This window comes from Pomacea canaliculata, linkage group LG9 (assembly GCF_003073045.1).
Source record: "Pomacea canaliculata isolate SZHN2017 linkage group LG9, ASM307304v1, whole genome shotgun sequence".
Taxonomy (NCBI): domain Eukaryota; kingdom Metazoa; phylum Mollusca; class Gastropoda; order Architaenioglossa; family Ampullariidae; genus Pomacea; species Pomacea canaliculata.
Genome location: NC_037598.1, coordinates 21940862 through 22067626, shown reverse-complemented (window position 1 = coordinate 22067626; position 126765 = coordinate 21940862). Strand labels below are relative to the sequence as shown.

The 126765-nt window shown below is 42.6% G+C and overlaps 5 protein-coding genes across 21 annotated transcripts in view; 3 read left to right on the top strand and 2 right to left on the bottom strand.

Moving 5' to 3' along the window:
• Nucleotides 1–11826: 11826 nt before the first annotated feature.
• On the bottom strand, nt 11827–116176 carry LOC112572749 (myogenesis-regulating glycosidase-like). 12 transcript variants are annotated; one of them, XM_025252595.1, is made up of 10 exons: nt 116023–116176; nt 43971–45198; nt 43346–43495; nt 42890–43079; nt 18022–18219; nt 17633–17838; nt 17134–17308; nt 16766–16936; nt 16363–16518; nt 11827–15962 (listed from the first exon to the last, which is right to left on the bottom strand). In XM_025252595.1, exons 2-10 carry the CDS (start codon nt 44174–44176, stop codon nt 15642–15644), a joined length of 1773 nt encoding a protein of 590 aa, XP_025108380.1. In that variant the 5' UTR covers nt 44177–45198; nt 116023–116176; the 3' UTR covers nt 11827–15641. The 12 variants fall into 12 exon arrangements, with proteins under 12 accessions (XP_025108380.1, XP_025108383.1, XP_025108385.1 ...); XM_025252598.1 differs by lacking the exons at nt 42890–43079; nt 43346–43495; nt 43971–45198; nt 116023–116176 and adding exons at nt 24331–24682; nt 33220–33559; XM_025252600.1 differs by lacking the exons at nt 42890–43079; nt 43346–43495; nt 43971–45198; nt 116023–116176 and adding exons at nt 24331–24682; nt 33257–33559.
• Nucleotides 48139–55921, top strand: LOC112572750. Of its 3 annotated transcripts, none has more exons than XM_025252609.1 (5): nt 48139–48954; nt 50855–51099; nt 52599–52685; nt 54242–54393; nt 54664–55921. In XM_025252609.1, exons 2-5 carry the CDS (start codon nt 50976–50978, stop codon nt 54703–54705), a joined length of 405 nt encoding a protein of 134 aa, XP_025108394.1. In that variant the 5' UTR covers nt 48139–48954; nt 50855–50975; the 3' UTR covers nt 54706–55921. The 3 variants fall into 3 exon arrangements, with proteins under 3 accessions (XP_025108394.1, XP_025108393.1, XP_025108392.1); XM_025252608.1 differs by lacking the exon at nt 48139–48954 and adding an exon at nt 49032–49609; XM_025252607.1 differs by lacking the exon at nt 48139–48954 and adding an exon at nt 49034–49537.
• LOC112572751 lies at nt 61100–100660 on the top strand. Of its 4 annotated transcripts, none has more exons than XM_025252612.1 (3): nt 61100–62986; nt 99527–99610; nt 100098–100657. In XM_025252612.1, exons 1-3 carry the CDS (start codon nt 62938–62940, stop codon nt 100262–100264), a joined length of 300 nt encoding a protein of 99 aa, XP_025108397.1. In that variant the 5' UTR covers nt 61100–62937; the 3' UTR covers nt 100265–100657. The 4 variants fall into 4 exon arrangements, with proteins under 4 accessions (XP_025108397.1, XP_025108396.1, XP_025108395.1 ...); XM_025252611.1 differs by lacking the exon at nt 61100–62986 and adding an exon at nt 80279–80896 and having other exon boundaries at nt 100098–100660; XM_025252610.1 differs by lacking the exon at nt 61100–62986 and adding an exon at nt 84936–85628 and having other exon boundaries at nt 100098–100660.
• A 3056-nt stretch (nt 116177–119232) lies between the features above and the next one.
• On the top strand, nt 119233–125694 carry LOC112572314. The gene is made up of 5 exons (XM_025251925.1): nt 119233–119383; nt 121187–121331; nt 121661–121812; nt 122338–122473; nt 123391–125694. Exons 2-5 carry the CDS (start codon nt 121195–121197, stop codon nt 123638–123640), a joined length of 675 nt encoding a protein of 224 aa, XP_025107710.1. The 5' UTR covers nt 119233–119383; nt 121187–121194; the 3' UTR covers nt 123641–125694.
• Nucleotides 125695–125852: 158 nt separating this feature from the next.
• LOC112572316 (arrestin domain-containing protein 4-like) overlaps nt 125853–126765 on the bottom strand; it is a 5644-nt gene continuing 4731 nt past the window's right edge. The window contains exon 5 of the mRNA XM_025251926.1: nt 125853–126765. This exon is cut by the window's right edge and continues 1397 nt beyond it. The gene's annotated coding sequence lies outside the window, so the exon portion shown is untranslated.

The following is a 126765-nucleotide window of genomic DNA, read 5'->3' as shown; positions in this document are numbered from 1 at the left end:
TTCGCTCCATAAAGGCAATTTCTAGCCTGATGATGGCGGCTTAATTTTTCTTCTGAAGTTTTCATCGATTTAGCCTTCTGGCAAATCCAGAACCTATCAGCGCTCTTAAAGCGTCTTAAAATGTGAGTAGTGGAAGAAGAGGGGTTATTTTTATCGTCGTTCATCTAAAAAGTAAGCAAGTAATATTTAAAAACCCGACAACTAACGAGGCAGCATGATTGAGTGACTCAAAAAATCGAACTGAGTGAGTGAATGAGAAGAGAGTATGGCGTCCCAATTTCGTACAAGACGGTCCGATGTTTAATCAAATTAACAATTTAATCAAATTAAAGAAACCATAGATGACATAAGCCCATGATTACACAATCAAGCAATATGGTTTAACTAAATATCTAAATTAGTAATGTAATGTTTTGTTTCTTTGTGTCTTCATCGTAATTTTTTGTCTCGATACTCTTCTCTACTGAGTAGAAATAAAATAAAGTGTTAAATTACCAGTGCAAATCTTCCTCTCGAGGTCCTTTTAAAGGAAGATAAATTGCTATGTGTTGGTAGGTGTATGTTCGCTTCCATGCATGTGTTAATCTGTATGTGCGTCCGCATCACCGTGCATACCTGTGTGAGCGAATTCAAACAGCTTCACTTTACACAATAAATTCGGCAAGTGAAGGCCATTGTGTACTTATTTGTTGTCTATTCCATTATCACTAGGTTGTTGTGTAGTCACCGGGGGTGGGGTTAGGGTAGGGGGGAAAGTTAATGCCACGGGGAAGTGGGGAAACTCGGACAACTGTAACCAAAGCAGCTGACACCTGAAGAGGGACGATGTCACGAACAGTCCGTGCCTCCCGTGTTTTTCAGACTATTTAACCATTTTGCGGCTCACGGACTAAAAGTGTATGTTGAATGTATGGCTGAATGCATGAACACAGTAGATAGGAAAGGGTTAACTGCGACAGAAAGTGTTTGGTGAACACAGTTCACCTGTAGGTTTTGGCGGGAACTAGTTGAGAAATTTATTTAGGGCCGGGATGCCGAGAGAAGAAGACTTGCCGGTCACGAGTTGAATCTCCCGAGTTGAGATTTGTGTATAGCAGCGCAGTGGCCATCGACGTTGGATGCGGCGAGGTACTCACCTGTTGTTCGATTAACCTGGCCTAGACGAGGTATGACATCTTTTTCTGTTATTACTTATGGAATTGTATTAATGACATCTTTTTCTGTTATTTGTTATGAAATTGTAATAATACTTACATAGGTTCCGAAGTTGGAAACATGTGAGAGAAAGCTGTGTGAATTGGAGAACATTGTTTAGAATGGTAGTATAGTGTAACCTCGTGTTACAGGTTTTAATTGTATGGGCTGAAGAATTGGAGCCATTCTGGAGAAGGAAGAATCGCCTCTCAGAACCATTCCGTGATCCACGTGATTTTGGTTCAGCACCCAGCAGCACGTGCTAGGAACCCAGTGACGTCACCGCGTATTACCTCCCCTGTGACCTCGGAATCTGCTTGACCCACACGGCCAGTGTGTACGGCCTCGTGTGTGTATTTGTGTTAATGGATTCTTGATGGCTGGACATGAGGAGACCGATAACCTTATAAGAGGGACGATGAACTGTGAGTAACTTACTCAACGATTGGTAGAGCGGTCATAAGACAGGAAATAGAACTGCAACCTCGTCTAAAAAACTGCGAAGAAACGCTGCGCTGCCAAGAGTTGGTCGTGGGTTCGCAGGGACAGAGGTCACTCTTCTTTTTCACTCGGGTTTGCGAGCGGGCTGTACACCTTCTTGGCCGGTCCCTACCCCACGTCTCTTTTACTTCTGACTGGTAGTATCTGATAACATGTGGTTGCGAAGACTTGAGTAGCGAAGTCTTCTTCTGATGCCCATCCTCCAAGAGTCAAGCAGCGGCCCGGTGGCGCAACGGTTAGCGCTGTTAGCGCCTGTCACCAATGCAGTGAAGGTTGGCTGCCCTGAGTTCATTTCTCGTCTCGGGCACGCTGTTCTTTCTCTGCACGTGGCATCTGTTTACAGGGATGGCTGCCTGCTGTGATATAGCCTCAGTTGCTGACACGGCGTAAAACACCAATTCCCCCCCCCCCCCCAACAGTTACCCATTTCACCTACTGTCGGTCTGTTTACCCACACGTCCGCCTGTCTCGTGGGGTTTGAGCAGAAGCGCGCCACCCACACTATTACTACTCTTTCGTGACAATTGCGATTATAAATAAATCCTTCTCGTCACCACCCCGTACTATGTTATTCCGATAAAACTGCATTCTAACACCCACTCGCCCACCCACCCCGGTCCTTTAGCATCAAGTGTAACCTCAAGCTCGCTGTCATGCTGATGAACTGTCATGCAAAGCTTCTAGCAGAGTCCAAAAAATAGTCGCAGTCCTTAACAACTCGGTGAGAACAAAGTTCTTTAAGCACCAAAACTCCGACTTACGCTAATGAAGATCTCGAACCTGGGCATGTTGAAGCTGATGGGATTTATCAATAAGACTTCTCGTGACAGCTGGGGCAAGTCACCGCATCAGACTCATCAGGAGAAATGAAACCCTGACATTTCTGGCACATATCACGGTACTCTTCCTCCCTGACAGACTTGATACACACTGCTGCTCTAGTACCCGTCACAGACAATGGAGTTGTGGTTCTGGGTTTGCAACTTATGTTTTCGTCTGTGCGCGCGCGTGTGCATAAAGGTCAGTTTGATGAGGTCACAATATGTCTAAGAGCTGTGCTGCGCGTGCGTGCGTCGTAATGTTGACATGTTTTCTGTATAATACAAATGTTTAGGTATAAACAGTGCTCATGAACATCAGGTGATATTAATGCATCGTGCATGCTACGTATATATCTTACCTGTTGTTTCTCTTGTGGCGGCTGTTGTAGCCGCTGTCGTGTTTAGTATCGCTGTATTTGCGGCTCTTCTGTCGGGTCTTGTGGCTGCTGTCGTTGCAGGTTGACGTTGCGGCTGTTGTGACGTTGAGGCTGCTGTGCAGGCTGTCGTGGTGGCTGTCGTTGCAGCTGTCGTTGTTGCAGCTGTTGTGCAGGCTGTCGTTTGCTGCTGCTGCTGCTGTTCCTCTATTTGTAGCTGTTGTGGCATGTCAACATGCACAATTGTATAGAGACGAGAAAAAAAAGTGAAATTAGGATTATAAAAATCAAACATCGATATACACAGAAAACAAATCAATTTGCAGAAACTAAAAATCAATATACAAAGAAAATGTCATTTAGTCCTCTTGTTGCCTTGGTTCTCTATATGTGCGCATAGTTTGAATATTTGTATGTGTGTGTGGTTGAGGTCAAGGACTACCTGTAGCAAGATGTGTCGTGGTGGCGCTGCCATTTTAATTTAAGTATATTTTAAAACGTGCTACTCAATTGCGCATTGTCTTCCACTGTGTGTGCGTGTGTGTGTGCGTGCGCCTGTGTGTGTAACACACTACCTGTGGGACGAGTGGCTGGACTTGTGACAAGTCAGTTTTTGTTTATTAATGCTGCGTTGGCGTTTTTAATATTTGTTTGCAGATGCGTTTGTGCATACGTTCGTGCGCTTTTGCGTGTTGTCAATGATTACCTCTGGGAAGAGTGGTGGCCGTTGTGCTGTGGCAAGTGGGCGTACAGGCATCATTGGCTTATAACAACACAGAAATGAAACGGAAGAAAGAAAAATTTATCAGGCTAACAAATATCTGTAGGAAGAAATCCTACATTAACCCCTTCTTTGTTAGCTTACACTGTTGTGAGCTGCTAACAGGTCTACAGCAAGATGTATTTTGAGATACGTAGAAATCGATGATTCTTTAATATCTATACATTAAAACATGATTTGATAATTATATATCAATACATCAATAAATCGGTATAATATATAGTCTTATGAACTAATTGCCAGCTTCTGCGTATCGTGAAAATTGCTGTGCTACATTTCAAAATTTAAAAGAAAATATTTGTAAGAATTATTTTGAAATCACAAGAAGTACAGATGATCTTAAAGTGATTCTGTCTGTCTGTCTGTCTGTCTGTCTGTCTGTCTGTCTGTCTGTCTGTCTGTCTGTCTGTCTGTCTGTCTGTCTACACATTTTAAACACCTTATCCGCCTGGGTGTATCCCCACTCAGTACGGTGAGAGTACCGCCAGAGTGGCCGAGTGACCACAAGACATCGGCCCACGGTCACAGCATGAACGTTTTCTTAAGATATTCAACAGTAATAATGAAGGTGAAATTGCACAGATTAACATAACTCTGTATTCACTGTGGTAATGTCAGAGCTTTGGGTACTGGACATTTTTCCAGGAGTGACCATCCTTTAGCTGCACCAAAGAAGAACAAAACTTTTTTCTGTTAGACTTAGCTAAATTGAGAAGCTCAAGCCCTGCTTCTACCATCAAGGCCATCCTAGTACCCTAGTGTATTATAGATAGTACCTATAGTAAGAGATATATATATATATATATGAAACACCTTACGAACAATAAAATTAAAAGTCAGTTTTTTCCAAAGGCGGTCTAAACCATAAAAGCAAAAGTGAAAGGCAGCAAATGTCCTGTGGAATCATTAATATACACAATTCTGAGATAAGAGTCAGTGGGATTTCATACTGAAGAGACTTTTTTAATTCTAGTGAAATAAGAGACTATATATATTTATCATATGTAATTTCAAGACTTTGTGTGTTTTCTTATTTGACTTAATGCACTTACCATCCTATCCCTAAGGTCAAATTTCACCATAACTGGATGCTAAGACACATCTAAGTGTGCTTTTTTTTTACAAGCACAAACTCATATGAGACATTGCTAGTTCCCTCTGACTTTCTTCTATGTATAGGGGTATGTAGGGCACCCGCTTATGGCAAGTGCATTGGTGCACTGTAAAATTCTTTCTTCCTATATGTTTTTTTCGTGTGCACTCTCTTTCTCGCACAGTCTTTTTTCTTCTGCAATCGAGGCGCATCTTCCAAGTTGTGCAGTTTCCACTTATTTAGCAGTGATATTAAGCGCTGTACGACGGCTCCAGGAGTTGCGGTACTCCTAACACTGAGTTAGGTCTTTCCTGCATGATGCACTTCAGGACCACCACATCTTTGTGTCCATCGGAGGGAGCCCGCTACTTGACCAATGCTTTGCGACGAGATCGGTCTGATGTCCAGTAACAACACCAAATTACAGGATCTGACCTACAAGCTCACTACCACCGCGAACGCTTATGAGAAGCAAAGCAGCACGGACAAGAGCATTGAAGTCATGGTGAACACCACTGGGTCTGGTAGTATAGAGTGAAGATCCACACGAACGGAGTTTAACTAAAGAAGGCTCAGACCTAGACGCGATTAATTCCAGTGATGATAGCTGTGCGCCGGGCATTCGGCTCACGATCGGAGTAACGATGGCCAGGCTCACCAGTTTATAGGCAGCAGAAATCAGCTTTGGCACCATATTTAAGCTATGAAAGTCCCTAGTTGTCTCTATTGCGATGTATGGCGTGCACATTTCTCATCGAGTCCGTGCGACGGATCCAGGCGTTCAAAATAAAGTGCTTTAGGGGACTCCTCCGAATCTCCGACAGAGAACACAACAAATGAATTAGTCCGTTGCGCAGTCACCACAAACCACTTTTCACCATCATCAAATGATGGAAGCTGACATGGTTGATTCTTGGCATGACATTGCCAAAGACGCTCGTACAATGTATGCAGATGGCAGTCATCGTCGAGAAAAACCAAAGAATCGCTTGGCGACCGCGAATGAGTTAATTTTGATGTCCACCCACGGGATCGGAAGCGTTGGGAGACTTCGCCGCTGATACGTCTCATTGTATACCCGACGAGAGGAACTGGTAGGTCTCCTACGAGTGGGCTTGCTTGCTCCAAGTTGGGCAAGTTCCAATGAATCGAATGGTGATGTTGATGATTAAGAGAACCAGTCCGAGTACTGACAGACGTCCTGTCATCAATTGAGCATAAGACCAACATATAAGACTATCCTAAGTGTGGTTGCCACCAAGATGGACCACTAGGCCTGGTTTGCTGTTAGGGTCTTGAAAACAAGTAAAGCACCGTTGTAAGTGTGCAGATAGCTTGGTCTGAATAGTCATTATGCAACATGAGACTAAGACGCGTGCCTCATTTTCAACACTTTTAGTGGTAACCCAACAATCTTTTCTCAGAACAACAAAGCGATGTCAACCGGTCTGGTTCGGCGGTGTTACCGGTACGACGTCATACTTTGATATCGTCCTTCCATGGACGGTGGTCAAAACTGATCGGGTAGGGTAGACAGAAAAATACTGGCTGGGTATAACAGACTTGCCATACCATGCAAAACTGACATGCAGCTGATCAAGGCAGACCTCAGAAATGAGCCTGGTGAGTCGATGCATCTATATCCACCTGTCCACCCTCCCTCGACAACCAGTTCTGGAGGAGAAGCTTGACAGGGCGCCATTTGATACCAGTGAAGGGATGAATAAATTAAATGCTAAAAAGTAGACTGCAAAGCTAAAGATCATTGTCGCGCTGACCATCCGTTTCCGGACAGTAACTGTCATGGACCTGTTCTGATACTTTTTTTTCTCATAGTCCTGATTTCATCCACATATGCGTTGTGTGCATATGTTCATGATGGTGACTGTGAGGCACTAGACTGTGTCTTACATGATACTTCGTATAGGATGGACTTGATGGTAGAAGCAGGCATTGAGCTTTACAATTTAGCTAAGTCTATCAGAAAAAAGTTTTGTTCTTCTTTGGTGCAGCTAAAGGATGGTCACTCCTGGAAAAATGTCCAGTACCCAAAGCTCTGACATTACCACAGTGAATACAGAGTTATGTTAATCTGTGCAATTTCACCTTCATTATTACTGTTGAATATCTTAAGAAAAGTTCTGATAAACTGGATATTGTTTTTTACAAATGCCTTCATAATAATATTATGCATCTATGCATAATATTTTATCCATGGTATTTTTCATTGTAACCAGATAAAGCAGTTTTCCTGTCTGAAAAAAGTGAAAACATGTTCACGTAGCTGCATGACTCAGATAAGTTACAAGAATTGCCTCAAAATACATTTCTTCTTAAAGTTACTCTTTTATTACTAATAGAAGCAATGATATATCTTTGGAAAAAGGGGTTTTATCAACTGTTAATGTCCTTTTTTCATTGTTGGGGGCGAGTATCACAGTTGCCCATTGTTTTTGCCACCTTAATAGAGCATAAAAGTGCAAACGTCCAGTGAAAAGTGTGCAAACAGCTTGAATTTCTTGCAGTCCATACTGTGATATTGTAACACATTTATATTATTCATACTTTGACTATTTATGACAGCCTCGGTGCATGTACAAAAACTCATAAATACCTCTTTTCTAAGGAAGGAAATTAGCATCAATTAGAAAAGTATGGCCTAGGTAATTACTTTTTTTTTCTCAGTGTTCTTTTACACAAAGAAATGTATTGAAACAGATCACAATGTATTTTTGTGAACAAATAATAAGAAAACCACATTGCAAATATTTTTACCTAGCACAGGTAATCTCTTCAATAAAATAAGTCACATATTGTATCAAGTTTAACTTCATTTTTATTTATTCTGTAGCTCTGAGTACTCTGTTAATGTTTTATGCATTAATCAGTATCACAACAGTCTACAAGTTAAGTGTGTACAGAGCAGAATCTAAGGACAGCATTAAAACATCCTTATTTTCATATTCTGTTTCCCACTCTAAGTAAAAACAGTTGAGAATAATAAGAGCAATTGAGAATAATGCATGTATCATTGAACACAAGTAGCAGAGATGATTAAAGCACCTACTTGCAACTATACTTAATCAGGATTACTCGCTTCATTTGAAAATAAAATCATTTGTGTGCATTTTTAAAGAGATTGTCAGTTTGTTAGTATTATCTGCATGATCCCATTGTCATAACAGTTCAAATATTGTATGGCTATCAGTATACTTAATCTTCTTCTAAAAGATTTAACAATGTATTTAAAGCATGTAGTTATAAAATTATAACATCCTTGAAAGTGATATCAAAATGTTTACATATGAGATCATTTTGACACATGTAGACACAAGCAGATCCTTTTTGTTACTATGAATGGTAAAGGATTACATAAGAAGTTGCCTGTCAGTTTAGTTGTGTCCAAACAAATCTTACTTTCACACAGGCATGACTGTGTATAATTACTTGCCATGGAACCTTTCCGAATGACCAGCTTTGAAGAAAAATGTAATTTTTATACATCGGTTTCTGGTATTGTTTTCAATTATTGCTGTACTCTGTGTGTGTGTGTGTGTGATAATAATAATTTTTATTTAATTTTTGGGAGGCCATCTGGTCGATATCAACACCATATACTGCTGGTTACATGCACGTTAACAGTGGGTGGTTGCACAAAATCAATACCCCAATTGTGTTTGAGATTTCAACTTACTGGTAAACAATACAATGACATTCAATATTGCATGATTATATGTACAGTTATGGTGTTGTCATTTTCAGACATTCTGTTATGTTTATGACAACATTAGTAGCTTTATTTCCCTGACAGTCCTTGCACAAAAGGTGAATTTAAGCGGAGCAGGGGAATTTATGATGAAAAAGTGAAATATATATCTATTACGTATGTACTTAGAATATGCTAAGAAAAAAATGGTACAGGCCTTGCACACTTTTGTTATCACATTGTTCACAATCAGGTTTACTGCTGACGTGGTGCTAAATGATCCCATTAAGGGGTATGATTACTGGTCATATGTGTATTTTTATTTGTCATATTTGAGGCTGTTTCTGTCTGTTGGAATTGCGAAAGCATGCTAAATTTTTATCAGAGAGAATGTGTGCTGCATATAAAAGAACTGCATGAACATGTAATGCACAGTTTAAGTCTGTATGCATCATCATCAGCTTGCAAAATGATTGCCTTCTAACAACCATTACTAGATGACCCCAAAATATATATTTATTGCTCTTGGGTTTTGCATCTGAAAAAAATTTAAAAAGCAAGGATTTTATGTAAATCAATGGCTATTTCTCTTTGTTTTGGTTGTTTATACAGTCCTATTAATATTGAAATCTACATAAGGCAATTACCAAAGGAATTATACACCTTCACAATGTGATTCTGTCAGCACTGCTATCTGAATTGGCAGTTGGTGTCCAGGTTATCTTGTTTTGACAACACTGACTTCCTCATTGTAGAGATCTTGCAAAGCCAATGTAACTGTCTGATAGCTCACTAATTACGAATGAAGCATATACCCTCTTGGAGCCGTACAAGTGGCCAGATTTGCTTATATAAGGCTTACTTATTGTATTGGATGCATTAAATTGTCTCTACCATCATTGCAGTCCCTCAAACGTGATTTATGTGGCTTACATGTGTTGACTTTTAGAACCCCTAACTGCCCTAGCAGCTTTTTGAAAACAGTTTATATTTACGTACATTTGCTTTCTTCGCTTCCATTTTATTCGCCTTCCAAAATCAATATATATAAATAAAATACTGGCGCCATAACAAGCCTTCTAAGAGTTACAGCCCTTGTTGTACAGCAGATTAAAAAGTTTTATCTGCGCCACAACCCAATAATTATAATGTATTATGGTATGCTAGTGAATTCAAGCTGATATTTAAAAAATTGCGTTAAAATAAGATAATCCCAATAGGACTCAATAAGTAACATAAGAAAACGCCTGAAGTAATTATTCCGTACTGTTTCTGTGTGACCCACGCAGTTTTTATTCCATAGTTACTGACCCAAGTATTTAAGTAATTTCATTAAGATCTATTTTCTGAATTTATGTATGCTATTGAACTACAGCTGACGGAGAAAAATATTTGCACTTATGATTAAACACGTTTCGAAAGGTTCTTTGAAAGAGCATTTAAGCAGGTATAATATATATCGTTCGCTGCCTCAGTTTACAGCAGACGACGCAATGTTGTTATGAACCGTGCATTTGTTTTGGTTGTTGTTGTTGTTTGTTTTTTTTTTGGGAAGAGGGGGATGGTGGACGTGATTTTATTAAGATCTATTTACTCGACTTATTATATAGATAAGATGCCTATAATAGCGAATTCCTATGACAAGAGAAAGGAGAAATATAAACAATCCCGATATCGTGAATGTGAAACCGGAAGTTCGACTTCAACGTTTAAGGATCGCTGAATATTTGTTTACAAAATTTGTGTTTACCACGTGTCCACCTACACAAAATTACAGTAAAACATGAACACGACTATGCCAAACAAAAATGACAAGGTCTATGCAGCATCGACTGAATGGCAACAGGCCACAAAGCGAGTCGCCACATTGGACATAAGCTAGCGTAGCTGTGCACTGTGATTGGTAGAAGTCTGGAGTACGGCAACATACACTGTGACCGTGGGCCGATGTCTTGTGGTCACTCGGCCACTCTGGCGGTACTCTCACCGCACTGAGTGGGGATACACCCAGGCGGATAAGGTGTTTTAAAACAGCTGCAATCCAGTAATAAGTAATGTGAAAACCAGTTATTCTCAAATTCTTTAGGAACATACATAGACATGCAGTTCAAAAAGCAGCATTTGTGAATATACTCTCACACACACACATACTAGTCATACACCATTATCCTGTCAACACCAAATATGGAGAATCATTACATCACAAAGGAGAAAACCTCCTCACAGCTTTTGGCTATCAAAACAAAACTTAGAGAATGGAGGTAAACAATGATCATGCGAAGGATATACATTATACTCCATGACCTTCCTGAATGAAGAAATCGTGATCTTGGCTTTTGTCCAACCCCAGCCGGAGCCATTCGCGCACTCACAAATCTGACAAAAAGGCACGGACAGGAGACTTACAATTTTATTTCCTTAATATAGAATGTATGTAGTGCAACTGATGTAGTAAGAAATACAGAAACTACAACTATGGTGAAACTTTCTTTGCGAAACGACTCCATCATCTTGAGTTAAAACCAAGGCCGAGAGCGAGTTCATGTCCCCGGAGCAACGCGCAAGAGGAAGAATGAGAAAGGGAGGTAACAAGAGCTAACGTTGATGAGACTAGTGATGGCTTATCTCCCTTGAATCATGAACAACTTATTTCATGACTCATTGATAATAATTTTGAAAAGTAAAGAAAGTAAATAAATACACTCACGCGCGCACACAGATAATATTTGTGTGTTTTTGAGAAACAGAAGTATCCACAGCGAGATGATGAAGCTAGCGTGTTCGTTTTCACAGACATGCGAGCCGTTGCCTGCTGTATGATGCCAGTCATGTCCGCCCTCTCCAAGTCTTTGAAAGACTGATCCTGTGGGAGGTCCCTTAGAGTCAGACATGAAGTAGTAGCACAGTTTAAAAATACTTTCTGGAACAGCAACACACCATCAGTGTCTTTATTTTGTGTGTCAGTCCGTATTTCCTTCCTTTCTTTACTTTTTAAAAATGTCGTGTTATCTTTCGGGTTTGTTTGTTTTTTTTTCTTTTTGTTTCTTGTTTGCTATGACCACACTTTCTTAGACCTGAAGAAGACTTTTACTCTAGTCATGTTTTGCTTCCGAAAAAGGGGAAAAATTAATACTCGAATGAGGCCTTTATCGGCTATGGTTAGTGGAGTAGTGTGTCGCCAGGTAAGACAACAAACAATAAAACTAAAAAGAACGAATGAAGGAAGTTTTTAAAGAACTGAATAGCGATGTGGTGGACAAGGAAGTTAACTATTGTTATTTTTTTCCTGATTCTTTTTAAGTCCATAAAGGCGGTCAGAAGAGTATCTGATGACAACAACAAACAAACAGCAATGTGCTTTTTTCATCGCTTTTATTTCGTTGTCGAGTGTTTGTTTTAGTCGGGCACCTGCTTTGAAGAATGTTTAATACATCAAAACGTACACAGCATCCTTCTAAACTCGGATAATTTTCTTATTCTTGCAATGACAATGATTTGTATCTTGCTTCTCATCTGACTTTGCTATGAACATGTCTTCTTGCACACACTGTACACGTGTGAGTATGTAACAATCTTTTGTCTTAGTGTGCTGAAGGGTTTTTATGCCAAAGACAAATTAAGACAAGACTGATTAAGATTTCGAGCTAAACTGTTCTATGCACTTGATACCTTTCTTTATTTCATCACACACAGCTTATTATTCCTTCTTTAAATAAACATTTGAATGAAACCTTTAGCGTGACATCAGCAGACATTTTTATTAATTTATGCTTATTCATTTTTGATATATCAAGGTCTGTCCCGATGGATGTTACTGTTTCATTAATTTAACATCAGCATCATGGAAGACTGGTTCAGTATAATAAAGAATATGTTCATCAGCTTCTTAACGATACATCAAAACCGGTAACAAAAACAACCTTGACAAAATATTTGTCTGGAGTCTCAGTATAAGCATAAACTCATTTTTGTACATATTCTTTCACATTCACAATCATCATTTTAAGGGTGCACCTGCAACTTAAAAATAAAACAATTCGATGAACAAGAAACATGATCTGCTTGAATGTCATACGGATATCTGCCATTTCAATCTGAGGTCCTTCCCTACAAAAAGAATTTTGTTTTACTGCATTCTGACCACAGCTCCTATCAAGCTGGTGTTGGTGTGTTTGTGTGTGTGAGTGAGTAATAGATACAGCAGAGAGGGGAACACTTTTGAGGGAGGGTGTATGAAATAGAAAGAGAAAAAAGAGAGTTCTTTTGTGATTCCATGCCAAAAGGAATACAAGTGTCAGAAAATTCAAAACAGTGTTTGATTCAAATTCACATCACGTGACAAATATTTAAAAAAATGAACGATGAGCAACCGATACAAGATCGCATACATCGTCTGACCCTTCCTCAGTCACACTGTCATCTATCCTTTCCTCAATTACACGCAATTGTTTTAAGGTTTCGGGGATTATACCAAATTTCACTGTGATATGCTTGCAAGATCCCATATATATAGAAAGAGAACAATACATAAGAAATACTTTCATACTTTTGACGAAAGACGCCCCCCCTCCACGACTGGCTGTTGCCTCAGGACACTGATCTCAACAAAAGACCCTCGTTACACAGCGGAACACAACAAAACAAAGTTAAAAGGAAATAAAAAAGACAAGTTAGAAAGATAAAAAGAAAGAAAGAAAAAGAGGAATAAAAATTAACTATTTACATAAGCTTTGTCCACGATAATCAACACACTATCCTTCTCATTGTTTCTCAGCGTAGAAAGAAATACTAAACAAAATTATCTTTTTTCGTAGGAAACAAGTTTACAACATACACCAACATACATTCTATATGCAAATGTTTTGTGGTCCTTTTATTATTCATAAAAAAATATTTTTACTTGGGATCATGTATTCATGTTGACATTTTTTTTTTTACATTTTTTGCAATTTTGGAGTAATTCTTTTTACAATCCTGTTGAAATATTTTAAATATCTTTTTTTTTAAATCCTAATCAAAACTGTTTTTTGTTCTCGCAGTTCAAAGAAAATATTTAACAGTTTCTTGCAGTTATGCTATCAGATTCGTTAAAAAATAAACTCTTGAACGAGTGTTTAGTCGAGATTAAAGTACTCGTGATTGCAATTTTTCACAGTGGGGCAAAAGATTCGGAAACTGAAAAAACATCCAGGCAGACTACGTAGCTTTCCTACAGGTGGCAACAATCCACAGAATTTAGTCTTGTTCTGGTTCTTTCCTTGGATCAGATTGTCTTCTTGTTTGAGTAAACTCTGAAATCATTTCTAAGAACTTTCCCGTTTTCTCAGCTTTCTCACTCAGATTTTGAACTCTGAACCATTTCAGCTGAAATCGTTGCATGAGACAAAGTATGCATCCGACATACATCTCATTCTCACTTACCTCTCCATCTCGTTTTAAGTCTGATTAAATTTTAAACAGAAACCGAGGATACTACGGTGTGTGTAGTATCGGTGCTTTATTTCGTTTTGGGTAAAATTTTCATGAAAATCCTGTAAAAGTGTAAATCTTTCTTTAATTGGCTCTCATCGTGACAAGACCTGTTCTAACAAACTCGAAAAGTAATCATATCAAACACGATCGGACTGCATTTTCACAACAAATACGTTATCCACTTGAGAAAAAAAAAAAAAAAAAAAAAAAAAAAAAAAAATCCGCCTAAAATATGATAATGTCTAGACATCTAAAAACTATTTTTCAATATTCTCAATGTTTGGGTCATTCATACTAAGAACAATTGCTGGCTACTTAGCCTGTCATTGCGAGCTGGTTTAAACGGGAAAGTGCTTCTACCTCGTTGTGATTTCACACCTGGTCCTAGCATGCGATTCCTTGTGGTCCCTTTGGTTCCTGAGCAGGTAAGAAGTATTTACATACTCTACTGGCGACGGTGCGCGTCAAGATTTTCAAGTTTCAATTTGTCCTCGGCGCAATTATAATCTACTAATTCTACTTCTCATTCAAATATTTTATCTCAACATGATAATTTCTAATAAAAAAAAATTGCATTAAAAGCAGATAGTAAATGCATCATTGTTAAAAAAAAAAAAAAATTATTCTTTTGCTTGTTAAGTGTAATAGAACCCATTAAGACTCGACAGTTCACCGGAACGTATACACGGTTCTGTGAGCTATGAACCACAAGTCTGTCTTTTTCAACAATTTTTGCTTCAAAACCAGTCTTTTCAGTGGCACAGCAGTCTGATCGTATTTCGACTTTCTTGGTCGAACCTTTGTCGAAATGTCCTAACATAAACATTTCTGCACAGTCGAAAACGAAAAGACGTCATGAACAAATAATAATAACAACAACAACAGCTGAAGTTTAACGCTCCTTTCCATTGTACACTTTCATTCGAACAAAATAAGCGACTTCGTTCAGTTCTATTCGATAGTTGTACAAAATTTTTGGGCCTTGCACGAGGATGTTGTTTTTCAACCGGTCTCCCCAGACCCCAGGAGGGACGTATATGTCCCGCACTGTCACCCCTTCGCACAGAATGGGTGCGACAAGTAGTTCGTCTCCCACTAGAAACTCGTCTTTCAAACCCATGGCGTGGACAGTCTGGTTTGCTGGGTCCAGCCACCAGGCAGGCCGCAGGATGGGCAGGCCGGCCCCCACGTCCCTGGCGACTTTCTCAGACTGAATGGTGCTCATCACGAGGGTGGAGTGCAGGAGACTGAGGTTCTTGGCCTGGTTCAGAGCGTCCTCTGACTGCGACCAGGGAGCCCAGGAAAACTTAAATGCTGGGAAGAAAGCCGCCATCTGCATCCAGCGGATGAAAAGATCGGGGAGAGTCGGTCAGGTGCTCGGACAATCCATCCGCCAGGACATATGGATATCCCAGCATGCCAAGCGTCAGGGCCTTTTGGATGGCGTTGTCCAGACACAGCCGGTTGTCCTTCCGCACCACGTCAGTCATGACCGCCACCAGCCCCGGGCTGCGCTTGGATAGGACCGCATGGTCTTGGATCAGAACCCTCTTGGGGTCAAACAGCGAGTCTCCCACCAGCTGCTTGAACCCTTGCAGCGATAGGGTCGGGTCGGAGAAGGTTGGGCGGTAAGGCAGCCATCCATCCTGACCGTAGGCCAGCCTCAAGCTCCGAGGCTTGACCAAGTCCAGCACCGGTTTCATGGAGTTGCCGAACCACGTGCGTGCTTCCGGTCGCGTGACGTCCACCATGGCGCCGGCCTTGTCTGGCGGTAGCGGGTCAGGCCCGGCACCCGTCCACCGTCGTCCCGCACGAAGAAGTTCTCCACCACCGTGTGGAAGTTTTCCACGGAGCGGTAGTCAAAGTAAGGGGTGACCTCCAGAGAGAGGCTGCACGCAGTCTGAAGTAACTCCGTCAGGTTAGCCAAGTTTGCGAAGCGAGCAGGGTCAAAGGTCAAGTCGCCGTGCTTATCTTGCCAGTCCCCGTCCATCACCAGCAAGCTGCAGTTCATGCCATTCGTCTGCAACAATAAAAAATTACAGGTACTCCCGTGATCTTCCCGTGATACGGTCGAATGGAAGTCAGTCTTGGTGTAGGGTAATCAGCTTTGGGTGAAGACCAACTCTTCCCCCTTGCGGCCTTGGGTCTGCCACCCCTCTACGATATCAGATACCTATTCCACAGCCCCTGATACAGCCTTAATGAAAGGGTTACCTCCCCTCGTGCAATATCAATCACTTAAAACTGAAACAATGAAATTCGTAATCGTTGATGTTAAGTGGAAACATTAACAATAATGTTTGCCTTGTCAAAAACTTCTACATTCTTCGACTTTTATTGACCTGATATAGAATTGTAAACACAATAAAGGACGAAAGTGTTGTCCTGCTGACACAAATGTCCAACGGACGATGTTTTACCTTCAGTTTGGTGACGAAGTCTTGAATGTGGGTCTCGTTATAACGCTCCGTGCCGGCTAACTCCTTAGCTGACCATATGGGGTTCAATATAACCTCCCTCGGAATGAGGTCGACAGGTGTCGCTCCACGTACGAGCGTTTTCATTACTCGGTGAGTCTGAAACATTCAGCAGGTCGTCTGCTCTTTATTTTCAAGTTGCACCCTTCACAAAACTATCTGTGTGTCTTTCTTTTCTCTTGTCGGTTTGTCTTTCTCTCTGAAGGCTCTTAATAAATATCTTACTCACACTCACACACAAACGGACGAGCCACTAACCAGTTTAACACCTACCCGTTTCGTCTTTTCTTACCCTGACTAGGCTTGTCGATGGATTACGAGTTACTCAACAGGGTACCTGGCTTACCTGGTTAATATCTTGACCGTTACAGATGGTGTAGTTAAGGAAGGGCAGCCTGCTTTGATATGTTTGTCCGTAGAGAGGCCCAGTGTAGTTAGACACAACACACAGGTAACCGGGCCGCGAAGTATTCCATTGTAAGGTGATTGGCTCGTCAGCATTGAGCAGCAGACCCACCTGGAAAACCCAAACGGGTACTTAATTATGTGCACAACTACTTACCCAATGTATTCAACGATACAAATCGTTTTTATAGCAAGACAGAGGTGAAGAGTTCATCCACGTCCATCACTGTCACAGCCAGCTACCCCGTATGCAGAACACGTCACTACCAGCAGCAATCGCCGTATTTGTCTGTGACGTCACGTACTCACCCCTGTGGAAGACAGCCAGTACGGTTGAAAGACGTTGCTGAAGACGCCGTTGTTGCCCATTCGGTACGGGGTGGGCACGTAGGAGAAGTTTCCCTGTACGGGCCACGTGCCGTCTGACTGGTTGGACGGCCCGTACCACTCGGCGGTGCCCAGGTTGAAGCAGTCGTAAGGAACACTGTTGGGTAGAGACGGATGTCTTTGACTGGACATGACTGGTCAGTTGGTGTTAGAGTTAGTCAGGTGGTCAGTAGACGGGTTAGTAGCTGAGTGTGAGATAGTGAGTGAGCGAGTGTGACAGACATGGAATCGTTGGAGAGTTTTTAATGGAGGAAGAACAGAACAATCTGAGAGGACATCTGCTGTAAAAATTACAAGACTTAAGAACAGCGGCGACAACGACATCAACAATCAACAGCTACCTCTACTGCGACTATTACACTTCCACCACTGTTGTATCTGAAGCTAAGTTTAGAAGAAGAACAAACAACTGGCCACCTACACGGAGGATCTCAGGGTTTCCCAGGATACATTGTAGCATCCCACTGTGTCCGTCCCTCCATCGACTCGCTCCTGGAAGAAGTTGACCCGCACCACGGCGTTGTTTTTCCACAAACATTCTTTGGAGTTGGGGTTGTCTTCCTCCACCAGCTGACAGTGCATGGGCAGCTGCCACTGCGGGATGTCCTGACCCAGCAAGACACTGACCTGCACACAGAGCGAGACAACGGCAGCTGTCATTACACCTAGAACTGCGATTACATAGTTACACCCACAGCTGTAAGACATAAACATACAAATAAAAATTCACGCAAACATACACACAGACATAAGCAGTCATACACAGATCATTCAAAGTGTGAGGTGTCCAGTCAGACACCAAGGATGTACCTCATCATGACCATCAGACAGGGTCAGTATCCGCTTCCTGGGGTCGAGGAATATCTTCTGGCGGGCCGAGTCCTCCTGCTCGGTCTTGTCTCGGTAGAACCAGCCCAGGGAGATGAACAGCACGCTGATGATGAAGATGGCGACCACGAAGATGTGAACCCGATACTTGGCCAAAATCTCTTTCTTGCTCATCTGATTCTGCAATTACATCAGTCGGTCAACACCACCATTGCTTCAACAACGCCACCCTCTTCCCTGTTATCGCAATAATCATCGTTTTGTCATCATCGATAATGATGATGATGTGTGTGTGTCACACCGAAGATTATCACGTGTAATGATTGCTAACGCTCAAGTTTTAAGTTGAGACCAAGAAATAAATTCAGGTTGTATCTGAAGAATAAACTCAGGCTACTACCCACTCTAGTAAAATATCTTGTCACAGAAGGTATGTCGTTGCGCTAAAAAATTCAAATCACAGGTGAAAGAGACAAAAGTAAACAAACAAAGAGATCCACCCGTGTGAGTATTTACTGCTGGCAATGGAACCATAATTATATTCGTAAAGTGATCAGCCAGGTCGTTAGTTAATCAATCGCCTTGGTCACAAATTGTCAGCGGAATACGGGTAGCCAAGGTCTGTGTCCGTACCCACAGCCTCTGCTTCATTGAGTGACGATAAAACAGATGACATCGACGACAAAACAACGATCGTACGCAAACTCACACGTCACGTGCCTCTGGTTGTCAACATGCAGCAAGCAGTTTGTAAACATTACCAACTCGGAGCTCAGCCCATGTCACAGTTAACCCACACACTCGGAACAGGTAACAACAAACGCAATAAACAGCATCCTCCACTTTAACCCTCCTTCTCCCGTCAGAGAAAGGTTGGGACAATAACTATACAACCGGAAGACTGAATAAGCTTTCACATAAAACTAGAAATGGAGAGGTTAATTAAAATAAAGACACACCTGTCACAGCTCGCAAAGGTAAGACAATAGTCAATCAAGTAAGTCAGGAGACTAAAGACATTAAAAATATCAATTGTCACAAGTCTCCGTCTCATTTTTCTTCTCATTTATTTACATTTTAACTATGACCCGCAACTACACTTAGCTATAAAAATAAAGGCCTCGCTTCAGGTGTAAACATTTCCACCTGCCTCTCGAGATCAACAACTAACCTCTCCAAAAATGAAGGGGGGGTTGAGGTGAAAGAAAGATAACAGCTGCTGAATCACAGACAATGACGGGTAGGGGCTTCGGACGAAGACGGCGATGAGGAGAGAGAGAAAAATTTCGTCTCTCCCGTCGTCGTGACGACCGAAACTGAGGACTGACGAGTTGAGTTGTGGCCTCCTGCTACAGGTGATGAGGATTCTGCACTCAGCGACCTCGACAGCAGGGTCCTGGGTGTGGACAGCGGTCGTTCCACGTGCGGTTCCGAAGCCCTCCGAGGCCACGAGGGAGATGCTGGGAAGGATCCCTCCTGTCCGTTTTCGGAGTTCGTCGGGTCTTCCCGGGATGACGTCACTACGGGTGCCGATGCAGGCGGCGATGACGTCGACGTGGCAACGGCCTGGCCGCGCCGGAATCTCGCCGGGTGGTTGTAGGCTGTGATCGAACCCAAGTTCGGGGAGGGTGATCGGGATACGACGACGACGACCCGTGGAGAGGACGCTGACACGTGCGATGCGGAGCGACGCACAGACGGCGCATGCGGGGGTTTGGAGGACAAGTTGGACGGCGGAGGATAAGGAGCGAGGGACAGGGCTGCTGGCGATAACAGCATTGTCTCGCCGTTTCTCGCGGACATCGTGAGCTCCGACGACCGGCGGAGCGGGGGAGGAGTTGGCGACCTGGGGACCACGACCACTCGCGGGGAAGACGCCGCTGCATGAGACGTGGACCTGTGAAGGACGGGAGGGGAGCGAGGGAAGTGGAGAGACGATAACTGACTCAGTTCTGGCAGCGGCGGCAGCGATGGAGACCTCCGGAGGATAGAGTGGTTGTTGTGGTGATGGTGATGGTGGTGGTGGTGAGCGCCGAACGCGATGTCTGTTGTTTATCGCCGCGTCATCCATCGTCACAGGAGACGTTGGCGACAAGGCGAACGTCATCGACAGCGCCACTGTTGGTGCAGTAGACATGACCCCTGGTCTTGACCTCACTCCTGGCGAGAAATGATGCTGACGGGATTTGGTTCACAGGAAGATTCTCAAACTCCCCGTGGGAGGACTTGCAAACTCAGAACTCTCCCGAGAAAAGTATTTGTGTTTGATTTCTGTTACATACATGTTGTCGGCAACCACACAGAAGCACCCACTATTTTCCTATTCACATTTTGACAACAGAAAATTGTTTTGGATATCCACCTCTTGATCTATCGAGCTAAACTCGCATTATTTCTACCTGAGATGACCTATTTTTTTCTTCTTGATACTCGGTCGCACGCAGACTTTCTTCTTCTACCATCACGTGCAGGTCTCTCATACAAGCAGCATCCGTATCACTTCCACGTTCGAATCCACAAGTAACACTGAACTACTTTTTGGTCGCACGGACTGACCCTGCCTCAATGCTCAAAACTTTCTTCTTCAGTACCTCCAGAACTAACCGAGGGAACGATGAAAACTACTCCTATTCTCCATGCACCCGTTGTTGCCAAAACCCAGTGTCATCCATTTTCCTCTCGGATTGAAGACGAGACCCTGCGTCGTCTTTGCTCATCAAACTCGATTTGTTAAAGAAAATCGCGAAAGTCACCACCAAACGTTCTCAAGCAGACAAAACCGAACTTGTTTGCCACTTCGGGTCACACACCAGGAGCCGAATGAGAAACAAGGGGACGGAGACGGTAGAGAAAGAGTAGCAGACCCTGTGAATGGCGGCCTGACAAACAACAATGGAAGGAAGGGGAAGACGAAACCTGTCAAAATTTCCCGACGAATCAAAATCACTTTGAGGCCCGGTGAGGAAACGAGCAGCGATGGCTGCATCCCCTGTCACCTTCCCCAACTTCGCCCTCGTTAGAGACTCTGTCCAGAAAACGGAGTTCGCAAAGTTCCCCACATGCAGACCCTCCCTAACAGCGAGCTTGGTAAGAGGGAGGAAGAGACGGAGGGAGGGGAAAAGAAGAAAAGAGCGGTTCGCACATAAAAGTAGCATGAAAGAGATTTATTATGTTTTGTGGATTATGCAGTTTTCTTATAACTGGACAAATAATTGTTTATAGGAGTCGCTTATTTCGCGAACACTAGGATGCTTGTCAGCATTGTATTCTTCATGTTGGTTTGTATCTTCTCGAGTTTTGCTGATCGATTTTGTTGTTTTGTTGATTTTGTTGTTGTGGTGGTGGTGGTTTGTAAACCGCTTGGGAACTGGTAGAGATGCTATAAAATCACATTAACATTGTTGGAATTAACCAAATATTTGTCACGAAGACCTAAAAGATAAATATTTGAAAATTCAGAATAAGGTCATTATATGTCTTCATCTTTTGAAAAGTTAAAACAAACACATATCCAAGCGGCTTAATTTTTTTGCTTGGTTGAAAGGGGTAGAGGGAAGGGAGGTGTTAAAGACGCTCCCACCCTTTTCTGGGGGGACACTCATTTCCCTTCCTACCACTCAGTCTGTAACTACGGGGTCAGGAACTCGTTTAACACGTGGGTGGAGTGGATACACGGGTATAGAACTGATGGTGGGACAACTCCGGTTGTAGATGTTCTCTAATCAGTAGGCTAGAGCAGTTCAAATGTTGTGTATCAAACTTGTCCGATGTATGCCAGTACAGACAAGCAATATTATGGAGTCATACAGTCTTATTTAACTACATTTATTGACATGTCATTGTATCAAAAGAGAATAATTTTGCAACAATGTTGAATAAGGGTCAGAAGCAATTAACCAATATAATTAACCAATATAATACTTCTTTCAAGTCTTTGTCCCTTAAGGTGGCGACTAAAAATCTTCTCATTAAGCACTACAAATCGTATAAACGTCTCATTTTCACAACTGCCATCTAGATTATCTTATATCCTTCAACAGAAAATCTAACGATGGAGACAGAGCCACAAGCAGAGGTGACATTGCTGGACCTTTGAGGATCTGCGTCACTTGCAGGGAAACGTAACACCAAGTGACATAAACCTCTCTACACCCCTAACCCCAGCCTCTCTCATTTTCAGCAAATTATCTTTCGAGGCAGCCGCGCCCACCCAGGTTTCGAACCCCCTTTTCGCTGCGTAATAGCACCTCAAGTCCCTACCTGCCGTGATGACGTGTAGCCCGGGAAACAGGGGACGCAACTGGTGAAACTTGATCGGGAAGGGGGCGTCAGGCAGGATGAGGAGGAAAATGAAGAAGAAAAACTGTTGGAAGGTATTCTTGAGCAGTTTACACGGGAATCTCTTTCACGTGCCAAGCTGCGGTCGCGAGTCTCCCTTCAGCCCTGGATTGACACATGGGGCTCGGGGGTAAGAGGTCATAGGACGAAGAGGTCAATGTGTCTTGTCAAAGGACCTGGCTTGATGTTGCTGATTCTCTCTCTGTCTCACACCTGTGATTGACTGCGACAGAGCGATGTGAACCCACCAAGATATCACCGTGAATGGACAGGTAACTTCCCAGGGACCAGGGACTTCAAAGGGACTCATTAAACTGCAGATACCAATTAAAAAACAGAGTAATAATTATAGAAGGCTAAAATTGCATGGCTCGTCCTGTAACCACCAACTTAAGTTTTTAAAGTTATGACCTGATGGTTGTCCCATACGACTTGCCATGGAGGACTAAATAGGACGAACTGTTTCAGTCGAGGTCACGCCTGAGGTTCTGAGCGGCTCCCCCAGTGTAAACACTCCGCGATCCCCCAACTTTTCGCTGCTCGGTGGTATGTAAATAACAAAGAGGCAACTGCAGGCTGGTTAGCAGTGCTCGTGGTGTATTTATTCAGAGGCAGCTACACGTACACTTGTATAAAGATGGACTCTTGCGCCGAAACTCAGACAGACCCCGGGTGCATCTTGTAACCAAACTTGCTTAAAACCAATATGGAACATGAACCGATTGACACCTACCTTCTCACTTTGAAATCACAGGAGTTGGAGAAAAACAAAAAAAGTATTCAACTTTATGAGTGTATAGAACTGTTAATTTAAAAAAGAAAACGAAAATACGGAGGCAAGGCTTTTAAACACTGAGACAGTAACACACTGGGAGTTCTAAGATGGCGGCTTGTCGCCTTCAAGCAGTCAGCCAGGGTCTGTCCACTTGTTTCAGATCCGTAAACTAGTCATACACGTGCTTGTTTGTTTGTTCACAGGTCTGATGGTCGTTTTGTGCCAGAAGTTTGTAGTCTGCATTCTAACCGGTGTAATGGCCCACGTGACACAGTCCAACGAGTACAACAACGGCAAACACTCCCCACTACTTAGTCATGCATCACTTCCCCCACTTTTTTTTTCAGAGTCACACCCTGGGGTGACCCCCGCTGTCAGCAGACATGCTCCCGGCAAAGATCGGTGGAAGGAAACGAACAGGAAAAAGGATAAGGCGTGTAGTTTCCATGGTTACTCGTGTCGGTCGGAGGTTAGCGGGTCAAGAGGCACGTTATGTGCAATCATGCACTTCATGACCTGCGAGTACGCGGCGGAGCAAGAAAAGTAAGTATAGAAGTGCAAAACCACTGAGTATTCATGTCCAACAGATTTCATAAGTTGTACATTTTTATGATATATATATATATCTCGTGTGTGAGTGTGTTTGAGTGTGCGAGCGCTCATCCACAGAGATGTATAGACAGCAGGAGACAGATAAACAACACAGATAAACAATGCAGATAAACAAGCGTAAAACATTCAATTACTCATCCGTAGATGCTAGCTAAGTAAGTAACAATAACAGTGGACAGGATAATGTTATCTTCATGTTAATTCAATCTCGGAGTTCACTTTTACTAGACACACAACAATGCCTCTAAAATACTCCCCTCCTCCATCACACACACACACCTCCTCCAAGTCTGTTGTCATAACAACAGTTTCAGTCATCAAAGTGAGGTTCATCTTCACTGAAAGTATCACCATATATCATTAGACAGTATTCCTCGGCTGTAAGTGTAGGGCCTTATATCACGATAGACGGGACTTTGTTTACTACTCGCGGTAGCTCAGATTTATGAAACATCTCGAGACTGAAAGAGGTTATAATTTTATGGCTGAGGATGAGAGAATAAAAGTAAATACCTCTCTAAATCACAGACAAGCATGCAAAGGCACGAAAAGACCGTGACACTTACCTGCTTTTCCCGGGGAGGCGCATATTTGACTCCGGTGTTCTTCTTGCTTTTCAGAAATAATCTGAGAAACCCTGGTCGTCGTTCGAAGCACATCTTCCAGAAGTTTCTCTGCTGTCTCGCGAGATGATGTGCTTCGATGGCAGAAGTAGCGAATTAAACTGATGGCAACTCTGTCCTTAAAACACTGGTTGATGACAATGTCACCAAATACGTCACTCCTTCCGTGTATACGTCACTCCGTGTCTGACGATTCGCTGTCAAAGATCACGTGACACTTCCGGGAACCCCGACACACGCCGCTAACCTTGAAATGATGAAAATTCCATTTTTTGGTGTGAAACGATCCTTCTACCTGTGAACGAACGTTAAAGAACCATCCCTGAGATGTCAGCTTGTCCTGAACCTGTCATCAACGACTCGAGCCGAGGTTTGCGCCTACACATGCTCACAGCTCTTCCCCACTCACCCCCCTACTTCCGGAACTACTGAGTTGTCTCCGCCCAAGCGTGCAAAGGGGATGTTGGGCGTATCAATCCCAAACTTGCACAGCTGTGATCGTGAACTGGTTTCAAGCTTCACGCGAGATCAGCGAGAGAGAGAAAGGAGAGAAATGCGAGTATAAACTCTGTTCACGTGCCGTGACGTCAGTACTTGGCGGGGTACAGCCAGCAGTTCTGTCTTACCCAAGCACCCGCGGGGTGTTACTTCTCAAAGCTGACCCTTGACCCGATTCCCCATGACCCAAGTGAAGGTCGGTGACGCAATTACTGACGACTGTGAGTTGTGAATGTCACGGAGTCAACTCGACCTCGCTCTTCTCTCCCTCGCTCCCCTCTCCCCCTCCATCTCCATCAAACACCCCCATCCCAACCTTCTGATTACCGAGTCATTACCAAGTTACGGGTTTAGAAGTCATGTTAGAAAACTTTGTTACGATTTCTTGTACAAATATCGGGCTCGAGTCTCAACAATTTTAAGAAATTATCTATCGGTCGTTCTATCTATCGTCACCGAGAATATGAAGACTGCGCGAGATAGCTGACTCCAAACTAAACAGCCATCAATTAACATTAAATTATTGCCTATGATCCTCCGCACATTGAATGCCATAAGGAAACACATTTTTTCAAAGTTACAAGAAAACTCGACTGTCATGATCATCACACAATTTAGTCAGCTGGTCAACTGAAATACAGCGAAGCACAGACTCTAAAACAAACAGAGGTAAACATGTTAGGACATTGCACCAGGCTGATTACATGGAACGAAGAGGTAAACAAGACCCTAAAGGCCACCTCCTGCGTGACCTATGAACCCAAGAAAACAATGTTAGCGGTGATTGGCGATGGCTTCGTTGTTATATCTTTAACCAGTGAAAGATCTTGATAAGATGGTTTAGCCGAGTGGTTAAAATCCCGACAGTATTTTTTGTAACCATTCCGGTTACTTTAAACTAATAATATGCTCCACGGATGTAATTATAATCAGTCATCGTAAATCTTAATTCTAGAACACCCGTGATAAATTCCTGTCTGTGTAAAGAAAACCATCAAAGCAAACTGGTTGCCGATGAGGCGTAATCATCTGCTGTAACAAGTAAATATATAAAATTAAGTTTACAATATTTAAAACGATTTTAGCCTCGATCTTATCAATTCCGTTCCCTCATTTTCATCTTACGCCAAAAAAAATACATATTTTTAAAGCTCGTACTGTTTAACAATGTTTGTACATTATCTGTTAAAGAAAATAATAGTCCCGGGTTCGAATCTCGTCTCGGGACACTGTACATGACACCTACTTGTAGGGCTGACCATCGGGTATTTCTCATGGTACCCCAGATTTCTCCGATCTTTTTTCCCACGATACGAAATCGCCTCAAGATGGAAAAACATTTTTTATACCTAACCAACCAAAACTTCGGTATGTTTGACAGACTCTTTTTATTACTCTGTCAAGCTAAACAAAAGTCAGCTAATGAAGATTATAGCTTCTGAAAGACACATTATTAGTAAAGGTTAGAGAACAATTTCAACTCTGACCTACAACTAGCGGACCGGTTTGTTTTCAACAAAACTCCAGGTCAAAGCAAGGATATAAACCTGTTTGGTAACGCAAACCTACATGAGCATATAGTTGTCAAAGTAGTTTTGAGACCTCGTTATAATAATAACAACATCTAAAAAAAACCCACGACTTTATAGTACATCTTAGTTTAGGAAGATTCAATAAAGCACAGAAAAGAAACAAATTAATTTTTAATGAACTTTTTTCTTAATTCAAAGCTGCGCGACATTTTGAGAAAAAAAATTATTTTAGTTTGTTTTCAGGGTTAGTTTAACAGATACAACTGCATAACAGACCTGTAACTGACAGAAATACACGAAGTGGTTAGGGTTAACTGCACAGACAGCGGTTATTGATTGTCATTAGGATTTTAAAGCAGGTTGACTAACACAAACAAATTATTTACAACTTATATTTATTTATCTTACAATATCCCGTCCTGCACAGCGAAACCCTCTGACCTTGCTAGTTGTCTTCCCTCCGAGCTCCCCCCAAACCGATCACCTGCGCAAAACCGTCGTCGCCGCTCCTCCGAACGCCGTCGTTGCCGCTAGAGGTCGCCACGTCAGCGCTAGCTACAACTAAGAACACAGTCCGTGCTCGACAGTGCGGCGACCCCTGATGTCCTCAGCAGCCCCCTGGTGGGGAATAATGAGGCATCATCTCGGAACGCAATGAACAGCGTGTGGACGGTTGTCTCCCCCTGTACTTCAGATGGCGCCCCTACGCAGTTAGGTGACGGAGTAGATGTAGATGACATTCCCTTCTCTTCTAAACCTGTGGGTGACTTTGGTTCTCGTCTTTCACCTGTCTTACTGAGGTAAATCCCAGCTTCGTCCCCTACCAGCCTCTGCCTCTTCTCACCTGTGAGAGTTATCGTCACACAGGTGAGACATCTTACTTACCTGGACTTAACCAGGATCATTCCCATGTGAGGGGATAAAAACAAGTTTATCTTTGCATCAGGGTAGTGCATTTCTGTCCCTACACCCCACCAACCCCACCCACCAATCATGACAAAAATAGAAACTTTACCTTTAATGTTCACTTAAATCTTTCTTTCCATCTTTTCGAAAGTTTCTCGGACAGATAAAGTAACAGACACAACTGCGGTTGATAGTTTATATGTGTGTTTATGACATACACGTTTGCCGCCAGCAGTCTGTACAGGATGTGGCTGCGGAGCTTCGGTCATGTGAAGTTGTCCCGCTTGTTATCAGGTCGGCGACCGCTAGATGACCAGTGACGTCACGAAACTCACCAGCCTATCGCCTCACAGAGTTTTGCCTAACAGGCTTTTCTCATCGATGATTAAAACTTAATAGATAAAACATAAATATGTTATAAACACACGTTACAAACAAGTAGCCAGGTATCTGACAGTTCATTTGTAGGACTTTGTGTGCAGCGCCTCTACCTGGCGAAAATGCGCTTTACAAATTCCGTTATTATTATTAAACCAAGACTTTATTTACTTTTTGTTACTTTTACCTCTCCTTTTCGCAGAAATATACTATCAGATTATGTATATATAGCCTGTGTAATCATGTGCAAAAAAATTTGTATCTCAAAATTCTACTGGATGTACCTTTTTCTATTTTTAGATTCGTACTATTTATAGATTCGTAAAGAAGTAGGAACAGTTGATTCCTGCTTATTTCATATTCTTCTCATACGCTTGTTTTGTCCATCCTTCCCTTACAGTTCTTTACTGTTGTTAACAGGGTTATTTCGTGCATTTCATGGCAGCACTCAGCCCTCTTCCTGTGTCTCGTGCCTTCGCGCACTGACATCGGCACACAGGTGCTTGAAGTTTATAACAAGACGGTGATTCATCGGACACAGTCTCAACTTTTCCACAAGTTTATATAAGTGAGGTTTATGTAAGCGCACGTCCCGCAAGCTGTCCCCAGGCTACTTTATTTTGGGATGTGGTGTGTCACCCAGGTATGTACAGACCTGTCACGTGTTCAAACATGACCTGACCGACAACCAAGGTTCACTGACAGAACCCTCCCACCCATGCTCAGTCAGGTGTTTGAAAAGGCCTTTGATTAGCTGTTTGCCCTCCTTCCCACCTCCACCTCCCTTGGAGGAGCTTGGGAGGTAACGGAACTCGTCATAGTCTGTGTCACGATGGCGCAGTGGTTACAGACGTGGCGACGATACCAAACATTACAAGCTATAACACTGATTTCTTGTGTATTTACTCAAAATAAACGAAGTGCCGAGGTTACTCTTAACTGGACTTTAAATACATGGTGTGAAAAACGTATACATACTTCGACTTCAGCGTAATTGGCAAGACAACACACACACTAACCTCACCGACCTTATCACACACGTGTACCTGGCTTTTGAATGTTTCTTTTAATTAATTTTAATACATTTAGATGGGTTCAGCCAGTGGATCACTCGTAACTTTTAGTCTGCATTATCTGGAATTAGGAGTTGCGTGCCATCAGGGGATGGAGAGATGTGAGGAAGAGGGAGTTTTTTCTGCATTTAATTCTAAATTTGTGACAGTAATTCGAGTAAGGGTTTGTGGACAGGGGTTGTCACATGCAGTGCCATCTCCCTCCTTGCTGTGGGAGAGAGAGAGCTCACAAAAAAATTGGCCCCGAGTAAAGGTGTGGTTTTCAACATTTCCCTCCCTAGCGAAGTCATAAACCAAACAGGTTGGAGGAAAGGGTGAGATTTTTACCTTTAACCTACCTCTACCCTGTTTTCTTTGAACACTACCCCTCCACCTAACTCTGTCTGTGGGTGTTCTACGAAACACAATACAAACGCACTAAGAACTGTAAATCCCAAACTACGCCAAAAAATATTCATTGAAAGCAATAACATGGACTCCTCACTGTTTGTGGTTCTTCTTTCATCTGGATTTCTTGCTCCTGTTTAGGACGAAGCTGTCTCGTGATGTTTAACCCTCTGCCTCCTCACTCACCCCTTCACCGCCAATAAACTTTGTCCATTCCATGCATTTTTCGTCTCGCAAGGTGTGTTGTCTGCAGCCCCAGGACACTCTGACCACTTGTTAAGAGATACACAGCAAACCAACACCTACCTGCTAAAATGTGGTCTACATCTCTAGTCCATGCACCTTGTAATTCACCTTACGAGCAGGAGACAAATACTGATTATATCATCGCGATTCCTTTTTATTACCTCTCCCCACACCACTTCACAAGAGGAACTGAAGGAACAAAATAGAGGATGTAAGAGAAGGTTTCGGAGGAAGAATGATAGTGGAGGAGGGATGATATAGGACCTTCCCCTAAAAAAAGCAACAACAACAAACGGCGGCATTCTTTGAAGTCGCCTTTGAAGTAAGAATGACTTGAGGTAAGTGTTTACAGAGAAACTTTCGTTCTCTAAAAAAGATGAAAGGAAGCTCGATCGTTCCATCACTGTGGCATGAGAAACACACACTATACGCATCCCTCTAACACGGTCAGATGTGTAAATCACCGGGTACTTCACGACGAAGTAGAGAGGGGTGAGGGAGAGTAAGGGTAAAGCATCCTGCCATCACAATGATGTTTTTCAAGTATGTCACAAATTCATCGTATTATCTGAGGGCGCGCGTGCTTATTCTTCTTTCTATCAAATACATTGTTGTTCTCTTATTCCTCCCTCCCCCCTCGCTTGGAATCCATGAGTTAAAACCATCACATGAAGACTCAGGTGTGAATGTAACGCTGATTGGTCCACCATATCGAGGCACTGCTGATCGTAAAGATGATTGGTTCGTTTATTTTTGAGTCTCGCTGTTATCTCCAGTGCACGAGATCACTACTGTGTTTCTCTGGTGTTCAGTTAACTGTCACTCGTGTTTAAACTTTACAGTTGACAGTTCGTATTACACCAGACTACTTGAAGCGGTAAATTGTTAAAATAGGTCGTCAAAACAAATTCATTTTTAAAAACGAAATAAATAGATAAATAAATAAATCAAAGCAGGTAGAGAAAGGTAGGAAGAAAGAAGCACGCATCGGCGCCATCATTGTTTGTTGATCTTTGCTTCCTTTCGTAATTGAAATAAAAGGAAGGTACACCCGTAAGAAATGGTAAGTACAAGCTCATTCTACTGAGACTACGATTATACGATCCTACATTTTTCTTTTAAGGCTGATGACTAAATCACTAATGAGATTAATTAAACAGTTTTCTGGAACAGGACACATATACAGAACCCGTGAACTAATAGTCTATCGAACTTACCTTTTCAAGTATGTATGACACTAAATAATAGTGGCAACGGCCACCAACGATGCACACCTACTGTCTCTGTAAACAATACATCCGCCGACCGTCCCCCCAAAAGAAGAGAGAGCAGATGTCAGCATTAGGAAATAGGACCAGTGAATGTCAAGGAAAGCCATATACTTTTACAGCTCATTACACACTCGATCCTTCTTCACACCACAAGTGTAACACGATCTCGAACACACGATACAAACTCCACCATAACTAGTGCTATAAATAGACCTCGTTGCACACGTCGTCGCAGAGCGACTGTATCGCAAAACACACTTTCACCTCTTTCGTGTTGGCCTTAAAATAGTAGCCAAGCAATAACGACGATGATGATGGTGGATTAATGTTTTATGCCGAGCCAAAACTAAGTTTATATCACAGCAAGGCAACCAGCCCTATAAACAGACGCCACACGCAGATAAAAAACAGCATGCCCAAGACGAGATCTGAATCCAGGACAGCCAACCTTCACTGTTGCGCCAAGGGAACGCCCTGGCAATTAGCAGGCGGCTCTTTTCTAAGATGATTGCAGAGATCAGCGAGTCACTGAGTATAATGGGGTATCGTTATCAGGATGTGAGTTGGTTGCACCCCGTCAAATGTCCTGCTTCGTTTTTCTTTTCTTTTCAGGACGAATTTTGAGTCTGTGCCAGGACGAGGCATGAAGCTTGTTGAAATGTAGACAAGCGTGCACGTTGTCAGTAACAACACTAGCCGGATGTTTGATGGTAAAATGCTTGCATCTTGTGGTGAGTCGATGACGATAACGATATGATGACGATGATTATGATGAAACTGAAATACAAGAAGACCCCCCCCCCTTCTCACCTTTTTACCGCTTCCCCTTCACCGGGCTATCCTTCTTTATCGAAATATAAAACACGTGACTGCAGAACCGTCATTTTTCATGTAATTCATATTTAGTGAGGTGAGGTATATTTTCAGCCTTCTAGTTGAAATTTCCATAAAGAGTTAAATGTTTACCTTAAAAGACAAAGAATAAATATTTTCGACTGCCATGTTATTCAACAAGTCTACCAAAATGGCTGCTTTGTAATCCTTGCAAAAGATATCATGCGGATATCCCTGTACAGAGGTCTGACCCGGGTGCGTGTGATATACCACGTGACAAGTACTTGACGAGTGCCACGTGAAAAGTATGAATTGCGACTAATGACCCGTGGACGGAGCCAGGTGTTCAACAACGCGTGACAAAGCCAGGGTAAAACCAGGGTAAAGCCATGGTATCAATGTGGCTTCTCGGAACCTCCTAACGATGACTGACAAAATCAGTCGTCGACAGGCAGGACAACTGCACGCACAGCAAGTGCTGCATGACAAAGTCGCGTGCAGCAAACGGATGTACAACCTGTGTACAGCAAAACTGAGCGAGTCAACTTCGTCTACAGGAGGCCTCGGAGTGGCGGGAGGGAAAAAAAAATGAATCACCTCTCGTCTCCTTCAATAAGAAACCGGATCAGCTACGTTTATCAAGCAACACACTTCCTGCTTTCTTTGTTCGATTGTCGTGTGACAGGAACCAGATACACGAAGTAGGTTAATATATAGTGTACTAAGACGGACTTAACACAAAGTTCAAGTTATCTCAGTCACTACACACTGAAACGTTTGACACGGGCGTCTGAGAAGTCTGAGACTTTGAAGTCCGGTCTGGGAAAACCTGACAGTGTTCTGCTTCATGCATCCGACCCCATAATGAACTACATTTCTAATTCTGGAGGTGAAAAAAGAGAAAAATCAAAATTATGTAATTTATCAATTAATGAATAATGTTATGTACTGGAGATGAAATATATTTAATTAAGTATTTATACCCACCAGCTAGCTGGGTGTGTTAATACACGATCTGGCCTGCTGCATACAGGACAATAACATTCAGAGTGGATCACGCCCAAATAGTAGGCACGTGATGCGACATAGAACACAACACGTGCATTTCTCTATTGAACGTATTGATCGAACGTGTTCAACGCAACGATCGAACATGTGACACGTGCTTACAGAGCATACAACGAAATACAACACCCACGCAAACCATGTTGTTACCGTCCCCTCCCACTTTCAACTCGAAGCTGAGATTCTGTAGATATTTATCACCGTGACAACACCGTGTGGAGTATAACGACAAGCAATTATCAAACCTTACAAATTTGATTAAGGCTCTATATAACAAATTTTAAAAAATTCATAGTGACCATTAAATAATTTATAATATAAGAACGAAAGAGGGAGTATGTTCAGTAAGAACAGTCTTCCACTATAGAGACTGATTCCCCATCGCGACAACTCGCTTCCCTCCCCTTGAGTCGGTGCAGACACAATGACCTCGTTTGTCGCCCCTACCAGGGGTCACGCACCGCGCCTTCCGCTTCGTCATCCCGCGACAAAGTGGAAATAATTCAGCCTCCTTCATCGTTTCTTGTAAGCCAGAACGAGGCGACCCCTAACACCCCCAACCACATCTTCTTTTGAAGGATGTTTGAAAACTCAAAGCTGTATCGGTGAACGACAGGCAGTCAAGCGTAACGGCAACCCTACCTGCTTTCAGCCGCTCCCACTCCCCCCAAGCGCAAACCTCAAGCCGCTGATGACAGTGGAGTGTGGATCAGATCCAGGTCTGTCACATGTGTGTATCCGATAGCCATGGATGCATCGTCTCACAAGATCATAATCCTCGAGCACAGCGCCAGGGCGACGTCATCTTTCCCGCTCCAACACACACGAACTCTGTGGGACACACGACAGGGCCTCGTCAGCGAAGCTGTGCCACGAGGAGAAGGGGTTCTGGGGGGACTAGGGTCGGGTGGGAGGACGAACTGAGAGAGGTCCGAGCTGCTGAGGCCGTGACGAGAGCCCATGTACTCGTGTCGAAGGAGAAAGATCGCGTGTGTACTTTCGGGAGTTTTATGACAGCCCGATCGCGTCATAACGTTCAACTACGAGAACCGCTCTGACGGATCGAGGCCTGAGGGAGTAGACAAAGGGTTGTGCAGTATAATTATAGCAATGTCAGCAGTGGGTGGATTTAACTACCCCTTTTCATGATGAGTCAACATTATCATCGTCATCTGCTTCTTCTTTCCATTGCATGGTCTATCGACCGTTAGCATATTTGAGGATCATCGTTTTATTTTGTCAGCAAAGGCGCCAGTAGATGAAGCTTATTTTGACATTTATCTTTTGCTGATAAACGAGGTTTTGTTTTCACGGAGATAAAACTAATCCTAACGGGAGAGATAAAATACACAGAATGTGATAGTATGAAAACTTTAGATGGAAAACACTCTGGCTGATAGGATTTTATTCTTTAGTCAGAGAGAGAGTGTAAATAAACTCGGATGCCAGCATTAAGTTGCAGAGACCCAAAATATTTTTACATAATAACAAATGTTGGGAGTTATTTTCGAGGAGCGCGCGCTCACATACACAAAAGCATGGGAGCAAACAGGATATTTTCTTGATTTATTCTAAGTGTAAAGCTGCTTGTCTTACACTTTGTGTCGGTGTTGACACACCCATCTGTCGATCTTCTATTGTTGTGGCCGAGGGTGATGAAACGTGTTTTGACCTGCAGGTTGTATAGCGCAGATGCAGCGGAGGAGCCACGTGGTGCGCGCTTTTCTCAGGGACGAGAGGAGGAACACGCGATGATGTGAGTCAGTGAGTACTTCTTGACCGCTTGGCCTGCCGGGAATGAGGGTTGAACCTTGGCGTGAGTGGGTCATGACCCTTCACACACACTATCACTCAAGTGAGGGCTCTCTCTCTCCCACAACAGTTGGTCTTCACCCCCCTCCCCCCCCCCCCCCCCCCCCCCCCCCCCCCCCCCCCCTCTCTCACACAGTCACTCTAGTGGGGTTGTCTCTCTCTCTCACACACAAACACACAATCAGTTAAGTGAGGGCTCTCTCTCTCACACTCTTTCACAGACACACACTCGCGCACAAATCAACCCTCAGTCTTCTTTCTCTCTCATACACTCACACACATGCACACATAGTTGGACTCTCTCATACACAGTTTCGTTCTTTCACATACACACACGCACAAACAAACAATTACTCACTCCCCATTCTCTCTCTCTCACACACACACAGAATCGCCATCTCTCATTCAGTCTCAAAATTTGTTTTTTTCACTCACACACAACATTCCCCCTTTTCTCTCTTTCTCTCTCACATACACACTTACACACATAAGCGCTCTCTCTTAGACACAGTCTTGATCTTTCACACACATACACATTAATTCACACGCACTCACGGTAACTCACCCTTCTCTCTCTCTCACACACCCTCCCCCCTTTGTCACCTTCTCTACAGCTCCATTTCTTGGACCCCAAAACTTTGATTGCTTGATGTTATGTTTTGTTTTAATTGAGGATTTTTTTTCCTGAATGAGATTAATAAAGTGTAATAATAACCTGTTGTGTCACATACATCACAAGAACAATTGTCATAACACATCGAGCTGCAAACTCATTTAATTCTGACTGCGAGCGGAGGAGATAACTCCTGGCAGACACGCGAAGGCCGAAGTGATTTGAGCTAGGCTTGTGTCCCTTTATCGCACATCAGAGTCAACGATAGATGAAACAAGAAACGAAGAAAGCGAGCCTGCTTAGAATATAATCACAAAAAAAACAAAAAAAAAATCAACAGAACAAATAAATACAAAATTTGATTGTGAAGAAGATGCTGTGATTACGAGCGAAGAGGGTAACAAACAAACAAACAAACAAACAAACAAACAAACAAACAAAACGCAGGACGAAGTTAGTAATACAACACAATGTTCATTATGTGGACTGCCGATATTGACGGTTTCCAAGTGCAGCCTGTACTATGCACATATCTATTTATCTAACTGTCCATAACAATAATTATTCATGTGCTCCAGCTCACCACACGCACACGAGCGCAAAGAAAAAGAGAGGTCAACGAGGGAGAGGTCCGTACTGTAACCAAGGAGATTTGTTTCACATGAAGTATATTTTTGCTCCCTACAGAGGAGTCACAAGTTTAATGCATGCAATAAAAGAAAGCGATAGATCTCACTTGAAACAATAAATGTGTGTTCAAAAGGACGTTTGCCCAGGCACTGGCTAAACTGAAACCAAAGGAAGCACATGGAGAGAGAGAGAGAGAAAGAGAGAGGAAAAAGCGACTTTATCTTTGCACCATCTCTGTGCGTTCTCAGCTCTTTTGACAATTTTTTTCGGATAGCAGACATATACATAAATATAATGTATATATAATTGTTATAGAATTTAAAAATTTTTACTTATTTACCGGGAACGTCCTAAAGCTCTAGCCAGCCAAGAAATGGTTGACGGGAAGAGTAGGATGGTATAGTTGCAGTGAACGGTAAGTGGTTCACAGAGTTCAGTGGTGCAGCAAACAGAAGAATGTGTCCCATCATCCTTATCCTGCCACCGCCATTTATTATATTCCATGATAAATCCGGTACCTTTTCTTGGTGTAGGGATGGGGACATGTTAATGGAGGGAGGAGAGTTTTCAGCCAGTCGTCAGGTTTGGTTCAACCCAAGACATTCTACAGGAGTTCTTTAACTCACCTGGGGGTCGTTTGGAAGAATAATATCTACAAGCTAAAATGACTTTTAGTATTAGCATTAAATGACTGTTGATATCCAACTAACACAGCTCTGCGCTCTCCCCTCAACCAATTCAAACATCTCGAGAAATTTGTTTGATAAACAACTCCACGTTCGGTCTTGTCGTCGTAGTGCTTAAGATGGAATCTTGTAAAGGATAATATTTTACACACATGTCAGTGCTGGGAATTGAAGAGTCAGATCATGGAAAGATATATCATGGAAGGGAGGAAGATAGGGTGGAGAGAGAGGAGCATTGCAAGGGGGAAAGGGGAAGAAACCACAGTGGTAGTGTCGTGGGTTATCGCCGCTTTTTTACAGTTTCATCTTGACCAATCTACAAGATAGTTCAGATATATTAACAATAATTTATGGCAGTCTATAAACCAGAAGACTAGTTCAAAAGAAGCAGTGTGGGTCAAACAGAGCACTTGAGTGACCCTTGTGACCCTCGGTGCCAGTCCTGCGGCAATCAAGGATGTGCACTTGACAGGACAACAACTCTTCACCTCACTGACTGCAGAGCATAATAGTTTCTTCTCTGGCTTATCAGACAGCTACCATTCTCTATAAATACCTACCCCTTACTTTATGAGCAACACTACTCCAAGTATAGAGAGCTACACTTTTCCGCTTTACAAACCACACCCCGCTTTACGAGCTACATTACTCCGCTTTACGAGCTACACCCCTTTCCTGCTTTGTGAAGTACACTTCCCCGTTTTACGAGCACGAGTGCTTTATGTTATAATCTGTTTTACGAGCTACACACTCCTCATTTATGTTTTTACCGGAAATGAAATATTAAATACAGCGGCGCACCAACGGCCGAGCAAGCAAACACACAAAGAAACGCAAATTTCCGATTCAAATAATCGAGATACAAGAGGCAAAGTAAAGAAGTAAGAAAGAACATTATACAGATGGTTCCTGACTTCATTTGAATCAGAATTGGTATGCGGGGGTGGTGGTTGGGGAGGGTGTGATGTCAAATACTGGAGACCGATGGTGGAACAACAGACGGCGGGTGTTGGAAAAGTCCGAAATGATGGCAAGAAGGACGGTGGATCACACCATGCATGTTGGAAGGGTTAAACAAAAGCAAACAAACAATGAAAGCATTTTGTTATTTCTTTGCTTATTTCGTGATGCTTTGTCGCTAGGCTTTGCCGTGCTATCTGAGAGTGATCTCCCTTAACTAGCTGTACCCGGTCAAAGTCATCTTTTGACGTCATTGGCTATGATTGTTTAATGGATACAGGATACTGTGACGCACACGCAGCTATGACTGTGTGGTGGATACAGGATACAAGATACTGGGATATATATACAGTAAGCTTGCCTTCTGGTTAAAATATTGCGCATTATAAGATATTTATAATTATTAATTTTATTTCCCTTCCTTAATTTTGCTTCCTTCGTTCTGTCTGCCTGTCCCAGATCAGCGTAAATTTACTCTTACTAATTCAAGCAGAAGATGGAGAGGGGTGGGTGGGACATAGTGAGCAAAAAAGAATGCGACACAAAAACAAGAAATAGGTGAAATAGAGGAAGAGAGAAAAAAAAAACCTGCATCAAATAAATTCCAGAAACACATAAAGGCCTCGGACAAAACCAGTTAAAGAGGGCAAGGCTTTGCTAGATATGCAACAAGATTCCTAGCAATATGACTGACTGCGTTGTTTTACGAGCTGCGCGTGCTGCAAAGGCCAGTGGGTAGGATGGGTTAGGTTGTGGGTGTGTGGGCTGTACAGCCAATGTGCGTGATGTCAATAAAAATATATACACACATAAAACAGGTGTGTACCTAAATATATGAAAGTGTATGTCTCAAAAATTGTGTTTGTTTGTTTTTATATATATATGTGTGTGTGTGTGTGTGTGTGAGAGAGAGAGAGAGATTTCCGAGATAGTTTCGCATTGTGTCGTGTGTGAGTGCAAGGGTTCTCTCCTGTGTACCTCACAAACACAATAGGAGAGGACTTGGCTGACAGTTCTACTGACTGGGACTCGGCCAAAGCTCGAGAGGTGTGCCAAAAAGCGGGTGGCACCCATACTGTCTCCCTCACCCCGATATTCGAGTAAACATAGGAGTTGCATTCAGGACGACCTGTAAATAGACTCTGGTGTAGAGACCGGCAAGAGCACACTGGATGAACACTTATGGGACTGTCCACAAAACCTTGTGTGTGAGAGAGAGAGAATGAGAGAGCGAAAAACAGTCTGTGTGTCTGTTGGTGTGTTTGAAGGTCTGTGTCGTCTGGAGCTGTGTGCGTCTGTCGGGCGCTGAATATACGACTCCTGCTTCAGTAACAAAGGAGTTTTCTGGGCCAACAGTCAGGCTTGGCGGTTGCCGGTGACTGGTTAACGAGAAAGAACGTAATATTTTATATCTTACATACAGTCGACAAAAATATATCTCCTGAAAAAAGTCAAGGAGAGGCGTACGAGAGATGAAAAATAGTTGACAGACACACAGACAATGAGAGAGACAAGCAGGCAGGCAGGCAGGCAGGCAGGCAGGCAGGCAAGAAGACTATAATATTATATATAAATTAAATTAACGACATCAGCTGAAGTAAATTCACATTTATACATATACTCCACACACATACGCTCGCGCGCACACACATACACACAGAAGTGACTTAGGAAGATGCTCCGTTTGAGAGAGGGAAGAGGGAAGGGGTACACTCTTTGCTGATAGTGAACGATATTCATATTGTAAAACGTATTTGTCATTCCTTAATACTTATCTGTCCCAAAATAAATAAATAAACCGTGTGAAAAGTCAATTTTTTTAAAATGTCAGCAACACATCAGCACATGTCAACCGAAACAGAAAATTGAAAGCACGCGCACCACCTCAGAAATAAGCACGTAATGTGCGGAAACAATATGACGCTTATCACGTCACTGTCATTAAATTACCACGTCATTGGTTCATGATTGCGTCATTTTCAATCGATTTATGACGTTGGATTTATCATGTCATTGTTTCTCAAAATTAATACATCGTTGACATCAAATTATTATGTCATTATTGTATCGTTATTACACCATTTTTAGCACAATTATTACGTCGTTGATACTGAAACTTATTTCCTCTCAATAGACGTACCTGGAGCACAAACAACTCAGAGAATGACAGGAAGAACAGATAATCACTGAAATAACAAAGTAAACCAGTGTGGCGACACCTACGTCTGTAAGCAATAAACACAACAACAACATTATATTGACAATAAACACACACCAACATCATATTGACAATATTTGCCGAGAGATTTAGCCATGGCAAATTTTGCTTCGGGTTCAAAGACTCAGCGATGTCCAAGTCAGAGTAGCGAGTGAACTCGGCGGGTGTTATCTGTTGACTCAGCGACGAGAAATTTCACAACGAAAACAACGGTTGGTAATCAAAAGTTGAAAAGGTCACAACCTATCAGTACTCGGTTGCTCATCAATAAATAAATAAAACATGCAACAAACAGGCGAGTAACAAACACCGCCGTTACCTACCTTCGGAGTTTGATTCTCCAAAAACTGAACCTTGGTTCCCATTGTGTCTGTGACTTCTACTGTAAGAGAAGCCGACCCGGGGTGGTCACATTGCGGGTACATATGTAAATTTCTGTCCCGCCTCTCCTCTTCAGGCTCTGTATTTGCCTCCCTGTCTTTCGTCTTGTCGCTCTCCATTGGGTCACAAAGGTCACTCAGCGACAATGTATCATGATAGCGATCTTTCCTAACGACATCTGCCGCACGTTCTCAGACGACGACTGATGACGTCTATCTATGTGTGTGGATATATATTTCGCCCACCGCCAGCACGACAATCACAATGTGTAATGCGCCAGCGACACCCTCCGACCAGCCGGGTGGTGTAATCGAAGAGCAGCGATCAGTTACCCGATTGGGCAATGAACCGTTCACTAAAAGACGAGCAGGTAACCTGTCCTACCTTTACAAACACCCAACGCCCATCCGCAAAAGTCTTGCTCTTTTATTTTGAGCTTCAGTCGAGTGGGTTGAAGACAGGGGTACACCTTAATCAGAGCCGTGTGTTTGAAAAAAAGCGTGGGTGTGGTTACAGGTGCAGCAGTTTGTGCGGACGATTGATGTCAGTTTTGTGACGGATGTCCTCTTTTGAGTTCCTTGACAGGAGAAGGAACCTACTGGGTAATATTTCTGTCGTCCAACCTCGAGCTCACACCATAATTTCTTCCGGTAAAAATAACCAGACTTTACTGCCGTGAAGAAAATCACAAACTCCTGACGGTTGTGCCAAAGTGTCGCACGAACTGGGTCTGGGTGCGGCGTGTGTAGACAAGGGTGAGGTTGTTGAGACGGTCACACATCTCGTCATGCGATAAGACGATGACGATCTCCGAAGGCCAAACATCTCTGCTGCAAGCCGGTGGTGTCTTTGGAAGGTCAAGCTTTATTTTTAGGAAATCATCAAGTTTACAGGCCGTTAATTTTTACTGCCATGAAACAAAAATATTTGCGACGTGCCTGATTTTACACGGTACGGTCTTCAGGAATATGTTTCTCTTGTTGTTGTTTCCAGGAGGTTTCTTTAAAGTTTTGAGGAAACATTAAATAGGAAGTGGTGGCGGTATTACATCTCTGTCGCAGTGAAATATCGTTGAAATTTTATGAGATCAGAAAGTGTTCTACAAGAAATGTTTGACTGTTTGCAGGCAGGGGAATATTATTGGCCTATAAAACAGATGTCACATGCAAAGAAAGAATAGCGTGCCCGAGACGAGATTTGAACCCAGAATGGCCAGTCCTCAATGTATTGCTGACACGCCCTAACCTTCACTCCGCAGGATCACATCTCTCCTCCCGAGAAATAGTGGACTTGTCATGAGATTTGTAAAGAGGATACAGTGAACGATTCGGCCAATCTTGAACAGATAACGGCTATCTTGAATTGTAGTGGTCTGTGGTTAAAATGAATCTGAACGAAGTGCTTCAACAATACCCGTTCTTGTCAAGTGAGTACACTGGCCTTAGTTATAAAGTTGCATCCGGGCAACTTTGTCAAGGTTGAGCGTGGACACGAAACTAAGCAGAAGCATGAAAACAGATTATCTCTGTCTCACAAGTAGAAGCTGACGATAAATAATATTCAGACAAAAATTCTTAATTACATTAAAGTACAATGAGAAGAACACAAGATGTTTTGTCACAGTGAACACCACACTGACCGACATCCAAACGAGTCCTGGCAGCTGCAGTGGAAGGATGGATATATTTCTGCACTGTGTATGTGTGTGTGTGCGTGTGTGTATGTGCTTGTGATTGAAATGTTTATTACAATTATCCGTATGTACATGTGGCTAACATGTGTGGGGACTTCCCATGAAACTGTGCTAAGTAGGTTTTTACGTGTGTATAACAACTAATGATAAAATGCGGTTTCCACTCTTGCGCAAAAAAAGAAAGAGAGACAGAGGAAGAGAAAGTGTCAAGGGAGAACAGTGACACGGTTATGAATCAGTGGCTTTAGACAGAGTGGTGACGTACACGTGTATTAAAACACTCCACCCATGTCCATAAACCCACCCATCCATCGTCCATTCTCTCTAATCAATTAGACAATATCAGAATGTGACCTCACTGTCACTGTACTCGCTATAAAGACAGCACCAACACACAGACAGAGATATAAAAGAAGGGAAACAAAGAGATAACGGAAGACAGATGGTAAAGAGAGGGAGTGCGTGCCTGTGAGAGAGAGAGACGGATGGCAAGAAATGTCGGATGTCGTCCGACGCAGTAAGTTTTTACCGCCACTTACTTCACTACAACAATCTAGAGCGACAGAAAAAAAAAAGGGAAAATACAATTGAGAGAAAGAGTAGAACGCCATTAGGAAGGGAGGGTAAATAGAGAGAGAGCCTAACAACTTACAAAGTACTGTATCATGGTGTTGGCTACAAACTTCAAAGAGAAATAGAGAAACTGATAAAAGACGAATAAAGGTTACAGAACGAAAGAGAAAAGGCAAACAAGAGAGAAGATAGAGAGGAGATGGACGAGGTCATAGACAACTAGCGAGACAATGTTTTACGAGGGAAAAAAAGAAACAACGAGGAGGCGATTGTGAGGAATGAGAGGAAGAGAAAAGAAAGAGCGAAAATTTGTTGAAACCAACTGAATTAAGCTCCCAAACCAGTTTTTAGAAGGGAGAAAGCGTTGCCCCAAAAAACAAACAAAAAAAATAAATAAAAAAAAAATAAAACAAAACAAAAGAAAACAAACAAAAAAACCACACACACACACAAAACAAAAAAATAAATAAAACAAACAACATAAAGAAAAAAAAAGAAAGATATAAAGATAGGTATAACGGGGATGTCACAAAACTCCACCCAACCCAATAATAAAAAAATAAGAAGAAGAAGAAGAACAACAACAACAGAAGGAAAGAAGGAGAAATAAGAGCTATGAGAGAATGAGAGAAAGTGGTTGACCGACCAAATGCTGGAAGCAGACGAGGAGTCTGGGCGCCCAGTTCGGCGCCTGGCATGGCGCTTTCCCCATGTGTGCGCAGCGTGCAAAGCTAACGGCCACTCACGTGCTCTTGGCGCAGCTGTTCCAGGTCTGCGGCCAGCTTGTACAGCGACAGTCGCCGCAGCGGGCTGCTGTGCAGCTTGTCGCTGAAGAGCGCGATGGAGTCGCGTCGTACGTGGGCCGCCACCGTGCGGGAGTAGCTGACGTCACTGCCGGTGGAGCCGCGGTGAGAGTCGAGCGTGTCCGTGGAGTCTCTGGGTGATGTCAAGCGTAGCGAGGCGTGCGCAGAACGTCACAGAGAAACAGATTTTACAACCGTCAGGTGTGTGAGAGAGAAAGAGTGAATGTGTGTGTGTCTGGATGGCTGTTTGTGTGTGTGTATGAAAGAGTGTGACAGACAGACAGACAGACAGACAGACAGACAGACAGGCAGGCAGACAGACAGACAGACAGACAGACAGACAGACAGACAGACAGACAGACAGATAAAGAATATAAATGGGAAAAAAAGCAAGAAGACCTGGAGGGTTTCCTTTCCAGCTGTGCAGGATCCAGGTGAGTGCCGAAACCGTTGGCCTTTTGCAGGTCGCCGGACTCGTCTGGTACGAAACCCGGGTTGGCGAATTCAAATGAGATTCGCTTTCCGCCCTCACTGTCACGCCGGGGTTTTCTGGACGTAACAGACACGTGACAAAGCCGCCATTACACACGTGACTCACACTATTATTATCCGCAGCAAAACGTCAAGTGAGCCACTGTAGATGACGTCACAGTTTTAACGTCTATCTGTCGAAGTGAGTCAGTCGATGTGTCAAGGCATCTTAATCTGACATTCCGACATAACAGCTTTTTGTACTGACTTCTTCAATAACATGTAGTGAGGGGTGAGTAGTCTGCGTTCAGCAATAAAACAGAAACAATTACAAAAAAAAGCCATGGTTCAGTATTTTTTTTTTTAAGTAACGTGTGGTGAGTGCTGAGTGAGTCCATTTAAACAAACAAACAAACAAACAAACAAACAAACAAATGAATGAATAAATATAAAACAAAGAAGAAAAAAAGGAAAGAAAAGGATGGTGTGATGGTGATTAATTTTAATGATGATGGCTTTTTTAATATAGTTTAGGAATCGCCATGCTGCAGACCTGGGAGAAGATGTGGGGGAGAGAAATGAGCCGTAGCAGCTGTCGGAGTCTGAGGAGGGCCCTCTGTTGTTAGCAGCCGAAGGCAGGAACAAGCTTTTGCCCCGCTTGTGGGCAGGGATGTTGCCCAGGTACAGCTCCTGAAATTCCTCGTCGGACATCATCACCTCCGGCTCCTGACCGATCGACAGGATCGTCATCCGTGACATCGTCTTCGACTTTTCCTGTCGAGTGTCTCGGACTTCTTGGAGAATGGTCAGCGTACTCGCCCCCGTCAGGTGCAAGGGACGGGGTCGCCTCGTCGTCTGTCAGTGGGAGGCTCCAAGAAAGTTTCTTCTGGGGAGGACGGTCGTTTCCACTGCTCGTCCTCTCGCTGCTGACGTCCAGAAAGAACTTTGGACCAGCTGTCGGCGTCGATGGCTTGGGAGAAGACCTTTCCTCCCCGCTACCCGGGGTGTCCGAGGTGCTGCGCTGGCGCGAAGTGCGTCTGCGGGAAGACGCTTTGTTGGGGAACTCTTCTGATGAAGAAGACTTCGCAGAGGCCTCCGAAGCGTTTGAAATTTTCTGCCCTTCCCTGTCTTCCTCTTGTGAAGACAGCCTCGTTAAGCCTGGCACTTCCGGTGTTACGTCAGCGTTGGCCAGATCACTCGTCTGCTCTTGCTCTTCGGGATCCGTCAAGTGATGCCCCATGGTCCAGGCAGGCACTTCCAGAAAACGACTGGAATGTCTCTTGTTGCGGACGGTCTCATCTTCTTCCACGTAAACGGCGCCAGCAGCAGGACCAGTCGACTGCGGAGGGGAAGAGGCCACCGCTCCGGAAGTGACGTCAGCCGGACTAGCAGAAGGGATGCGGGTCGAAGGTTGCCTTTCCTGCTTCCGCTTCCGGTTCCGCGACACCCACGTACTGTCTTCGTCGCTGTCCGTGTCTCCACGATTGTCTACGGGGGCAGTGGGAGCTGGAGCGGGGTGAGTTTCCGGCGCTGGCGGTGACGATGACAACGTCAGTGCTGCTGACGGCGAGTGGCTGTTGACGTCGTTGTAATTCACCGCGTTGTCTGTGGCGGTGCCGTCAGGAGCGAGGTTAGAGTCAGGTGTCGAGTGGAGGGGATCGGCAGACGGGGGAGGCGCGGAGGGGGAAGGGCGGCGAGGTGGAGAGCCGAAGTCAGCCGGCTCATCAATGTCGGAATCGGGACTGCCGATGTGAAACTGCATGCCGCGGTCTCTGGTCATCCTGCACAAAGGAAAATCGTGATGTCAGTCATCACACACACAAAACACACAAACACATGTGTGCGCACGCACAAGGCAATCGAACCAGCCAGACCTGCTGAGTAATTGAAAACGAATGGAGAGACAGGCAGAAATTCATGACAAATTCGCTCAGTTTAAGAAACATTAGTCAAAAATATGTTAAGGAAAATTTTCATATGCAAACCATTTCTCTAGAAATATTGAAATAATCATCCCAAGAAGCTTTGCTATCTTTTCTCAACTAAGAATTTAAATAATATATGTATTTGCTATGTAATACTACCAAGGAGCGTTGCAGCTCAGTTGGTGAACACATGCAGCAGTAGAAGGTTTCACAATGTTAAAATGAGTCCAGAGAAGTCTAATATTCATTCTCTAATATAAATTATTAGATATTTACCACTTTTGCAGCCTCACTCAGAATTGTACTCAACCAGCCAGTGAAAAACACAGATTTTCAAATTATAAATTTAGTTAAAATTAATTCATTCATTTATTCATTCATTATCTGAGGTTAACACTAGTTGTAAGAAAGATTGATGGGCTGGCCAGCAAATGCATCGAAAATGGCAACTTCACCAGATCAGAGAGAACTAATAACTCTACGCAGAACAGAGAAGCAAAGGGAGTGCGATTTTATGATGACCAAAACATTTAAAATAATTGTCGAATGTATCATAATTGTTGAATATTAGCGAAGAAAGGTGGGTGGGACAACATTATATCTTTCTCCTAGGGCGTAGCATAGCTGAGAACCCGACAGACCCTTGGCAACGCTGTGGTGAGATTTCGTCTAGAAACATTGAAGGGAAGCAACCCACTCAATACCTCCAATGCATTTCGACTACAGGTTGTGTCCCTTGAAATAATTTTGTTGTTACGGTGGCAAACCTTTTCTCCCAAGGGCCATTTTGACATTAATAGCATCATTAGTGGGCTATATAAAAATAATGTACTTAGTGTCAGGCACGGTAAAGTAGAGGGCGCCACCGTCTACGTACCGTTTTTTTCTCTCGTCTTTCATGACTGTGTGACATTTCTATATAATATAATTATTGTTCCAGATATTAATTACATGTTCCATGAGTGGTACTTGTACAGCTCTAGATATTGTTCTGGGTGACATTTGTACACGAGTTGTACCAGAGACTGTGAATGCTCTGTGAGCGACATTTGTACATGAGTTGTTACAAATGTTTGAACATGTGTCTGTGCTGTTTGTGCGTACATTGAGGTCGCAGGTTTTGTGTTTGCGCATTCATGCGTGACTGGGTGTGAACAAGACGCAGCGTGACACCTGCCATTCAGCCCCGTGTCAACAGTTGCCATCCCCAGGGCTTCGTACACATATCTATATAAGGAGAAGTTTTTTTTTTTTCTTTCTTTAGCTTCTTCAGGAAGCAACTCGTTACGGTCCACTTCATCGGACACCTCCCTCTTTCTGTGCGTACGTGCGTGCATGTGTGTATGTGTGAACGTGGGTGCGCTCTCATACTAGTTTGTTGCTGTCGTACACTGATCCCGCATTGGTTGGTAATGTTAAAACATCGTTTGCTGGTTTGCATGTGACTTAAGTCGCTGTAGTCTCAAAACCAACCCCATCTTGTCCAGCATGTTCTGACTGTTTCAGTTCGGAGACATAAAACGCTTTACAACAACTCGCGTGAACACAAACCAACAGAGCTTATTGAAAATGAAGCCAAAAAACTTGGACTTAAAGTCAAGCCGGACCTAAGACCTATCATCTAACTTCCCCGTGGAGCCTGTAAGGTGAAACAATTAATAACCCAATTGGGGATGGAGTAAGAGGGGGTATTAAAAAAAAACCCAGCTGAGTCACTAACGGAAAACTACACTGCCCACAAGCGTCATCAAATTTTCTCTGTTCTTAGACCTATTCAACATGGAAAACAGCATGCCGAACACATTATACTCTGACATCAGTAGATTGCTTGTTGCTTTTTTTAATTTTATTTTTACTCTTCCCAATCTTTGATCATTGTCCTGTTTCAAACACTAGGCCGTATTATTGCTTCTGGCAAGAGGTAAGTACGAATAAGTAATTGGATGTCGATGTTAAGGTTGTAAAATAACGGCACAGCTGGAGGCAGGGAAAAAAAACGATTGCCACTAATGTCAAGGTCGCTGACAACAGTTACACACTTTCTGTTTATTTACTTGACATATTCAGCAAGTCGATTTTCTCCCCTCATGTCTTCCATTATTATATGATAGTGTGATATTTAGCTGACTGCCACTCTCTGTGGGCGCACGCGCGTGTGTTAGTGCGTACGCGTAAGTGTGAATTAGCAAATGAGAAATTCGAGAATATATTTCACTGTCTGTCCATGTCCCAGCAGCACATCCCCGTGTGGTGATCAGGATAAGTGCAAACGAGCATTAACGGGAAATGATGACCAAGACAAAATAATATCAACCGACAGCACGCAACGTAAATTTAAAGAAACCTTCATAGTGGTCTGGGAAAGCAGGTTTGAAAAAGACTGTATATCAAGAGTACACTTTGCAATTAATTATTCATACGACCTTTGTACCTTGCACTTTCACTCCCTCTCCCACCCCACCCCCAAAAAACAAACAAACAAACAAACAAACAAAATTAAACAAACACGCCAATATTTTTTTTATCCGATTGCAGGCTCATAACATATCGTTTGTTCATGAAACATTCTCTCGGAAAGGACGTCGTGCCTGTGCACGTGCTGTCGCGAACACAATGAATTAAGCCGCCAGGTGAAAAGCTGTTGAAATTAATATCTCAAAATGGCGGCCGTCCCTCGATCGCTGGTCGTGTGATCGATGTCCTGCGCCTGCATCTCGAACAAAGTGCTGCGTGTGACAGACACACATCGACAAAAGCTGCAGCCAGTCGCCAGTCGTCGGTGCTACAGCACTGTGTGTAACGTGGGTCAGTCGAGGAAACCAGGCGACAGGCGACACTCCACACACATCCGTACCTATTGCGACATCCGGGTACTGTGCGATCTTTATCTCTGTCTTTAGTGTCGTGCGCGCGGTTATATGAGAAGGGTAATGGGATAGAGAGAAGACAGGTTATATTTGGAAACATTTGGAAAGTATCCGAGCCCCCCCTTCCTCTCCCTGTGTGTGAGAAAGAAAGGAGAGAAGTTTTATTACAATGCTTGAGACACATGGACAACATATGAAGTCATCGTGTTTGTGAGAGAGAGAGAGAAGGGGAGGGGAGAGACTGTCAACAGTTTCCAGTTCCGTGTACCCCGCTAGTAAAACACCGGTCCTTATAGAAGCTTCCGGTCTTTGTTGGCTGTGTGTTTAGCGGGTGGTGCCAGCTTTTGCACCCGATCTTGTCTACTGCAGCAGTGGAAACGCGAAAAGCCTCGAGACTGCAGTCCCTTGGTTTGGGGGAGAAGGGAAGATCGAGCCACCCTGTGTTTGTGTCGGGTGTGTGTGTGTGAGCTGCTATACTACCCGACCCGCTGTCAAACGTGTAAACCGACTTCTGCAAACGTGCAGCTGCACCTTCTGCCTCCTCTCTTTACCGATCGAGGGACTCTTGTTATCGTGCACGTCGTCGCCCTAGTTACCTGCTGTGTCGCCGGCCTCGTTGCCGTGACGCGTGGCAGCGTCCTACATCCCAGTGGCTTCGTCGATTCGTCATTTCCAATCGGATGTTGTTGACGACGCTGATGTTACGCGGGAAAACCTCGACACCACTGGACAGCTCATGACCAACGTAAGTCCTCATAAACCTCTCTCTGTACTCAGTACTGGCTCATGAATTTAAACAAAAAAAAAAACAAAAAAAAAAAAAACAAACAGTGGCTGAAGGCATTGGGTTTATTCCCTGATGTTTATGTGACCACCGTCACCCCACTCCCTGACGCTTCCATTTACCACACCCACCCCAACCCCTACAGCAGTCGTGTCCTGCTTTGAAAACTACTTCCTGTAACGGTAAGAGCAAACTGACGGATAAAGAGTGTGATTAGCCGAGACTTCACCGTGTAGTCGCTGATTGGCCTGCACATAATTGAGTGATTAAGTGCGCGAGGTCATGGCAACCACGCGACGTGTGTGAACTACTGGAGACATTCTAGTCACAGTCACTACACCCCCCGGCGTCGCGCTCTGTTGAACTCTTGACTCGCGTCGATCCGCCTGTCCGAGACAAAGAGAGGCTACACTTTTTTTGGGGGTCGGGTGAAGTTCAGTGGGGTCATAGACGTCTATGGTGGGGTTCACTGCTCACAGGACGGTGTATGTGAGTGTGTCGTCGGTGGCCTTCGTCGCTGGTGTAGTGTGTCACGCTTGAAAAGGTAGGTACGCTGGGACTGGAGTTTACAGGTTGTGTGTGTGGCCGGAGAGACGACACTTGACAAAGCGAGAAAGTGAGTACCAACATACACACATACGTACACAACACACAGACGACATTCACACTATATACACAACACATAAGCTTACACAACACACGTGCACTCATATCGCGCAGTAGAGATTCACAAACCACCAACACACACACAACACACACTCACGAGAGAGAGAGGGTATTAGGGATGAAGGGAATTCGATCTTACTGTAGGATTAGAGGAAGTATGGACAAGAGAAACCCAAGAAAAGAAGGAAGTGTATTGAGTGGTGAGCGAGGATTATCCACATTAGGCAGACCGTGGAGAGGTCATAGGGATTATATTTATATACACAAGATGCTACATGCGCCATCATTAACAATCCAAACGGTACATATATGTTAGTTGACTTTGTCTTTTCGTTTGCATGTTTGTTTTGTGCGGGTGGCAAGATGCAATGCATTATTAATGATATGTGTGTGTAAGCGAGAGTGAGAGGGACTGACAGGATATAACAATCATCGCAATAATATCATATAAACATGCCTCGCTTGTGGGTTTGTCACGTTTTTTGTTTTGATAATGATGACTTTTCTTCTTTCATCTACAAGTTGATAAAAGCATTTTTAAAACACAGAAGACCACAAACGTCAAATGCGGCTTACTTCCCCTGTAAACTAATGTTTTAAGTCAACAATGTAGTTCTTCCCCCTTTCCCCCAACTCCCCGTAGCCAAAATGTAATTAATTTAATGGGTTTTTTTTTCCCGCAATCGTTCATTCGTTTTCTGTCAGTGTGTACATCCCGCCAAAGCTTTACTGTAATTTCCAGTTTTGTTTACACGAAGACGCCCACAGTGTTCTGTCTGTATGTCGGTTCAAAATCAGGGTGTGTACTATGTTTTGCAATTTCCTGTCACGTGCTACGGCTTAATAGCTTACACCACGCTGAGCTTTCAACTTTATGGAGATAAGATAATTTCAGATAAACCTCTGTCCTACATTTGTGTTTCCCTTTCTCACATTTTTTTTTTTCGCTTATTCGAATTTCAGTTTCGTTCATGCTCCACCCCTACCATCTCCAATAGCTATCAACATCTTCGTCTGCAGCAGCAGCAATAATAATGTGTGTTTATAATACTGACATCTTCAGTTAAAGAGCAGTGTTCACCTCCATGGCAGTGAAACTAATTTATTGTGGTAAAGAGAAATCCGAGATGGTATTTTGTACTTTGCTTTAGACAGCTGCACTCTACTGACAATGTTTTGATATTTTTTTTCTCAGTGATCTCCTTGGAACTAAGACCTTTCTTGGAAAAAAGAGTTACCTGGCGTGTTACTACTGAACTGGAGAAAAGAAGCTTCGGAGGCAGTTTAGAATCAGAAATCGGACGGTGTGCTAGAAAATGGCCCAAAATGTGGGAGAAAGCAGAGGTGGAGAAGGTCACGTGATGACGCATCAGGCGACGCCAGGAAGTCACGCGATGGAGAGAACTGCTGCTGGCGCCGTTACAGAAGATGAAGAGGAAGGTTGGTTTGATGTTTATTTACTTGCTCTGTTCTCTGCTGTTACGACAGTTTCTGGAAAATATAGTTCGAGATAGCTTGGCAGGGGAAATAGACTCATCGCGTGCAGGTATTTAGGAACATGTTTCCAGCAAGGTCTGGCACCACCATCATCACCATCAGCAACAGCAACAACAGCAACATCTATAGGTTGTGAATGCGTTTTGTTTGCTGATAGCGCTTGTGAGAATCTGAATTTATTGCCTGTGCAGTGGAGGTTGGGGTAGAGGGAGGAAAGTTCAAAACAAATAGGTTTTTTTTTTCTTTTGAGCAACGAATAAACGCAAAGTTCCAAATGATTTCCAAAACATATTTAGGTGCACGCACGATGGCGCACGCTTAACACATGCACACATGTACGCACGCGCGCACACACACACAGAGAAATCTGGAGCTTTGATATTTCCTATTCTCACATTCTCGGTTTTCATTTACAGGAAATAGCTAATTTATAGTTTCATAATTCATAACTCAAAGAAAGTTAATTTCATAGTTTCAGGAAGATACTAATTCATAATTTTTGGAAAAACCTGAGAGGTGTGCTGGTTCGATGCCCAGGTATCCCTAGTTGACCTAGCTAGCTTGCTTTATAAAAACTTTGCTTTTAAGTTTTTAAAAATAGAAATAGATTTTTCTCTTTGGTGTACACACTTTTGTACATTCATTTCTTCTTATTCTCAAGGGCTTGGGTGGGTGAGGGTTGTGTGTATGTGTGACACATGTCCATAAACTAGGTTTGGGGATCACAGTTATGGTTGGGGTCTGTGCTAGAGGTAGGGTTATGGATGAGATGCAGGCTTTTATTTTGGACAGAAAAACGATGGATGCTAAGTTTTAAACTGACAGGCGAGTTCGGCTGTTAAGCGCATGCGTAGAACATGTCCCTCTCGACGGCAGATGTTGCCGTCCATAAAATGCAAGGAAACGCCCTATGATGTCGTTTGGTGCGGGAAAAGTGGGAAGTGTGTCAGAATTTCAATAAATTGTTTTGGGGTTTAAGCCACCACTCTTCCTTTTTTAAAAAAATCTGTTTTATCGATCAAAAAATTGTACTAAGCAATGCACATCATGGGTTGCCATTATCGTCACCTGTTGCATAGATATACATCTTCATTCTTTCTGTGTCTTGACATTTGTAATGTCAGTATTCCGCATCATCATCAATAATAATACTAGATTCTAGCTAAAGCTGCTCACATCCACACACAAACACAGACGGACGCAAGCGAATGAGTCTGTTAAAGTATTTCAAGAAAAAGATAAATATTAATTATCATATAAGGTAGTTTTTTGAAAATTCTATGTTTGTAATTTGAGTATAATTATACCTACACTTTTATCTGCCACGTAGTGTTTTCTGTTGTCAGTATGCTAGGTATATGTATGATGTATCTTGATTATATTAATAGTGTGTCGTACATGTTACTAGCAAAATGATGTTGTTTATTTTTTGCCGTCTTCAGAAAATCCCAAGTCCAGTGTGTGTTGTCTTCAAGGATGTCTGGCGGGAACTGCTGTCGGCTTTTCTTTCTTTGTTGCCCTTCCGTCTGGTAAGTATGATTTTAACCCCACCCCCAAACAAGAAACAGTAACAACAAGACTCGCTACAGTATGTTGTGATTACATTACCTGTCTGACTTGCATTCTCTGTCTAATCTTTCCATCTTCATGACATACCTGTCAGCAACGGTGTACGAAAGGTTTTCGTGTGTGCCTGCATGCACTCGAGTGTTTGTGTGTTTGTTGTTGCTGTACGCATACAGTCTGTGCACAAATGTGCGTGCGTATGTCTTACCTACAAGAGAAGTGACGTACAGCCAGAGAACAGGACTGGGTGACGTGTAAGGAGAAGAAAGGTAACGTGCACTCACAGTTCAGACACAAGGCAAGGCTGGAGTGTGGCAGGACAGACACAAGGACTCGGTGACAGACAACAGACAAGTAGGAGACAAGAGACTTAATAATCACACCACAGAAACCGAGGAGAGATGTTAATCACATCAGCGAGGAGAGAGTTGTCGCGAGTCGCGTGACAAACGGTTTGTCAGCTTGTTTGCTGACGAGTGCCCAGGTCAGGTCAGGTCAGGTCAGTCAGGCGGTCCGTGCTTGATCCTGTGATACCCAGGATGTTGTATTTACACTGCCCATCAGATCATTGCTCAGCCACCACAGCTTAAAGGTGTAGTAAAGGCTGTGACGGCGGTGATAAGGCTGTGGCGTGCTGTGTGACGTCAGCGAGGGACAGGAAGTGTCGGTCCATTATTAGGATTTGAACTCAAATGATCGGTGGTGTGTCGTTAGTTGGATTAGCGATATTATTAGTGATAACAATCAAGATGGCTATCATCATTCCATCAGCTCACACTGCGATCTAGCTGACGTCATTGGAGGAACGAGACTTCGTTGAAACAAACGAAAGAGTCCCGTGTAATTTCTCTTATTAAACACAATATCCTGTAAAACATTCAACCTTTTCCACATGAACAGACACGAAAACAGACGAGATTCAAACTGATCCTATTCTTGACGAGATTCTAAACAGTTTTATTTTGTCTTTACAATCCCTTTAATTCGCGTCCAAGGTACACGCAGCCATGAACACCCATGAGAATCTCACCGAGAATATTTTAGAAAGGTTATGTAATCTGTGTGTGTATATATTTATATGTCATGCTCTTTGATACTTCTGTTTAAGAACGAAATGCTTTTTTTATAACTACCTTATTACTTTTATGAATATATCTCGCATTTGTATCTGAGTCACTGACTTCTAGCCACCCAAGTCCCTCATTTCAGTTTCTACTCACAGCCTCCTCCCTACCATTCATCAGGACGGAAACTAGATTAAATTGAGATTTAAGGAAAGAAGAAAAGTCACTCCCTCCTTCTCCCCAGTCAACCAATCATTAACCTAGTTAAAGGCTAACCCGAGTGCAACATTTTTTTCTTTATGATCAACTTAAGCTTATTTTAAAATAATAATTCCAAAAACATTCTCTATTTCCAGCGATTTTCGCAGAGCACTCGGGTTGGCCTTTAACAGTCAATGAAAGAATTTTTCCACGTGCAACTTTCAGCTGTTGATGTTTTTGTTCTTGGGCGATAGGTATCCTCCTGGTGGTATTTTCCACCAACAGCAACGACAGAGCTCTCCTGATCGTCGGCGTCGTGCTGGTGATCTTACCGCTCTTTGTGCTCATCATCGTTATCGTCCTTTGCTTGAATCAGCGGCGACTGGCGCGACTGCGCAAGCGCAAGGTATAACTGTCGAGTCGTTAATGAGTGAAGCAATTCAGATAGGTTAAATGATTAATACTGCATTCTGAAAGGTATTGGCAGGTCAGATGCATCTTTAGATAACACAATATTGAAACCTATTTTGAACTACCACTTGAATTGTTTTGTGTTTAGACGTAAGCATGTGATCATTTTGCTACCCGAAGGTTTGTTCAGACATGATTCAAAACGCTGTTATCTATCATTTAAGAAATTACTGCATTCTATTTCGTTAATGCTTTTTTTCCCCAGACCGGCGAGAACAGCACCAGCACATCATCATCATCATCATAGTCGTTGAATGACTTCGTGTGACAACTTGTAGAACGTGCCTCAACAGTTTCATTCGAGTACAGAGGAGGGAGAAGCAAGAGGATTGATGACCACTCGCCAGCTTTTACCTTCATCTTCCTGCTGCGACCCACGACCTGTGACCTCGAAGTTTGACTCGATGGACTCGCGCCGTTGTCGCTTCTCCTGAATCTCTTGTTGAAAACCAAGCAAGTCACGTGATCTCAGTATGATATTCTGCTCTACAGGTGCATAATACTTCTGTCTCGGTGTCTTACAACCCACATTCAGGAAGCTGCTGACCGTCCTGTAATTAATCGCGCATCCCTCATCTTGGATGGTTTGGTCTGGACGATTGTAACAACTGTCAAAAATGTCTGAACGAGTCCGAGTGGTATCATTTTCCGTATTTAAAGGACACCTGCAGAATCATCCACATGTGTATACCTTGTTTTCAACTGAAGACTGACTTCCAATATTTAGACTGGATCATCTTGTTGATTCTATTTATGGAGACCCTACGTCAATACCAAAGGACTATGATATTCCTTGACCATGACATTCTCTTTTTGAATGTTTTTCCTAGACCAACAGGTGCTTGCATAATGGGGATGAGCAGGAACAAACGTCTGTGCACAAAGGCACCAAGGCACATGGAGTAAGCACGCTCTCGAACACACATACACAGGACATGCACACACACACACACACACACAAGCACACCTACATACTAGTACCTGACACGAAGGCGGACATCAGTTATTATTTTACGAGCACCAAGCAACAAAAAAAAAATGTGTAAAGTGTATGGTGTGGTATCATGGGTGTTTGATACTCGACACATATAACTCACCCTGTTACTAATAATTGCTTTCGGGTGTCACGTGCAATGCCTGTTTCCTTTGTTATCCGAATCTTCTGGGTTTTTTGTGGAGGGGACGTGGAATGCTTAGCAAAACAGTTAATGTACTTGTGTATACTTTGGTATTTTATTTGGAAGTTACGAAGAGGCAAAGAGCGAAGGAAGAAGAAAAGGGAGATAAGTGAAAAGTTGTCTGCATACTACACGATTGTATATAAGCGGCAAGTAAAAACCACATTGAGAACCCAATTCCATTCATTTATTGCTATTATCCCAGGAGGAGATGGTTAGCTCCAGTGTCAGGATAGTCAAGAGCTCATTATCTTTGGCCTGCCTACCACAACCCATGTACCCGTCTTGGAAGACAACAACAACGCGGTCATAGGGGTGGCTAACCTGTAAGTGAGGGCTTATCGTGAAGTGCAGATTGCCAAGACAAACCATCCTCAGAAACTCACTGAGCCGCAACCTCTTCCACACATCACACCAAGCGGAACGATCGGCTAATTGATATATTGTATGTAAAAGTATCTTTTGAATTATGTCTATGATAACTATTAAATTTATTAATATAATATTGTGATAGCTTACTTTATGTTCTTTGCTTGTTATTGTGTTTTGTTCAGAGAAACTTCTTGTGCACATAGAAGGGGGAAAAAAACAAGTCAAAAATAGTCAATCTTTAAAATTATAATTTACGCAGCAACTTAGCTTCTGTTAAATAAAACAGCAAAATAAGGAAATAAATAACACGAAACTTTTTTTCTTCTTCATTGAAATAGTAAGAATTAGAAATGAGTTCTGAAAAAAAATTAAAAAGTAACCTCGTACTGTGCGTCCCAAGGGAAGCTACTGATACAGCAATTCTGCTTCAGGAGTTGTGCACCTTACATTGAGTTAGAATATATTAAACCTCAAATTGGTCAGAATTTTTTTTCACCGAAACATGCCGTGCATCTGTTGACATGTAAATCAAAGATATATCAAGCACATATAATTATAAATAAAATAATAGTATAACTTAAAATATTGTGTGTCATAATTTAAATTATTGCATGTAACATTTAAACAAGGTTATCTTGGATAAGAGTCACATACTGAGTGGTAAGACCTCTTCCCATTTGTGCTGGGGTGGGAGCATAGCAAAACAGGATAGGGGCAAGCTACAAAAACATTAAAAAAAACAGGAGTACATTTGAATAACTTTAAAACGGCTGCAACTTAATTAAGTCAGTGTGTGACATTTAATAAAAGCAGACTGTGAGCTTTGCATACTGCACTTGTCTTTCATCTGGCGCTGAGAAGGCACGGACAGAACCGAGAAGGTTTACAATAAGCATCACACACACATTTTCTTTCTGCAGAGGTAATAAAGTTGTTGTCATTTAAGGTCCGTGTGATTGCACCTGCAATCAATGCTATGTCACTCAATGTGATCATGTTTTGTTGGAGGAAGAGAACGGGGTGGGTGGTAGAATGAACGTTAGTTTTGTTTTGTTTTTTTTTTTTTCAAAAAAGTGAAGGAATATTGGGAAAGGATAATAAAACAGTTTTGTATGTGTGTGGTACAAAGCTATAGATGTAGAGTACAGTTGGGGTGTGGGAAACTGTACAAACAGCTAAACCGCCAAATTTGAGTAAAATCATCTGTTAGAGATGTTTGTGTTACTACGGGAAGGAACTCGTGGTGTACAGGATGAACTGCTCACCATCACAGGCAGGAGTAGTGGACCTTGTCAGCTGCTGAGTTTATGTACCCCACTTCCACCTCCACCACCAGCGCCAGTCAAGGTATCGATGAATGATAGAGGATGGAAGCTGACTGGAGTAAGGTTGTTTGATTTTTTTCCATTTTTTTCCCGTGCATGAGTGAGCCAGTGTGTGTGATAATAATGTTAAATATTTAAATAATACGTAAATATTTTAAAGTATTATCCTTAGTAAAACTGCTAGATTAAAAGTCACAAGCGATATTGACATTTACAGTATTACAATTCATCAAGCTCGACCACACGTCGTCACAAACGACATTAACACTCAACAATGTGAAAATGTATATGTAGTAAAAAGAGATTTACAGTATTACAATTGATATTAAATGTCAAGAGGTATTGACATCCACAATATTCACGAAGTAAAAAAGAAAAAAGTGTATTCAGCCGATTCTGTTCTCACAGATGGATTGCAAAATGTCAGCAGATATCTGACTCACCACAGGCAAGCTCCTCAAAATAAAAGCTATCAAAAGCTCAGAGATAAAAGTTCACAAGTTCAGCTGAAGATCGACATTGCTCAACACGCTTGCACCGGTACACGTTATCATATTATTATTTTTTATTTTTTTATTTTTATTTTTTTTTTTTTTGAGGGGGGAGGATGTCTGATGGGAGGGAGGTCTGCTGCTGTTTCACCCAACCCTATATGTGAACTGTTTGACAAACATCTGCAAGGCAGTACATTCCTCCCCAACCCACCATCACCACAGTAGGCTATGATCAATGCAATCTCCACATTCCAGACATGATGAGACATATAAGCTCCTCGGACTAGGAACGATTTTTCGTGTCGATCCATAATCGTGGAGTGTACCTACCGAGGGAGCACGGTGCCCCTGAGTACTGTTACACCCGGGGGTTGCTGGCTCTCATTACTGTCGCCATGGAAGTGTGTGTGTGTACGTGCTTGAGATTGAAAGCAGGAGTCTAGACAGACAAATAAACAGACATGCACAGACCAGGAGACTAAACTTGAATATCACACCGTCTCACAATTGTCAGCAGTCATCCCGCACATAACGGTGGTCGAGTTGACTAAGGCTCAAGTCGACAGGTCGAACTACCGAGGGGAGATCGAGGCAAACCGCAGGTGATGCAAGTACTTGCATACCTACTAAATCTATATTCACATAAAATAAAATTGTTGGAATGTGCCACCTTGATTTATTATTGCCGTTGTGAAAATAGCTGGCACGTGATGTTGTCTCCATTTTTTTTTTTTTCTTTTTTTGTTTGTGTGTTACTCTTACACTCAACGCAGACACAGGAGACTATTTATAAGAATGATCTGATAAATACGTGGCGCTCAAGTACCGCTGCTGAGCTCACCCTCTTCACCCTCTCCCGCTAGGGAGCCACATCGATGGTAGACTGAGAAGCCAAGACTCCACGCGCCTCTGGAAAGGTCGGCTGAAAGGTCAACGGTAAACGCTCTGATTGACGAGAATAGTGTTATCTCCCATGCATCTATCAATCAATCTCTTCTTGCATTCATCCAAATGAAAAGACGGATTTGATGGTAGTCGTGCTATAATGTTTGCCTCGTTAGGAGGATCAATATAATTTCTATAATTTTTTTTTTCAAGTGATGTAGATGCAAGAAAATGTAATTTCTTAAAGACATCAAACTCAATGAACTAATAAAAAAAAAAGAAAAAAATGAAAACAAATCTCTTTGTAACCTATGCTGCGTAAACAAGCATCGTTGTGACTATAACCTTTGACATCGAGAGCGAATTTAGTGGAAGATCATAGCCGAGTGGTTAGAACCCAAAGGTCAGTCGGTTCGATACCCGTGTACCGCGAGCAAATTTTCCCAAATCGACTCAGTACAAATACCTAACTCCATGAAAAAGTTGAGGACGATAAAAGACGGAGGGGAGATGGGCAAAAAAGCTGACCCTGAGAAATGTGGGTCCTGAAACACCTCCCACTGGGTTGGGTTGTCCGACATGTCGCAGCTGTCATCACGCTAGCCCACCAGCGACCCTGGTTGCCGTCACGTTGACAGCTCCGCCAAGCGAGAAACTGCGCGATCGATGAACCCGGCAGCTGCTGACGTCATCATGTCAGGAAAGATGTACTAACAATATCACAAGATGGCGTCCGGCGTCAACGGCTTTCATCCACCGACACACATCTCCGCATCCTCTCCATGACGGTGGTGGACCAGATGATGAAGACTATGGCCGACGTGTTTACTCGATGCCATGGTAACTGTACATGTACAGTGATGGCGGGTGTCACCGATTTATGATGCCATTGACTGACATCAGTCTTTAAAGATCGACATGAATAAAAAAAATAAATATATTCCAACTGCTTTGTTGAAGTATATATATTAACCCTCAACTGTAAGTAAGAATAAAAGTTAGCATGGTCTTATAACTGAGACATCACTCCAAAAGCAGGAAGCAATCCATCGTGTGACCTCGACCGCGTGACGAAACGCGAGCCAGTGACACTTCCGCGTAGAGTGACAAAATAATAAAAGCTCAAGCTGCCGTTAGAGACACGCGCGTTCTAAGAAAAAAAAAAAAAAAAAAAAAGGAGAGAGAGAAAATGAAAGAAGAAACAAATTTCTTAACGAGATGATTTGAAACTTTATCAATAAGTCGAGACTAATTTTTTTTTTTGGTCCTTGTTTTGCTAGTCAGCAACTCATAGTCTAACCTCTCGATATTTATTTATACAACAAAGACCAATAGACACTTTTTTTTTAAAAAGTGCCAGCTAAGAGGTAGACTAGCGATGAATGTTTTATCTAGTTGTGTGTATATTAAAAAAAAATATTAGCTGTTGAATACCAGCCAGTGAGTGTGTGTAAATAATAGATACTATTTATAAAGATAGGAATTTGTATGAATATATTTTTAATATCTCAATACTCCTTACAATAAACAATTTGACCTTAGGGTTTTGCAGGTTGACCCCTCACCTAGCAGTGGGTGAATTTACATGTAGCGGTCTGAGTGGGTTGCTGTGGGCTCGGAATGCAACCTTTCTCCCTTCTTTGGGGTTCGCCCTTTGTTTGGACTGACAAGTGACACTCACCAGGCCCTAGGACATCTTTTGTGTCGTCCATCTTCTCTTGACTTCGCGTGCGACAGCTGAACGCACCGCGAGTTTGTTGGCCTAGTTTTAAAAAAAAATTATTTGTTTTGTTCTTGTTGTTTTAACGGCGCTTTGTGACAGTTTGTGCCCTGGCACATCGTGTGATCTCGTCGTTGGCTGTCGCTCCCCAGGTCTCCGCAAACAACCACCACGACAGCCTTCTGTGACCAGCCTGGCGATGGTGGCTGTGTTCAAAGCAGACCTGAGCCCTTTGACCTTCCCTCCCGTTCCCCTCGCGTAAACGCACACAGTCACGGTTGTTTACTTAAAACTGCTCAGGTCTCGATCCGTGAAGCAGAGATTAGAGGGGAGATATAATAAAACCCACGACATAAACCCTAAATACTTCAGTATATCCTTCTCCACCCCTCTTCACACCAGCTTGACGACACAACATTGCGTAACCTCGCCATCGGCCGCCATTTTGTTTCCCAGCGCTACCCGGGTGCACGCGCGTGACAAGCTGACGAAGCCTGGGCATCGTTATGTTGTTGTTGTTGCTTGCATCTATTGGTGAGTATTTTTAACTGGCGCGAGCTTCGAGTCTGGAGAGTAAACCGTTGATATTTTTTTTTTAAATTTGACTGAAAGAAGATGTCCATGCTGTCATGAAACCGAGAAAGACATGTTTTTTTCGTTCACCGCCAAAAATACTTCCATCTCATCCATATTTGTCTCGAGCTGTGTCTTTGTCGTCGTCGTCTGCTTCAGGCCCTGGATCAGCGGCTCGCGCGAGCGAGTGTGCGCGCGCAGCATTGTGGGAAGTATCGTCTGCTGCGCTGTGAATGGAAGGAAGGAATGCACTCGTTCTCGTCGTCGCGAGTAGTCCCTGGCTTTCCCTTCACATTTGAAAAATTTTTTGTTGACTCATCGCTGCCGTTCGCGCATGCTGGGCCACAGAGAACGTGTTTAACGAAAACCTCGCCGGCAAGAGAGCACAGAAGTCGAGAACAAAGACGAGATCACATTTCGCGGAGGAGCGTTTCTTTGCGTTCATTGTCCTCGGCCATCGCCATTCATGTGGATCGTACGCAGCTTAATCGCGAGTCATCGCCCGTGACGTGGTATTACCTCAAGGAAAGATACCATTGGCAATACAACCAATCCACAAACATAACTTCAAGTCTCGTGTTACGCTCGACATTTTAATCTGTGTGACCAAGATAACGCTAGCCGAGACTTTGCACGCGAGGAGGAGCCCTAGTAACGCAGGACCCGTGTTCTTGTTTTGAGCTCGGGACTCGTGTGATTGTACCGGGTGCAAACCCGTGTACCCAAGTTGTGGCGTGACCTGTCTCCCCGCCCCTACCTCCCATTTTTTTTTTAATCCTTGCAGGAGATGGTGCTGCACCACGGGATCGGCAAGCAGCGTTGCGAGACGACATTCGCGACAGGAGGTACCTAGCCTCGCGAGCTGAGTTACAGCGGCTGCTGACACACAACACAACACAGGCTCGCAGTGTTTACACCCTCGACAAAAGTGACTCAAGGGGGTCTGACTGTGCTTAATCATCCCCCACACAGGTGTACCAGTGGTCGAGGTTAGTCTATTTGTACAGCCAAGGTGTGCTTGTTCAGAGCTCCTCCGACCCACACGATCGCCAAGGAACATTTATTTTTTTCCAACGTCGATTTTTCGTAAACTCGGTCTGGTAGCCGTGGCTGGAGCACATCAATAATCTCTGTATGTTCTTGACCTCAGCCGGGTTCAGGTTCAAGCCAGGACTGTGTGTAGTACATTTGATGGACTCGGAATCCACCAGAGAAATCACATCTGGGACCCGGCGAGCTCACGTCGTGACCCCCTTCTCGTCGTACCACTTCGCTGTCCTGGGGTCACGTTGATGAAACCGGTTGAGATCAATAACAAGCCAAGCTGCCCTTCCTCCTCCCCTCCTCTTCTCTCTCTCCTCTCCCACTAAGCTCGGCTTGCGCAGCTAACGGGAGACAGACACATCGAAGCTCGTCGTCGACCAGCGATCGTTTGGCAAAGACGATGTTGTGTGTGGATGGATGTACCTGGTGACTCGTTTGAAGTAGAAATAACCCTTGCGTCACCGTGACAACACGTGGAGGTGACTTTTCAATTATAGAACTGACGACATTGAGACACAATCAGCGGTAGATGATGTGTCGATAACAGCTTCATCAGGGCTGACGCCGGCAGCTTGGCAAACCGCGACACCGGCGGTGTGATCTTCACTCAGACTACCTTGGAAACGATCACATCTGCTTGACATTTATTTCACTGGGTGCAGCGTTCGACGTACACGGATCGAGCATTGACGAGCACAAGTGCAATAATAATCCCTCCGCTGCTCCTCCAAATAGAAAAGCAAATTGTCTTGGCTGGCATTTCACTGAGAGAGAGAGAGGGAGGACAAATAAACAAACTACAAGGAGGCAAGTGTTGCTGTGAAGTCGGTGACACTGGGGGAGATATGTTGTTGTGACATCCGTGCTCCTCGCGATCAAGTTTCGTGCATGGCTGGCAAAAAGAAGAAGAGTCTGGTGGTGAGGTCACGCACGAAAGGTAAGAACAGATGTAATTTGTGAGTTAATTAAGGAATGTGTTCAGGGCGTGTTAGTTCAGGGTTGCTGCTGCAATCGAAATAGGATGTCGGATGTGAGGTCAATGTGTGGAGGAACAGGTGGAGAGTATATGATGTTGTCTGTATGTTTGTACATTTTTCTATGTGAATTCTTTACTCTGTAATTACCACTTTCGTTTCCTGTCTTTCCTTTCTCTCTTTCCATGTGGGTGTGAGCGCGTGCGAGGCTGTTGTTAGTAGATGTTTGTCTTGTCATTTCATTTTACTTCAATATTTGTTTATTTTATTCCTGAATGTATCTTTGTGTGTAGGCAGGTTTATGTTTTCTCTGTTGTTATTAGTAAACATCTTGTCATTTCATTGTATTTTAATGTTGTGTAGTGTATTACATTTATATATGATTGTGTCGTTATTAAAAATTACCTTATCATTTTGTTGCATTTCATCAATTGTAAATTGTTTTGTCTTGATATGTGACTCTCATTCTGTGTGTGTGTGTCGTTGCTGTCAGTATGTCTTTTGTCATTTCACTTTACTCCGCTATTCTGCCATCATTACAACATTTATCCGTTTGGTAATTTGTCCATTATCCAGCCTGCTTTTTCTGTATACTACTCTCTCTCTGTGTGTAAGCGTGTTTATGTGCGCCCATAGATATGTTTAAGAGCGAGGGAGAAAGAGCCGTTTGTGCACGGACCAGAGAGAGAGAAAGCGCGCGGGTGTGTTTGTATGTCCGTGAGAGATAGAAAGCATGACTAACTTTGAATGTGTGACGGAGATAAGTTTAACTCAAGTATTTGATGTGTCACGTGATAAACTGACTGCACACACTATTTGCACTCGGCGGCCTGCGTCCTTCACCTGCACTGATCCCTTCAGTCGTTTCTTTTAACGTTGATAAAAATTATGTTTCCTCGAAAAGACATTGATAAGAATCCGGTTCACATTTTGGGTGGATACGGGTGGTAGGAGCGGGTGCCCTACTAAGTAGTGGCAGGAACTGGATATCGCATATATAAAATTATGTTTCCTTGTAGTAGTGGCAGAAACAGGATATCGCATTCCTTGTAGCCATGTGTGGAACGACCTCATCAGATATTAATAGAAATTTGTAGACAGGGATCGGCTGCCAGCCTTCGGGTGCGCTAGACCGGGCAAGGGGAGGTCACGCTCGCGCTCTTTTTCAAATGCAGCGAGAGTTAACGTTATCTGCACGAGAAGACGATGGGAATCCAGCGCCATTCTTCTAACAGCCACGGAAAGAACTCAAATGCAATGATTCATTTACCCGTGAAGATTCGCCATTTGCTCGACGGAGAAAGCGTTGAAGCGGAAAAATAAATCGCATCAGCCGCTGATGCCTGATGAAGTTTTGAGCAAATTTTGATTGGCTGTTGTCTGAGAGGGTTTGTTTCATTCGACTTCGTCAAACTGAAGTATTTAAGACGTGTACTGTTGAGACCAAGGAGAGAAAATCTTCGAAGCTTTAAAGACTTCTGGCAATGGTAAAACGATCGTGTCTTATCAGTTTGCTTTTCCTCCCCGAGAGTTCCACAGGCAAGGCCTTTGACGTTCATCAGCTCGAAGCGGCGCCAGGTCAGGTTGCTCGCACTGCGTGAGACATCTCACGTGACCCAGCCTGATGACCCCTTCCCGTGAGCCCTCGAAGTTTACCAAGTTACATTTTGATCCCAAGTTTAGCGATTCTTCGCAAATTCTTAATCTTGGTAGTAAGATATAACTATGCATTTTAATGTTAGATGCTATTGGTGTTTTAAAACAAAAAGATTTGAAGGACAAGTGGGAATTTTTTTTTGTAATGATTGGGTAAAGCCCAAGGCATGATACCCAAGTCAGATACACGTACTCGACATGTCCCTGTCGGTATCAGCAATACCTAACACTACATTCTTCACTCGCAGCATACGAGTTGACACAAGGATGGACTACACAACACAGGGTAGGAGGTTTGGGCGAGGTAAGACAGTAACATACGGAGAAAAAAAAAATACGCTCCGCTCTTCTTTGATCAGGTGACCCTGGCACCGGAAGTCGGTAGACATCAATACTCCCGATCCGGCGACGGAATATTTCGCAGGTCTGGGATTGCAGAAAAGACGGCAATGGAAAACTTCACCATGTTTTTCTTTCTTCCTTTCTTTCTTTCAAATATTTGCAGACTGCTAAGAAAAAAAAAAAAAAAGGTCCAGACTATTGATTTTACTTAGCTCTCTCTCTCGTCCTCTGGTGTCTGTCTCTCTTGACTATCGATCTTACGTAGCCGCTTCCTCGTTCTTTGGTAGTCCTCTTCTCTTCTCTTGTCCTCTTCTGCCATCGATTTTGTCGGTTGGCAGCGAGTAGTCAGCTCGCATCGTCGGCGGCCATGCCCTGGTGGCTGCTGTAGCATCTCCTCCAGGGAGGCCAGACAGAAATCATCTTAAGCTGTTCTACTCGCCATCACTGGCAAATTGAATGCAAATGTCTGTGTTCTTGTTTGCTTTGTTTTTGTCAGACTATTAAGTAGGTTGCCAAAATTTGTTTGTTTTATTTAACCATTTTTTTATACTTCTTTCTGAATTGTTGTTGTTGGTTCTGTTTCTCTTTTGTTCACTAAGGATAAAGTTGAAAAGAAAACTCGGTCGGTCGGGTTTTTTTTTTCTTGTTCGTTTAGTGTCTAATAATATTGTCGGGTGGACACTTGACTGAGATAATGGCGTACATTCACTCGCTTTCCTCAATTAAAAAAAAAGAATAAAAGCATCAACTACACATGTGATCATTCAAAATGATTTCACACAGGAAATAGTGAATAGTAGTGTCAGTAACAACAACAGGCTCTGTATAGGTCTTACATTATTCATTGTACAATTCATTAACCGTCTGGTTGTATCTGCACGTGACTGCATGATTAATTGATACAACATTTCTTATTTACCCCATTCAGATTTTATTCCTTTTTTTTCTACCTCCAACTTTTTGTCTTACTCCTCGTCCACCGCTGTATAAATGTGAGTTTGTTCCTCCTCTCAAACGGTTTCTGTTTCAGACTGCTACTCAGCGTGATGTTTATGTATGTGAGTGTTTAAGGTCCCACCCCGTTGACTGTTCGCCTGCTTATTGTTTGGTTAATTTAATTTTTTTTCTTCTCGATCTTGTCAGAAGTGTGTACGTGTGTCGCATAACTTATCCTCGTTGCCCTTCTCATAAATTGTATCCTTACCCGTCTGAATCCTGGCCACCGACACAGCAGGCTGTTTATATTTATTTTAATCACCACTCATCCTGTCTGGGGAAGTAGTCTTATGTCTACTGGATAAGTAGTGCGACATAGATAGTGACCCTCATCTGGCCTTGAACTCAAAGGGTCGTTGTATCGGGTCGGTGGTGACGTAGGTGTCTGAAGCTGCAAGTCGCGTGCAGTCATCATTGTGATGGTCAGTCTGACCTTAGTTGATAGAGACAAGGGTTGAGGATGTTGATAGACGCGCACACAAACACGCAATTAACCTACATAGAGGAGAGCGTGACCTGACCTGACCTGACCTGGGGAATAAACAGATTCACTGCACGTGGCTGGTTAGGTCAGAGTTAATCTTACCTAGACGGTATGGGTACATGAGTACGTGCATGAATACATACGGGTACATCTACCAGTAATTTTTATTTACTTATTAGACAGAGCAGAGTTTAAACCCGAACTAGGATTAAGCTTCGGGCGCTTTGTTTATCGGAAATGTGTTGTGAAATATGTAAATTTGTTTGTAAACAGTTTTTGACCATCATCTAAACATTTATCAAAAGTTGTTGCACATTCTCATCAAATATTCCTCTAGTTACGGAATAGTCATATATTGGATTTATCTATGTGATAACACGACCTTTGAAAAATAATTATTGAATAAAGGTTTTAACTCTTTGAAGAAAAGAAATAGTTTTTCTCTGCCAATCTCTGTGTCTTTCACGACATTGCAGGTACAGGTCAACACCTTCTTCTCTTAAATATTCACCTGCACTTTTCTTGCTAACCCTCATTTGTTATTTGGGTTTCCATTTATTGCAAACGGCTCCTATGTTGTTGGTTTTTTTTTAAAAAAGAGCTTCAGAGAAGTAAATATCAACAGTATAAAATGGCGATAAACCTTGCACGAAATGGGAACATCTCAGTGAACCTCAAAGGAAATAAAGTTAAGACCCTGGTGTTCAGAGATGGCCCCGATCTTCATTTTCTTTGCACCCCAGTTTATAGCCAGTACTGTTCCTGCTTTCCGTCCTGTAGACGGTTGAAGTTTGACATAAAAAGTCTCTCTAAGTTTAGTTTGAACCATCCATTGTTTAAATGAACCTTACTGTGTTGTACGTATGGTATGTATGGAGGGTATGAATCATGCTGTGGGTACAGTCATGTGATGTGCGGACTAAAGTCTAAAGTTTATGGGAATGAGAAAATAGAAAATAGAAAAGGTAGAAAATAAAATACACTTCACTCCACTTACTTCTGCTTAAATATGTTCTTCATCTTTACTGGCTGCTCCTAATAAAAAATACAGTTAAACTTGAGCTCTATTGAGTCTGCTGGCGGATGCAATGAGTTAAACGGAGGTTAAATGTTCACACAGCCCAGTGACCCCAACGCAAGGGAGCATTGAACCCAGCGACAAGCAAAATGAATACTATTATGACGTCAGCGTTGGACGACCACTGCGGTCAATCGGTTTCATGACTTTACACTCTTAACACCTCAAACTTACTGGTCCACAAATAAACATGATTTTTCCACTATAAATAACTGAGCTAACAGTGAAAAGCTTTATAAATTTGTTTTTAAGTAACTAGTTGCTGGAAAGACGAATGTCAACCGATGTGTTGATGACCAGGCCTAGAGCTCGTCCGTTTAGAAAGTAAGACAAGAGGGTAGGGGTAGCTTCCTCAGTTTGTGTAGAAACATCTGTAACTTCCACTTACAGTAAGTCCTGCTCGGATAAAGCTCTGGGCAAGGCGTGTGGGTAACAAAGCGAACTCTGACCTTAATTCGTGCTAAAACGAGATCCATTGGCACGTGAGCGGCGGATCAGTTCTTGGCACTCACTGGACAGACAGGATTGACATCGACTGAAGCCATGGTCGGGCCCTTCTTCATAGCAGGAACAGCTTTTATCTTCCGATGCCTCTCTTGCAAGTACATCTACAGGCGTGAGGGAAGAGATGTATATGTCGGAGAGAGGGAGAGAGAGAGAGTGTCGGATAAATCAGTCATAACGAGGCTGGCACAGAAGCGCACGTGAAGTGACGATGAACAAGGATTGGTCAGACTTGAGATTGAAGCAGTCAGGCTGCGAGTGCCAGCATCTCTGTGTCGTCTGTAGAGATAAGCCCCGCTGCATCTTGTTCTCGCAGAATAGTGCAGTGCAGATAATGGAAAACATCTGCAGCTTTCTTTCCTTCATTCTCCGGATGTTTTTAAAGGTCTAGTTGGTAGGATTTTTTTTTCTAATGACTGGAAACCTCGGTTTAAGATTTCCCCAAATCAGAGTGAATATCTATGTTCCTCTGTCGGTATACATATACACACTTACAAACATTACCGTTCACTAAAACAGGTAAACAGGATGACAGGATTGTAAAGGGACATGTTTATGTTGTCAAGGTGTCAGACTGTGACCATATGTTAATTGGACATATGCATACAATCGTGACCAAAAAATCTTAACCCCCGTCTCCATGTTTGTAGACTTTCCTGTCAAGAACGGAAGAAGGAGTACAAACCTAACTTTTAAGAAAAAGATATCTTCACCCGGTCATTACACAAAAGAGAAGAAAATTGGACCCTAGTAGGCCTTTAAGGCTTTCATTACCGCCCCATACTCTGGCCTTAAGGACTGTTCTGAGATGACCCTACTCTCCATGGCTTTTTAACTCTTACACACATATCTATATTTTTTCATTCACAATATTTTTCATCAAAGTTATATATATTTAATATTGTTTTTATACCTATATACATAAACTTGTAAAACAGCGAGAAGTATCTTGTTCATGCAGTGTCAGGAGGGAATAAACCAGAATAGCCTCCCCCGAGCTTGCGAAGTTCTAAAAATACCCTCCCTTCTGTCAGTGAAAGGATACATTGATGTTTTTCTACGACAGCTGGGTAATATTTTGCTGGAATGGCTTTTATCGCGAATTTCAAAACCTTGCAACATGGCGGAGAGCGCCCGAGGCGTGTCTGAGGCTCTTCAGAATTCTTCGACTGCCTTCCTGCAAAAGCAGCACGCGCTCGCAAAATGATATCCACGGATGTCAGTAAATGTGATAAGAAGTGCGACACTGAAGAATTTACAGCATTCAAGGAACGAGTTTAGCCTTTTAAAAAAGAAGAAAAGATAAGCACTCGGCATAGAGTGTTTCGCCGAATAAAGTTTGAATGTGGTGTGTTTGTGGTGTGTGTGTTTGTAGTATGAATATTTATTACAGTGTCTTTGTTATCTTTGTCTTTTGTATATCTTTTGATATGCTTCATTCGTTGACAACATTTCACCTCGCATGACATTGTAACAAACCGGACATGGAGGGTGAGATTTTGTTATTAGTGACCATTACAAGTTAGTAACAAGCTTTTTACATCCAGAAAACTGCGACATTGGGAGATAAATGTCAAGATAATGTTAACCCATTTCTGTGCAATTGTTCTCGTGTCACTGGTCAAAAAAAAGTCAAACACTTTTATGGCAGGGAGGTGGGTACCACCATCAAAACCACCGACAATCCCTTCAATTTTAACTGTGAATGTGAAAACCTTTTGGTTTAATGGAAGTAAAAACGACATTTACGAAACTACTTGTCGAAATTATCGTAATGTGTCAAAAAAAAAATGTTTGGAATGTAATTTAGGGCAGTTTTCTTCAGTTGACCTTTTTGGAATTTGTTCACCACCTACCCTACCTGTACTTAATATGCCTGTGTCACGTGACACTTGTGTCATGAGGCGGGTATGGGAAAAACTCGTTCCCAGGATCCTCTCGTCAGATAAGCAATCACCAGGGAGCTCTGTGGGTTCTTGCACATAATCGACGGCCATGCTGTGAAAAGCGAATGAATCAGCTGAAACCCTGCATGCCGTCTGTGGAATCGTGCTCTGAAACTTGCAGTCTCCGGTAATTGCTTGATACCGGCTTTTTAACCCTTAGTAACAGTCCTTGGCGAAAACAACAACAACAACTTTGCCTGTTGTTGCACCCTGACTAAAATATTCAAGCAACCACACAGAGTCAATATGATTTAGGAATGAATAAACAGGTTAAAGATTCAAGATTCTTTATTTCATTCCCTCCATTAGGATCATGCAGATATTTTTGAAAATGTTTCCAAGGAAACATGTGACGTGATGGATCACGTGACCTGACGGAACACGCTGTCGTGAACACTTGCGGCACCGGAAGAAGTTTCATTACCTGCGCGAGTGTTTATTGTGTTGGATGCTTTAAATGCACGAATGCTCCTAGTCTAGTCTGAGTTTATTTAAGAGACTTCCTTTTACATGTCTCCATGAAAAAGATCTGAGCCACCCGTAGTCTAGGTTTTAGGAAGATCGGGTGGCTGGTGCGCTTGAGACTCACTCAAGTCTGACTGGAGAACTCTCCCATCCAGCCCACCCCAGAACAGCTGATTCAATGTTGAAGATAATAAAAAGGAAACAGGTTACATCCTTCCCACGTCATTTCCTTGGTACGATGAACCATTTCTATTCACTCCAGGCTATGGAAACCTTTACCATTAACATACCCCTCCCTTTCAAAAAAAAAAAATTCTAACAAACCAAATGTCTGTGAATATCTTGTTATGGCATGAATGCAACTCAGCTCGTAACTCTACCCCACGTTTAAATAAAATGTCAGTATTCTCTCAGGCAACTGACAAAAAGGTCGTTATTGCTCATTCACCAGGGAATCGCCGTGTGAGACAGACATTTCTCCCCGGCCTCTGTCCCTGGCGACAGCTGTGCCGATCCACTGACATCCTAGAAAGTTCTTTGACCGACCATACCCACCCACCCCACTACCCTTCTCCCCCACCCTGCCACCCATACCCCCGTCCTTCGCCAAGAGGGTGGCTGTGCTGTTCTGATACAGGCCACAACCCATGTAATGGCGGCTTTTAAGACAATTACTCAGATAAACAGTGTCCAGAGCCTTGTCTGGCACCGGGGAGATTGCCTACGATTACCGTGTTTATACGTAGTTAACAAAAGTTTCCCAAGTTCACCCCAGACACACGGCGGGGCTGAGGAACTGAGTGCGCGCGCACGTACACACGTGTGTAGAGTTATTCCTCTTTATCAAACTGAAACAAATAGCATCCAAGTCCACCACATTCGAAAATATGATTCATGGGAACGATGAACAGCATTTTAGTTGGTCACGAACCTGTTGGGTTTTGAGTGATTGAAAAAAAAATTTTGATGGTATGTTTTTAATTTTCATGTTTTATTTTTTTTTTAATCAGACCACTCGGATGTCTTTAAGTTAAGACTTCAACAATGATGTTCACAGAACACATTTATACCATTCTGTTCGGTGAACATCATCGTCTTCCGTTAAGTGGGATTCCTGGTCTTTTTGTTCAATGAACATTGTCCACACATTGTAAATATCTCGGGTCTCACTCTTTATTATTCTCTGCCCCATTTTTTTTTTTTTTTTTTTTTAGAAAAGTGCATTCAGTCCTTAAAGGTGTTTATTGTTTGTTAATTTGAAAGTAAGCAAAATAAGGCCTCAAAAATACAAACAGGTCCTTATAAGTCGGGAACTTATATTTTTAATGGTTTTATATAAAATATTTCGACATTCTTTTCGCGTTTCCCAGTTCAAAATCGTCAAAAAAATCCTATTAGTATATAGGAAAGCTAGCTATTGCAGTTTGCATGCTTTTTAAAGGTTAAACTTCCGCTGTTCCGTAGGAAGGAATGGGGTGGACATGAGGGAGGGAGATGAGGGTACTTGACAGTCCCATTGAAGCAATTAGCGAAGCATGACTACCTAAGTACCCAGCACCACGGTTGATCCTGGTATCCTCCTGGTTAATGCCAGCCACAGCAATGAACTTTGTGAATATCTGAATTTTTAGTCATATTGTTCAGCATGTCCTCTGTCCACTCTTCAAATGGTGTTTCATAAAAACATGTAGAAATATGTTTATTTTGTCTCTAAAGATTGTTTTAAAATCCCATGTTCAGATCCCATATTTCTGATTAAATTAAGGAGAAAAAAGCTGGCATGAACTTCAGACTTTTTTTTTAGCAATTCAGATGATTAATTTCCACAAATTATTTCAAAGTCATTGCAGGTGTTTGTATGGTACAAGTGAACACTGTTGGCGCGAACATTCATACACCGAGACCCTCGCTGGGTGTTCACAGTCATTGTGTTCACAATCAGCGTGTTCACAGTGTGTTCACAGTCAGTATGTTCACAGTCAGTGTGAGCATTCAATGTGCCACTCGTCTGCCCTTCAGGTGCAACAAAAGATTCCTCCGGCACCCAAGATGCAGGCACCCTGACTGATTTCACGGGTGTGTCAGAACAATAGTTTCGCAATCTTACTTTTAAAAATAACCGGCAGAATGTTCCAGGCCATCTGTTATTCCGCTATCGATGCTGTTTGCTTGCATTCCGAGGGTTAACAAAACATGTTGGGGTGTGAACCGGGGGGAATGGCAAGCTGTAGGGGATGTCAAGGGAAGGAGATAACATATCCCAAGGGAATATAAAATGAAAACTGCAGACACCGAAATTAAGCAGATTTATTTGAGCGGCGTGGAATTATTCGCCGAGCCAACTGCGTGTCTTTTGGATGCAAGGGTCTCTGACGTACGAGATAAGTGAAATGAATACAATGTACAGTTGCTGCTGGCAACAGCTGTCCAACCTGCGACCTCATGCACTAGGTGCGATTTGCTGGGGTCCTATTGTGCAGCGTGTAAAAAACTGTCTTCTTTGTCCTTTAGTGTTTCATTAATTTTCGTTCTAACAGTTTGGTCACAAACCCTCAAAGATATTAATTGGAATTGTATTGTTGAATATATAATTATTTTGTTTATTTAGTCCATATAGAAGAGTGTTGGCTGTCAGACTTCCGTAGTAATCCATGAAAGATTCAATAAAGTGTTCTCTGTTGGCTTTCAAGAGGCTGCCACATAGCGATAGTCGTCTGTCCAGTGCAGGTTCTTGATCTTTTATTGTATTTTTTTTTCCTTTTTGTGAAGCGTTGGCAGATTTCGAAATGTGCAGCCTCTTCAGGCTGTGGATGGAGGAGAGGCGGTGGGCGTTCAATGGGGAGAAGAGGAGGAATGTAAGGTTTGATCGATGGTTTGTGTAAGGGTGATCGTCTGTAACTTGCAAGGGAAAGTGAATCTGTAGAGGGGAACAGGACGATTCCACAAGACAGGAACATCAGGACAAACACACACACACCCTTCTCACTATCACTCTATCCAAACACACCACACATACCACTCTCTACACGCAAACACATACCACAAACACTTTGTCTTCACACACACATACTGAAAGCTGCGACAAGCCGCCAACATCTACTATCTTTTCAAATCGCGAACTGATTATCATTCCATGGCTTAATTCTATTTTTCTTTTCCTTTTGGTCTGTTAAACATCGTTTCCAGCTCGTCCGCCAAGTAACCGCGGTTTGTATGAATTGTTCGACAGTGTTCGACTAAACTGTAACGAGTTAAACCACAACAGAAACAGGGGAGGGTGTAGCAGTTTCATAAAAAAAAAGGTTACAGATTACCCCTCCCTAGCCATCTTGTTTCTTCCCCTTATGCGTCTTGTCCTCAACCAGAATAACAAAAATGAAGACTGCGAATAAACTCATATTTTACCTGAGCGCTGTCTTCTTACTTTTCTTCTAAGAATCTCAATATTAGAGGGTAAAACACAGAAACCATAAGGGGGAGGGGAGGAGCTGGGTAAGTACATGTATCAGTTTATGTTCCGGCGTCAAACTGTTTGACGAAGTTGTGCAGCAAACGAATGCATGCCATCCAATATTTGTGGCTGCTGCACTTCGTCACTCCACTTCACCTTTGTTGTTGAAATATGTTGTTTACTGATGGAAGATTCTTTGGCAAATCCACTGTTGTGGAGCAGTCACAGAGCACCAACTTACTTTTGACTTTGGCTTATTTGCAGGCTTGTTTCTTTTTATTCTGTCACATCCCTTTGTCTCTTCCATTGTCACTGTAACAACGTTAGTCCATTTGTCGTCCAGCTTATCCTTTAGACATCCATCTTGTCCTTTAGTCGTCCAGCTTGTCCTTTTGTCATTCTTTTTGTCAATACGTTTACGTCTTTCTGCTTGTCACTTGACATCTCTCTCGCTGATTTGTAAGGTTTGCATATCCTTTTATAGTTCACAAACTTCTCTCGCTTGCTTAAGAACGATGCATCTTTCTGCTTCTTTTCTGTTTCCTTTTTAAACCTTTTCCGTGTATTTCTTGTTTCTTTTTTTTCATTGTGAGACGACCACACTCACGCATGTCTGCACCGATATGCACCAACACGAACGTCTCCTTGCCCATGAGAATAGCTTGACGAATGAAAGAATGGAGGCATGCAAAATAAGAGACTGCCTCCTGTGGATGACAATTTGCAAGAAAGCTTCGGTGTGAACAGCTTTTAGAGGAAGAGCTCTAATTGCGATTGTGTGTGTGCGTGCGTGCTGCGTGCGCATCACTTTGCTTCTGGTAACAGGAAGTCACCGGCCATACTTCCTAGGTCACCTCTTACACTTAAAACTCATCTCAACGACAAAGTCACTCAAATTACTGGACTTTAGCACTAATCAGTCGTGATAAACAATACACAATTGTTGATTCCCAACAGAGAAGAGAGAAAAGTGGACGAAACGGGTTTTTTTTTTTTTATTTTTGCCACTACACTGTGCTACAATAATAAGGATGTTGAAGGGGGGAAGCAACAGGGGGTGGGTGTCAAAGCTTTGGAGTCCGCAGGGAAGGAGGAATAATCAAACATGTTGATGTAAACCCGCTGCAAATGTGATTGCTGTGTTTTCATTAATTAATCAGACGTTCACAATCCGCCACCACATCCGCCTTTTATTATTTTTGTTTTAGGGTTGGGTGTTTGTTTTTCATTCCTTCCCCACCTCCTGTTGTGGTGAAGATGCTAGTGAGGAAAGGTCAGAGATGTCGTGGGTTGTGCTTTTGATCGAAAGTTTGTTGTTGTGTTCGCGAAGTGTGATCGCTCCCTGGTTCCACCTTGTTGAGATGGTTTTGTTATTGCGATTCGACGAACATTAGAGTTGACAACAGTTTGTGAGTGAGATAGGAAGCAGTCTTGAACCAAACAAAACTTTTCAGAAATGGGAAGGAGAAAATTGATAATTTTCTTCTCAACATTTTCCTCTCAAAGTCGTTCTGTCCATCCGGAGCTGCTCTCAGTGAACACAGCTCAGCTGGAAGGACTGCACACCGTGGGCGACATCGTAAAAAACTGTAATCATATTAACCCAGGAGGTGATAGTGGGTTTGAGTGCCCTCCCCTTCCGGTGAGGTGAGACTAGGACCAGCCTCCTCAGAAAGTAACACCGCTAGATGGCGTTCTGTGTGTAACACTTCCTATTTTCTCTATACAACAAGTCTACGGTTTGTTTTTTCTGTTATCCTTCTTTTTTCACCCTGCTTGTCAATTCAGTCTTCAATTCAAACCAACAGTTGCCAAATATTTTTATTTTGCAACGTAACTTTATCTTTCAATCAACCTTTCATATTTATTCCACGGAGAGAAAGAACATAAAGATGGAAAGGACGAGAAAAGAAATATTTGAATTTAAACTTAAGAGGAAAATACTCTTTGATTGTTTGTTTGTTTTTTATTTTTGGTTTTTTTTTGTTTTTGTTTGTTTGTTTGTTGTTGTTGTTTGTTTTTTTTTGGTTTTTTTTGTAATTCCCTTCACCGAAAACAAAACAAATATTAAATTGTAGAAAAGTGAGAGTTTGTTAGATAATATTTTAAGCTGAACAGTGCATGAGATGTAAGTATGATGCTTCCCTCTTTCTATTCCGCGGATGTATCCATCAAACCAACTGGCTTTGCGAAGCATTTAAAATTTTCTAAGTAAGGCAGAAGGCTGAGCATCTTGTGAACAAGAACACATGAAGGTATAAAGAGTAAAACAGAATATCCAGAGCTTAACCCCGCGACCTATATACAGCGAGCGGACCGACGAGACTGCGGCGGAGAGTAAGAGCATGGTGACAGTTGATTAAGCCGTTCAGACGGTCGTTAATACAACTGATATGACTGCCCTGTGAGATTACGAGACTGACGTGGTGACATTTAGGCCTTCCCACAATACATCATTCCAGTAGGGTATGAGACTCACGATGAAGGCTCAGCTACGCACAGACAAACGCGGCTGCAGCGCCCTCGGCATGCTGCTACGTCACAACTGGTTAAGTCGTGACCTATCCGTGACCTATCCTCCACCACGTGGGTCACACAAAATGTCGGTCGGTAGCTGCGGGCGCAATCGGGACTCCGTTGTTTGTGGTTCTTTTCATTGGAGGCATAGCAACCGATCGAACTTGGTTACCGTAGGAATATTGATTGATTGGACGCTTCGCTGCCAGGAAACAAGGGAAACAACCTGCGCACGATTTTGTTTTGTTTTGTTTTTTCTTTAAGAACACGTTCATCAACTATCTCCATTTTTCTTGTCTTCCTTTAAGTGCCGACGTTTACGAATTACCAGAAGTGTCATTAATTATACATTCAGTGCATCCACTCACGAGGCTTAAAACTTTTCTCAAGAGATTTTGTTGGTTGTCATTTCCAATTTACCGCCCCTGTATTGCTAAGATAATCACGATCACCAACAGGCATGAGTAGGAGATTCCTGAGGAAATAAAAATAAAAGGAGGAAATAAAATTCAGCATGCAAGATCTGTAGTAAATCTCATAGATGATGGTGGTGATGATGATGGTGATGATGATAGGAAAACAATGTCTTCCATGGTCTTGCCATATGAAGTATGTCGTTATTAATAAAGAAGAATAAAATGTTTATCTCTGTGTATGTGCGCGCGCGAGCTTGTGCAATTCCTTCCACTGACTTGGGGAAAAAGTCAGAACTAAACGCTTGTACGAACCTTTGCCGAGCCTCGGCTATTCCTCCCTCTAACGCGCTCAGAATGAAGCAATCTGTCATTACCGGGCTGGTGACATGCAGTCATAAAAGAATCATGAACAAAGAGGTCTTGTTAGGATGTAATTACCAGCTCAATTTAGTCGGCAGAACTGAAAGGACGGGGAAAGAGGGTGAAGAAGTAGGACAAACCTAAAGAGGAGGATGGAGGAGAAAACAAACCGGATTTGAAAGACAAACAGAGGGTTTTGTCGCCGATGTGATAAAAGCCACAAACTACAATTTACTGTCGGAATAAGTAAACTAACCTTGATGAATAAAATATCAGGACAGCCACCAAAATGTAGTGTTGATACTGGATGAATGCAGTGTTGTTGTTGTATTAATGTCGACTGCTGACAACTTTTCACCAGTTTCACCCACAAATACTTGATGGGTGGTTGTGGAGACATCCGCGGTAATAGGCCATAACTACTCGGGAACAGTTGAAAATATCTGAATGCTTTCTCGAAAAAACAAGTCTTGGCATGTCAGTCGTGGAGAACAAAAAAGGATGATGCATCAGAAATTTAAAATGAAATAACATGGGAAATTTTGAATAAACATGGCATCCGATAGAATGACACAGCATCAATAACTGAGAATGTTTTGGCATCAGAAACTGCCGGAGATATGGGCTGTTAAAGAATTGAGGTCAAAATCAAGTGTGTGTGGTGGAAGATGTGTAGAAAAGTTTACAGCAAAGTCGGTATTCATATCGTGCAGGCAATAAAACAACACTGGGTGTGAAGAGGAGAGAGAAGAAGAAATGAGTGAACTTGAGAAGAGGGGTAGGAGGGTAGGAATGAGAGGAAGAAGTCGGTGGGGTGTGTGGGATGCAGGCCATCAGCGTCGTGGAAGTCAGTTGTGGTGATGATGGCTGTTGGACACTGTGTGATAGCTTTCCACGCGCAGGGTGCAGTCAATAGTCGCGCTGTGGTTACCCTCGCAGTCTCGGGTGTAAATCACGGCGAGGGCTACAGGTCGATATGTGGGCGATCCCATCTGTGTGTGTGCGTGTGTCTGTGTGTGTGTGTGTGTGAGAGAGAGAGAGAGAAAGAGCGAGCGTGTGTGTGTGCAATCGTATTAATGGGAACAACGCACGCAGGTGCATGTGCTTGTGTGCGCTGTAAGCAAGATAACTGTCGATGGCGTCACGTGACACCTGTCCGCCAACAGCAGCAACACCGATGTGAACGACAGAAAACGAGCGCCAGCTGGCGTTCATAACTACACTAGCAGGCACAGGTATGAAAATGTTCCGGTGAACACACACAAATCATGTTGGAACCCAGCAGATGTTCCTGCTCGTTGATAAAATAATGCATCTGCGGTTTTTTTCTCTTTTTTTTAGATTTAATTGTTGCACCCTGATTGCTGCAATATCAGTGTTTGCGATTTGTTTGTTTACCTTGTTCTGCTGTGAGAACTGCTTGACGTGTCCCCTCAAGAACCTGTTCCCATGGATACTCGTTCTGTGGTTTTACTAAAGGACAGTTGTTGTGAATGGTGCACTCATGGACCACCGGTGTACAAAATGTAATCATGCCGCTTAATTAAAACCAGATCAGGTGTCTGACAAAATAATGATGACCAACGCACGCGCCGTGGAGAGATGTAGTCGCACGTCCTTGTCTGGATGTAGAAGCTCCATTTTCTTCCGGAACCGTTGTCATTACCGGAAGCAGCACATTTCCTGTGTTGTTTCTAGGAATGACACCAACATTGGATGAGTGAGTTTAATTTTTTTTTTTTTTGGTTTAGTTTTTTTTCGTAAGAGTATTTTTCTTTCCTTCTGGTGACTTTGGAGAGAGACGTCGAAGTTGATTATTGCTGATTATCGCTCTCTCGTCGCTGCACAGCATTTAATTAAGTCTGATGTTTGCTGCCAACGGGCAGGCTGATGGTGATCACCGTAACACGCCCTCCTTCTCACTCCTCCACCTCTCGCCCTCTTCTTCCTCCTCCTCCCTTACCTCACTGACGTCAGTTCTCGTCAAAGTGTCCCTCGGCACTTGAATACCTCGAAAGTCTCGATCCGGTGACCGAATGACCTCAGCACTCTTGGGACTGGCAGACTTGGCCAACTGCCACAAGAGTTCACAGTTCCGATCCTTCTCTGTGTGTGTGTGTTCGGGTGCTCGACGACGTCTGTGTACCAAGGCTGATCCGTTAAATGTTGACCAGTACATACACGTTTTGTTTATCGGTGACCCTGGTGACCTTATCTCCGGTGAAAAGAGCGATAGTGGTGACACTGATTGTATTGTCACACTTCTCTCAGTCTCTTCAGTCTTATTTATGTTAAAAGAAAATAAACAAAAACAAAAGGGTTGCAGCAGGTTTGCAAGCACAGTAGGGGTGCAAACATAATCGTATCGATGTGTATCGACTGAATAGCAGCCGCGTAACATCGAAGTGTATAACACTCGTCACCGAATTTATGTGTTTATCTTCTCACCTCTGTACTTGTCTTTCACTATATTGCACCTTCTTGCATATTTCTTGATTTTGATGGTTTTATTCTTTCTCTCTCCCCTCGTTTGATCCACCTTTCTCATCGCTTTCTCTATCGCACTCTCATTTTCTCTTTTTCTCTCCATACACTTCAATAAATAATTATTACTGATAGAAAAATACCTTTCCTTAATATATTACCTAATTTTCTGGGAAAGAAATCAAAATAAAATGTCACAATACACAATTTTGTGAATAGTGAGTATCATTTAACTATCATTATCTTGTACCAAAACCCACATTCTTTACTTTTGTAAGAATCCACTCTGCTGTATCTACTGTTGCTGGGATCATGTGTATATGTTTGTGATAAATAAAAATTATTTCAATATGTATATGTATGTATTATCTGTATATCTTGCTAATATGGGCACTATCTGGAATAGCCGTTGAGGATGAATACAGTTGTATTGTTGACCGCTGCACTGATACACACTCAAAGCACACTTCTCCATTCTTCAGACCAATATTATACCTCTTCCGGCCCTTTCGCACTCTTTCCTTTCAGGTCGCCCTCTCACTCCACTCTCAAGTAACATCCATATCGGCTCAACAACAATGATAACAGCTTGGGGGTAGAACGATAGAGCGAACTTCACACCACTAGGTACCTAGGGGCCAGGAGAGGTCAGACATGATATCTGGTTCTAAGGAGAACGAGGACGACATTTCTTGTAATAATGGTATCTGTGCTCAAAATGCAATTGTCACCGCGTAACCTTGGTAATTCTAGCATGAGCGCGTGCACGCACTAGCCCAGCACGTGTGCAGGGTTGTCATAACAACACCCCTGAAATCGGTGGAGAATAGAAGCACCGTCGCTCAGGGTGTTATTTTATTTATTTATTTTTTCTTTCCGAAAATCTTTATTTCTGGCTCGTGTCCAACGTGAATGATATCGCCGTACTGTAGAATTATTGCCAGTACTGGGAGTGGCTTGTGCCTCCGGCATCTTGCATCTGATGCAGGATTTTTTTTTTTTTTCGGTCTTCGTCCTCCGTGACGTCATCTCTGTCACGCCAGAGGGCGCTCACTGCGCGCTCCATAGCGCCATTGCCTTTCGCAAATTTTGACAAAGTTTTTGGTGGACCTTGGCAGTGCCATGAAGGCCAGGCTCGATGTCGGTGGTGTTGTGGCTTCAGCCAAGAAATGCGGTGAGTTGAGCTCTGCCTCTAAAGCACTTCCCCATCATTAATTGGTTTCAGGAGGTTAAAGACGACAGGGACCGTTTCAAATATATATCGTGTTTGTTTTCAAAATGAGATCCTAATTTACTTTACTTAATTACCGCCCTAGTCTTCCTCGCTGTTTCGTCATGTGCCTTAAAGCGAATATAGAAGCAAGAGGAAAAAATATCTAAGGTTTTGCTGGTTCGATAAAATGTAAATTCCACAGGTTAAAAGGTCGCCGGTCATTAGCGAATCGCGTCATCCGCCCCCCGCATCACCCTCGACAAAGTTCGATCGCTGTTCAGATTTAGTTTTTCTCCCAGAAATGATAGTTAAACGCAATATGAATTTTTTAGTAGAGTTGGGAGAGCTGTAAAACCTTTGCAAGAAAAGTTTAAAGCAACCCTAGACATCTCAGTACAAATTGATCGTGTCTGTGGCTGACGAAATAGTGGATAAGGCTCGCGTATAAGGCTCGCCAAAGATGTCGTCAACCCAGAAAGACATGAAGACCAAAGTTTTGACAAGATGTCTCCCTTCGCGGCTTCTCGTGCACGTGAATAACGATCATCAATCCGACTGTTTGATTGGACAGAATTCTGCTTTCGCGTGCTGCAAGGGTGCGGCATTCCATCCCCTCCTTATCTCACTCCTCCATTACCCCCCTACACACACACCCTCCCTCACACACACACACCATCTGCCTCCATTTCTCTCCTGTTTCTTCTGCAAGAAGGATGAAGCAAGGTTGGGTCACGCTGCCCCACGAACAAGCCGCAGGAAACGATTTTCAGTAATTTTGAATCCCTGTCTCTTTTTACAAGTTTTTTTTCTTCCGAAAATTCGATCCGGAAGAGAGCAAATTTATGAAGGACACTTCTAACTAGGTAAACTGTCTTGAATATAGAATGTATGCGTGCCTTGCATGCATAATCAAAATAAAAGAAACAAAAAAATAATGATCTGATCTTTTATCTTTTTTTCCCTTTTCTTCCGAAACTTCATGATTACACGAAAACTGCCGTTGAACTTGTGGATATTTTTTCCAAGAAACGTAATAGTTTAACTTTATTCATTAAATTCACATGAAAAAGAAATAAAAAGATCAGATTCTGTATTATTTTTGGCTGTTTTTTGTGACCTCAATGTGGGCGAAAACTAATAGCTTCAACAAGGAATAATTCTAAATATTATCTTGAAGCGAAGACGAGGCTCCAATGCTTTCATCTGCTTTTTAAATATAAATTCTTAACGATCTTTCTTTTGTTTGAAGGTGCAAGCACTCCCTGTCCTCATTTATCCCTGTCGAAATCTTGTCAAGAACAAACGGTGTACTCAAGGGACTTTTAATTCCATTTAGGTTTTGCGGTTAATACCTTCCAGAACCGTCTAAACTTCTGAGCCTCTTAGTGAAGTGTTTCTTGCCCAACTTCTGTGCAAACGAGGCTTCACATCCGAGACCTTTACTTGGTTGTAAGATTCTTTTCACTGTAATCTTCACGTTCTTCTTGTTTTCCTTCTTTTTTGTTTGTTCTTCCCCTTCCTTTCTCTCGCTCTGGTGTGCACGCAAACTCTACAGATGATCGTGAAGTTGTTTTGTATTGTTTGTTTTCTTCCTCTGACACATTCTCACAACATTCACTGGGTTTTTTTTCTTCCCTGCTGGGCACTTACTCATTGTGGCAAGACCTAGAGATTAAAACAGTCCATCTTGTGTTGTGTGTTCTTTCTCTCTCTCACTTCCCCCTTGCATGTTTAAGTGTCATTGAAAATGTCTCTGGAAAACTTGAGAAAACGTGGAAAAAACTGAAAATTAACCGAAACTGTGATGCTGGCCATGTATCTTTGTGGATATATTATTTATCATCATTCGTGGAATAGATTCATAAAAAAGCCAAAGATTCCATTTTGAAAGCTTTCAAAGAATGAGATTTTACCTGAAACCCATTTCAAGATTGCTTGTTGTGCTGGGAGTATACTTGTCTAGTAATTGGCAAAAACCGGAAAATCCTTGGAAACTCTCATTTTTGACTAGCTTCGAAAGAGAAACTTTTAACCTTTCAAAAACTTTGCTTAGAATGTGGAAACCTGATTCATTATCATTGCATAGATTATTTTTCTCCTACTCAGCCTTCGGACTTTGTTGCTTTTTCTTGCCTTCCTGTGAGAAATAATTAAAAACATTAGTGTAGTTTAGGTAGCGCGACTAATGGCATCCCCCAACCTCCACCCATACAGTTCCAAAACTCGGGTGGAGGATGCTATAAAGGGTATATGCACTGAACTGGTTTCAATTTTTCACACACACCCAAATGATCATAGTTTGCACTTTTGTTTATTTTTGTTTCTTTGTATCCGAGTAATATCCGGAATGATTGTAAACCACGAGTAAATTTTTCAGCTAAGGAAAATTATCCAGGCAGGCAAACTGCACTCAAGCAGACGAACATTTGACAATGGTAGGATTGTTGTTATTGTGTGTGTGGGATCATGGTGTGTGATGCTTGGCTTGGCATTCGGAACATAATCAGATTTGCAGACAGCAACGCCAGCGTGAGGCGCCATGTCGCGTGTCTCTAAACTGAAGGCAATAAATATTTCTCAACCCAGTCACGTGACAGCGAAAGTGGGTATAATCTCTCGATTGTCAGCAAAACATGCGACAGTCAGCAGAAACACTGGACGACCGTTGTCACAGTCATTTGACTTGTATCAGCGAAACAATAATTAAGGCAGGAAATGAGGAGGTACTTCCGCGTGTTGGTGGTAGATGTTGTTGGTGAGATGTTAGAACAATATATACTATTGTTTGATAAATGTGTAGACAGGGGGGTGTACATGCTCCGTGTACTCCTCATACCCCTCCCCACACTACCCCAACTCCTGCTCTTCAGTCGTGCGTATGTACTCCTACTTACAGCATTTTTGGTGAGTACAATGAAATAATAGTCCTGTATATATATACAGTGTTCCCTCGTTTATCGCGGGGGATCGGTGCTACGATCAGCCGCGATAAACGAATTTCCGCGAAGTAGGGACATACATGCAATAATAATATATACATGTAAAACAATATCATGTGAGTGTAAAGTAATATAATAATCATGGTATTAATACAGTAAAATAACAAATTAGTGTAAAAAAAAGTATAACTTTACTCAGAGAAACCAAAAAAACTGATGCGAACTGGGTGCGAGATGGGAGATAACAATCATGGCTCGTCGCTTACAAATAACAATGGATTTCTCATACACAGTTATTTCTTTCTTTCTATCTACAAAATACCCATGGTATTTTAATAGAAATACTAATACAGCTTCATTTTTCGTCTTTTTCCTGTTGAAGTATCTATGGTATTTTGTAAAATGATAATTCCCAGCGCGGAAGTAGCGAGCGATACTTCACTCAAAAAAAACCGCGAAGTAGTGAATCCGCGATATATGAACCGCGAAGTAGCGAGGGAACACTGTATATCCTGAAATGGTACAAATATCTTTATCGCTTTAAAAGCTCTGTTCGAGCTGGCGGTTATGATCCGCTTACATGCCGGGTGTCGTGGACCTTTACAATAGCCACCTACCCAAGTGTGTTCACGAAAGTCACAGGGTGAAGTGGATCCTCAAGAACACTAATGTCCATACACCACCCAGACTTTGTTCTACCAGGCTTGAAGTCTGGGCGAAATTGTGCCGAATAAAAGGATGTTTCTTTTAAAAACAAACAAAAAGAAAATGGATGATGGGATGGGATGCGGTGGAGTGAATATCAGGGGAAAAGGGTCGGGGAGAAGTTGTTAGGTGTGTGTTTGGAGGGGAGAAGGGATGATGGGGGGGTTAGAGCTTTGAAGTATAACAGCTTCGTTTTTTGGCTTATCCATCGTGTACTTGGGCCTGTCCCGCTTCCCTCCCCATCCCCCAACCCTCCATCCCTCCATCCCCTGTTCTCTGCTTCCCGTAAGCCCTGTTCGTGTCATTACGAGGGACTTCCTGTGTTCGCACAGAAAGCGTTTTAGCTGTAGAGGGCAGCACTACAGCAGCTGCTGCGGAAGAAGAAGAGAGTGAGGCGGCGAGAAGCAGTGCTGCAGTCATCATCATCACTGACCGCTGCAGCAAGACACACGAGCCGCGGTTCTGTTTGCTCACGCGCTCACGTGCCGAGGTTGTGGACGTCGTAGTGTAGGACCTGCATAGTCCTGCAGAACATTCTGGAAAGCAAGGAACTGGCATGAAGACCTTCTCCTGTGCTTCTGTCTGCACTGTCTGTACAACGACTTCACAGTAACCATTTTTTTTAAAGAAGACATCTTGTTTTCAATTACGATGTGAAAGTCTGGAAATTTTTTTTTATTTATTTTTTGAAAGGAGAAGTTAAGGTTAGACACGACAGCGAACGAAACGAAAAAAAGAATGAAATATTGTCTACAGCTCATGCCTTGGATGCGACTCTAAACCTGTGAAGACCATGTGGGGGCAGGTTAAAGACACTTGGGAGTTGAAGGTGATAAGAAAGCCCTGGTACATGGATGGTAGGGTTTATTTTTTTATCTTATTTTGGATGCCTGGCTGCTGAGTTACGAGACAGCGCGTGACTATGGCCTAGCGAGTGGAGGGCTCCGCTTCCTTGACCTGCGTTGACCTGCAGCTGGGTGTCATGGCGGTCGCAGAGAGGCGCCTGGGCCACAGGGGCGCAGACAAAGCCAAGAAGCCAGAGTGCAAAGGTAAGTGGGGTGGGGTGGGGAGAGAGGGAGGGACCGTGAGATGAAGGTGTCTGGGAAAGTTACCATCGGAGGCTGGATTCTTTTTTCACATTTGGACATGCGCATGCGTGGTTAAAACATTCTGCCCCGTGCACCCTCGTGAGAGACTATGAGCCAAAGGTCACGTGTTTGCACTAATTACTCAAGGGAAACAATGTTTACAATAATAATAATTATGTACCGCATTTCTGAACTGCAAAGTTATCATATAAAAAGACGATACATAATCGTTTTGAAATTTGAAATTAGAAACTACCATTGCCTCATAAAACAAAAGATTCCTCTGCATATTTTTATTTTGGGGAAAAACAAATTGTAGAAAGTGGGATAAATAAAATATTTGATGTTTGACTCATTTACTGTACATTTTGTTCACTGTATTATCCTCCCTTTCCCGTTCTTTGGTGTGAAAATGCCCACCCATCCGGACACCGGGCTCCGAGCCAGTAAACCAGACAGAATTTAGACGGGGATGTTTCACAAAGAGATTTGCATCGTAAAAAACAAGGGAGGGGATAGGAGAAGGGAGTGAAGGAGAGTCAAGAACTTCCTCACAACGTCTGTCTGCACCAGGTGCACAAAGTTAAAAAAAGAGAAAGTTAATTGCATTCTCTGGAGCTTGAAACGGCTGCCAGGTGTGACAAAAGCGCAGAATGTCTGAGAAATAAAGACTCGTTTGCAGGGAAATTCTTTCCCTCTCTCCCTCCCTTCATCTCATTTACATTTTTCTCTCATCTCTTTCATCTCCTTCCACTTTCATGTCTTTCAATTTCTTATCCACTTTGTGTTGTCTTCTGTCGGTGTTCCTTCCTCTCTTCGTTATTTCTTTGTCCTCAGTGTCGGTGCACCTTGATTAATCTTCTGTCTTTGATGCTTTGATGGCCGGCATCTCCTTCCCGTTCTCATGATGCTGTTATCATTTTTTATCCAAGTGCATTTTTATCGTTTGCTGGTTTTCCCCAGTCACTTTGGGCATTTCCTTCTCAACTTTCTAACGTAGACAAATGTGTTTCTAAAAATAGATTAACGGCTTTCCGAGTTGTTAAATTATCCTTTAAAATTAAAGTGCTGTGCTTAATGCTTTCTTTCATTTCTCTCTCTCGTATTTTATTATTATTATATTGTTATTAATGACTGTGCGTGTCCACTGCACCTCGCAGCCTTTGTCTGGTTCGTGACCTCCGTGACCTGGCAGCATCGTCGTCATCGTCGTCAGGTCAGATTATCTCGACGCGCCGAGTGTAGACGATAACACCGCCGTTATCGATGTAACCCAAGAAGATACCTTGCCTCACAGTGAGTCAGAGTGCATCTTGGACAGGGAAACGACCGACTATCGGAATGTTTATACGACTGTACAGGATGCTGATCCGCGATCCCGTCTACACTTCGTAAACAAGATGTGTTTATCTCCCCGGGGGGAAGGCGGCGGGGACGCGAATAGCTTCACACATTTTTTTTTTTTTTGGAGGGGAAGATTAGAAAACTTTGTTAACAGAGTTCGTATCTAGTTCTATCTCCTTTTAATAGAATTTTAATTTAATTTTTTGTGGCGCCATCTTCAAATAGTTTCGTTAGTGACGGATTTTTAATTTGAATTAGCGAATGATTCGAAAAGTTAGCAAACTTTTAAAGTCTCCTCTGTCTGGTTTTTCCCCCTTGTGAAAAAGTTATTACACTGTTATCATGAAGGGCGATGTGGCGAGAGATTGAATTAAGAATCAAGACACCTGATCCTGCTGGGGGAGGGGGAGTTTGTTAAATAGTTTACATCCGTGAAAATACATTCCCAGTGGCTTTAGAGATGATGAATGTGAATGACAGCCAGTCCCTCCATAGTGAGCCACTTTGCCATGGTTCGAGCATCCCCCAGTAGGTCAAGTACAGCAAAAAGTGTTGCTATGGCAAGAGCGAGACTATCTTGAGGTCAATGACCCTCGGCCAACGGTACCGACCTGGTTTTGCTCAAGCACCATCGTTTTCTGACCCCACCCCTGGCCCCTTTCCCAGCAATCTTTTGTGCTGTACTTTACCAGGAGATGGAATGGGAAAGATCTTTTGCTTCTCGGAGATAAATAAAATCAAGAGTTGAAAATTGAAGGGGGCTTCGAATAATATGATTGACTTCAAGGGGTGAGGAGGTCATTGAACTCTTATGTCTCTGCTGTTCCTATTTCCAGTCTTCCAAACCTGAAATATTTATTCTTGTGTCCAAGTGCCAGTCAACAGTGCGCACTCTCGCACGTGAATGACGGAACCCAGGACACAGCTCTTGTTGTGTCTAACAGACATAAGTTGTTGTGTCTGGGACAGATACATCACAGGGCAACCATACTCTTGTTTGTTCCTTCATAACATTTGAAGAGGTGAGTCATTCCGAGATTCTAAAGCACGGTACCCGTAGAGATAAATACCCGTGTCTCTCTTGCCATGGACAACAGGGGTTAGATACCCGGCATGTCAGACACTGTGTTAGTCTGCTGTATACCAGGGCCACCCTAGAGGGGCACCCTGGAGAGGGTTCCACCCTCAGACAGGGTTGAACGCAGTCTACGCGCTATCGCACGCCTCAGATACCAAGGCACTGAGCGAGAAATGGAGACCTGCGACCGGAAAGGCCAAAGGTCAGCCGTACCAAGGGCCCCGGCTGCACAGGAAGAGGGTTATTTCAAGGCCGCATTGGCAGTCAGCCACGTCAGCAAGACAGATGCGCTTTGTAAGATGAAGCGGCAACAGGACCGGCTGTTGCCCGGATGACGGTTCTCCATGTACGTAGTCTTCGAGACTGTATCAAAAGCCTTGTTAAGGTTGGCGGAGTACTCTCTGTTTCTAATGTTCTTGCACCAGCGGTTAGTCGTATCTTTATTCCAGTCGAACTTTGGTCATCGCTGTTGGAGACACGCATTAGCCACATGCGATGAACAAAGATCCCAGACATGGATATAGGTAGTTGATTTTTCTCTTTAGGTCTAATCGAGGTCATTATAGCTCATAGGTAGTGCTGTGCTGTAATTTTATGTGATTACTGAATTAATATTATTATTGATGTTTGATATGAATCTTGAAAAACAACTTCTCAGAAATAGCCACTGCAAGAACCGAACCCCAGACACCAGATTTTCTCAAGATTGTCACCAAACCAGAAGCTGGAGTCTCTGTTTGCAAAGAGAACATAGAATGGATTTACAAGTCCTATAGACGCGAGGATGGTGGGAAATGTTCAGCAAGAATGACACAGCGTCTATGACGTCATCACTTCTATGATGTTGCTGCATACATAACGGCGCGATGTGTGACGTCATTATCTAACGATTCTCGCGACTGTAGTGTATAAAAAGAAACCTCGTCTCGAGCTCGTCTCGGATGTGTTCAGGTGTTGCACTGAAGTGCTGAGATCACCGCGAAGTCACGAGGGAAGAGAACCTGACGCGGTGCAGATGTCGTCCCTCGGAAATATCTCCTCCTCCTTCTTTCTCTCCCTCCCCCCAAAAATGCACTTTGGTCCGATGGGCCGGCATACCTGGGCGTCTAGACGAAATCCTCTCGCCATCAGGGGTTGGTGGGAGGGAGAAAGGGGAGGGGCTGACAGATGCTGGGGAGGGAGGCGGGGAGAGCTAGCCCCATGATCTGTCCCCTTCTCGACTGTCCTGCTCCTGAGCCGAGAAAAGATCTTGCTATAACTCCCCTGATTTTTTTTTTTGGTGCGGTTTCGGAGTAACTCGGTCACGGTGCCATCTTGTGCCAGGGCACTTATGAGGAGGAAAATAAGGTTGGGCAGGGGCTGGGGTGGAATCGGCGCAGCGGCTGCACAGAACAAAACTGAGATGCCAGAGGGAACTTAACTGCGCTGTTTCATGGTTAGATATACGGGTGGTCGCCGCAGGGTAGCTTGGGAGGTCGGTAGAGGGCTGTAGTATACAAACTAAAAAAGATTAACTTAGAGAGTTAAGAAAACAAAAACAACCCTTTGACTTGGTTTTTATTACCCACTCATCCCCCCAAATATATTATTTGGTTTAATTTGAATGAAAGTTCCAATCCTGTTGAAAGGGTTTTGTGGATAGTTTCATGGGAAAATAAGACAGGAAACTCTCTCAATCAGGTCTGATTATGAGGCTAAGTAATGATAAAGGACTTAGACCGTACTTGATGTACAGACTTCCCATAATTTCGCTGCAGTGCTGCATCCCCCCCGCGCACTGAGGGCCTGCACTTTGTTTTGAAGAGTAACATCGAGCCTCTGCCCGGCCTCGTGGCTCGGGGCTGCAGGAAGACAAGTTGTTTGCTTGGGTCACGTGCATCTCGAGTGCAGGGTGAACGTGGATTTGGGAGTGGTTTTGTGAAGGGGGGAGGAGGGGTGGAGCGAGCTGGTGGTCTCCCTTGCGTGTGTTGGGCGATCTCGCTGCTGTTGCTGCTCTGCTCGTGCATTAAGTGCAAAGCCCTGGAAGCGGAGCATCCTCCCAGACTTGTGTGCGAAGCTGCGATGTTTGTCGGTCTCATGTGGATATGATTTGACCATGATGTGCAGAGAAACCAGACTAGCTTTCTAGTAGAGGTCGAGGGTCATGGGTCGTGAAGTGTTGGGTTTGGTCTGAAACTTTGGGATGTGTTGCATTACTGTGAAGATTTTGGGTTCTTGTGATGATCGTACATCTTCATGGTTGTGAAACTTGTGTCGTAAAACCTTTCTGTGGGATGGGTTGTGAAGATTCGGACTGTGTCGCAAAACCTCGTGGATGAGAAGTCTGTTGATTGTGTCATAAAACTTCGGAGTGTGTCGTGAAAGCTCGGATCATTCCTGTTGTGAATCTTCGGATTGTGCCACGAAGTCTCTTGACCGTTCTTTTAAAACTGCAGGACAGACTCCGGATAAGAAGTGGGACATATTGTCGATCCTAGCTTTAAAATCATCTGTACTATAATTGTAGAACACGTGGATAACTATACCTGGGAATTTTCACCGGAAATTTCCATCGCACAATGTTGTCTCAATGCCGGCGGAACCTTTGGCAGAAAAACACCTGAGATGTTGTCATGTGAATGTTGCTGCTGTCAAAGCCTCTGACGTCAGCGCCAGTTAGCGAGACAATTCCATCAAGCGTGACTAGATGAACAAAGATGCACCAAGGAGCTTTGGCCTGAAGACTTGTCTTGGCTGAGTTCCTGGTCCTCGTCTCCTAGTTGATGATGTTCCTTCCCGAAGTTGTTAGCCTTCAGTTTCTCTAGTCTTGCCGGGGACATGGGACTGTTGAAGGAACTGGCAGGTAACACTGTCTTTGTTTATCCAACTGTCTTCCCTTATCTCCCTCTCTCTATCTCTGTACAAAGTCATTGTGAAGGTTGAGTGCTTTGCTTTCTTAGTTGCCGCCTCGGTGTAAAGCACCAGTCCTCCCCACTTCCAGTCAACCAGAAAGAATATTTTGTTTGATTTGGAATGTTAAAGAAGTCAGGAAATAATTTCCATAAAATTATTGGCCTTTGACTAAACTCGCAAGATCAGTACTAGATTATATTGCATAGCAAACACAAAAGAATTTGAAAAACTGGTTTTAAAATGTAACTTACAAAATTCTAGTACTACTAAAATTATTTTGACAGTCTCCTCACGGGAAAACACCTGCAAGTAACTGTATATCTCCGTAAAACCTGTCATTGTCATTGTATTAAGATTTTTAATTCCTTTTCCGATTCAGTCAAGATAATCGTTGGCAACCTTACACCTGTGGATGGTGATGACGGACATTTTTAAGTTAGTGATCAGAGACATGTAAGCTAAGATAGATAAATAACCCCTCGTTAGGTTACGCAGCTGTGGAGACTTTTTTTTTATTCGGGAGGGAGGCTTTGCACAATTATTTGCTCACATGGGGGATTGTATCTGAATGCATCGCTAGCTGTGGACTGTTAACTCAGAAGATGGAATAATGGAGGATACACATCAAACAGCCTCTGCTCACCCCCAGTTCCAGCTCCCACCCTCAAGATACATCATGTGTTCACTGGGGTCGATAGTTCATTTGCAGGCGAGGATGCTGATTATCTGGTTTCTTCCCCTGAGCGATGTGAAAGTGGATGAAGCTTCATATTACTAAATAGAAAAAAAAAGGAGACAGAGATAGATGGTTCGATTCTAACTGGGACAGAAGACCGTTAGACTGGTCAGACTTCCCTCCTAAGGGCGAGATTCTTGAGAATCAGTCGTCAGCAGTTCGTAACCAACCTTAATTATATTTTAGTCATGGGTATCGAGACTAAACAGGTAACAAACCTGAGACATATTCACCAATCTGGTGGAGGGAAGGGTGAACTAACACAAAAATAAATAGAGAAGCTCTTTTTCTGCCATATCTGGTGTCCTGACCATTTCCCACGATGCCGACGAGCGAAGGACTCTGTGACCTTTTCTTGTCTGCTCGTTTATTTATTTACTCAAAACGAATGCAGACATACTAACCTTCGGAACTGTCAGAGAGGTGTGAGTGGGATGTGAGGCCATGAGGTACGCAAGCTTCCTCTGTACGACCTGTACTTCACGATCTCTGTTGCCGAAGGCAGAGGAGAAGTGCGTCATTGGTCGAGAGACCCGGGGGTAAAGGTCAGCAGGAGCTGGACTAATGACTGAGGTCATGAAGGCAACTGAGTCTGCTGGTCGACCAGTAGGATAGGTAGGTAGACGCTGCGGGTTTGACCTCTGTGAACCCCTTTGTGCACCAGGGCAGCCGTAGTTAACAACACTGAGAATCAGATGTCTCTGGTTCAGATCTTGGTTGAACATGCTAATTTTTTTTCTGCAAATCTTGTTTACAGTGCTGGCTGCTTTGCCGTCAGGTGCCATCAGGTGTTCAGGGTAGGAAGTCAAACCAGTCCATCGGTTCTAAACGTAATTACCAGTGTCTAGTGAGTTCAAGGCAGGCCACTGATAGTCAATGGCTGACCTTGTGTTTGTAGTTTTGTGTTTCTCCGCCACCCTCTTACTCTGTCTCCTTCCCCCACTTCATGCTGGCAATACAACTGTTGTCACGTGACGTGTAAATATATAGCATGTGAAGCAGCGTCTGCCGTGGCCATGGTTTGCGATGCTATCCCAGCCTAAACAGCGGAGCCCTTGTGGATGTGAAAAAACTTACATGCAGGCTCCTATATATAAGGTGCGGTGGCCGACATTCGTGTGTAAAGTGCATCTTTGTTGAGGCTTGTTGAGGCAATGTGGGAGGCCCTTTACTGATGAAGGACGGTCATCTCTTCTCTCCAAGTGTTTCACAAATATTTTGATGGTTGTAGTGTGTGTTGTTTCCCCCCCTGGTTTCATTTTTGCCCGCGATTACCGTAAAAAATGAAGTCAGTATAAGTTACTGGCTGCATTCTCGGTGGAAAGCAATTTTTTTCGGAGGGTTATTACAACATTTGCAGGGTGACCTGGACATTTCGCGCTGCTTGTTGATCACATGAACTTTTTATAACACAACGGCTTCTAATGCTAAGGGAGCGAGTATGTACGAGAGAGAGAGAGGAGGGAAAAAGAGGTAGAAGCAGGGGAAGACAGAGATGCCTAGCATGGCAGCAAGAGAAAAAAAATATCCACGTAGCAAACCTTGTGTGTGAAATGCTTTCTAGTGTGTGCTCATGTTGTTGAATGTGTGACTGTGTTTGCCATGTGGATGTCATGTTAAACCTCGCCACACATTGTCGCATATTCCACAACATGCATCTGTTTGAGGATGCTCATGGAGGAAGAGAGGTCAGGGACAAACCTTCACGAGAAGCGAAACAAATGTATAAACAGTTTCTTAAGTTTGTTAAGCTCCTTAAAACATTTGAGAGTAGTATTGCAGTTTTATGCCGTGGCTTTCTCTTTTTGTTGAAGTCTCTGCTTGCGCTTTTATGGTTGTTATTTTGTTATTTCCAGCTTTTTGTTCACATTAGAACTTTATAATCTGCAGTTCTTCCTGTTTGACAGGAAAAGAGTGGGAGGATTTATGTCGAAAATGTGTCTAAAGATTTTTTTTAAAGAAATTACCATTAAAACGAGTTTGCAGAAGGTTTAGGTGGTATGAAAAAAATAGTACCGTATACTTTTAGATGAAAGTAGGCGTTAGAAACCGCAATTTTTATAGCTTTTGTTGTTGTTTGTTGTTTGTTTGTTTGTTTGTTTGTTCGTTTGTTTGTTTGTTTGTTTGTTTGTTTGTTTGAACAAACAAGAACATATCACGTGTCTCTGGTAGTGCGCACACACGCCTTTCCTTCAACCCACCCACCAATCGCATTTACAGCAGAAATAAGATGGCAGATGAAAGTGTGCAGACGAAAGATCGATCTTGATGACGTGAAGAAAAAAAAAAACTGAAGAGGAAAGTCGACGCCTCATTGTCTGACAGACAAACAGCGCCCTCGGTGTCTCCTCCAGCCAAGCTTTTGTTTGCCGCGGACAGGAGAGTGTCCGAGCGCCAGCAACAGTTCACGCCAGACAGAAGACGTGTTCTTCCCACTCGCCAATGGTGACAAGATCTGAGCTCTCTTAATTCACCCTCTTTCTCACCCACCCACTCCCTTAAACATCCCCATCCTGTGCTGTGCCTCCAGCATCTCCTCGTCATTTTGAGATGATAATGTCACTTGATCATCTCTCCCACGCGTATCGATCCTTGCTGGAGCATGCCACGTGATCGAGGAACCTCCTCCCTGCGCCGGCAAAATTAAACATTAACTCATGTTTTCGCACATTGAGAATCCTGCAACCTATCTGATTTCCAGGAATATTGATGATAAAATGGGGGAGTACTTATTAATGAGTTCGAGGGTTTGTTTGAAGACAAAATTTGTCACGTGATCTACATAAAGTCTTAGGCTTGGTTTGTGGATATCTGTGAAGTATTGTAAGGTGTATTTAATGTGTATGTATATGTGTTTGTACATCTTGATGTGCATGTTTTGAGTTTGTCGTAGCGTTGGGAAACAAGTTATATAGACATAAAAATAAACACTCCAAGCGGACGTGAAAGTTTGCGCATGTTCAGTGACCTAATGCCATTCCTCCTTCCTGCCTCAACCCCATAATCACTCGCGAACACTGAGAGCAGACGCCAGAGGACAAAGTGACGGTTGAACAGTCTGGAATCGACTCCTGGTGAGAGACCTATGATTACTCGCGGATATTTCCCGCCTTTGGTTAAATTTTTTTTCCAGAACGCCTAGCTTGCACTTTTTATTTTGGGTGGATGGTAAGGGGTGGAGGACTTTTTTAGTCTAGCTTTCGCTGTTTTGTATCCCGAGTAATGGACAAATGTCTTCTCTTTCTTTCATTCTCTCCTTCGTGATGTAGGTACAATCGCTTTTCCAGAAACGGCGCTAGAGTGACGTGAGGAGATAAATCACAGTTACAAGGTGTAAAGGTTTCCTTTCTGGTTCCTTTAACACTCGGGGTGCAGAAAGCCCCTAATCTGGGAGGCAGTGAGGCTGATAACCGTCAAGCCGTTCAGGGATAAGAAAGGGAGAGCATTAGGTTCTTCTGCGCTTTTTGACCCATCTTCCTTCTCAGATCTTTCAAAAGGAAGAGCTCAGGCTGTCCCATCTCTCTGCACCCGTTTATCTCTGCCTCTCTTTCGTTCCTCCCTTGTTTGTTTGTGCAACGAGGGAAGGAGTCGAGATTCGTGCGCTACTCTTCGCCTGGCCAAGCATTGTCTCCCTTTCCCCTCCATTCTGCCTCCTTTTATTTTTCTTTGAATGTCTTTCTTTATTCTTGTTCTTTCTCTCTGTCCTCATCTCCCTACCCTCTAAATATTTCTCTTCTTCACTTTCAGGCCTCATTTAACTCGTTAAATGACAGTTTGGTGGATTTGTGCGTCAACCTTCATCAGGCTTAAGCAGGCAAAGACCTCTGCTGACCTCGGCCGATTTGTTTTTTTAAAGCGATAGCAAGGATTCCGTGGCAACAGCTTCCAACCCATCCACCTTCCATGTCGACAAAAATAAGTTCGAATTGTTTGCCAATCCTTGCCAAGTCCAGGGTGGGGTGGACGTGGGGGAACTGTGTAGGAGCCTGCGGGGCTTTATTTTTACTTGCCCGTGAAATTGCTTTTTTGTTTTTTCTTTTCTTTTGCTGTTGTTCTTTGGATAGTCTTCTTCTTTTTCGGTTTTGTAGAGGATGTTACTCTGTTTTTTATTTTTTTTTTATTTACATATTTATCGTTGTGGATTGAATCTTTCGCTCAACGAAGAGCTGTAATTTTTCTTACCGTTTCAATTCATGCGCACCTGCGGAAGACACGACGATGTCAAATTTGAAATTAAGCTCCAGTCATCCGAAATCAGCTGCAACATAATAAATCATTTCTGGCCTGCAGTCACGAATTTTTTATGTATTTTTAAATACTCGTGCCAGCAGCGGAAATTATTGTTTTGAGGGCAGGATATTGACTGTGTGGACATCTTGTAACGCACGGCAAATAGGAAACCACAACCTTGTGGCCTCTTGGGTTGTGCCAAGATTCCTTGAAATTGCGGTTGTGATGGTTTTTTTTCCTTTTTTTTTTTTTTGTTTTTGTTGCTTTTTTTTGTTTGTTGTTGTTTATCCGTCAAATGCTTTATTTGAGTGAAGTATAAATAAAGCATGTAAATTTATTCTCGTCCTGTCACGCCATTGGTTGTGAACAGTTTCATGCGATGATTGTACCTGCTGAGATGTAGTTTGGTATGATATATCTTGTAAAGTCCACTTTTATTTGCTGTTCCACAGTATCGCAATAAAAGGTCAAAGTTCAGGTAGTGCTATGGCAAAATTGTAAAGAGGTCGATGTCCTACTTTCAGAGAAGGATGGCTTATTGTGCGAGTTACAGGGGTAGGATGGATTGCAAATTGATATTCTATATTCATACAGATGTGTATGTATGAAATGTTAAAATACTGAAATATTTATTCAGTTTGGGTTGGGTCAGATGTCTGCTAAAAATGTGGTTTTCAAAATGTTATTCGGTATGCCTCAAGCGATGATCCAAGTTTTTCATTTCCATCTTCATATTTTTTTTGTCTATCTTTTTTCTCTATTTTTCTTATTTGTTTAGCCATTGCTTTTTGTTTCACATTTCTTCTCTGCTTACTTTCTGTTTTTATTTGTGGTTTTGTTCGTTTGTTTCTTTCTTTCTTTCTTTCTTTTTCGTTTTTTTCATTCTGGTTTTGTTTTGTTTTTGTTTTGTTTGTTTTTTTTGTTTGTTTGTGGGGTTTTTTGTGTGTTCGCGTTTCATTTCTTTTTCATTTGTTTTATCTCCGTTTTTTTTCATCCTTCCTTTCTGTTTTTCGTTTCTGTCTTTCCTTCTCAAGCAATTATGATTGCAATCATCTCGCTGCACTATTTTTTCCTGCCAGAAGTCGCTCTGACATATCGATGTGCCACTTTTAGAAAAGAATCTCAATCTCCCAAGAGGTCACCTGCTGCTCAATTCCACTGAGCTCAATTTATCTGAACACGAATGTTGTGAACCTGTTATTTTAATACCAGAGACGACAACATCGTCTTTCATGTCTGCTGTACTGTCACTGTTCTCGCCAACTCTCAAAACAATGGGACTGACTGATTGGCTGATTGATTGATACCAAGAAAACCTGGGATCACAACTTTCGGTTGACTTGAATCCAATTTGGTATCAAAGAAAATATTGTACAACCTATCGTTATTATTTCCTAGAGCACAGGATATATGCCTTGAGTATTCGCGTAAATTATGGTGGTCCAACTGGATCAAGAATTTCTTTTTGTCGTGGATCAGTCTCGGTGGGTCCAACCTTATAAATGAGACTCGCTGACGGTGATGAACTCGGAGGAAGAACAAGACGACAAGATGAATGAAGTGCTCTGTGTGTCTGATCCAGCTCAGAAGATGAATCTATGGAGTTCAATAATTCCAGAAGTGTTGAGGGTAGCTCAAGGTGTCGCAGTCAGTAATTCATCAGCAAAAGCCCGAGCCTTGCGCGAGGGACGACGCACAGGTTGCTGATGGCGAGAAGTTGGATTTTCGTGGACATTTACTGAAGCTGGAGAAAGCCGTTGGATGTTGTAGACTGCTTCTCGTTTCGCCAAGAGATAAATGGAGGAAAACAGAAGATTTCTTGAAGACAGGAAAGATAGGGTTTCTGTCGGAGTGTGTAGCTAGTCCTCAGAGGATCTTATTTGACACAACACGACTGGATGAAGAAAGATGGTCCTTTTTTCTTTTTCTGCCTCCACGATCTCTCTCTTTTTTATTTTTTTTCTGTCTCTTTCTCTCTCTTTCTTTCTCTTCCCGTGCAGCTCAAAGATAACGGTTCTGGTCCTCGACGATGCGCAGACGATGACGACAAAGATAGGTGAGACCTGTCGTCTCAAACGCAGGATGAACAGATGGAAAAGACAAAGGAGCAGTTTGTTATCCATGTCCCATCTTAAAAAGAATATTGTGTTGTAAACACTTCAGTCGTAGAACTAATTAACGTCCCAAATTCATCTGTTAGAAGCTGAAGTCAGTCTGGCGTGCATCCAATCGCCTGCGTTTGATGGTCGAGCACAGCACGTGCGACAAACGAGGCTCAGAGAACGTCAACCGTCGGGAGGAGGCTGAGTGAACATTGCTGTGCTGCCTCTTGCTGCTGGCTTCATTCAAAAACGAAGGCGTCACTAACATTACGTCACGTTTTCACGTCGGTGACATAGATAGGGTACGTAACACAGGAAGACAGACAGGGGAGGGAAGAGAGAAAATCCAGATCTTTGTACTCCGCGTGAAGCACCGATTCAGTTAATAAAGGGACATTCGAAGAAAACAATTTCAATCAGTCGCACGAGAAAGAGGAAAATGTGACGATGATGATGATGATGATTGATGATGATGATGATGATGATGAGTTCTAGTTGACAATAAAATCCACAGAATACCTGTACATCCGGGGATCAATAAGGAGCTAGAAGAATTAACCAGAAATAAATGTCGCGTGCTTGCTTGACAGGTCACATGACAGCGATGAGTAGTGTGTGTACATGTGACATTCATTGTGTACTCTTGTAAAATTTTGCGCCACTCGTTTCAGCAAATAAGTGTGTCAATGAAGGTCCCTAAGGCTTGACCACGAGCATGAAAATCTGGGTTAACGGGGTGCACAACGAACACGTCTCCCACATGTTTTCCATTGCAAATACTTTTGTTCTCTTGACAGGTGTGCGAACCCACATTACCTGCATTTATTTGTCCTGGCTGCAGTTCAGTCACAAGCAAATCAGACATAAGACACGCACATACACGCATACGGTCGTGCTGATTGCTCCCATTCCGGGTGTCCGCATATTTGTTGTACCTGATGCCACACTTGTTTCTTTGTTGCTATTTATATGACCTACACAGATTGTTGATGATTTAGACAGAGTGTCAGAGTAAATGATTAGAATAGTAGAATGTCTTAGAGAATAGGATTGTAATAGAAAATAGGATTATGAATCGTAAATTTTAGATATTTAATGGCTTTTGATGCTGTTTTGTGTAAATGATGTCCTAGTGTTACCAGATGCCAAATTTCCTTTTAAAGGATTTATAAAAATATATTATACTACCATTATATCTATCTAGTACAGTGCAAGTAGTGATTAAAGTAACCCTGTCTGTCTGTCGTTCGTCGGTCTGTCTTTGCGAACAAACGAGTTTTGTAGGGTGTCACAGATGTAAGTGTTTTTCTGAACACCTGTTGCTACTACAAAAGTGAAAAAGTAAAGTCTGTCAGAAATATTTGTCGTCGTTTTTCTTAACTCATTGCTTAAGTATTTTTGCATGCATTTATATAGACCTTACAACGAGTAACAATTGTTTAACTAAAACCATTTATTTTGTTTGTTTGTTTTTCAGAGGAGTCGTGCTGTGAGAAGAGATGTTTTGTCGTCACAGTCGTATCGTTGTTCCTGTTCGTGACCTTCGTGTCACTTCCGGCAGGTGAGAGCGTGTGGTAGGAATGTGACATTTTCAATTTGTTTTCCCTCCATCACTTTTATTCCCTTTTTTATGTGAATTTCATTATTTGTCACATTTCTACTTATCATTACTACAACAATAGACATTTTATCCAAACTAAAATATCACAGGCCTTAAATTTGTGATTCACCATTCACAGAAAGAGGTTTGAATCGTTCACACATACAGACATAAAGGACAACAAGAATTTAGTCTCCTGACGTCACGGTTGTACACAGATAGACCCTAATGACATATGATCCCAGCTCTCCCATTGGCTGAAGCCTTGACAGTGTAAACGAAACTATGTCCAATCTTCACGTCTACGTTGCTGAATTATTTTATGTGGGTCTCAATGATTTTAGATGTCTATCTCGAGAACGAAAGGGAGATATTCATCTACAGTTGGGGAATAGTAGCATCCTGTGAGACCCTGACCGTTGCTCAGTGACGTCATACTCTGTTCCAGGGGCGTTCCTGATCATCCATGGCCGCCGTAACAACTCCATGGCCTTCCAGCTGGGCGGCGCGCTGGTCGTCTCCATTCCCATCGTCGTTGGCATCATCTTCTGCCTCGTCCTGTGCCTAAGGCGGAAGTCCCGCAAGCTGACCTTGAACTCCTCCACACACATATGACGTCAGGCCCCAACGGCCACCGTGTGCTGCGCCGACCTGCGCGACGAAGACAGCCACCACGAGTTCGCGGCCATGGTTTGAAGGACCCACGTGACCGGCTTGGTTTGCTTGCAGACAGTTTGAGGTTTTTGAAGATGAAACACTGGTTGACATCCACCAGGATCGGACTGTCCGACAGAAGTGTTGGAGGTTGTTGAGCCATACGAGCCTCGATGTGAGTGCTGACGTCAGCGTTTTGGTTGGCGTTCTAGGCTATAAATAACCTTTGTCTTTGTAGGATGAGGAATCGTGTCTGTAAGACATTTGATTGACACCAGCACCTGAGAGGAACGAAACTGAATTCCGAGAACTGGTTGTACTTTTTTCTGAGAGCGTCACGTGGAAAAAAAAATATCCGACTTTGACATGGCGCTTGAAAGACTTCAGCTTTAAAAAAAATACTACTTCCTGTTTTTGCTGTACGTCAGCAGCGCGTGTTGTCGATCTCCTGATGTCATATGGTGATACTAGTGACCAACGACGTTGACAGCTATTGGGTCACGTGACTAAGAGTGAAGACTACCTTGGAGTATCCGCATCTTGTGTACTTTGAACAATCTTCTCACTGCCTTTTCTCACCCTCCTGGTGGTGAGGTGTGGTAGCAGTAAATAAGAGAAAAATAAAGAACTACCTACTTAGAAAACGAAGTTAAGGTGATGAGAGTAAAATATTTATAATCGGATATAAGTGTAGCTTACAATCATTCTACTTTTTTTCCCCGTTAATCTGTTAGAATATAGAGCACTGGATGTGACTTCTGAATGAGTCCATCGTGCACAGTGTGACCTTAAGAGTGAATAGTGGCCACGCCACCTGCAACTTGTGGAAGAAAACTAAATATCTGTCGTTTTTCCACAAGCCCTTGGCCAGCGAAGCAAACCATCATCATGGTTGCCAGGGGAACAACCTCTGAGGGACTTGACTTCTTTGTTGGGAAACGTTACTACAGCGAATTGCATGTCTTCACACTGTTGATGGGAATATTGCAAAATATAACACAGGAAGTCCAGTCAGTAGAGTTTCTGTCTCCATGCCAACAGGAATCTCCTGTCAACGACAGTTTCGGACGGATAGATGGATCGCTCACTGACACTCTCTGGACGTAAGCCTCTCGTCTTCGTTGTCCTCGCCTACCGCGTTATCGTAGTTTTTTTCATCGTTGATGTTGTGGTATCTGTGCATACAAACCAGAAACTCTAAAACATCTGCTTTAAATATTGTCACTAATTTTTTTGTAATTTAATCACGTGAGTATTTTTTTTCCACTCGTGTTACACAGCCTCAATCGCCTTCTTTGCACTGACTTCGTGTCTTGCTGATCTCACGCGCACCTTGGACACGATGTCAGTATGACACATACATATAAATACAACACCTCCATCAGCTTCTTCCTTTTTCCACCCTGCCGTGAATATCACCTTCCACCCGGTAGTCAAGAGAACATGGAGACAGTTCCGACAAATGCCATCTATACGTGAAACACATTCCTTGATGACCTGGACCACTCCGTTTAGGTGTCAGTCCATGAAGTCATCCACCGGACTAAAAGTTTTCGGAATTTTTTTGTCCATTTTTTTTTCAATTTTTATTGTCTTTTTTGGACGTTGTGATGTTTTTCCGGTCTGTATGCAGTTTTCAGCCCCTCGAACACTCCATAGTGGGGTATGTGAGTGTATGGGGTGGAATAGCTTTAATTCGAGATCGAAGATTCCTTATTCTGTTACCTTCTAAAGGGTATTGAGATCAGGAAGCGGTCAGGTTTGTACAGGACTACCGGGTCCCGTTGGTGGTGAGTGAAAGAAAAATTCAAATAAAACTTCGTTCAGTATTTGTTCCTCTGTCAGACTCAGGATTATTCTTACGGCGTCTGCCGCTGTGGTAAGAGGAAATAGTAAAAAAATAAATTATCGGTCAGCATTCAGTATTCACATACCCGAATGTTAGGTCAAATTCATTCACATAAACCATAGGTACTAAAAAGTTTCGCGAAAAAAAATTGGCTTTGCTTCCAAAGAAACATAAAGTAGACAAAGTTTTTTCAGCAGTTTGTTAATGAGTATTAACATTTGTAGAATTTATAAACAAAAGTATGTTGTGGTTACGACAAATTTCCACCTCCATCTCGTTATTAAGGACTATTTTAAGCGTTTGCTCATTATGTTTTATTACTGCGATGATTGGGGAAATCTTGGCAATACACACATAGTGTATGATAGTAAACAACCTTTGACAACCGCAATGTTGTTGTGAAACCACGAGGGTTTTAAAACAGCCACCGCTCAGTCACCTGCACAAGTGTTGGCAAGGTGTGAATCGTCTGATGAAAACAGAATCTTGGTTGTTGTGATATTCCACCAGACTGAAGATTGACTACATGGGGTTGTGCCAAGTCGGCCATGTCTGTTTTCTGTGAACACAAGTGATGTGTGATTATTTTGTAGACTGACTGACATTTCTTTGTTTAAAATAGCTTTATGTCTGAGCATGAAACAGCATGGAGCCAACTGCTTTATTTTTGTAACTCGATTTGTTTTCCAATGTTTTCTTGTTCTGTACCTGGTAAAATAGTTGGAAAGTGTAAACATTCATCTTCTGAGCCATGATGAAGGAACTCACAACACTAGGGTATCATTATTCCGTGTGGAGAATTAAGATGAAGAATGGATAGTCATATCTATATTTCTGATCTTAAACATCTCATCCTGACATCCTTTGCCAAGTTATGGGATTCTGGCAAATAAATAAATAAAATTAAGAGACTATATTTTCAAAACTAGTTTGTGAGATCTCTCGGGATTTCTTCTTGTCTAAGACATAAAATAGTGAAAACACCCAGAGTTTTTTTTTAAGGATTAGAAAGGCAAAACTTTTCTAATGTTTATGATTAAATAATGGACTTTATATTTCAGTCTGTAGTCCATTAACGCATTTTTATCGCTGATTCCGAATAAAAATGTAAGGGAGACCTCAGTTCTTATTGTGGTTCACAATACATTGTCCACTTTCTTAATGTCTTTTCCGTTGTCTGAACCTTTTGTAATCGGTTTTCTGTGATCTTTGCTGGTCTCATGACTCGGGGGACACAACCGATAGTCTTTTATCAAATATTTTTGCCGAGAGAAAAAAGAATTCCTCGTGTCGTGGAAACGTCTGCTAACCTTTGAAGACGGAGATAGCTTTTCCGCTGCTCGCCCTTTAATACTGAGCAGCAATCAGCGACATCTTTGGTGGTTAATGTAGCATCCACATATTTGACAGGTAATCAATCACCTTTGTGCTTCAAACCCTCGCGAACATTAAACGTCTCGATGCGTGATTAATTTTTCTTCAAGCTAACTTTCTTGACTACAAAGAATTGAAATACAAAGGGATTTTTTTTAATGCGTATAGAACTGAGTTTAATCACTACTAAAGACAATCGAAGTTGCCTTTATAGCAGAAAGTGGGAAGGAAATTGGTGTTTTACTCCCAAGTCAGCAACTATGGCGGTATCACAGCCAAACATCCGACCCTTACAAAAATAAATAAATAAATAAATAAAATAAAGAAAGTGCCAAAGAGGAGATGTGAACCCTGGACAACCAGTTATGACTGTTTCGGTGACAAACCGTTACACCGCATACCCCGACCCTTACAGACTTGTACATTGTAGGACTATAGACTATATGGTGACGTGTACAGTGTATGGTGTTGATAATACTACAATGGTTGTTATTCTTGCTTATTAGTGCTCAATCAAACTCGTGCCGACTGATCGCAGTTAGTATTGTATAGTGTATGTAGCCAGGAGCTAACCTTGCACTGAGTACTTGCTCCACTGGACCACTCACCTCCCTTACTCTTCAGCGCTAGCCTCTGAAATCCTTGCTTCCTTTATGTGTGACAGAATTCTGTGGAAAAAAAGCGCCTTTGGGGTTTGGGGGATCCACGTGCAATTACATTTTCTTCTCTTTTTTTTTTTTTTTTTTTTTTCTTTTTTTTTTGTTGAAAGGTAATTTATGAACAGAAAAGCCGATTTTATTGTCTTGTATAGTTTTGTGTCCGTGTTCTAGCTCTTTCGTGTGCTTTCAAAGATGTGGCGCCGATTTGTAGTAGAGAATCATTCCAGTGTCGGTCTGTGGTGACTACCTGACGACATATCTTTTTTCACGAAACTGCATGTCTTAGTCATGTGTCACTCGTGTCTTAGTCATGTCTCACTCGTGTCTTAGTCATGTCTCACTCGTGTCTTTTCTAGTGTTTTACTCAAGTCTTTTCTCGTTCACTGTCCTCGCGTGTGTATTGTGCCTCAGGCCACGGTGCCCCTGTGTTTCAATAAGTACACGCGCACCATGCCCTTGTGTCAGTATATAAGTGCATGCGTACCGTGCCCTTGTGTCAGTATATAAGTGCATGCGTACCGTGCCCTCGTGTCGCAGTCAGTGTACAAGTACCTGCGTACGCATTCAGCGAGCCAGTGAAACGCGTCGTAACAGATCCGCTGTCCAATGAAACGTGATCTTGCAACGAAGGCTTAGAAACAAATTCTCCATTGAAGTATTTAGCACATACGTATGTAACAGAGGTGTGTATGTGAGAGAGAGAGAGAGGTGGGGTGAGGGACGGATGTCGCTCCGTTGGTATCTGATGGTATGATTAGGTTCGTGATGCTCATTCGGTCCCACCAATGCACATTTTCTCACTGTTATTATTATTAATTTTTTTGGCACAATCCACATTCTGAGCAGAATTTTGAAGAACATCTTCAGTCTTATAAAATCTTTGCATCTCAGATGCTTCATAGTAGTGACTTCTTCCTATGCGTTTCTAATAGTATTTTCGGCTGTTTGTGTGCTTTCAGTCCAGCGACTTTCAAAGTGTAAATCGTCATTTTTTTCAATGATTGACATTCAAAAACACTTGCATTAAATGCTGGAGAAAAAGTACGAAACATAGTTTGAACAAGCAACTGGCAGTGACAATCCCTCTGATTATCTCTTCAGTCCCCAGATACTTTTAAATCGCTTTTGAGCTTCGTTTTATGTAGGCTTCTTTTTTTGCTACGGTGTCCTTTGATTATTCTAATTATGTTATTTTGTAAGCTACCCAAGAAAGCACTAATCTGACAGGAAATCTTTGAGATCTGAGAGGGTGACATGAGTGTAACGGGCAACTGTATGTATGTACAGCCCTCAGCACCTTCCCAGGAGTAATGAGCTCTAGTCAAATTTTTTGACATTTGCTTCTGAACTCTAAGAATGTCTTCAATTTCCTCGCTGTATTTTAAACTATTCCAGGTATGAGGCTAAGAAAAATGTTTGTTCCAGGTGACTTTGGTAAGTTTATTGTATGCCAGCCAATGAGACTTGCGACTGACGTGAGATTTCCCAAGTTTCTGTCGAAAAAATATTTTATTTCACGCGGCATGGAAATATTTGAGGTCATCGGCACTCTAACCTGCGAAATACAATTAGTCTAATGAAATGTGTTCACCTTGCGAGTGCCATTGGTGCTTGACTGCTTTGATGAGTGTTTAGCCTTATAGCGACTTTTGCTAATTGAGTCAAGACCTCTCTCCACCTTTAACATATTTACACTAGTTCTAATCTCTTGTAAACAAGCCGTCAGGATGAGAATAAACAAACCTTTGATTATTTTTTTTAAAGTGATTGGTATGTGAATTGTGCTACATTTCTGTTCTCACCGAATGGGGTAGAAAAAACCAGGGGTTTTAGACACTTAAAATTCGTGTACCCCTCAAGTACCTGACCGGGTATTTTTGTGAGCACTAGTCCGAGGGATTTTGTGACATCTAGAATTTTCGCCCAGTAAACAACAGTAACAAATAAATTACAGATAGCCTTTGTCTTATGTATACGATAGTCTCACCCACCCCAGAACAGCAACAACATCAAAACAGCAACATCATGAACAACTTAGGATGCGGGCTAGAAGAACCTGGACCAGTCTCCCCCCGATCACCAACAGGTGAAAACATTTGCGATGTCACCTCGGCATATTTATAAAGTTGAACACCTGTCACTTCTTAGTTCAGTTACAGTGATGATTCGTGTTGATGAGAGATGCCTGCATGTAGAGTTGTCCTTGCTTTCATTGTAATCATGTCAAAGATCTTTGATGTGTTTATGTTACAATTATTTTGTCATTTCAAAGCAAGAAACAAAAATCACCAAATTTAGAGCCGTTTTTATGAAAAGAAAACAATTGTATTTGGTTGTGTTGTATTTTCTGTACATTGAAATGTTTCATTATTAATTTATTGACATATATGTGTATGCACGTGTGTAAGTGTGCATGTGAGCGCGTGCTTTTTTATGGCGCATGCGCATTACACAGATTACTCTTCAGGACGCTTTCTTTTTGCACTGTTTCGAAAATCCTGTCATAACCCTTCTTGTAACTTAATTACTCATTAATTTTCACATTACAATCTAACCCTGATTTTATTTTCCTTTGTTCTGTTTAAGTTGGTAACTGTGTCACTCTTGTAAACAGTTTTATTTATTTTTTATTGTTGTTATTATTTACTTGTCACAGTACTGGCAGTACAAGTTTGAGGCATCTGTTCTGACAAGTGTCCAGATCTTGGCTTCTTCTTATGTTCTTTAAGTTTTGGTCTTCTTAACCGTGCACGCACAAAAGACATCGAAGTATTAACACACCTCACAGTTATCCAGGGAGGATGAGCACAAAAGACCCGGATTTACAATTCTTCTCCTCCCATGCCCTCCCGCTCACCTTCTTGTGCAGACAACTCGGCTTTGCTTCTTGGTTTCTTTTACTTTGTCTTTTGTTTTAATGTTTGCTGAATCCACCTCTTGCCTGTCTAGGCATGTCACTTTTCTTCTGAACACCTCCATTGCTTTTCCTCCCTAACACCCTTTTAATCTGAAGCTCGGAATTTTTCTGCCACCCATCACCATCAAACTCTGTTACTCGTGCATCTCATACATTCTAACATCAAACATTCTGATGTCATTGGAGGTCCGAAATAAAACATAAAAATGAAATTGTTGGCTGGTATCTACCAAGCAGCTCATGTAGAATCGTTCTGAGCAACTAAATAATTACAATGATATATTCGAGGAAGTACCTGTCAGTATTTGTTTGTGTGGTTTTAGAAAGTGTGGCGTGAAATGAAATGAGCCAGGTGCGAAATCATTCAGCTGAGCTGCTGGTGAAAATGTTTAGCTACCTGTGTCTCATTAGTGATGTCTGGGTGTGTCTAGCGCTTTGCTGTGCACCCGGAACCCCACCCGTATATCCCGAGACACGTCCACACAACCACTCAACTCCCTAACGACAGTTTGCAACGAAAACCGATTTTGTCTGCAACAGAAGTGTGCAGTCAGGTATGAAGAGAATTAATTATTAGTATTAATTTTTATTGTAAAGAACCATCGGAACGATCACAGCTAACGAGAAAATAATTTATTAGCGATTTTTTTTTAAATAATATTTTTGGGTTTGTCGCAGGGCCGTACCTGGGTACAATACAAGATATTAATCATTGTCACCCAATGCCAGCCTCATAAAATGTTTGAGTATACCTGATACCTTAACACTTTAATAAGAACTCCATCACAAGCTTAGCACCAACACGTCACACATCCGGGTGGCCTGTGCTCATGTTATTATTTTGTGATGGCGTTTTGTTTGTTTGTTTGCTTTTGTTTTGTTGTTTTATTGAAGGGGGAAATTTGATATCTATGTTAGCAGTTCTGTTTTTTGTCGTAGTCTTTATCCTCATTTTGATCGTCGTCACAACTGTTGGGTATTCATGTCCGACAAAGTGTGTACCCGCACGTGTCACGTGTCACTTGTGAGTTTGAGAGTGTGTGGATGAGGATGGCGAGTCTGCCTTTATTTTGCACTGCTCTGGGACCAGTTGTCAGTCTCAGATGTAAAACCGTACAAACAGACAATTAAAGAAATGAGAATTTTTTTTTTATTTCTTGTTTGCTTTTGTTGTCTGTTGATGATCGTGTATGTACTGAAAGCATTGCTGAAAGAAAAAGTGTGTGTGTGTGTGTACAAACGGTTGTATCTAAGCCACAAATTCAAAAAATATGTGATAATAAAATTTTCGAATGCTCTGGAAGGGTGCAAGCTGGAATATTCGCAAGAACAAATGGAAGACATGACTTGGATATCGAGAACTGGGATGGAAGAGGTAGACTTGTCATCCTGTGCTAAACTCTGCCCAATCGTTTGGGAAAGGGAAAAAAACTTCACTGGGATTTTTCTGGAATCCTTTTTTAATGAGAGAAAAAAAACCCTCGTCCTCTTTGTACACCGTGGGCTGAGAAAAAGCTTTCATGTCAGCATCTCAGTCGCCACCAGGACTGACGGGGGGAGTCTGGGAGGCTGCCCCACTGGCACTGCTCTCTCAAGAAGACAGTTGGTCTCGTCTCGTGCTCGCAGTCTCCAGACAAACGTTTGTGTCCCTCGCCAGCAACTGGCTGCAAGCCACATCCCTGAGATGCAACACACTCCGGCAACAAGTAATGCAATAAAAAAAAAAGGAAGGAGGGTGGGAACCCTTGCAAACACTTCTGTGCAACAACCAGAGAACTGGAATCGATTCTGTGAGAAATGGTTTGCTCCTGCTTCCTGCAATCGCCGCGCCGTCTGACGGCAGAGAAATTTCTTGCTGGGAGGCGAAAAGTGCGGAGAGAAGGGATCGATCATAATTCCTATCGCGTAGCCAATTAATTTAGGGGCTGGCCTACTGGAATGAGGAGGGAAAAGTGGTCATCGGTTAGCTTGCTGAAGACTTTAATCATATTTTTATAGGACGCAGATATAATCGTAGAAAATTGTGACATGTCCATAAAATATGCAGGATGTAGAAATTGTTCTTTTCACCAGACATAAATAACTGATTAGTTTTGTTCCTCTTACTGTAATTAATTTTGCACAATGTGCACTTCCGTTATTATCAAGTTTGCCGGAAAGCAGAACATGTTGTGAACAGAATTGTAGTTATGTCAGAAATAGCTTTCTTCATAAGAAACACTTTCGTTAGTTGTAAGTATGGATGGTGAAGAGCGGTGAACAGGCTCCAAGTGATAAACTTTACTTTGCTAGCTATTGGTTTAATTGTCCTACCATAGCAAACATTCCTGACTTCTTTAAACATCTTTGGCTACCTGTCCTAAAGACGAGCTGGTAGTCCTTCCACAGACACACAAAATAACCGCTTTCTCTTATTTCAATCTTGAACACCACGAAGACAAGAATGTCTGTTTCAATAATGTAACTCTCCTTAATGCAACGAAGAAAAATTATTTTAAAAAAATGGCAGAGTGTCCATGATGCTAAGATGATGGGTTCATGAAAGATTCTTTTTGCTGCCTCTTTCTTTTTTCCATTCTTGTAACATTCTCCGAAATCGTTCTGCATTGGTATTTATAAGACCATCTGCCTCTTAATGCATTTCATCATATAAATCTTCATCTTCTCTTTAATCTGTTCTTTTTTTATTTAATTCTTCTTCTTAATCTCATTCTCACTTTTTTTTTACTCACACTCATAGCCACATATTCCACCTCTCTCTCATGCACATAAATTTTTACATAATTCCACACAAACACATTTTTAGCTAATTTCAGACACAGACCCTTCTCGCTCGTTCTTAAAGGTAATCGAAAAAGTGGATGTAAAGAAAGCCTCCACAAATAACTCCAGCTGAAGACGACGATCCCTTTAAAAGACCGGAACCAGAAGATACCCTCAAGCTTCATCTATCGACATGTTTACTCAACCATAAACCGACAGCTTTTACAGGTAGGTCTCGCCGAGTTATTATCTTTCCCTGGTGCGTTGCTATTTATATCCTATGGTGGGTAGGGTCGGATCGGGGAGGGGAGGGGAATAAATGAAGTCCAACTATGCGCCTGTCCGCTTGCTGGATGTACACGTTTGCAAACAGACTGTCCTGCCAGCCGTCCGTCCTGACCGGCAATCGATGACGTCTTCCGACTGAGCGCCATCCGTAACTTTCTACCCTCCTCATCATCCCCCCCAACTCCTGCTGCTGCATCATGGGAGGCGCAGTGTCGACAGTTCCGTTTTCGGTTGAGGGGATGGTGGGGAGGAAGATGCAGACTGAAATCAAGGCGATAACTATCCCATCATAACAAGATTATACTCTCGACACAGGATGATAATAATAATAAATATAAAGAGAAGCTGATGCAGAAAAAAGGCAAGTTTCTCCAATGATGAACACACGTTTTAAAAATATTTCTAGATAGCAGTCACTTTTGAAATAGATATACTCTGTCCACTAACAAGTATAGTGTGTGCAACCAGTCCCCGGTTCATGTTCCGGTCATAAAATAGCAACCAGCCGGCAGCGAGCAAGTTACAGCCATTACAGATGATGTAGCTTTGAACAAGACGAGCACTCGATCTACCATTCCCTTACCCTTACATCCCATACCCTCCCATTTACCCATTGCTGTTGATAGTGCGAGACCCTCATTGGCTGGAGCCCCTACCCATCATCATCATCATGCAACCATCCTTGTCCTTTTGTTAAGATATTTCCTAAGGTACGGCCATCAGCAACTTATTTACTGTTGTTGTGTGTTCCTCAAACTACAGAGAAAGAGGTTTTCGAGTAAGAATGACTTGTGGACTTCTCGTGGCGTAGAGGGCGCTGGAGCGTTGCTAAGCGACACCTCTGTGCTATGAGTTCGGCAGACGACTGAAACGAGACCCGTGGAGGTCGCCACTTCCTGCTCGACTGATTGGAACGATCGACGAGACCAGGCCGCCGCCTACGCCGGTTATTACAGCTGATTGAATGGATCTCGCGGTAACCCCGAGAGCCTGGCGAGACTTGGACGAGAGCTCCTCCGGCGCTGGTCATCACGTACTTCCGGAGTCGCCTTCTTCATTGCTGCTGCGCTTTGAAAGTCATGGGGCGTGTTGATTGACTTCAGCCGCCTACACACGCACACACTGCACTCTTACAAATGCACCCACGAACACACGCACGCACGCAGAGAGAAAGACAGAAAAGCCGCGCAAAATCGCAAAAATCATGCGCAGGTAAACTCGATCTCATAAATACGTGCGAACAGACTGACAGACAGACTGTGTCAGACTGAAATGCCAATAACTTTCAATGTCATATCACAAAGCTACGAAACCACGTGGTAGGAATGTAACATGTACGGTAAGAGATGACACGAAACTGGATATGAATAAAAGACATAAAAAAAGAAAATCAAGTACGCATGGATAATGAAAAGAAGAGTTAAAAACTGATGATGGATAGAAAAGGATTAATTAATGAGTAATAAAGAAATTTAACAGCACAAAAATTTACGAAAGATGGAAGAAATGAAGGAGAGAATAAAAAAAAAATGAAGAAAAACTAAGTCGGACGCACAAATCTTGTCTATGCAGTAAAAGCAGTTTTTATTCTGTCACATTATCAAATCTGTGGCTATGCTTGGCAAAGTTTTTACATACTCACCACGTAAAGCCTCTGACAAGCATGTGTCCCGTTAAGAAAGATCTTACAAACGACTCCCCATGAGGCTGACATAGACTTCTCTTGTCCTGTCTAGAGGACACGTTATTTGAAATGTAGAGCAAAAGAAAATCAGGTTGTCCAGGAGACCTTTCCTTTTTTATAATGGAACTCGCGAGAATATATTAAATCTGTCAAGAAAAATGAATGTATTATCCTTTTATAAGTGCCTGATTATAACCCGCCTTTCTCTCACACTCCGTGCTTGGAACATGAATCACTCCGTCCTCTTCTGACGGCTGCCAGTGTCTCCTCTCTCCTTGTCCAGCTCTGTCCTTTCTCTCTCTCTCCATTAGTCTGTCAATATTTCTTTCTTTCTCTTCAGATCCCTTATGGGCTGTCTGTGTTATAAATATTCGTAATAACCAGAGCTGGGATAATTCAATTCTATGACACTTGTCGCCTGCCGAACAGATTGGTTTCTCCCACCGCTTCATCAAGAAATAAAAACACAAAAAATATTAAAAATTCTAAGAACTGTGCAAGACACCAATTTTTAGTTAAGAGAAATATTTTGTCAAGAAAAAAACTTGGTATTAAGAGAAAAAGATGGCTGCTGTTGCAGTGTTTGATGTAGTAATGTTGTGACGGTGATGTGGCAGGTAACCACACCCTCAGCAACTCTCACAATAAAAGCTTCAACGTTCTCTTCGCTGACATCGACATCTTCATCTATGGAGCGCCCGTGACCTGGCTACATTCCAGAGACTTCCGAAAACCGACAGCTCGCCGATGTCTCCTCACGGACTTCCGCCAGCCTTCAGCGTCCTGACTCCGCAGACGGAGAGCGAAGGGGAACAAGGGAGATAAATGTATGTGTGGCGTGAGCGTGGTGTGGGGAGATAATTTATTCCTGGTACGTCTCCGCCACAACAGGGAGGCACTGTTTGATGTTCACCTATTACGGCCTAAACAGGATTTTTTTTCGAATTGAATGGAGAACTTCTAGAAAAAGGGTGTTACATGACCTGCGGGATATGTACGAACAAATTACGGTGACATATGTTGATGGTGGAAAAGACAAAAAAAAAAAATAAATAAACACAAAACCGAGCCTACAGACATTATTCTTTTGGGGCTTTGAGGTGTAATTTTTAATGAGATTTGCGTTTTTGGAGGTATAAAAAATTATTAAGGATAACGTTTCCTGATTTGTATCCTGAATCCAAGTTGTTTTTTTTTACATTTACAAATTTATTCCTATTTACAAATAATTGTATTCAAGTCCCACCATTAGAATCTTCTTTTGTTCACAGCTGCTGTCAGAAAAACGTTCTGAAGCCTTCTGAAGGAGACATTGAAAAAGGTTTGCTCACGGATGAGACAGGAAATGAAGGAAGAATCTTTTATTTTCTTCCTCAGACATTCGCAGCGAACAGTAGTCAAGGGTCTGCTGTGCTTTTTATCTTCTGTCTTCACTAATACAAACTTGTGTGTTGTAAATAAATTGTTAAACCGCATCTTCTAACTCCTGATTAAGCGTAAGAGGACTGAATGATAGCACCTACAATTAAAAGTGTGGAAGAGGTGACATTTTGAAGAATGTTTCTTGGTGTGTCAACCGTCGTACAAGTAGAAGCACAAGATTGGAAGTCAGGGACTGGGGGAAGGTTGCAAGGGTTTGAGAAAGGTTTCAAGCGAAGTTTCAGTAGCTTTGATAAGAGTATCAAGAGGGCTTTGAAAGGTTGTGATGTATTTTGAAGGTTTGTAGGGGTGAAGCTGTAGGAGGAATAGACATTTGATCTTATCTTTTTCCCTCATCACAAAACATGCCAGACTGATTCGATTACCTTCAACAGCAGCTTGCCAACTTGTAGTTGTGTAGAAACAGAGGGTCGGAGAAAGTTAAGTTGACATTTTATTGTCAGCCGTGACGGATTGCAAGGTCCACATCAAAGAGACCTCAGGCTACATACTTCAGCCGGTCTCGTCATTGATACTTGAAAGAATGTTGAAGAATTAGGTAGGTACCCTTCTGCTGCCTGTAAAGAATGTATCCTATCACCTTGAAACAGTGGTTCCTAAATTCCAGAAAGAGGTGCTTAATATCTCCCAAACCTCAAAGAACAGCTCAGAGGTGGAACAGTGGCTCAGTGAATAACACTTGGACAAGAACCGCAACAAGTTAGGGTTAACTCCCCAGTTCACTCAACTCTTACGGTTGCTAAGTAACGAGTTATAACCCTGATCCTGTTGTTTAAAATAAAAATAAACCCGAAATGGTAAAGGTAAGGGAGATGGTCTAAGGATATTTATAGCTCTAGTCTTTTGTCTCTGAGGATGAAACCTTCCCCTTCTTGACTCTTGGGATGTGCTACACAATGTCATCGTCCGATGACACATGAATAGCATCAAGAAGACAGGGCTGTGTTGTTGGACGACCATGCAGGTTAAGAAGATTGTAAAAGCGTATTATAAATGCAATTAAAATGGCAGATGTAGGACAGCGTTTCCTCTGTCCCTCCTTCCTCCTCGACCTCACCTTATCTACCCCACCCACCCACTTAACCACCATTAAATGCTTGCACACACGCGAATGCACACAGATACTCATCGAAAAACAACCCCCCACCACACATTAAATCAACTAGAAATTCGCTGTGAACACTAGGTCCAGGACTGCCACCCCAGTTGCAGTCTGTGTCTGGAGTCACAAGACAACGACCATCTACCTGAGGTCTGGCAGGCAGTGGACACCAGGTGTCCAGGTGAAGGTGTTGTTGTCTGCTTATCTTGGCGAGCCACGATGTGAGACAAACGGTGAGGAAGGGGAAACACCATGTAGGAAACCTAAACATTAAATGTTAATAGGGTTTGCACCTCGGACACAAGCGGGTATTGTTGATTGTTGACTGCAGCGTATATGGTGAGCCTCATGCAATGACACGACACACCACAGATCCTCCCACCATACCACACACACAGAGTCTGTTACTTGTTCTCTTACTCTCTTAAATAAAGATTTGTTATTTGTCTTTCTCTCATTCCCTTTCTGTACCCCCACTTGCCAACCTCTCTGTCTCTCTCTTTCTCTCTATGCCAAGGGTGGCTATACGTATGTATAAACTATGGACCTGCACAGGGCCGCCAAATCCCAGGGCCGCCACACCAGTATATATATTGAATATAAATCAAAAGAGAAAATAACGACACAGCTGACGACAATGAAACATTGTTGTTGTTGTTGTTGTTGTTGTTGTTGTTGTTGTTGTTGTTGTTAATTAGTCCACTGTATTTACTAATGTTGCTCGAGTGGGAGCAGTAAGCTCTATGCAGTATTATAATGATCGGTCGTCATGAGAATATCACGGGCCGCCACTTGCTTTTATTGACACTGGCGGGCAAAAAGGTTACCTAGTCTTTCTCTGCCCAGGGCCGCCACGAGCCCGCAACACCATTGGTTGTTAATCGCAACAACATCCAACTAAGCAACACAAATATACAACATCCCACCAACCAACACAAACTTAATATCGCTGTTTCGCCAGTTTTGACCCACAGTCTCAAAGAAACTATGACAGCAACAACTGTTGTATGTATTCAAACCATAACACACACACTGTAAACCATCATGCCATGATGTATATCTGTTCTTGAACATTAAATACATTCTCAAACAGCATACTTTTCTCTACATATATACATCTGTTATATATGAGAAAGAATGGGAGTTTTAAAGAGATACAGGTGTAGTGGTAATGGTTGAAAAAAAGGAAAAGAAAACGAGCAAGAGAGTGAGAGACAGACTGACAGAGAAAGGAAGCGTGTGTCAGAAAAAAAAGAGCAACAACTGTAACAACAATATGGGTGGTTCCTTGTAGTCGTGACTGCCTTGTGTTTATATTATGACTCACGTGTGTGTTTCAGTGTCCTTGCTTACACTGACTGTTGATTAATATTTTAATAGAAAACAAATGAATTAAACGAATAGAGACAAATCTTAGAGGTTACAAAAACTCGGTAAATAGATATAGTTGTGTGTGTGCAGGTGTTGGTGTGCCTGCGTCTGTGTTTGTTTGTTAGTTTGCATATGTTTATATATGTCTGCGTGTGTGATTTTGTTTGCATGTGTGTATGTGTGTGTGAGAGAGATGTTCCTGTTTATGTAAGTATTTCTATAAATAAACAAAGCAAGTCGCTGCAATATCACAAGTCATGAGAACGACTTACCTTTTGCTTCTGCGCTGAGATTTTCAGGTTCGACAGGTGAGGTGTGGTACACAGGTAGAAGATAAATTCCAGGAGCGAATCGTAAGCGAAGAAATCACTGAAAGTAAGAGATATTGTCCTCCACTTTACCAGGTGATAGTCGCGAGTGTGCTCCCCCCTACATACGGGCACATCTGACGTCCTCGCCGACTTCTGACGTCCGTGCGGTGGAGTCCGTGTCCCAACGGGAGGAACATCACGGGCGGTGCACGTGAGCTGTCATGCTGCGACATGAAAAATGAGGACATGGGGGCCAGGTAGGCCAGGTAGAGTTATGAAGGCAAGAAGCTCGCGGACAAACGATTTGTCATTGTTTTTTAGCGCGTAGCACCGTCACCCTGCACGAGACAAGGACTTGGGTGAGGAGACAGTTGGTGGAAGGTGGGAAGGGCGAGGAGTGAACGTTCACTAGCAAAGGAAAGCGAGTGGGTAGGAAGTAAGGGGGAGAGGAGGTCAAGAGGGTTCGAGTCTCTGAGGTTTCCGTGTCTTGGGGACGTGTGGAGGGTTTTTTTTTCGGATGAAGTTGAGTGACGTGCGCAGTGCACATGCGTGTGGAAGACTCGAGGATTGTTTAGTCTGAGGGACGTCAGGGTTCGCGCATGCTCATATATACGCTAATACGGAGTAAGTAACACAAACACACACACAGTCAAAACACAGGATAGTGCACTCCCCCTTACCACACACACGCAATACTACACTCACACCTCCACACATATATATCACACAAAGTTAACCTCATTGTTTGTTTGTTTTTTCTTTCTTTCTTTTTATTCGCCTCCTCCTCAACCTCCATATGCACGCAAACTGTCGTCATTTGTCATGTCATGTCATGTCATCCCATCGCAAGCTCGGTTTTTACCAGTCGTGGGAGAAATGAAGTTTCACATTCGTGAACTCGCGCCAGTGGACAACCGGTCCTTCACGTTGACCATCCAGCCTTTCTTCTGTTTGCCATGGTGTCATGTCGGGGGACATGACTGAACCACTTCAGTTCCTGCCACTTCACAGCCAGACACTCCTGGGGACCCATCGGACAGGTAACTAACTACACTGCGCACGCAGTCGTTCGTCTTTTTTGTTCCCTGTATCCGAAACACTTCATCTCGAACGCCTGGATCCTTCGCTCGAGTTCTGTTTGCAAGGTCCAGGTCTCGCAGTCCTCCAGCATAATCGACACTAGAGAGACTCGTCAAGCCTCAATTAGGTGCAGAGGTCAACACTTCTTCTACCTCAAATCTTGTTCAGTCTTACCATCGGTTCCGTTACTACCTCAGGAATAATCCCTCAGTTCTGAATTCGCTATGAACTATTCAGACCTAGCAAATTTCTCACCTATCAAAAGACCTGCTATTTTTTAGTCACTTGGATGAAAAGGAAACGGAAAAGGTGAGCTTAGTGATTAAGTGATTTAGGTAAGTGCATGTGTGTGTGTGGGGGAGGGCTTGGGGGAGTGTCTCACGACCGCCGCTTTTTCTTTGATGTCGCGGCGTCATTGGGAGGTTCTACAGGTATAAGTTGAAGATCAAGACTCAGAAAAGGTTGTGACTTTTGCTGCTGTTTTGTGTCCTTAACCGATGGATTCTGACAGTTTTCCTCTTTCCACCTTTCAAGTGCAAACTTAAGACGGATTTGTTTTGAGAGCAGCGACAACACTGTCACCTTGTCCTGACCATGAAGCGTGGAGAAGGTGTGACTGTGATGTACTTTGTGTATGAGTAGGTGTGTCTGTTGTGGAGGTGCTTATATACAAATATGAGTATATGGTTGTTAATGATTCAGTCTGCGTATATCATTTCTGTAGAGCGCTCTGGCAAATAATTGGGAAAAGTTAAAAAAATCTTCAAAGACGCTCGGACGCTGCTAGAATCTTCTGCAAAAAAAGAATAGCACGGAATATAAATGTTTACTGTTTTCATTCAAAAAAACACCAACTCAAATTCAACTATGACGAATGTAAAACAAGATGTCCAATGCAGTGGAGCAGCATCTTTAACAGAATGAGATGTGCAGGAGTTGCAGTCCTACAGCTCGTAGTTCAGGTCGACAAAGTCAGGGACGGAGACGAGTGAAGCACAGCATGGATGTAGACAAGAGGTCAGAGGGTCAAGTCCACGCTTGTTGACTCACGTAGATTCACCAATCTACAGCAGAGGACAAAATGTGAGGAAAATAGTGAGAGCAGAAAGGGTTGAGCACTTGCAGGGATGTAGAGAATGAATATGTAAACAGACAACCGAATCGAAATGGCGCAGATATGGCTTTTGAGATGGAGAAGACTCAGAAAAAGTTCACAACAAGCTTAATTAAAGTACAGATCATCAGATTCAGCAGACACCAAACACGACAGAGACCCAAAGGGCACTACAAAACAACAAACAACAACAACAACAACAACAACAACAACTACAACAACAACAGCAGGGAGAGCTACCTCTTCAACCCGAAGACGAAGGGATGTCATCATTATCGCGAGAAAGAGGAAGACTTTAAATGCACTTAACAATGAACTTTCAAACAATAGGAAAGCTTTTTTCTTTGAAACTATTGCAAAAGAAATTTTGTTCAATCAGGAGACAATAACAAAAGTTCTACACCATTTTCTGTTATTGGGCGACATCTCCTGGAGGTGTTACAGAGTTAAGTCCCCTGCATGAGGGTGTGGACAGGACGAAGCCAGTCAATGCTGATCTGTTGATAAATGATTGTAATTATAATCTTCAGGAAAGAACACTCCATCATTGGACTATGACTGTAGACATACAGAGTGAAAAATAAAGACAGAAAACAGAGTGAAGGAGACAGAGACAGAAATGATAGAGACAGAGACAAAGCTACAGTGTGAGAAGGACAACGACAGAGACAGAGTGAGAAGGACGGAGACAAATACAGAGAGAGAGAGACAGAGACAATGGTGGCCAAACAAACAAAGAGAAGCACAGCAAAGAAAGAAGCCTCATGACTTTTCGCACACCTAAAGTGATGATTCGTCGACACTGTCGTCGACGAGCACCGCCTCCATCACATCGCATCTTCTCTTTCGCGCGCGCACGTGCTCGCCCTCTAGTGAACAAAATGCAAAAATAACGACGCAAAAACGGAAGCTCGAAAGGAAAGCCACACTAAAGAACAGGATGCCATGGCCTCTGGTGTCATCTGATAACAACCCAGCACCACGCGGAATCAACTCTGACGGCAATGACCGCCATGATGTGGAGAAGCAGACCAGCGGAGTTATCTGTTCACTGTTCGTTTTAAAAAGATAATTGTCCAGGATGGATCTGAGGTGGATGCCCGGCTGTCTGATGGTCTTCCTGGCTAGGTGAGAGTGTTTTGTGGGTTTTATTCTGACCAGACCAGGTTTTTATTTTCGTGCGAACGACAGAACGAAGGAACGAACTTGTATATGAACGTGGGAAAGTAAGAGTATGTACTATGTCATCTTGAATGGTTTAGGTTGTCTGGTCAGTGCATGCATGTTTCTATCGATGTGCTTGCGTATATGTATATGTATATGTATATGTATATGTATATGTATATGTATATGTATATGTATGTGTGTATATGTGTTCGGGAGTGAGTGTGCGTGTATGTGCATAATGTTCTTTTATAACTTTGGCCTTTGTGTTTGATTTTTTACAGTTGCTTGAACTTTCAAACTTTCACCATTATTCATCTGTAATATTTCCCCGGAAGTATTTTTGGTCACCAAACCCTTCAATTTTTATTTAAAAAAAATCAAAAAACTAATCAGACAAAAACGAAAATTATATCTTTTACCAGTAATCGTTCCATTAACGTTGATCTCCGTTACCCTGTACAACTATTTTTTATTTTAAATAAAGACAATTATAGCTTTTATGATGTTTAAATTATTTTTAAAATAAGAACTGATGCGTTTCAATTATGTATAATCGTTTGTAGAAGAAGATAAAAGCCAGTACATTAATTTTACTTTTATTGCGAAGACTTATTTCCTCATCGTGAGCAGTTCGGAGTGTCTGACACAAAGTTCAACTTCCTTGTCGTCTGTAACGACTGGCGACACGCTTGTTGTTGTTGTCGGGCAAGGATAGGTCCTCTAGTGATGAGTGCAAGGGGATGAGTGTACGGAGGAAAATCCTAGACTTTGTGTCGACAGCAGACGAGCATCATTATTCACTGTTGTGTGTTGTCTGTGTAAACTCGGGCACTGCTTTGTCAATGCGTTCGTGTGTGTGTGCGGGTATGTGTGTCTGTGTGTGTGTGTCTTTGTGGAAGAGTGTGTGTGTGTGTGTGTCTTTGTGTGTGAATGTATATGTGTGTGTTAGTGTGTATGTGAGTGTGTATATCTGTGTGTGAGTGTCTTTTTGTTCGAAAGTGTTTGTGTGTGAGTGTATGTGAGTGTGTCTGTGTGTGTCTGCGCGTGTGTCGCTCTGTATGCATAGAAATATATGTGTAAGTGTGTTTGTGCTCATTTTCTAATGCTGCACCTGCTGACAAGGCTAGACTAGCCGATCGTGATGATCATTGGCTGAGTCGGCCTGAGCTACCATAAACCTCTCGGAAGTACGTCATCGTTTCATTAGCGACTTCCGGTTCTCGCAGAACGCGATACCAAACCACCAGCAATCTTCAAGAATTCAGACCACAACACCAACAGCACAGAACTGAATGTAAACTGAAACTGAAACAGAAAAACTGTGGCGTCCTCGTCAAAGGAAGAGGATGGAATGACAGGATGAGCTTAGATGGGAGATACTGACCTTGTGAAATGAGTTCGCTCGAACTACAGACTAGAAGCGAACCATCATCATGTCGAAGACTGTTGCGCGGTGTCATGTGCTCAGAAATCCCCCTGCCTCAGAAATCCGCCTCCATGGTGCGCATGCGTCATTTTTCAATATAATTTCATCTGGGTCCTTTTTCTTGGAAGGAACCAAACACTCTGCAGTTTGTGTGAGCATCACGTGTGATTTGAATATTTTGACGCATGCGCCGTACTACTTGCATAAACAACCAACGTCGGAGCCGAGATGCGAACCGATAACCCCCGATATCCTGTGTGTCGGTTTATCAGAAAATTAATGCAGTCACGTGTTTAAGAGCACTGGTAATTAAAACTCATAACTTTTTATTCTTCCAGTTTTTCGCATGGCTGCGGGAATTTGCGACGAGAGTTTCAGAGCCAACGTGGAGCTCTGCATCCAGCATGTGGAAGACTTCCTGACATTTAAACCAGAAAAAGTTACCATCTTCTCCGATGCCGATGCAGCGGAAGTTGTTTGCAGGTGAGCTTTCTCTTCCTGTCTGATGATGCTTTCATCCAGTCACGTGAGAAATGGTTGGCTGACCTTCTGTCGCCACTGTTTCGGTTTCAAACTGTCTTTCCTGTCCTTCAATCCCCATCTCTCTCTCTCTGTGCCTGCCTGCTCGGACAGGTTCCTCTTTCTCTGTGGCATCTATTTATTTAGTTTTAGTAAAACCTGCTTTAGATAAAGAGATGATAGTGTAGCAGTTCCTTCTTAATTTACGATTGAGGTGACCCCCCAGTTGGCGAGTAAATAAATGTAAGTGTAGCAGAATTAATCAGAAATCTTGTCCACTGTCCTGTTCCCAGACAAGGTCTGGTGAACGGCAGCACCGCCTGCCTGGAGGTCCAGTACGCCCAGTGTCCACGGGTGGCTGTCTTCAGAACGCAGTGTGGATTCCAGACCCTGGAGCCAGACCTCATGAGGAAGCACAATGATGTCGTCTGCAACAAGCTTCAAGGTAATGTAAGGCTTCATTCATTACCTCCCCTGTCCTCAACTGTAGGACTGCTTCTTTCTGTCTTCTTGCGTACTTCTCCATATCTAAGTTTTAATCTTGTTTAGACTTATGTCTATTTTATCCACTGTACTACTTTTATCATTATGCAGAATTATTTATGAGAACTGTTCTACAAAAAAAGGACTCAGAAAAATAAAAATAATTTAACTAAATTCCTTTTCTACTACATCACACACACACACAAAATAAAAACAGTGTAACAAGTTTTCTTTTTTGTTTTTTTCCTAACAAAGACAATGTTTTTCATCAAACATCGGAAAAAAACTGATAAAAAAATAAATTAGTAAATTTCTGAAATATTTTCTTTTCAATAATATGGCCACGAGGATATAAGTTTATGTCTTTAACTGATCCTTAAAACTGTGCTGATTCTCTTTGGTTAAGACAGACTTTGATCATTTTATCTATTTAAGATAATAGTTTTTAAAAAATTTAAACTTTTGTAAAACAGTTTTGATTATGCAGCTTTACAGAGGGACATGACATGTTTGTTGGAGCGACAATGTGCAATGGAGTCATGCATGGCCAACTTTGATCAGTTGAATCCATCCGGCCTGTCAGCGGGTATGTGGAAGACACCCAAACATTCAGGAATTTGCAGGTCAGTGCGCAGTGGTGGGGAGAAATACACAAATATTTAAACTGTAGCATCCCTCCAACTCTCGTTTCTCCTACCTTCTTCTTTCATCCCACCCCGTTTCTTCTAGCACACAACGAATGCCCGTATGTTTCTATCGCAAAGTGTTGGAGCAGTTCAGAGTCTGGCTTACTAGTAAACCTTATAGTTTGACCTTAGATTGCTCTCAGACCTCGCCAAAAGCTTGTAAAAGACTCCAAACAATTCAACAAAAAAGGAAAGAAAGATAATTGTTTGGATACCACTCTAAAATGTTCATTACTTAGTCAACGTGGGGTACAATGCGCCTTTTGGCTTTAATTTTAGTTTGCCAAGACTGGGGTCGTAGGGTTAACTACATGTAATACGGCTAGGTTGAATGGTTGAATCAAACGACTTGAGTTGTGAGGCCAAACAATAATTTCTGTTTAACGCAAAGTTTAATGAATCCTTTGAAATCGAGAGAAGGATGTAATTTTTTTTCTGAAGTGTGTGGTAAAAACAACGAAACCGTTTGAAAAAGAATAGAGCTGTGTATCACAAGGACTAGGCAGACATGGGAGGCCAGGATGGTTTCAAAAGAGTCTTTGTTCTTTAAGTTAAATTGATTTCCTGACCCTTACTTCAGAGGTAAATGCTGGAAAACAAAGATAATTGCAGGCATTCAAGCACACACACAAACATTCCCACTGTCCATCAATGTTGACGTGTCACCCATTCACATTACTTACAAACACTCTCTCAAACACACATACACCACTACCAGCACCACACCACCACCACCACCACTGTCTATCAATTCTGGAGACAAATGTCTTCAAGCTGATTTGTCTTAGTTTAATCTCTGTAGTTTAAACTTGGACCTTCTGTCTCTCCATCCACGTCTATTCTCCATGTTGCAGACTATACTCGTACACTTGGCACTGTCTTGAGAAATCCATTGTCAGCGAGTGTCATCAGGACTCGGAAGCCGTCCTGCTGGACCTCATGCGGCTGTACCGTCCTCCATCCTGCACTGAGGACGAGGTTGAAGAGTGGAAAAAGAAGTTTCGCTCCCTCAGCGCCATCGCCAACACCTGTGTACCAAGTCCTACCTACATCTCCGGACTCTCTGTCCTTCTCTGCTTCCTTTTATGGAGACCAACTTTTTAGACTGACCTGGGAGTAAATGAAGAGAAAGAGTTACAAATTTTGTGAACGAGAGAGAAAGAGGAGAATAATGGATGCATGGATAAGCTGATCTCACGTGAGGCTTGAAGTGAACAGGTAGATGGATTGACATGTCTCTGTGATGAGATTAGTGCCAGACTTTTCACCTGTAACCCCAGCTCCCTCCCCAACACCCTTCACCGCAAAAACAGACTTGCTGTCAAGGATGATTGCCTCCCTTAACCAGAACCTTCGGATTTTTATCGCGGCTTCTCTCCTCCTGACAGATTCGTCTGGCGCTGGACACGGAATGGATGTCCAACCTGTCGAGACTGGACAAGGTGGCGTTTGTATGTTGTCCTCAGGAATCGAATGAATGGAGATTCGTCCCTTAGCTCATAAACAATTGATTGCGAGGGAGTCTCTCCCCCCTGACTGTTGCCACGAAGTAGCAGGAGTGAACAAGTATTGCCTCCCCCTTGAATCCGTTCGTGAAGCTTCTGAAGTTACTCTTCACGAAGGGAAAGAGGTCACGTGGTCAGCATGGATACAAAGTTATTGACTCTCTAATGTCTTCTTAGCCGTTCTCTACACAATGTCTGGCTAATTATTTTTTTTACATTCTTAACCTGATCACTTATGCAAAATAAATAAATAAATCGAGTCTTTGATGATAAAGTAGACTAAAGAACCGATCTCTAAAAGGGAGGTTGGACAAATAGAGTGTAGGTCCAGACACGAAGGCGACTTTCATGGGATCCTTTAAAAGCTAGTCTAGTCTCTGGAACTGGGTAACATTAGCGACAAAGTGTTGATAAGTTGATAAAACAGCAAACAGCTTAGAGAGTCGACATCATCAAAGGTTGCCGCGGCAGCTCGAGATGAGTGTTGGGACAATCAAAATGGCGGGTGTGATACAAGACCACTGATGGTCATCGAAGTACAGTCAAAGTTCAACATTCACAGGTTTCACTTTTGAGGTTTTGGACTGTTGTTGTGTTTGCTTTCAGTCATTAAATACGAACTTTGAGGTGTACTGACCAGTCCACTTCTAGACCATCGTAAACCAGTTCTTCCTCCGACCTCCTTTCAAAGTACTTAAAGGATTTCTTCGACAAGGGGTCGTGCCGGATCACGTGGCCAAACCAGACCCGCTTACGTGGCTTGATTGTCATTGTCATTGACTATTGCAAGTAGGAACTGCAAGTGTCCTACCAGTGTAGCCCCATGCCTCGTAAAAAAATAATAATAATCAAGTTTTGGACTCTCTGCACTAACATCCGGAACAACCTCCTCTGGCACGTTCTCTATTGTCTGGATTTTTGCCTGGATTCTCCTCTCTGTATCCGCGAGCAGAGTCTTGTTTTCACCTCCATAAAGAAGATTTCGCACTACGAGGACTTGTACACATTGTACTTCATTGTAAACCTGTTGTGGGTGCATCAGACCCTGTCCAGCCTAGCCTTTGCCAAAGTTGTTGTCGCGATCGTGATGAGGATGTATGTCGTGAAGCAACCGTCATCGTAGAGGCTGGCTCCCAAGTATTAACTTACATGTCGGGATGTTTACCTCCCCAATCCTTTATTTGGTTTCGGAAAGGGTGTGGGAGCCCCTGCTTGCATAGCTGTAAATTGCGTTAAAAAATCAGTGAAGATAAGAGATGATGGTTCGAATCTCGTTTCCGGAGCATGTTTTTTTTTCTTCCTGGACACGACAACAATGTACAGACAGCAAGCTCTCCAGTGATTTAACCCTTCTTGTCGACTCGTTGTTAGGACATGTCGGGTGCAAAGTTTATCAAGTTAGTTGACAAAAATTGCACCCCACTAGTCCTTTATGCGCCAAGACCCATCGGCCAAACGGTTCTGGATTTTCACAAGAGTTTTTTTTTTTAAAGATGATGTCAATGTATGATGAAACTTGAAAGTAGCAGTAGGATGTTTACAGCAGCCTACATCACTCGCTGGGGAGGGTTCGATAGTATTTATTTTTAATGAATGGAGGATAAGAAAATACTGTTAACTGTAAGCAAATGTGAATAAAAGTATATAAACTTGCTGATGCTTTATCTTTCGTCCACATGTATGTGGTCTTATCAATCCTCACATACGAATGCTTCTACACTCACACAGGACAACACACATCCACTCACCCACACACGCTCCATCTTTCCACTAAAGGTCGCACACTGACTGAGTGATACTCAAACAAATTATTATCAGGGCTTTAATTACATTTAATGTGTCGCTAAAAGCACGAAATTATCGCTCCACGACTTAATTGCTGTTTGCAAGTCTCCAAAGCGCATGCGCAAAGATAAGCCAGTTTCCTGTTGCTGTAGATTCTTTTAAGCATGTCATTCACATCCAACTTTTTTTCTAGATGTAGGTGGGGGAGGTAGAGAAAAAGAAGTATTCATAAAATTCGTATTTTTCCAAGCATGTCAAGACAGACAAGTTCTGCAAGTCACGCCAAGAATTTTTTCTGGTGGAGGAACTGATTGTTTTTAAATGCTAGGAACATAACAGATGGAACAAACAAGTTTTCAATTAGAAAAATTTAGGATCAATGGTAGAACAAGCACTATGAAAATAGTAACACGAAAAAGCTCTCATACACTCTGAAATTATACCTCCTATGTTAGTCCATTATTTACAGATCCTTCACTAGATGATTGTTACAAATTAAACAGTTTTTTAAAAAAAAAAAAAAGATAAGGTTGTTAATTACTTCAATTCTGTGACACATTTTGGGCCGATAAACCTGGGCGCTTTAAAAATTTCAAGAATTAGTACTTGTTTCAATCATTTTTTTCAAGGTAATTTTGGTAAAACACACACACACACACACACACACACACACACATATCTTTGAATAAACAAAAAACATCAGAGCAATGGGGTTTGGGTGAAATCTGGCAACAAAAACTTCCAATAAAAGCTAAACACCAAGGTTGAGGGAGTTGGGTTTACTTTGGCACCGAGAACTTCTAGTGTAAGGGAAGCAACAGCGAGGGCAATCGTATCTGTGGTTTTAAAAAATCCAGGTGTTTAATGTTCCGGACTGTTTTGACAGATTTATTGCAGTCATTTCATGCTGAGGCCTTTGGGGCGACAGGGGTCACCTGT

Coding starts and splice junctions, on each gene's coding strand:
- LOC112572749 (XM_025252594.1), bottom strand. CDS start 20,176: ATGTCTACTGCACCAACAGTGGCGCTGTCGATGACGTTCGCCTTGTCG. Junction 17,839..18,021: donor TGTCTGATGGTCATGATGAG/GTACATCCTTGG, acceptor CTCTGTGTGCAG/GTCAGTGTCTTGCTGGGTCA. Junction 17,309..17,632: donor GAAACCCTGAGATCCTCCGT/GTAGGTGGCCAG, acceptor TCTACCCAACAG/TGTTCCTTACGACTGCTTCA.
- LOC112572750 (XM_025252609.1), top strand. CDS start 50,976: ATGGCCCAAAATGTGGGAGAAAGCAGAGGTGGAGAAGGTCACGTGATG. Junction 51,100..52,598: donor TACAGAAGATGAAGAGGAAG/GTTGGTTTGATG, acceptor TGCCGTCTTCAG/AAAATCCCAAGTCCAGTGTG. Junction 54,394..54,663: donor CGCGACTGCGCAAGCGCAAG/GTATAACTGTCG, acceptor TTTTTTCCCCAG/ACCGGCGAGAACAGCACCAG.
- LOC112572751 (XM_025252610.1), top strand. CDS start 85,562: ATGGCGGTCGCAGAGAGGCGCCTGGGCCACAGGGGCGCAGACAAAGCC. Junction 85,629..99,526: donor CAAGAAGCCAGAGTGCAAAG/GTAAGTGGGGTG, acceptor TTTGTTTTTCAG/AGGAGTCGTGCTGTGAGAAG. Junction 99,611..100,097: donor CTTCGTGTCACTTCCGGCAG/GTGAGAGCGTGT, acceptor ACTCTGTTCCAG/GGGCGTTCCTGATCATCCAT.
- LOC112572314 (XM_025251925.1), top strand. CDS start 121,195: ATGGCTGCGGGAATTTGCGACGAGAGTTTCAGAGCCAACGTGGAGCTC. Junction 121,813..122,337: donor CGTCTGCAACAAGCTTCAAG/GTAATGTAAGGC, acceptor TTGATTATGCAG/CTTTACAGAGGGACATGACA. Junction 122,474..123,390: donor AAACATTCAGGAATTTGCAG/GTCAGTGCGCAG, acceptor TCCATGTTGCAG/ACTATACTCGTACACTTGGC.